The sequence below is a fragment of the Gymnogyps californianus genome, chromosome 4, assembly GCF_018139145.2.
Source record: "Gymnogyps californianus isolate 813 chromosome 4, ASM1813914v2, whole genome shotgun sequence".
NCBI lineage: Eukaryota > Metazoa > Chordata > Aves > Accipitriformes > Cathartidae > Gymnogyps > Gymnogyps californianus.
Genome location: NC_059474.1, coordinates 69274767 through 69418945, shown reverse-complemented (window position 1 = coordinate 69418945; position 144179 = coordinate 69274767). Strand labels below are relative to the sequence as shown.

At 38.1% G+C, this 144179-nt stretch overlaps 3 protein-coding genes across 9 annotated transcripts; 1 reads left to right on the top strand and 2 right to left on the bottom strand.

The window, feature by feature from the left end:
- Positions 1 to 44803: 44803 nt before the first annotated feature.
- ANAPC10 (anaphase promoting complex subunit 10) lies at positions 44804 to 83830 on the bottom strand. Of its 5 annotated transcripts, none has more exons than XM_050895950.1 (6): positions 83721 to 83830; positions 77057 to 77173; positions 74917 to 75007; positions 74001 to 74121; positions 70877 to 71004; positions 45122 to 45190 (listed from the first exon to the last, which is right to left on the bottom strand). In XM_050895950.1, the coding sequence occupies exons 2-6, from the start codon at positions 77169 to 77171 to the stop codon at positions 45178 to 45180; spliced, it is 468 nt and encodes a 155-aa protein (XP_050751907.1). In that variant the 5' UTR covers positions 77172 to 77173; positions 83721 to 83830; the 3' UTR covers positions 45122 to 45177. The 5 variants fall into 5 exon arrangements, 4 of the variants coding, with proteins under 4 accessions (XP_050751904.1, XP_050751905.1, XP_050751906.1 ...); XR_007766383.1 differs by lacking the exons at positions 45122 to 45190; positions 70877 to 71004 and adding exons at positions 55249 to 55302; positions 58622 to 58761; XM_050895947.1 differs by lacking the exon at positions 70877 to 71004 and having other exon boundaries at positions 44804 to 45190.
- Positions 83831 to 84192: 362 nt separating this feature from the next.
- On the top strand, positions 84193 to 104155 carry ABCE1 (ATP binding cassette subfamily E member 1). Of its 2 annotated transcripts, none has more exons than XM_050895451.1 (18): positions 84193 to 84275; positions 92694 to 92861; positions 93169 to 93254; positions 93794 to 93891; positions 94282 to 94399; positions 96411 to 96548; positions 96717 to 96786; positions 97923 to 98019; positions 98981 to 99070; positions 99679 to 99800; positions 100488 to 100709; positions 101195 to 101254; positions 101338 to 101396; positions 101566 to 101676; positions 101767 to 101909; positions 102008 to 102130; positions 103267 to 103378; positions 103624 to 104155. In XM_050895451.1, exons 2-18 carry the CDS (start codon positions 92759 to 92761, stop codon positions 103669 to 103671), a joined length of 1800 nt encoding a protein of 599 aa, XP_050751408.1. In that variant the 5' UTR covers positions 84193 to 84275; positions 92694 to 92758; the 3' UTR covers positions 103672 to 104155. The 2 variants fall into 2 exon arrangements, with proteins under 2 accessions (XP_050751408.1, XP_050751407.1); XM_050895450.1 differs by lacking the exon at positions 84193 to 84275 and adding an exon at positions 84397 to 84465.
- Positions 104156 to 106674: 2519 nt separating this feature from the next.
- Positions 106675 to 142954, bottom strand: OTUD4 (OTU deubiquitinase 4). Of its 2 annotated transcripts, XM_050895370.1 has the most exons (23): positions 142927 to 142954; positions 139647 to 140206; positions 138006 to 138089; positions 134957 to 135007; positions 132968 to 133014; positions 128757 to 128829; positions 128199 to 128280; positions 127253 to 127397; positions 125220 to 125277; positions 124720 to 124837; positions 124422 to 124486; positions 122267 to 122367; positions 120728 to 120852; positions 120434 to 120614; positions 119064 to 119229; positions 117555 to 117675; positions 115348 to 115403; positions 114638 to 114796; positions 113904 to 114042; positions 112743 to 112822; positions 112553 to 112667; positions 111799 to 111839; positions 106675 to 109521 (listed from the first exon to the last, which is right to left on the bottom strand). In XM_050895370.1, the coding sequence occupies exons 2-23, from the start codon at positions 139809 to 139811 to the stop codon at positions 108283 to 108285; spliced, it is 3411 nt and encodes a 1136-aa protein (XP_050751327.1). In that variant the 5' UTR covers positions 139812 to 140206; positions 142927 to 142954; the 3' UTR covers positions 106675 to 108282. The 2 variants fall into 2 exon arrangements, with proteins under 2 accessions (XP_050751327.1, XP_050751326.1); XM_050895369.1 differs by having other exon boundaries at positions 112553 to 112822.
- Between the last annotated feature and the right edge of the window lie 1225 nt (positions 142955 to 144179).

The following is a 144179-nucleotide window of genomic DNA, read 5'->3' as shown; positions in this document are numbered from 1 at the left end:
AAATTCTCGTGATGCCTAGCCAACAATCTTCATTAATCTACTGAACCTTGTAGGCCTTTTTCTATACTAATGCTACATTCATTAAAAAACTCATTAGACCAAAACATGACAATAAATATGTGGTCAGTAATTTCAGGTAAAGGTGGACCCCAAACCATTAGTGAATTAGTTAATTAATCCCAGGCTCTGTAGAAACTTGGATCCAGTGTGAAAATAACTGGTAGAACAAATCTTTAGATTCAAGGATACACACTCATACTCTCCATCAGGAAAATATTAAACTGAAAATTTTTTCCACAAGAATGAAAATTATAGAAACTGGCTGTAGCCTTAGTTGCGATGATCAGGAACCACTTATTCCATCTCATTAGGTTTTATTTGATAGACTGTAGATTTTTTTTTTAAGCTAATATGAGTCTGTTATCCTTCAAATATTAACCTGATCTCCAATAAAGTGATAACAGAAGCCTATGAAGTTCATGTTAATTGCATACAATTTTTTTTTTAAATTGTTCATAGATGTTCATATCTATTAGAAGGGTTTTAGTACAATTCCATTTACTTTAAATCACTATTATCAAATGATACTGCAGGAATTTGAAAGCTTAGATTTTACTATTTAAAGTCTTTTTAATATTTTTAAGACATTAAGATTTGTTATCTTAATCATTACTCTATACTCAGTTCTGTATGAACTTCCACCACTCACAGACAGATTTTGTGGTACAACTCCACTTTATCTGAAAATAATCTGTTTTCTCTGCAGAAGCCTGTCCCACTCCACTCTGCAGGTTCCCCAGAGCACAGCTGCATGACTTATGGAAAAAGGTTTGAGACATTTATTCATTTGTGCTTGCACACCTCACTACTCTTCACAATAAGTTTAATAGGAAATCTCAGGTGAACCAGAAGGCTTTTCTAAACATCTGTGGAAGTTTGTCATACCTATGCCCACAAACTATTTGCCTGTTGAGATATCCAAAAGCTGTCATGGTCTTAAAAAAGCTAGCTTCTACTGAAACAGAATCATTCTCTAAACAGAGTGGGAGGTCAACCAATTTCATTCTATCTGCTTCTATTCTTTGATTTTATCTTTCAATATTAATATTCTTAAGACCACCCATCAGCTAATCTGTTTAACAAAACTTACTCCCCGGTTATCTGATCAACAATTGCAGTGAGATATAACTTCCTAAAAAGATGCATGCATTTTAAGGTAATTATTTAATTACATTCTTATATCATGGATCATTATATTTGACTTTTTTATATAAATAATCCAAACAATATAGTGGATATAAATTCATGTTTAAGATGGTGTGACACTTTAGCACTGAGATGTGCTACAACGTGGTTCAACAAGATACTTAATACCAAGTAGTTCTATTCAGATTAATTTGCAAATAGTAATCCTCAAATTTCTTACCTTTAGAACTACTTTAAAAAAAATTCATCCTCTCTAAAATTTGGAAACTTAACTTGATGTGACTGAAAAACCAATTCCTTTGCAATATACAAGATTTACTGAATTATCTAAAGCTAAAGGAGTGTGAGAGGACTATTTGTGGTGGACTTGGTAGTGTTAGGTTAATGGTTGAACTCAATGATCTTAAGGGTCTTTTCCAACCTAAATGATTCTATGATTCTATTTTTTAAAATTCTGAGGGAAAAAAAATTAAGAACAAGTGTTGTATCTCTTTATCCTACAGCTATTTGTTTCAAACAAATTCCAAATGAAGGAAAGTTAAAATGGAGCATTGCTAAAGTTCTATGGAGCCTCAGAAGATTGTAAAGAAAAGGGGGTTCACGTTAAAGATCAGATTTTAAAATAGCTGACATTTCAATTTGGCTAGAGTACTACAGTCTAAAGCATACAAACACATTCTGAATGTATTACTGCTCTGAAAACGTAGCCTCCGTTGCACGGAAGGAAATACAGGATTAATAACATTAGCTCCCAGAGCAAAATTTACGACTTGTGAAAGCATACAACGCATGCTATACATTGATGAAAGAAAAAATTTTCCATGCAATTTTATTGACGTATTGACAACATCATGTCACCAAGTCTCCTAAAACGTGCCACCTAGTGGAGCACATGAATAAGTTCTACAACACAGAAGCAGCCAGCTCTGTACCGGCGCAGGCTTTGCCATCTGGTAAAGCCTTCTGCTAACCTTCCAGCTCTCGTCTGGAAGAAAAGCTTTGCATTCACCATTTCTCCCACTGCACATCACCCATTCTCCTTAGCCCACCCTGCAAACTTTGCTCTGCTTAGAACTTAACCAAAAGACTTCTAAAATACCTAGTACTCATTACTAAAAACATGTACCCTGAACCAAGACCAAAGTCAGTTGAGCACAGAAAATGCATAAACAGGTAAAATGAAATGCAGCACTTTCTCTGCTGTCGAGCTAAGAATGGAAACTGCATGAAATGTTATTCCAATATAGATATTCATGACTTTTTTCCCCCTAACCAGCAGAAGTGTACAATTGAGAAGATGAGAAAAGAGCTGCCTACTGCTAAGCAATGAGACAGACACAGGCATAATTCATACATCTTAGGAAACAGCCAGGAAAATTAATCTGGAGAGTGAAGAAGAGAGATGAGACCAAATAACATCCAATTTCAGCTATCTAGAAAAGAGTAACTTCTGAGTCTAAAGACTACTTTAACATGCAATTTTCCAAAGGATTGCTTTATTTTTCCAAAAAAAAAGCATTTCAGATAGCAGTACTAGCTAATCACTCGTATAAATTTACATCACAAACACAATCACCTTCACCTTTCATCAAAAACTATTTGATTTTTTTTCTTGAATTTGAATACTAAAATATATGGATTCTTTCAGTCTTACATTATAATTTCAGAGTGCAATTTTTTTTATAAAGTGTAATTGTATTAAGTAACAGGAATAGTCCAGCATAGAAGGCACTACAGGAACAAACAAAAATTACATGACTTCAAAAATATGCAAGTTATGAGTTGTATACAATATTCCGTTAAAAGTATGAAGTTCTCATTGGTGAATCTCTCTTAGAAGCGTACGTATAAGACATGTTCATAGATCCTAAAAGACTCTGAAAGTTTTTATGTGCCCTTACCTGTTCTCTAACTGCAACAGAACTTGAGGGTTCTAAAAATAACTGATGGTGAGGTGTAATTTCCCAGTACACTTTTCTTTTGTATAAGATTTTCTGAATTTAAGCATCTTTATTTTGTGTAGTGGAAGGTACAGTACACCATAAACCTAAGAAATCTCAAAAGAAGTAAGAAAAAAGTCCAGAGAAATATAAAATACAGTTACATATTGAGATTGTCTGACAGCTGTACCACCATGCATTTTTAACAAGACAAGACCCATATAGACCTTAGAATAATCACTTATAGACCATTTTCCCCCTCTTCTTCAAAATTAGTTGTAAGTAAAAGTAACAGTGAAGAAGCAAAGGAACATAACCTACCCTCCACAAAGCACTGCATGAAACCATTTGGGACTCTAGTCCAACACATTACTGTTAACAATTGTGTTTTTTCAGAAGATGTGTAAGTATGTATATATGTGAGTGTGTGGATGTGCATTCTCACATGCATCTATACATTTATGTAAGTATAGACGTTTGCTTTACCTGTCAGAGATTTATGGCAGTGCACAGGTTTTTAACACAGATCCAAGATAGGCCCCGTCAGTGCTCTGTTAAACTCTTCTTGTTTACGCTTCGAGAAGGCGTAGTTTGTCCAGAGAAAACAGACTAGGTTTGATGATAACAGAGACAACCAGGCATTTGAGAAAACATCCATGTGTTAGGATCACAGGGATGGATATTAAGCATCTGCTGAGGAAAATTAACATAAGTTAGATTTTTATCATCATGCCGTCTATACTATGGTAGAGCCCAAACACTCCATTTGATTTGCAGCCACATTATTCCAAACAAACAGGAAAAAAAAATCCTTGCCATGCAGCCAGATAGTCTAAAAGACTCCGTTGGGTGAAAAGCCAGGGAATGCTTTCACACTCTGAAGTAAAAAGAAAACCCCTGCAAAAGAAGGTTGGTTTTGTTTGGTGACACCCTCCCCCCAAGATACAGCATGTTCTGGGGAACAAAAATAGGCTTTCTTTGTCATTTCTTGTAAAAAATAAATTCAGATGATTATTTTTTTCTCCTGTCTTCAAAAGCCTATGCACTTTTGTTGCCAGGACCCTAACTTGTAGATTGGAACGGTAAAATGCTTTCACCTTAGGCAGGTGCAAATATGAATAAGATATTCTATAATATCATGACAGCTGCAAAATTACCCAACTAGTCTCATGAAGATTAATTTCCTTTGCTTCCGGGTTGTCAAATGGTGATTTCCTCCTCTTATAAGAATATTCAGTGTTTTGATAAGTATAAGCTGATCCACAGTATTTTGGAACTTCATGCATCTCAATTTTCTCCCACAAGAAGTGACACATTCCTCAAGCTTGTGAGAGCTGGAAAAAAACTTCTAATCTAAAATGAAGAGCCAATTTTAATGAGAAAGAATCACCAATTAATCATCACATCTCTAATGGTTTCCCCATACACATTTGTCCTGCGTTGTCCAGTCCTGTCAGTCCCCACAGTCAGCACGGGCTTTGAGAGACACATGCATGTACATTGCAGTAAATGCGGACCAGAGTATCCATCAGTAATCAACAAGGGATGAGCAAAGCGACTGGTAACAGTTAAAGCAAGCGTTCGCAGACCACTTTGAATGGGTTGCTCCACATTCTTTTGCAATGAACAGAGAAAGCTGTGATTGGCTCCACATGACTGGCAAAGGTGATGATAACATGACTTGTGAGCAACCTGCCAAAAAAAGTATTTATCTAGCGATATATTGTACGTACACAACCAAAGATGCTCCTCTAGAGGCAGATCGCATGGTAGTTAAACACATAGTTTAGTAAGGTGATTATAAAATCACCTCGATACTCATGTAAGGAAAGAACTTTTACAGCCACAAGGCAATCACAGATAGCAGAACTGTGAAGAAAGTGGTGGAGCTTATTCACTTCCCACCTTTGAAAACAAATCTCTCCTAATCTCAGACCTTGCAACCAGCACAACGTGCTAAACTAATTACGCAGGTATCATACTTAAAGAAAGTGATAGAACTTTCCAAGTCAAAAGGAACAATCATGTTCGCGTCCTGCTGTGTGCCACATTACCACAAAGCTCTCCTCTTAGCTACTTCTGATCTTTTCCAATCTATTGTAGTCTGGATTCTCTCTTACTAGTTGCACTTTGGTTGTTTCCTCTTTCAAGTTAGTTTCCAGATGTTGTTGCTTACCCATTTTTTCCCTGCCACCCTGCATCCTTCGCCTGAACTTCTACACCGTTCCCTTCTGTGTTTTTCCCCCACTATTCAACTCACAATCTAAGTCAAGATTTTGAAACCTGTTGTAAATTACATTAATTGGCAGTTCTTTCCTGCAGCTGTGTGCATTTCTTAAGAGCACATACTTACAGGGCTTGGGGGGGTGTCTTTTTTACCTTCTTTGGACAAATTTTATACTGAACCAAATTACATCTGCTTCCAACACCAGCTGAAGAGTCATGCTGGTACCTTTCAGGGGTCCTAGCAGGGTCAGGTTTATAATTATTTGTAGAGTATTCAACTGGAAGAGCGATCCACTGGAAACTTAAAAGGAAAACTGGTTTATGCATAACATGCTTGAATACTTCATGCTATCATGGGTAGCTTACCAATTATTTCCTACTTGCTAAATGCAAAAATACATTAATGAATAAAGAGCTTTAGAAAATGTGAGTCATGAGGTTGTCTGGAAAAAAAGTGAAGCTGCATGAGCATGGGCAAAAAGTTTTATTAGCCCTGCAGGGAAGTTTCACTTTTTATTTAGAATCAACTCAACCTACATAGTTTAGAAAATAATTATTTAGAAAATAATTTAAGTTACCTTAAAATTACAGTATTAATTTCCACAGTTCCCTTTTTAATATGGCTTCATAAATTAAAAACAAAGTCCTGAAAATGTTCAAAGAAAATATGACTAAAAGCTAGAAGTCAGACCACAGCATTGTAGGAGGCCAAAATAAAATGCTGAATCTTTCCAATATCTTTGAGTTCTAACAAAATCATTCAAGAAAAGATGCTCTGTTTTTTTATATTTGCCCTGCAAAATCAGTAAGAAAGTAACTGGGAAGAGAAAATGAGAGGATAACACTTTTCAGCTTAGAGATTACAGTGACGTTTTCCATTTAAAACTAGAAAAAAAACCCTAGCTTTGTTGGAAAATGATAAAGTGCCATCAAAAGATTTTCATTTATACACATACCTGAACCAGAAAGCTCAGAAACACTGTGGCAGAATGTCTGTAACTAGTAAGGTTGACTGTAGAAGGCACGTTTACTCTGACCTCTATTTTGTTTTCCCCGGTAAAGTTGACCAGTCTAAAATCTAGATTGCAAGTCCAAGAGACATCTATAGTCATGCAGGGAAACTAGAATTGCCTCCACTTGCTCTTTATGTCCCACATATTTTCCAAGAATATCTTCCCAGAGTAAAAATGGTTGCAGCCTTCTCCTGTCCTGTATCCCCAAACCTGAAACAGCTGAAGACAAGGAAGTAAAAGATATGGAGAAGCTAAGGGTCATACAGATAGAAGCAGAGAATAAACCCGGTGACAGACATATCTGAGGTCCCAGTCCCAATGTAGCCTACTGTATTCAGTGATCGGTGAAGCAAACGAAGGCTTGCTCATTGCAAGATCTGTGCCCTCTGTCCCCGCTTCCCTTACCCTCCCCTGTGTAGTACTCTGGGTCTCTCCTGTACCCTTTCTCCTCTTTCATTCATCACTTTCCCTCTTCTGATCTCTTCCCTGAACTTCTTATTCTCCTAAACATTTCAGAACATTTTTCATAGCATTTTTAAAATTTTCTCTCCTATCCCTCTCACCCACGTAACTGGAGATACATCACACCTCCCACGCCAACTTCCATTAGTAGCTGGTTGAACAGCAGCACATGCTACGGCTGGCCTGGAGGTACGGATGTGCTGCCTGGCCAGTCAGTACATGTTTGCTGACTGATGAACCGCTGGAACAAATAATACAAATGACTGTCAAGCTCAAACAAATGCTCTTCCTTCAATGAGAGCACTAATGGAGGTCTCCATCCAGTTACTAATTTCCACAAAGACTGTAGGAACATGGTATCCTTCAAACCACTACCCTTCTGCCAAATCAATTTTAAATTAGTTAGTGTTTTAAAAAAATATCACATTTGTTAAACTGTGGAAATAATGAAAAATGTAGTATGTACAAATGGTTGTCTCCATGCATGGAAAAATACATTTCATATACACTCTGGCTGCATTTCACATTCTGTTGATCTTTACTGTACTTTTGAAGGTAAAGAGGCTGACAAGTAGCTTTCTTTTCATGTCTGGTAGAAGAATGATACCACTTACTCCAATTCTTACAGCTCTTTGAGCTGTGAGACTATTGGCAACCTTTTCACAACTTTTAAAAGACAGTATACTAACCAATTTATAGTTGAATACTAAAATGCATCCAAAATAAAAATAAGTTAATATCTCAATTGTTTTAATCTGTTTTAACAACAGATTTTATTCACATTTCCTCCAAAAATATATATTTTAAAATTAGGCCAACCAATGCACTATCAAAATGAGTACATATGTCATTGATTTAAATTTTCCTACACACTTTTTCTTTCACTTGCTATGTTACCAGGTTTCTGAAACAAAGTTCCTGAAAACAAGGAGCTTGGACAGAGTCTTCAGTTTAAATTGACAAATGCTTGAATGCAATGAAGCTCCACTGTTTTACACCGGTAGATCCAAGAGATGTTGTGCACAAAATATTGTGCTTTAAAAAGTAATGTTGTTACAATTAAGTTAACATGTAATAATACAGAAATTATATGCATTTTTTAGGATTACATAGAAAACCCTGACAAGTGCAACTTATCTGAGGCTTGTCATTGCCCCAACATGGCTTTACAGTGATTCACCAGCCTGCTAGCCAATCTATAATAAATTAGAGAGCTTTGGTTGCACCTAGTGTTCAAAAATGTTTGGGTTCAATTATCATCAAATCAACTAATAAAAAAGATAAATATTTTTATTTTAAAAAGAACTTACACTATCGATTAGACTGTGTGGTTTAAATCAGCTTTGGCTTTTGGACAAACAAATAAGAAGCGTTTTACATAGCCAGCTGCACATCAAAAGTAATTTTGCAACACAAAAATTTTCTGGCCAGACCTGCCTTTTAGACAGTTATAGATCCCAGTGGAGGCATGGGAAGACCAGAGTTCAAATTCAGTTTACTATGGCAGTTCTCCCAGCTCTGAATCTTAGCCATGTGACTGGCAATGCTTACTGTCACCACAGGGGAGTCTTAAAAGGGAAAAGTGGTAGCTCCGACATTCAAAGAAAAAGCAAATACTACCATACGTAACTCATAGAAGAGCAGAATGTTTCTCAGTAGAATTTCAAGCTATTTCTTAGCATTGTGCAGGTATCTCATCGTTGCTTGAGAATGATAGCAGACATAGAATAAATATTATTGCACAGGGAAGTGCATTTGTCAGCTTATCTGCCTCACTGAGCATAACCTGAATAAACTAGATACACCTCGAGGAAAAGGTAAGAGATACTACAACTACGTCTGCATTAGCAAGCAGTGTGGTACAATAGAAGTGGGTCTACTGAAGTAACTAACATTGATCTATTGAAGTAGCAGTCACTATACTGACAGCATCGAGGACCTGACACCCCTGCATATATATGCCTTTTGAGGGTTTCTGTTTCAGAATTGCTCTAGTTTGGGGTTGTGGATGGAACACCAGTAGAGTCTGGATTGTATTAGGTGCACTCCTGGAACACAAGTTTCGCTTGAACGGAATCCAGTTTTTGTTCTCTGGGACTTCACTGTGATACAAACCAAAAATGCAGCAAGTGGAGACCACTGTGAGGTTTGTTTCAAAAGCACACTCATGATCTGAACTGTAATATACATGTACCTGAGACTGAAAAGCATGAAAAAGTGTTCCAGGGTAAACAAACCAGCATCTATTATGCTAATTCTCAACTCATGGATGTATATCATCACAGCAACATATCCATGATATGAATACTTCTATGCCTATCTTAATGCCAATGCAATATTTGGCATTTGCTTGAATAAGTGGTACTGTAAATTTTTTTTGGTGAACTTTTCAAGTCCTTTTTTCCCAAACTCAACGTTATTCAACCAGTTCTACCAATTGCTGTTCTTTTGAATATTTTACATTAATTATAATTTAGGGATACTTCTTGCTTCTGTTAGCTTCTTTCACTGAATTATTTATACTGTATTCAGCATCATGAACTTAAATGTACAGACTACATGTTTATATCAATACAACTTGAATATTGTTAACTGATCTGGAGTCAAATAAGAAAAGGAAGCCCTGGCATTGCAATCTACTATTGGTCAGATTTGCCCCTATAATACATTTCTTATATACCTATGCACCAATAAGCAACTGTAACACAGAGGTTAGCTACAGAGAATTTTAAGGGACCAGGCAAAGACATAGCACCTCTCCATAAGTGGGGAGTATCACAGATGAGGAGTGACAATAAATCTAAATTCAGTATACTGCCATTATACTGTGCTGACTGTTTGGGAGATCAGCCGGCCTGTGCTACATAAAGAAAGAGTGTCTAAATCTGGCCAGTGCACAATAAAAGCCAAGATGAGTATAAATGCTATTGTCACAGAAGCTTGTTGAGAAATCAAAATACAGCATAATAATGCAAATGGGGTAGTGTGATTTGTGAGGAAAAACTGTGCAATTCCCTAGTTGATTTCTATTTAAACTTTTGAGAGAGCTAAGTATATAGCTTTCTATGCCAAAACCACACCAAATATAAGCAGATTGACAAGATACTTATTTTGTAGCAGTTTTTGGGAGCAGTCACCAGTACTGACCCAGTACTGACCCAAACAACCTCTATTTAGATTCGTCGGTTTACTCATTCATACAACTGGAAGTAATGACCTCTTCTCAGATTTAGCATAATGGTGGTTAAGCATTTAATCCAAACCTCTGGCAAGCTAGTAAGCATAGCTAATCACAAATTGGAGGAATTGATGTGTTCACAGGCTGACCCTGCAATAAGAAACATCATACACTACCTCTTCTGTCACTATTGAAACTGTACAAATTCATAACTGCAAAATCATAAACTATAATAGAAGATTACTGTTAATGAACAAGACAGACACTCTCCATCCAACAAATTATTGCGATTTTGTACAGGTCTTTTCATAGTCAAATTTATCTAGATACTTTAAAAACAAATGGAAATAATGTTGTCATATGGCAGCCAATTTGTACAGCATTCAAATAGACTTGGAAAACTCTCCCTGCAACAATCTTCTGCTCTGCAATTTTTTAATAATTCAGCATCCTTCTCAACAACAATACAAATGCTATTGACACATCTCCTTGTAAAAAAGTGTCTCCAACTCTGTATTGTAAAGTCAGTGACAGCTATGCCAATACGGCTTTGGTATTTAAAGGTGTTTTCGCTATCAAGAGAAAAAAGTGTTAAGCTGGACAGAATGTTTCAAGAGTTTCAGAGAATACAGGAATTTTTCATCTTTAGGTCACTCTTCACCTCCAGACAGGCCATCGCTAGCTGGTGTGACAGTGACTCCCATAGAACGGATTGGTGTTTTAACAGTAACTAGCAGATAATCGACCGCATCAATAAAATTATTCCTATAGTTGCCAGCATTTGTGAAAAAGCCAGCCACGAGTTCAAAGACTGCATGGGCATAAAAAATCCCAGAGATTATATTTCTTCAAATGACTTCTATAATATATTTTAAATCTACACTGCTGACGGCACTACAGTTTAAGTATAAGAACATTTAAACTTGTTTCAACAAGCTGACTCCAGGACGAGAAACAATTCTGCTGAGGTATCAGCGAGCATGGTATTTGGTTAATTATCCTGCCAAAAAGCAGAGTGATTAACCTAGCTAACTGCCAAATATGGGTAACATTGTACAAACACTGCTACGTATATTGAACCTGTTCTGTACAACCACCAGATTACAGGGCTGTCAGTCTGCTACGTGCAGAGCCTAGATTCATATGCAAAATGATGGAAAAGCTGATCTACACAAGACACGTGTGCAGAATAAAATAATGAATTTTGGCAGGACATAATTGTAATTGCTGAGTCAAAACTGTAGTCATATTTCTGAAAACAATTTAACAGGCATATTTCTGACATACAATTTACACATAAAACCATAATTAGGCTATTGTTCCCTATGCACTACTGTCGCTTATTTTTAGAACCGTTGCAAAATTTCTTTTCAAAGAGAAAAGTAGTGCCATTTTGACCCCTCATATCAAGAAAAGTCACAAATCCTGAAGTTCTGAAAAACTATCACAAACATTTCAAATGGTTTCTTTGCACGTTTTCATCTAAATGAAATTTTCAACATTCCCAAATTGTAAAAGTTAGAAGGCAGCAGGTTCATAAGCAAGGCTACTTCAAGTGCTTCACAGCTCTAGCTATTTGGGTTCCATGCAGTACAAATTTTTATCTGTTGCGAGATTATATTTCAATGATACAGCTTGGCAACTGCACTAGAAAAAGCTATAAAGATGAGAAGGTATGTCACAAGATCATAGTCTTCAGAAAGAATAGGACTATTACTCTGCCACAGGTAGTCACCTAACAAACTGATGGCAAAGTAAAGCATTTCTTTTTATTACCTTTATTAAATTTATTTATTTTAATAAGTAAATTAAATACATTTTATTTATTTTTATTTATTAATATTTATTATTTAAATTTATTTAAATAAAGCATATTATTTTTAACAAATAAAAAATGTCCCATTAAGGAAAATGCAACTGAATTTTTTTTTTTTTTTCCATTTCTTGTTAAGGTATTTTCTATAAAGAAAACATTACTGATAGAGAAATCAAATTTGTCATTCAGAAGACATAAAAAGAAGAGTAGGTCATTCTCCACATATTTTAAATTCTATTTTCAGTGGGCAAAATATAGCTTACATATAGAGTACTTAATATTCTTTCAGATTAGGAAAATCCCTACTTGGAATCAGCTCTTCATAGTTCAATGGCAACAGTCAAACTGAGCCTCCATGTGAGCAAACAGGCTCACCGAGGTATTCGTAAAGGAAGGAAAGACAAACTTGTTAAAAAGTTAACAAAATTAAAAGGAGGAGGACATACTTTGATTCATTCCCCTGGTTGCACCACAGCCAAAGGGACTGCTGTCCTCATGGGGAGAGTGAAAAGACACCAGTTTTATAAAAGCCCAGAGGGCTAGAAGTGGATAACAACCAAAAGTGATGGCTTGAAGCCATCAGTACATTTCCTTCATTTACAAAAAGAACTTCAATATGTGCTTGAAATGCTTTGTTTTAATTTGTTAGCTGTTCTGCAAAGATCTCTTGATAATACAGAATGTTTCCACAATAAGTGTTGGCCAGAACAAGTTTACTCTAGAGTTTTACTCTATCATTGAGCGTTTACAAAATAAAATAAATTTAAATAAGTAAGGTTGGCCAAATTCAAACCACAAATCAGAAAACCACCAAGTAGGACCATCCTCCCTGCCAAAGCTTAATGTGACCTAATGGGAGAGCTGTAAGAGGTTAGAGTTGGTTTTTATGTAGCTTCATGTAATATTTGGCAAACCGAAGGGGCTGGGCCAGGATTCCTGATCCTTAAACAAACATTTGATGTAATTTTTTTTTCACTTTTTCATCATAATAATACTCTGCATTCTGCCCTCCTATGACCTCAGCCCCTTTTCCCCAGGGTGGGTCGGATTTAGAACCTCCTTCTTCACTTACGAGTGCCATTTGAATCGGCCCCTTCCAGATGTGTTTCACCTCCACCCACAACAGGCCCTGCAGGTCCAGCAAAGTGCAGAAAGGGAAAGGACCGCAGGGAGAAGGAGCCGTGCCCTGGCAGCACATCAGTTGGCTTGCAACTTCTCACTGAGTTTATTATTCATAGCACTGGTGGGAGGGCAGGGGGCAGGGTGACTCACACAACATCTTGTCTAAATTGAAAACCAATACCAATCCACACCCCTGCAACCGAGAAGCAAAGCTGCGGTGGGTCACTGTGGTCAGTTTTGCTTCCAGTGGACGTCTGGGCCCCAGGGACTTGCTGCTCCAGGCTAAGCAGGTCACTCGCTATCATTAAAACAAGAGAGAATGGCAAGTTTATCTTTCCCTACAACCCCTTCAAAGAAGCGATCTCCACTGCCTGTTCTCTCTGAAAGAAGCTACATTAACATTTGTGACAAAAGTGAGAGTCAATGTGAAGTCTCTTGAATCATTTTTTAATTTGTATGAAGCATAGAGAACTGTATAAAACCCCAGCATTCCAATTTAGTGCTACTCTAATAATACGTAAAATTAAATAACCACCTTACCAGCATTGATCCAACTAGAAAAAGGAATGTTATTTAGCCTGAACTCCACAATATTTCAAATGCCAGTGAACAATAAAATTATGGTCCTAACTACAGATTGAAAGAGTAATGTAGTAAGGCAGAAATAAAGTGGCACTTTCTTTCAGGTACTGCTATAGAAAAAACAATAGTTTATCTGTATTGAATTTAATGGTAAAGCATTTGCCTAACAAAGTAAGAGTTAACACGCTGTTCCAATCATATTTTAAACTAAACACTCCAGCATTTTTGCCACCATCAGAGAACTTCACTACCTCAAGATACGTGTGTATCTTCAACAGTGATTATATGACTTTTTAAACTTGTCCCACTGTCCTGGCTTTCTCTCACTGTTTAACAATTCTGTATAATCTTGTCTTCAGTTTGCCCCCCACTGTTATTTTTGATGACCAAATACCTAATCCTGTTGTCAGCATACCCTACCCTGAAGAGGGGTAAGGGTAAAGTAAAGAACTACACAACCCCGGCACCTGGACTAGGTGCTCCCAGCTGGATGGGGAACCGGGATGTGGATCCATCAGTGCTAGTCCAGGGCTGCCAGGGAACCTGCTTAGTTGAGGAGTGATAGGAAGTTCCCAGGATGCTCGAGGTTGTTTCAGTCACCTGGAGCAAAGCAAAGGCAATGAGGTCAATAGGAAATGGTCCTGCCTATATGCTGCTGCAACTTCTACCTCCCAAGAGCTCCTTCCTGCCTGGGATCCAACTGGGAGGAGATGCTCCACGTTTCCTGCTCAAGAGTGCCACAGTGGCCCCAAGCGGTAAATAAGGAAAACTTCAAGCAGAAACCTGCAAGTCTTCCTGCGGCAGAGCCAAATCCTAAATTACAGGAATGTGTGACAAAGCTGCCAAAAGTGTGACACTTGGCAGCTCTCCCAGCTGCCTTCTACTAATTCCCTTCTAGCCCCCAAAGTATCTGTGATGTGAGTAAGGGGCACTCTTAAGTAGCTGCTGGCCCTTTCCCACTGCAACTGCTTGGAAGAGGACTCTTGGCTTCTTCAGGCGTCACTGGGTTAAGGTAGAGAATGTGGCTCCTGGGCCCCCTGCCCGATTCCTATTCAGATGGTGGAAAGCAGCATAGGAGATGGCTGGCTCTTTCTGAACTGAGGAAAGCTGCTAACAAAATTAGGCTCCTTTCTTCACAAAGCTACACAGAAGAAAATAAAGCATCAGCCAAAAGTCTCTGCCCTTGCTTTCTCCCAACCCTTATGTCAACTGGAGTTAACTCCCACTGAACTATATACCAGCTAAGGACAGGGATATCTCACTCTCGTCACATCTGTTTCACAAACCAGCATCCACCCCGAGGTACTGACTGTGCCTTCACAACCTTCTTTCAGTACCTTCAATCCCGACACCTTGGAAGTGAGATATGTAAGCTTTAGCTGTTTTCCCTGTAGGTAGCACACTCGCTCTTCACCCAAGTCACGAAAGCCATAATTAGAGAAAAATCTCTCCCATTTCACCTTTGCTTATAAACCGTTTCCATCTGGCTAAAATTAAGTTAAAAATCTTTCTTGTCAGCTTAGATTGATATTTCTAATATTTCATTTCCAGAGGGGGGAAAAACCAGCAAATTACCAAAGTGTTTCATATTATGTTACACTCTTCATTGAACTGAACATCTCACTGACTCCTTTCCTCATAAGGATAATTGTGTTTTATCCACTAACATTAAAAAAGTGTAAGTATATGCCATCTTTTACCCCAAAAGTAGACCACTGTACAAATATGCAGGTATTCAATCAACACAGCTAGCTACAAACTAATGGAAAATGAGTATTTACACATGCAAAAGACACCTCACAGAGGAGCAGAATAAAAATGGAAATATATCATACCTAACTTATCAAAAGGATAATCTAATTATTCAAAATATAATATTAGTTGGCACAGATACCTATACACAATATTTATAAAATGCTTGAAATGTGTGGGCAATGCTTTCATATCTTACTGATACCATGAGGGGCACAGGCATGTGATTATTGCTCCAGAGGAAAAAGAACCACTGCATTGTTCCATGTTAACTCTTGCAGTTCTTGGGCACATCCCATCCTGCTACCAATCTGACATTACTCTGTTCAATTTGAGATATCTGACATGTGAAATAGCACACTGAACAAACGGTAGCTCTTTATTTCATAATTTTTTACAGACCAGAAGATACAGCTTGGTCTAGGGATTTAGGCTCTTATCCCTACTGAGTCATTGGCTAGTTGTGTGAAATCAGCAGTCTATTAATCCCCGTAGTAATCCTTACTAGTAATAAACTACCTTTTGTGACCTCTGAATGAAATGTAAGATATTGTTATTGCTGAGGTGACCTGAGGAATTTACAAAGAAGTTTAAGATTGACAGAGCTATGTTAGGGGAACAACTTTTATGTTTCTAAACAATAGACAGACAGATATTTATATAGAAGATATAGATTAGATATATTGAGACCCAAATCCATTCTTTGAGTAGCCTATTATTACAAAGACCATTCAGAAAGCTGTAGGCCAAAGTAAGACCATTTGTTTTGCATGACAGATGTCTTTGACAATTAGGCACTTCACAGACATAATTTAAATGTGTTTCAGCATGGAATTCTTAATTGCATCTTGTCAACGTATTTTTAATAGAAGTTGTCTTAACAGGGAAATGTACAGACTCCAGTTGAGTATGGAAGACAGTCATTTATCTTCTGGAAAGTCCATTGAATAGTGACTATGGAAAACCACACATCTTTCCTTTTCTAGAATTTTGGGTCTCCACTTGGGCCTGAATGCCAGAAACCAAAGGTTTCTATTCCTACTTGTCATCCCTAAAGAAGTAATCATACAAAGAAATTTTCCTATTCCTCACAGTTCTGTAAATGCAGCCACTTTCCATCTTCCTAAATTCAGAGACTTGCTGTCTCTGAAATTAACTTGCTGTCTCTGAAAAAACCTCTTAAATTCAGAGGTTGCTGTTTTCCAACAGCCTATCTCCCACTTAATGACACAAGATTCTTAGGAGCATAACTCTGGTGAAATACTCAAGCTCTATTTGCCTGCTTCTGCATCTCAGGAGCCATTCCTTTTTGAGAGGGATTTCAAATGGAAAATAGGCCTTCTTCATCAAGATCTGACCATTGGCCCTCCATACAGTGTTCAGAGCCTAGCAGAAAGCTGCCTCACTGGAACCAGAAATTGGAAGCTGGAAATAGGGAATCACTTTCCTTATGCATATATTTCTTCCCTTAGTATTCTTTGAAATACTTAGTTAAAAATTATCATCTGCTTATAATTTAAGTATATTTTTTAAGCGTAGGGTTGGGGTTTTTTCTTTCAGAAATTGAATTTCTTCACTTCTATAAAAATTTATAAAATTTTTGAGGGAATAGAATACTGAGGAGTAATGCTCTAATATAAAGCGAAGACTACACCGGCCTGTACTCAGGTGTCTCATGAATTGGTGTTTAATGTTCAGTGGCCTCCAATGTAAACTTTATCATATGGGTGAAAAGGGGCATATCAGCATATGGTACAGATGCTTCCCATGAATTCAGTTTGTTTCAGAACCTTGAAAAACACCATAGCTGAGATGGATACTTACACCACAAATCACCTAGGCATGGCAACCCCAAAAGAGCACGAAAGCACTGGTTATGGTTACACAGCCTGCTATTGTATCACAGCACAAGAAAGATAGGGACAGAGAACAGTAATTTGTTTACAAGTGTACAGAACATTCAAATCTGCTTAAACACAGGGATTTTGTAGAACAGGATCAGAGAATTAGAACTGCTATTCTACACATCCCAAACAAAAGTAGTTCAGCGACACAGCGGTACCATAATTGCGTTGGGGGCCCTGTCAGAAAATTATTGAATAGCTGAAGCATTAGGTATTTTAAAATTTATTATATTTTGTGACCAAACTGGCAACTGCAGAGGGGTTGGGACTATATTACAGTGTAATAAAAACCTCATAAAACATTTAAACAAACTCACACATCTGCAGAGAGATGGGAGGTATTATGTAATGTAAGTCATTGCTAAAGTCACCTCTCACCCTACTAGCTGCTGCAGGAGCAATGTTCAGCATAAAGTGCCTCTGTGGTTTCTCACTCTCTATCTCACTCACCCCCCCACCCCTAATACATACACACACTGTCATGCATGGATGTTATTTACAAAAGTGACACCTTGGTTTTGGGGGTGGATTGGTGCTTTTTTCCAAAAAAAAGGTCAAAAATAAAAAATGAACAAACCTGGAATGATTTTAGTTTCAAACAAACAAGTGTAGAGGCAAAGGAGATCCAAATTTTGTTTTATCTTACTCCCCATAGTAACAAAGTCTTGGATACAGGTCTTTCCTTTAATTCGTATCTAACAACCTCCAGAGGATATCACTGGATTTAATAAAGAATATTCCGTGGACAAATTCTTGACCTACATCCTAGGCTGGCATTCCTATTGTGTTTGTTCTTAGAAAATTTAACAACAGCTCTACAGCATTCCTTTTACAGATTGCCAGAAAGCTTATGTCTCAATTATATGCAAATGTAGATGATAATGTGTGAGGTAGGATCCACAATTTCACTCAAGGGACTACCTCAAAACCAGTCCAACAATCAACAATCCTCCGTCCAGACCACAAAAGACAATTGAGAGATGAGTGCTTGGAATGTTTTAAAAAATTATGGCCGCCAAATTGTTTGAAGGCAGTCAGGAATGTATACTGAGGACTCATTAGAGTTCCTCCCTGGCTGCTCTCTTCTTGCAGCATATTCAGATCAGCTCCCAGAAGGCCCTTGATGAAATATTAAGTTACTGAGCTGGAAAAAACAAATATCTTCAAAGTTTCATTTCTTTCATTCTTGATTTCATACTGACCTACTCTGAGACATGACACAACATGGGATATGGAACACTCTGCAATGCAAAACAGCATAACCACCACCTTTCCTACTATTGAAAATATGGTTATTTTTGCCAGCTGGAAGCTCAGCAGAAGCTTTGTAAAACTCTGAAATCCTTTGTAGCCTGGTGGTTTATGTGAACAGATATTATCTTAGAATACTGAAAACTTCCATGCACTTTGTTGTGAATTCACTTCTTTTCTCTCCAGCTTTTGTCTTCTAACTTAAAAATCACATTTTGACTTATAAAGGTGCAGACCAACAGCACCAATAGCCCAAACTCTGTAAGCAGTAAAGCCACTCTGTAAGTGGCATTATATGCTTATTCCTCCTCTCCTAGCAACATCTCATTAGTAAGAGTATTCTAGCGCAGGATAAAGAGAAGGGGATGAATGCCTGAAAAATTCTACATGTAATGGTGATTTCTAGGCTGCTAACTTGTTCCTGAAGAACAATTCAAACACAAAAATCTCTTCCCAACTTTGAAAACATTTTTCAGAGCTATCATGAGATAAAACAAGCCATGTATTAAAAAAAGCTGCTGAAGACATCTAAACTCTTATTAACTTACCTACATCTCTGCCAGCTACCTGATCAATTTGAATAATATATGACAGGATAAACTTATACAGTATCTCTTGTTTACCAATCTACTGTAAAATCATTTTGCAATCACGGATTGAAGGAGTTCTGAACTTTTTAATGATATTTTGAAAAAGACCTTGAAAGAGGAGTTCCAGCTTTATCAGCTTATCTAATGAAACCAGATGAGCTCTTCTTTGAGACTCTTCCTCTTAAATCCCCAACAGTTTGTTCTTTCCAAAGTCAAGTGAGCTCTGTGCTTCACTGAACAGCTCTCCATTACACCATATAGTGTAATGGAGACACCTGGGTGCAACAGTCTTTGAGTATGAGGGGCATTCACAACATCTACTTTTGGGAGTTCTGACTGAAGACTTTTCAATGTCTGTGATTGGTAAAGCTCAATTTCTCCTTCAGTGGTTTTGAAAGAGCAATGTTCACTTTAAAATTACAGTATAAGACCCCATAAAATAAGCTCCTGGTCTTACAGTTCGGGGAGCTAGCCTAGCTGGACTCTGTAGGGAATGTGTTATCTCTGCTCAATCCTTTAGGCAGATCATTGCCAGTATGGTTCCCACAAGAATTTAAAATAGTTCTGGACTAGTCATAGCTTCACCAGTTTATAAAGGCATTCAAGGAACCACTATGTTGGTTTGGGAGTACAAAATCTTAGCAGTACTGTTGCCATCATGCCTTCTTTCCTGATCAGCCTTGGTATGGCTGCTAAAAGAGTGATTTATGTCAATATTTTATGATTGTCTCTCAGGAGTCCAGCAGTTCCAAATTAAGCTTCTGTCCAAGATGAAGGCTACATATACAAAACAATAGCCTTAAATTACCTTTGTTGATATTAAAAGATTTGAAAGGCCAGTGACGAATTAGATATTTTCTAGGGTCCATGACATTTTTCTGTACTGAATATTTTAAATACATCATTGTTAGTCTTCTAATGTACAGAACAAAACAAGTCATATAGACATATATACATGCGCACATATATAGCCCAGTACCCTACCTGAAAGCAGTCATGGTGAATGTTTACGGAAAAAAAATAGAAGAAACAGGCAAGTATAAGTGATACTTCTCAGACACACTCTCGCACGTCTAGTCAAGCGTGACTTAGGGAGTTTCTGGGCTATTCATGTCATCCTCCTTCCCTTTCTAAAGCACCATTAAAAACAATTTGCAGCTTGTATACTACTTATAGTTCTATAGGAGAAGTTACAGTGATCTATTTCCTGAATGGAAATAGGAGATTTACAGTTCATTATCATATATATATATAAAATCAAGGTCAACAGATAATACAATACAAAAATTCCCCGAATTCAATGGAGATCATGAATGTATTATGGTCTTGTAAAGGAGAGAGGTTTGAATTAAATAAATACAAAATAATTATGAGAAGTACAGTTCAAAACTTTTAACTCACAGCAACTTAATTTAAAACTTGATGTCAGCTGAGAAGTCTTGTGTTAGCTTCAGTGTGAGATGGATCAGGCTCTAAAGATTTGGGTAGCTGATGCATAACACAACTATTACATCTTAATTAATTCTATCATAATGTATGTTCAAGTTATCTCAAAGAATTTCTAATATTCCTAATAGACAACAATCACAGTGTTTTCTTATCTGTGGATAAACTAGTATTCTTTATTTCATTAAAATGAAATAAAGTCAATTAGTCATTGACTTCCACTTTCTATTGGAAAGGCCATTTTTTAAAACTTTCAGTGCCAGCTCAGTAAGTTCTTCATACTCCACGTAAGTAAAATGGCATCTTTAGTAAAGCCTCTGATGGAACCGTTTATATATTTTTCTAATGTAGAAACAAGATGCTTGGATAAATTTTTCTTTTCATTATTGTTTCATGTTTTATCCCACTTCCTGGCTCAGACCTGAATACTCAGTTTAAAAATCTTTCTCACAAGTTGCCAGTTAGAGCATACTTCAAAACGTTTGCAGAATTTTTTCTACCTGCTGTCAAGTACCACGTATAGGCATATGATGCAAATGCTCAGTCATGAGAGAGATGCATCAAATGCCATCAAAAAGAAACCTTTTTTCAGCTCTAACTTAACGTTTTCTCAAGAGTGCAAAAGTACAAATAAGTGGATGTTCAAGTATGTTCTAAAATACAATTAACATATATTTATCAACAAAAGCATGTGTTCATTTTTCTAAGAATATCAATGAGTTGCCTCTTAGAGCAATGCATACTCCAATGTTTCACAGTAGCACAGTATACACTGTTACCATTTGTGTATTGAAAAATGTATAAATAGCATTTGTAATGCTAAAGTTAATCATGAAACAGCACCAGAGCTGCCAGGAAAAAACACCTGAAAAGTAATGTGAAATCAAAGATAAAAACAAATACATAGATATTAAAGGAAAATACATTTTGCCTTAAAGGGTTTAATGTCCTTTACGTGAGAGATTTTGCACCTTATTGAGATTGCAGAACTCCTAACTTCAGAGCACAGACTATGCATAGATTTCTTTCAAACTAAATAACATAAGCTACATATAGAAAATTGGTCAGCAATGTTTTTTGTTGTGCATTCAAGAGCAAAGAGAGACTATGCACAAATATTGGTGTCTTACTGTTAAAGTAAATGCCATTTACAAACCCATATTTTACTAATTGTAGAAATCACACAATGTAGTTTAAAAAACATTTTACAGTATTCTTAGAGGAAATAAATCCCTGTTCTCAGTAACCAGTCTTGTTCCACTGAGGTGCAATAAGCAGCACGACAATGTATGACTGTTGTACCTGATCTCCTTGGCTGCTGCAAATTATAGCAATTCTGTTGCAGTCAATGAAGCCACTTCAATCAATATAATTATACCAGTGTAAACATGGTAACAAATGTGAGAAGATTAGTCTAGCTTAATACTCCTTCAAGTAGGTATAAATTGATATTATCTAAATTAGTATAGATAATATTAACATGCTTCTATAGGCATATATAAGATAGAAATGAGGACTGGAGTTGATGACTTAAAAGGTGTCTTCAATCCTGTATCTTTATCATTACCGAAAAAAAAAGTTTCCATGACCATGATTGTCAAATGAAATTCTAAATTAATATTTAATGATGTTGGTTTGCTTGTGAGTTAGCAATAATGACAAGCAATACGAACAAAATGAATTATGAATTCTAATTTAGGGTCCGTCTGCTCAGTTGAGGACCAGACAATTGGAAGGATTCTACAAAAATCTCTTTGAAATTATATTTAAAATGGACAAGGCTATTCCTCCACAGAGTATGGAAGGAGGATAAGTACCTCACAGAATAATGTACTAGCCTATTAAATTTTACAGCTTGAAAAAAATGCTGTAGAATATTAGATAATTCTATTAAAGTTGTTTGGGTTTTTTTTAAATCTCTTTCTGCCTTCTAAGCAGTAGAAACATTAGTAATTCTAGACTTAACGGCAGTATGTCAGTTTATATTAGTTGAGGACATGCCCTCTTGGGAGAAAATGAGTTCTGGTAGCATCACCAGCTCAGTCTTGCAGTTTCAACAACTGTTCATTACTCCAGTTAATCCTGATCCCAAATTCTGAACTGTTAGAGAACAGCACTTCATACGACTGAAGAAAAGAAGCAAATCTAGTTTTAAATAGAAAGTATTCAATCTCACTCCACCTACCACCAGTAATTGGAGCTGTTTCGGCAACTGGTGACTGCTGTGCCTGTATGCCACACCATCTCATTTTTCACCAGCAACAAATCTTACCAGAATTTGAGAAGAGGTGTTGCATGGGCCGCTCTGGTACACATGTAGGAGAATACCTATCTAGCTTTTATACCTGCATAAAGTATGCCACAGTAGCATCCAGCAGCTTATCAGCAGGCCTGACGTCTGCTGACTACGTAAGGAAATTAACATTTAAAAATTCTCCAGCTATTAGTAATATTACTCCTCTGTAAGATGAGAGCCTGACTAGAGATTTGGAACAATTGTGTTAAAAGTGGGAATGAGAAAAGTCTACAACTACAGAAGTTCATCCAAATACCAATTATGTTTAAAACTTTTATTAAATAAATTTGCAAATGAGGAAAATGTAAGTCCATGTTCTGAATCATTCATTCATATCAATTACACTAAGTAGTATTGACGCACCAAATTCTGTATGAGTGATGCAGCTAAATCACCGATTCAAGCATATAATCTCAGTCAGCTGGGTCTTCTGCAGCAAGAAAGTGGTTTTTTTAATTATTGAGAGACTTGTTCTATTTGCACATAAAAGAGCCAGGACAGATGATAAGTTGGTAAGTTCAAGCTTATTTACCCATATGATCCAAGAAAAAAAATATCTGCATCAAAAACTCATATAGTAAGGGACTTAAAAGACTCTTACTTGGTAATTAAATGGCTAACTGTATTACCACTGTGCTTTAGAAGCATGAGAAATCCAGGAAAAGAGGGTGGAGTAAGCTGAAAAGAAGTTGTTAGTTGCTCAAGAACAGTTGATGCCAATTTGAAAGAAAAATTAGAATTATTTCAAAAAAAAGGGAGTATAAGTGAAAGTCACAATCTGTGCTTAATCCATTTGTGTGGGATTTCACGTTGAGGAATGTACTGTTTACCTTTCAGGAGAAGCAGCCATCATTACAGTAATCTCAGAAATATATGAACTCTATTAAAACACATTTTAATAGCATGGCCCATAAATCACCACTCCAATTCACAGCACAGTTTTGTACAGCGTCACATTTTGATGGGGCTTTCTTTCTTCCCTTTTAACATATCTTTCTCCTACAAATAGGGCTGTGGGGACCATCCCCAAGATCCATCCTTGAGAAGGATCTTCTGTGCTTAGTATTCTGCTCATTTATCAATGAGGTCTCACCTGCCACTGTAGTAACATCACCTTTCCTCAGGGCTCTAAACCAAAAAAGGATAAAGAAAATTCAAATTGTTCTCCCTTTCCCAGCTCACCAGAGCTTGCAAGACAACAACATTGAGCCTGAGTCACAATAAAGATGCAATATCACAGAGCTTTCACAGAGAAATAGAGCTATATCACAGAAGGTACTCATTGAAACAGCTCCCAAAACTTTTTTGTTTTGCCACCCAGTGAAAACCACAGTCCCAAGCTGGCTATCTCAGCTCACTTGGCAATGTTTGGTGAGAGACAGGCACTTCAGAAAAGAGTCCTCAAAGGGAGCAAGTTGAGCTTGGAGCTGTGTAAGACTTGTCTACAGCAAATGCCTTGGAGATGGATTTGCTTTTCTCCTGGAACTAGAGTATGTTTACACAACACTAACAGAATTCCAGCCAGTAAATCTGCAACACCAGTATGCACACTGTGGTTTCCAGTACTGATAGCTTCAGGATTGGTGTGCAGAGAGAGCCAGCCCAGAGTCTGAAGATGGTGGTGTAGATATGCTCTTAAACACCTAACTCTGGGCTACAGAAAGGAGCACTCCTTGAGAAGGACCATGTCCTGGGGTTTGACTGGACAGCGGAATTCCCTCTCCTTTCGCCCTCACCCACCACCAGCGCGCAAGGCCAGCGTTCACTAACCTTTCTGATCCAGAGCGATTTGAATCCACATCTATCACTCGCGTGGCAGGTCAGAGAGGATGCAAGAATGAGGAGAGCAAAGGAAGGAAAACAGTTTATTGATTTTTCATGTGAAACTGCCCCCCTTGAAGGAAACATTCACTGGGCCAGCGCAGGGAAGAGAACACAATTTTTCCCCATTCCTAGAGACAGGCCCAACCAAGTAGACTAGAGTATTTTCCTCGGCTCTTTTTCATAAACACACACCTGCGACTCATAAGAATGGCTAATTAAAATCAGATGTGGGTGATTCCATAGATATCCAGAGGAAACGAACCAGCGAAAATACAGGTCCTATGGTTTTTTGATACAGCCAGATAATAGAGCGGGTGTTCTGGGGATCAAAAAAGTGTATTAGGAAACAGAGAATGGCTCTTAGATAGCATTTAAGCCTCTAAATTGACTTTGTGATCTAGGCCAGAGCTTTCACATAGATATGGGAATAACTTAAGTTCCTGGGGCTTCACAGGGCTCAGATAAGCCCAGTGAAAAATCGTTGCAGGTTTTCTGGTACATGTAACTCTTGGAATTTTGCTCGCCTAAACTACATTCCAAAAGATGGAGAAATTGATCCACTGTTGTTATATCTACTTTATATAGCATTTCTGCCAAGTTCTAAATTATCACAGAAAAAGAGATAGCTTTAACTAAAGTATCTGGAGGGCTATCAGAAATCTTGCAAAACAGAGCATTTTTCTGGCATTCTTAGGTTCACCTCCCATGCATGATAAGCACACTGAGACGAGATCCTCTGATCAACTGAACAAAATTGACTTGCCATTAATAGAAACTCTGTTTTTTCCTATCTTCTGAAGCCAAAAGAGCATTGGCTCCTCTCCTCAAGAAAGGCTGTCGTAAACTACACTGCTAATAGCCTGGCCTTCAGAGTATCTTACGTTAAATATGTTAATATTACTTTTCATATTACTTTTATGATTAATTATATTTTTGTATTGCAGAAATTTTTTTTTTCTCTTGGCTTCTTATTTCCCATATGTAACTTTCTATAAGTCATATATAGCTTCATATGTGCTATGCATTCAACTGATGGAACAACAAGTGACTCACTCTTTTTCTATCATTAGATTAAAACTGATTAGGCATTTCAGGTCAGGGAACGAGTTGATATGGTGCAATTTACCAGCACCAATCCCTTGTCTTACTCAGAATTTCTCATCATAGACCCTTCCTTGCCTTAAATCAGGATCAGGGAGATAGCAGGTATAAAAGAAAGCAGACTTTGTTAGCTTTCTGCCACATAGGGAATATTTTTCGCGTGAAAACTCCTATTCCTAAGTGTTCTTGGTATTGTAAGCCTCCTCAGCAGACTGGAAAATATAGTGTTTGGTTTTGGTACAGATTGGTTTCTGCAAGTTTTGACAAGATTGTCCATAAATGTCAAAACTAAGCACCTGTAACGTTCTGCACATTTTATACTCTGAACATTCTGACTTTAGAAAATCTGACGCCATTCTATGACCTGTACTCCTTATTTCCAGAGCAATAAAAAGAACTTTGTACTCGATAGCCATCTCTGCCACATGGAGTAAGTCTTGAGCGAAGGCTAGAAATTAGGTCTCTGATATGTCAATACAATACACTAAATACAGACTGATGAGATTGACCTTGGTCTTTAAGTTAAATAATTGATGCACTTGCAACAGTCCTTTAAGATGGTTAAGACAAATATTGTGTGCATTATTTAATGTTAATTTTAGTTGTACTACTGACTTCCGTGAGACTGATTCTGCTAAACATGTATGAGTAACAAAATATGCAAACTGTCGTTATTTAGATTAGTATGCCAAGACTAAGCAACTTTAAGCGTAAGCTGAAGCATTCAGTATCACAATGCCTTCTGCATGGTCCTGCAAAGTTCTTTGGAAGAATTAGACACAAAATAATCACACAAATCCTGAAGCTGTAATTTGTAATTAGAAGTGAAGTTCTACAGAAAGGAGCCTGCTTGATTTCCCCTCCCTATAACAACAAGAGGAAATGGTAAGTGCGTGTTTAGGGAAGACTGAAAAACAGAAGTCTGCTGAGTTTCTTTAACAATCACAAATGTATTTCAACAACTATTTTACTTTCTATTATTTTATATTACAATATAAATAACCTGAAAAATGCTATGTTTGGAGACTTAATGAATAAACCACTGTAGAAAGTGCAGTTCATCATCAAACAATTTTTGTTACACGCATCTCTTGTATCTTCTTGTGTATCAGCCAGCACACCCCTTTACTATTATTTACACAGAATTCTTTGAGAATGATACAGCACAATGACATCATGTTGTCTCATCCACTCACAGAGTTATTAAAAATGTTTACATTACAGCAGTTTTAAAAAAACATGTTTTGGTCCTAACCCTTTGAGTGGAAGTGTCCTCAAGCACACTATCACTTGACAAAAACCCCTGAATTTGAAAGTTATTTTTTCAGCATTAGCGAAGTGTAGCCTAACAGTGCCTTTACTGTAGTCTTGCATGAAAGTAATCACTTTTCTGTACTTTTCCTATGACAAATTTATTTTTCCTATATGCTTTTACTGGCTGGTGCAGTTGGCATGGCTTGACTGACAATGAGCCAGAAAGATGTGAGTGTAGGGAAAACTCACAGCTCTCTCAGCTGTTGGCACAGTGGAGGGTAAGAGCATAGCAGAAGTGATGCATTCAAGCACAGCCCTGTGAGTTAGTATTACCTGCCTGCCAGCTTGTGAACACTACTGGCAGTGCATGTAAACGCAGATTATTCATGCCCTTGTAAACTAAAAGAAGGTGTTGGAAACTAACTGCATAGAAAAATGTAACAAAATGTTGTAAGTATTCATCAACTGTAGGAGCAAGTGAGGGCTGTTATTTGATCCCAGGATTTTAAGAGGTGAAGTAAGTTGGTTTGCAAACTAAAATGCATCCTGAATCACGCTTAAAACAAAAACTTTTGTTAAGGCTGTTAACAGCACATCTAATATTTCACTGTGTATTGTTACCAGAATAGAATTTTAGCCCTATTAGGACACCAATCTCATGTATTCTTATCATTTGAGAGACCATATTTGAATCATGATGCTATAGTTGAGTCTTAAGGAGAGCATCTTAATAATTCCATCTACCTACTCTGAAGGTGATATAATGCCAAAGGAAATACCAAAGTTGGTGGTACTGAATAATAAATTCATATGACAACAACTCATCCTAAACCTCCAGAGTCCCAATTCACTACTTGTTGGGCATTAGTGATTTGAAGGTATCACTACCTGCATTTCTGAGTTTTAAGACGACATTCAAAGAAATTTTTTGAATTTTCATTCATGCATATGAAGCAGAAATTGTAAAATATTTCTCTACTAAACCGGTTCCTCTGCTTTCTAAACAAATCCTAGTTATGCACTTGCCTTCAGAAAAGTAACTTAGAAAAACCTCAGGAGTACTGAAAACACACATTAAAGAATTATTCTCATACTTTGTAAAAAAGGGGGGGAAATCCCATTGTCAGATGAAACAAAAAGTAGTTTTGAATCAAGGAAGTTGAATAAGAATACGCCCATGGTTTTTATGGTTTAAGAAAGCCCAGCAGACATGATAGTGACACAGGGCCATGTTATAGGAGATAGCACAAACATACAAGCAAGCTAAGCTAATTATCCAGTCCAACAAATGCCCATAAAGTTAAAGTCTCTTTCTTCTTACTTCAGTGGAGCTCAGTAAGCTATAAAATCCAGGAGAAAAAGAAAAAGCATACTGTAACCACAAGAAGATACAATTTAAGAAGGATTTATCTCAGTAAATGCTAAAGTAGACATGGACAGAAGAATACATACATTAAGATCAAAAGCACTTTCTTTCTGGAATCAGTGATGACAGAAACCAAGATGAATATGACACTATCTGACTAGCCTAGGTTTAGTTTTAAGCAGCGCTGGCCAAAAACTGCATTTAATACAGTATATTTAAGATCCAGTAATGTGTGTGGTTGAAAAGGAATGGCAGGGAGGAATATAAAGGGATCTTCTGCAAATACAGTCAAGTAGATACCAAAGCTGGAAGTGGAAAAGCTTTAGAAACTACACTACTTGTGATGTTTTTGAGAAGCGGGAAATGACAAGTAAGTTCTGTGGCAAGGAGTTTATTTTAATGGAACAGCAGTAAAAGAAATGACACAGTGGAAGCATTTTGTGTGGTCCTGTTCATATTTTCACTGGATGGACAAAGTGCTGATTCCACCATAAGCTTTTATTAACAGCCAAATCCGACAAAAATGTGATTTTAAGCTAAAATATATACATATATAAATTGTTTATTATTTAAATTTCAAAACAAGCATAGCATTCAGACTAAGAACTAAGCTCTTGCCAATTTTATAGAACATAACACTACAAAGGTTATATATCAGTCTAAACATTTTCTCAGTGTACTCTGATGAGAAAACAGTTAGGGTCTTTCCCCCGCTCTCCTTTCTTAAACATACTCCTCCCTCAGAAGTTTGCTTTTTGGGGTTAGAGAAATGCAATGCTTAATTCTCAAATCACAATGTTTCTACTCTCAGTTGGCTTCACATTCTAAGCAAATTTTGCCAACAGCCAAATGTTCAAGAACTTAAACCGCTGAAGAATGTACAAATGGCAGCATCAAGTAAAACCACAAGGTCCTTTTAGTTCAACAGCCTGTCCCCGACAGGAACCCCTGGGAAGCATCCACCGGCTCCTTAGAGATTTTCAAGCACTTTGTAGTGCTTTGGAGGGTGCTCTGAACAGCATCCCCTCCACTTCCTTGTTTTTCCATTGTCCTGGTTTCGGCTGGATAGAGTTAATTTTCTTCTTACTAGGTGGTACAGTGCTGTGTTTTGGATTTAGTGTGAGAATAGTGTTGATAACACGCTGATGTTTTAGTTGTTGCTAAGTAGCGTTTATCCTAAGTTAAGGATTTTTCAGTTTCCCATGCTCTGCCAGCAAGCAGGTGCACAAGAAGCTGGGAGGAAGCATGGCCAGGGCAGCTGACCTGAACTAGCCAGAGGGATATTCCATACCATAGAACGTCATGCTTAGTATATAAACGGGGGGGAGTTGGCCAGGAGGGGCAGATCGCTGCTGGGGCATCGGTCAGCAGGTGGTGAGCAATTGCATTGTGCATCACTTCCCCCCCCCCCCCCCTTTTTTTTTGTTTTGTTATATTCCTTTTCATTACAATTATTATTATATTTTATTATTAGTAGTAGTAGTAGTATTATATTTTACTTTAGTTATTAAACTGTTCTTATCTCAACCCACAAGTTTTACCCTCTTTCCTGATTCTCCTCCCCATCCCACTGGGAGCAGGGGGGGAGTGAGGGAGCGGCTGTGTGGTGCTTAGCTGCTGGCTGGGGTTAAACCACGACGTCCATCTTTGATACTTTGAACCTAACACCCCTTCCTTTTATCACATTTATTGTCCCCTGTAGTCACTTCGTTTCTCCAAGCTTTTGTTTCCCTTATCCCTTCCTCCTTTTCCAAGCAAAAGTTCTTTGGTCTTTCTAGGGCTTGACACTATCCTGTTCCTAAAAAGGAACTGGTACAGACCAATGGCAGCAAGCAAATGCCTAGGGAAGAGTGTAAGAGGACAAGCATGTAATGGTATTTCACCCAGTACTGGAGCACTGTCCAACAATTTATGGCCTATGTCTTTTGTATTTCATAATCTTCAATGGACTTTTCTCCCATGAATTTTTTCAGTCATGTTTAGAAACCATGCAAGCTTTAAATATCTACAACCTGCTGCAGTCAGGAGCTACACAGCTTAAATACAGCTTTGAGAACAATATTCTTTTATTTATTTTGAACTTCTCATCTGCTGACATAACTTGATATCCTCTCATTCTTGTACTGAAAAAGACATTGGGGGGAAAAAAATAAAATCAATCCCTACTCATCACTTCATGGTACTCATGATTTTAATCAGTTAATTTGACAGTGCTCAGTTTTTAGCAGACTGCTTTTTAACAGGTATGTGTGAAACAAGAAATTACATTCAATGGAAGATTGTCTCGAGGTAGCGCTCCTCTATCCCAACTCATCCATCCACATGGTAGTAGGAGCTAACAGGAAATAGATGGGGAAAGACTTTCTATGCCTTAATTATCTTCCAGGGTGAACTGACATCTTCCCTTTTTTTTTTTTTTTTTAAGCTGCTTTCATTTTAGTTTGAGTGCTTCAGGACCACCAGAGCACAAAAAGGCTCCATGTGATCAGATTTGTCTTTGTCAAGTACTTCCTTGCCTTCAGCAGAGCTTTTGGGTTTAGGAGTTTCAGAGTTTAGAAACTCCTGATAGCCCTGATGCGCAGTATTAAGTCTTGTCTTGGAAGGCCAGATAGATAAAGTACGTGAGGTTTGTACTATGAGACAATAAAGATAGTTGGAACATCAATCTAGCAAATAGAATCTTGCATGACAGAAGATATTGGCTTTTTAACAGTTTTATGGTCACAGCCATACACCAGGAATCAAGAACCATCAATTAGCCCAAAAAGGCCTCCAGTAATAAAGCCTGGGTTGAAACCCAGTGAAAAGCTGGAGGGGGTAAGAAAGAAGAAAGAAAAGTCTAATAATGACAGAGCTTCAAAAACAAGAGCGTGAATAAGTCTGGCTCACACAAGTAGTTAAGGAGAACTGGGCAGGAGGAGTGTACTTCACTTCTTTTATTACCATACGGACTGCACGCTAGGGAAGCAGATTCACAGCATGGTGCTACAGACGGTGGTAGGTTAAAACTGTCTGAGAGCTAGCTCTGTGACAGTGCTACTCTAGCACAAATCCCTGGTGTAAGCTATAAACAAGTATAAAAGAACTGAGGTATTTCCAATACAAATGCCCCTAACAGACTATACCTATATAGAAAGCTACTTCAACTAATCTAGAGAAGCAAATAAATTATTTTAAAAACTCTCTGACTCTATAAACCCCAAACAAAAATAGCTCTTCTGTATTGAAGCTTAGCTAGTTACTATAGAGAATGAATTTTAAACCAAATGGAAAGGTCCACACAAAGTGACAAAGCACATTGCCCACAAGACGATATTTGGTGAAATGTGAAATGTTACCGAGGGTTAATTCCCTCGCAAATCTCTTCCGAGTTTCTCAAAACTTAGCCAAGTTACAACTCTTTTAGCTGAAATTTCCTATACCAGCTGTCTGCCTCAGGCTGAATTTATTTTGGAAAACTCCAGCCAAAACTATTCAGCCATTTCAGAGAAATACTCTCACAATCTTTTATTTGGAAACTTTTAGCACTCTAATGCTTTACAGTAGAGTTTCTGAAATTAGATGGGAAAGGAGAGACAGAACAGAAGATATACCTATAACCGTTTATGAAAGTGTGCCCAATTTTGGCCAAGCCTAAAAACGCACACCTCGCACAACAATCCTGAACATGATCTGGTGTGAAGCTATAGGGCAAGGTCAGCCTTTTGCTATAATAGCTGCTTCCAGGTATTGTATCCTTGGGCTGGGTTGACCATTATAACCAAAAGCAGAAAAATCTCTCCCCTGTGCTCTCAATCTCATCATCTTGCTACTTCAGCAGGACAGGACGAGAGCTGACAGGCAGAATATGTATTATGCAATATGGGGAGGAAGCACACGGTATTAGTTGGGACTAGGTAGGAAAGGAAGGAAAATCTTCAGGATTAGGGTGGGGAAAAATGGGAAGATTTGGGGATTCAGAGGGAAAACTGAGGAAACAGGTATTGGGTGAGAAAAGTTATGACTAAACAGGATACAAAGTGCTGCAACAGTGAATCTCGGAAAGGGACAGAAACAGATGAGAGCTGTGGAGGAAGAGAATGGGAGTGAGGGGATAACTAAAGGCTAGGGTGGGAAAGCACTCAGACTTAGAGATGAGTCTGGGCCCAGTTTGAAGACTGGGCAGGAAACAAGCACTGCAAATGGGTGAAGCAGGGTCCAGAGATGACGACTTCTAGAGCAAGAAGTTTAGGGCTGCCACCAGAAGCCAGAGAAATGGACTAAGTGAATGCAAGATTTTGTCCCCAATATAAGTGAATTACATTGTTTTTAATTCAAAGATGTCTTTTTTTTTTTTTTTTTTTTTAAACAGGCCAACTCTTTAGTGGAATAGAATGGATGATGCAAGCAAACTTCTGCCTTCAGCAACATCTGAGAACACTAAGTACTTTAGAAAATCTGAAGCAGGGGTTTCAGAGTAAATCCTCCAAGAAACAGACAATTAGTGATCACTTATGAAAATATTCAAGTGACTTTGCTAGAATCATTGTGTGAGAAGCTAAAGATGGAGTCCAACTTTCCAGAACAGCAATCTGTCTTAATCAAAAAACCATGTCCTCCCTTTCTGCAAGACTTCACCTCATTCACTCTATACTTTTCAAATTTCCAGATGAGCCAGAGGTAACAGACTCCTTTCACTATGCTATTTTGATTCATTCCTAAAACAAGGTGGGGAAAAAAAGAATACATAATTATATAAAGACTGCATCATAATTTATGGGAACCAGAGGACTGCACAATGTAGATAATCCTAATTTTTGACAACATAGATAAACCTAATTGTCATTGCAACCCTTGCAGGATACTTGTATCAATCTTTTTTTCGTTTAATGTGCAAGATCTGACTCTCTCCTCACTTGCAGTGTTCCACTAGTTTAATGAGGTTGCCCTTGCTTTATGTTAACATTTATGTTAACATGAGAGCACAATTAATTCTTCTATCTGGAAGAAGTGAAAACTACAGTATCTGGAGGAAAGCAGTCTAAACAGATATTTGATGGGAATGATATACTCAGAAAAAAGCATTTCTGAGAGATCCAGGGATGACACAAACACTTTGTTGGTAAATACCAAAGACAAATTATGTGTTGTTTTTTCAGGTATACCCAGATAAACTATCTCCTTTTAGAAGTACCACTACTTGATAACAAGCCTTCATAAAATCTGAAAAAAGGAAAAAAAAAAAAATCACAGACAGGGAAGAATCAAAAGCAAATTGCTACTGGAGGTAGAAAAGGGAGGTTAGGGAAGAAGACAAAAAACTAATAGAAAAAATGATTTTTGGTTTACCTACATCACTGCTTTATTGTGGGGTTTTAAAAAAACCACATTGAATAAAAGTACAAAAATACAGTAGGATTGGGTATGTAGCATACAGCAAGGTGATGTGGTACATGTGCTTCCACTGAGGTTTACATATCTACATACTAGGAGGATGTAGAATAACTTGAGACTTAGTTGAGAAGTAACAAAAAATACTCTCTCCTGGTTTTTCAATACGTTGAAGGACAGAAAATCAAACATAATGAAGGTATACATAACTCACATTGAAAGATTAGCTAGCTCTGCTAGAAGACTAACAATAGCCTGTAAGCATTTCCACACACTAAGATTTTGGTTTAAATCTTTGCCTCTTTAAACTACCAATCACATCGGTGGTTTTCCAATGGAAAATGTACCTTTAGAAAGTGCTGGAATTCTCCACTGTCACCTGCCAAATAATGGGAAATAATATCTGCAACGAATAAAACAGATGAAGCATAATGTTCGAAATATTTAAGACTAGTCTTAATTAAAAGCAGGAGAGTAAGCTTTAATACTGAACACAAGCTATCACAAGATCCTGGCCTAGGAGCAGGTATTCTATTAAACATGACATTGGGTTTAAAGATAAAAAAATTACAAAATCAAAAACCACACCAAACAGAACATGAGGACTAATTTAAAGACAATTGAAGGATTAGATTTTGTGGGCTTATTTGTTCCTAAAAGTAGAAATTCTCTTCAGAGATGCATGGTCCAAGATTAAAGATTCTACCCTGAAGCACAGAATGAACACCTATTTATTTTACAACTGATTTTCAACGGCAGCAGGACAGCAACCTGAAGCAGTTGTATAGAAAAAGACAAATAATACCTTTGTGAAAGAGCAGTAAGAGTTTATAATTCACCTTTTACTTGAAATTTCTAATCAGTTTAAACAGTGAGAAACACATTTTCAAAGGAAATGCACAAATGCAGAAAACGTAACAATTCCTTTCATGAGGTCTTTTCTAATTAAAATGCCTAGACATTACTTTTTCATAAATTCATTGCTTGTCATGATAGTGCTTGTTCTAGGGTGAATGAGAATCAATTCTACAAACTGCTTTCTCCTCTGCTCCTTCAGATTACAGTTTATATGAAACTCCAGTACAAAAATATAGTAAATATTGAAATGAAACAGCCATTAACTATTTTTTTGGGTCAATTCTGTAAGTTAGATATTGTCCCCCAGGCAATATTACAGTCTCATACTCAAGAAAGCTAGGTAACTCCTTTTTTTAAATATTCTTTTTAGTTTAATAGCACCTTCAGTTAGAAGGACATGAGTTTTTCGTTACAAATCTCATTTTGCTTGAATTGATTAATTAGCTAAATTTATATTAGCTTTAAATTTTTTTACTCAAGTTATAAGCATTATTTCTTTTGGGGGTTATTTCCCTTAATTATTAAAGAATAAATTGATGAAAACTAGAGAAGTAAATTGTTCTTACTAGCTTGGTTTCAGTAACCAAAATCAACTCGAGGAATTGCATGAAATTCCATATAGCGCTCTCTGTGAGCTTTTTACTGATATGTAATATCAGGCTCTCTGTAGAGCCCAAACCCCAGTGCTGTTCCTTCTCAACTCGTCTTAGTTCAACTGCCAAACTTCAGCTCAAACAAGTAGCAGTGAAAGGTTTAAGCACTACTAATGCTAAAAACAGATCTCTTAGCTCTATATGCAGCAACAGCAAGACTACTGCATCCAGGCCCACTCTCACCTGTAAGCCAAGTCACTCATCACAACCCATCCCACCAGCAGTTACTACTCTTCAGGTATGCCAATTACACAAGTGAATCACTCCATACATTGGAGATTGGTTCCTAACTCAATAAAAAGCAAGTGATAGTTTATATAAATTGTGTTTATAAATCAGCCTGTCTTGCTGGGGGGTGGGTTAAAAAAAAAAAAAAAAAAAAAAAAAAAATCACACTGTTAGCTCAGCTGCCAGATCTAAGTCATCGCTGGGCTTTCCTGAAGATGGGGGAAGATAACCAGTCAACAGTGTGATGATGGAAGGCATCTTCAGTCAACACTAGAACTGAATCTATAGCCATAAACTGACTCAAAACTTAAGTGTTGCGGGGCTCTGATGCTCTCATCTTACACAACGAATTTTTACCTTCCGATTTTAAAATATTTCAACAAATGACATGTTCAATGCTACATTGCATGTGTCTGGAATTTACTCCTTTAGGAGTTCTGTATATTGAAAGAAGCATTTGAGAAAGGAATTTTCAAAACTGCTCCAGGTCGGCCTGTTTTTATCTACATAACTGGGAAGTCACTGATCCCATTTAATTTACTTGAATTAAAGTATTAAATATTGGCTTAACAGTTCCCTACTATAATTAACAGTGATAATTCACTTCAGTGGGATCAGAGTTCAGATATTTAATGCTTTCAGTGATCCCAAACTTACTTTCTCCTTTCATATATAATTATGTCTGGATTACATCCTCTAGCAGCATCCAGTATTAGCATCATTTTCATTACCTGGGTTTTTTTTCCCCTCTTCCATTAAACTAAACCATGCTAATACTGTTGATTGGCTGCAAGAAATGTTTATTCTTTGGTGCAAATGGAGAAACTGTCACAGGTAATTGTTAGGCTGACGTAAAACAGCTTGTTGAAATGTCAGCCTGGAACTACAGCAAATATGTCACGTGAAGGATTACTTAAAATTTACTTCAATGAACAATGTTTAATGATGGTTTATACAGTTTTATAAAAGCACCTTAACACCTTTCTGATCTAAAACAGAACACTTAAGTATTCCAAACCAACACCAGACCACCCAATACCTTTGCCTAGAAGCCTCAGGAATCCCATCTTTGGAGGGCAGTGTACATACTCTTAATACTATGAACATTTTAATTGCATTTAGATTGTTATCTCATGCTCCAGCAAAAACCTATTGCATTTAATTAAAGAAGTAAAATAGCGTGGTAGTTAAATATTAAATAAACAGCTATTTTTGTGTATACATGCAAAGAAATGCAAAGTATTCTTGTAATCAATTGATCAGTGTTTAATAACCATTTACATATAATGACAAAATTCACAAATAAGAGTCCAAAGGTTACCACTGATTAAATAAGTCAGGCTCTTGGAGCCTGCATGTTATAAGCATGTACTCTTCAGAGCCCCAAACCTGCATTTCCCCCATGCAGACAAGCATGTGCTGATGTCAATCTGGGGTCAATTAAATAATCCCAAAGCATTCTGATGCATTCTACCTAAGCTGCAGAGCTAGATGGTAAATTCAAGAAAAATATCCACTAAAAATGATCTCCATAATTCATTCATATACCAGAACACAGTAACAGCAATGATGACCAGTTATTCTTTCAGTTAGACCTGGCATAGGAACGAACTCTCACTTTTTGTATCACTAATCCAGATCCATCCTGAAAATAGGAGTTATAGAAAAACCCACTGGTCATTTTGGAACAAAGACACATATTTATGGTTGACAATGTCTAAAGTCTTCAGGATTTCCTGAGAAGTTTACTACACTAGCTTCTGACTCTCCTTCTTTCTTTATAGGACATAATGTGATTCAGGTGTAGTTACTAGATCCAGTCTTGTCACCCTGACTTACTGCAAGTGGCACTCTGCTCTGTAGCTAGCCCAACCTACTTCACAAGGTGGCGGTATAAATTGCCTGAGCACCTGTTTCACTTGCAGTTCTTGACTGAGGACAATTACAATTATTGCGGGCTATTGCTTTGCGAGAGGTGTGGATTTTTCGAGCGATGGCCTGCTGCCTAGAGATGGGGCTTACTCTGTACTAGGTGAAGCGATGATTTGCCTTCCCAATACCCGGTAGCTCTCCATGGTCCTTCAGTCTCTTCAATCACTTCCGTTCTTACACACAAGTTCATGCGGTTTTGCTAATCAGTACTGGCGATCTGGACATCTGGCTCTCTCTAGTGTATAAGCAGATTTCAAGCCTAAATGGTGTTTCCATTACTTCCCTTAAACTATTACAACACAGATGAAGAAAAACAAGTCCCAAGAGTAAGACTCACTTCAGTTCTTGATTTCTCATACTTCGTTCATGTCAGGTTAAGCCTTTGATTCTCAGAAAACTACCTACATGCCCAACTGTTCAGTAAACACCTAGTCTGACAGTCTTCATGTTGGGTTATCAATAACTTGAGCTTGAATTAGAGCTCCAAGCACTCCACAGCCTAGTAGCATGCCTGTTTGTGAAGACTAGAGCAACTACAGAATTAGGCAGCAAGTGCTGCTTTAAGCAGCTCACTCATGTCTAAGTAACCGAGGGTCTGGGCGAGAGCCATCTGAAGTCTAATGTACAGAGTAGCTATACAAAAAAAAAAATTTAAAAATCAATAGAAGACCAATATTCTACATTTACACCAAACAAAGTGTGGAAAATGGCACGTACACAGATCTTCGAGCCAGACTGCAAGCTAGTATCAATCTCATGTCAAGTATCCCATAAAAAAATGTAAGGTAGCTTATCCCTCTTTCACTAAACAGTACACCATGCCTTTTTGGTAAGGTAAGAGCAAGCACCAAGGCAGCAACTGAAGAGCTTCAGTTGTGCACCTATAGACGCAGTGTTGGCCAAAGTATTTCCCCTACAGATTGAACTAGAACAGCAAAACCCAAAATGTAGTTTAAACTTTAAAATGGAATTACATACAGAAATTGCATTACTGCAAAATTTGTCTTTAAAACAGTATCATTATCTGAAAATCTGCTTCACAGTGAAAGAGAAGATAGACAAAGGAGATATGGCTTCAACTTCCAGCTCTGCCAGAGACTCCCTATGCAAGCTTCTCCATTTTAGAAACCAGGAGCAGAAAATACCTCTTTTCTCCCTCTCCTGTCATCTGCCTTTTTTGTTTACACTGTGGTACTCAGAAGACACACAGACATGACTTAGTCAAAACACTGTTACTCTCATTCATTTCAACAGGAGTTCCTCAAGATCCTGGTCACTCAGTTACATCCCTCCTCTTATCGTCTACAAAGAGAATCAAGCCAAGGTTCAAATTAAAGAAAGGCTTTTTCACTTACGCTAGGAATCAAATTTCTGTTCTGCGAGGCAGAAAGGCCTAGTGTGGTATCTTCCAAAAAAAGTTTTAAAAACCCTAAATTACAACCGTTTGAAGTGATGATTCAGATCACTACCAAGTCATGATTTCTTAGAACAAATACATCTTCCATTTTGTCTCTCATTTATTTCAATATTACCTTAATCTTATGCTACTCAGTATTTATCAGATGTTTCTCATACAAGAGAAAAAGAGAAAGACTACTTAGCAATGACATCTTAGATGACAAAACAAAAGGTATGGAAAACACAATCTGGTAATCAAGGAGTGATATTTTTTTATATAATACAGCTAATTATAGCAATTCACACATAAGGTACTAATAGTCTGTTATTTATCCCTTTTTATGGTACTCTAGGTTTTCCAGTGAGTCCATTTAGGATTATAAACTGCTGCCTGCTGCCAGTGAGAGACACTGCTCCAGCTACTGGGGTGGGGTGGGGGGAGGGGCACGGGGGTGGACAGGACGGAATCCACATTGCACAAGTTAAAACAAGATGATTCCTATCTTTCATTTCTCATCTACCTTATAATTCTGCTTTTGATGCTGCAATTAAACATAAAAAGTTCAGGATATACTTTTATACCTTGCCTGAAGTTAGAAAACTGCCAATTTTTCAGCCATGGTGCAACCTGAAATTCTCTTTTTCTTTAATATTAGCAAGCGAAGAAAATGTAAAAAATGCAAAATTTAAAAGATTGAGGTAAAATCATCATAACACTACTAGTCAGACTACAATAAAAATTTGAAAACATAAGACTTAAAAGTAAATATAATTCAATATGCAAAAGGACCTAATCCAATACTCTGTTGAAATTAATGAGCACTATTCCATCAACTTTAACAGAAAACAAGTAAATTAAGTGCTCATTCACCTACCAGAGTGTGTTTTCAAAAAAGCAAAGCAGGCTTTAGAGACAGTGCTCTGAGTCTTAACTTGGAATTTTTCTATAATTCATTGTTAAACAAAAGAGAAAGTTCATGCCTTACTAGCTTTTATAAGTATGTCTGTAGTTCCCCTGATTTTTCACATTAGTCACAAGAGACTATAAATTATCAAATATTTTAAGGTATGGCCACAATAGGCCATCACAGAATAAAGGTGGCCTCCTGGCTACCTCTCCTCTCCCTGACAGCATTACTCTCATACAGCTCTAAAGAGTTTTACAATGCTTGAGAAACAAACAACTCTGAACTCCCTTGGTTCAGTTTCTTGGATAGTTGCTACTCGATAAACTAGCCAATTTTGATACTGCTACAGTAATAACACAAAATCATCTACTATAATCTTAGTCTCCAGCTGGAGAAGAGCACCAGTGTAAAGAAGATATCTGTCTTTATAGACGACGTTTGTAAAAACAAACTGGGAAATTACTTACGGGTCTGCTGGTTCTTGTGATTTGGGGTAGGGGAAAACAGCCAAAGCCTCTGAAACATCTTTCACATAGGGACATACCTATAGTATACTGCTCAGATCATTGTTTTAGTAAAAAGTTACTCAGGAAGCATTTAACCTTTATTAGCCTAAAGTATTGGCCATTATTGAATACAAATATATACCCTCTTCCCCCCTCTAAAACCTTTAGATAGGACATGGCACTGATTTGAATTCAATTCTAAACTTTGAATATCTTCAGTTAGTAGTCAGCTTGCTAAAAACAATGCTAAGATTGTACGTTTCTATTTGACAAATAGCAAAAAAGTCTTTTCTGAGCATACACCTTGTAAAATTTTTAAAGTTTTATAAAAGCTCTCTTTTTTCCATGGGTCAAAATTATTTAAGATCAGTTGTCCTTGTAACCAGTACACCTTACTCTTTCATATTTGGAGAAGCATGCCAAAATACTCACATAACTACCCTAAGGTTTAGGCACAGAGTTATAATTCTTAGCAAGCCACATTTGTGAATATCTGATTATTTTTTCCTCATCGCTTTGAAGAAGCAGTCTTATTTGCTCATCATTAAAAAAAGTATGCTTTAAGCTGGCAACAAGTTGACAACGTGTCTCTTCTTAGCATTCCCTGAAGTTAACATTTGTAAAACCACCTTGTAGGGCAAATAGGTCAATTGTTGACTTATGTTTTTTAGAGATATAGCTCTGTATTCATTTCTACTGAGAAGCTGACAACTTGGACATACTAAAGACTACAGATTCCCAGGACTTGTCTCCTTCCAAACAGTAACCAAATTGTGCATGTGGGAAAAAATAAAACAAAATAGTTATGAATGTAAGATATTATTAAAAGATGCAAAGGAAATTTCTTTTTCAGACTGAACAGGAAGTGAATATGAGAGACAAGTATATCGAGCTAAAACGTTATTCCCGTTTTCACTAAAAACCTGCAAATTCATAATCAACATCAAAATGGTTCTAGTATTCCATCAGCACTATTTATACATGAGTCTAAGAATGTTTATTTTTGTGAATTTTCACTGCAAAGGTAACTCATTCTGGCTTTTCTTTAGGTTTGCAATTTTGGATCTCTAGCACACATTAGCAGTTAACTGTAATTTACAGCACTTGTTGACACCTTCCAAAGAAGTATGTGGCTATGCAATATATAAGCTTTAACTAAATCAACATTACAAGAACTTTCTGTTCTCAAACTCAGTCTTTGGAAAAATCTGTACGCTCAACAATCTTGGTGCTTAGTCACATAAAATTGCTCTTTCTGGTGATAAGATCCCAGACAACTGTGTGTCTGAAAAAAATGAGCAAGAAAAAAAAAGTAGCAGCTAAACACAACGTATGTGTAGTAACTTCCTGCAATGGTTTGGCAGACCAGTTTGTTTATCCCAATTCAAATACCAAGTACTATATTAATACACAAAAGTAGTAACTTGCTTTATTTTCAGACACAATCCTCTAGGGTCTCATCACTTAAAAATCAGCAGCCTTATGTGACTAAGCACCAAAAATGTTAAAAAACAAACGTACTTGCACAGATGTTAAATACCAATGCAATGTATCTACAATTGTTACGAAACAACACAGAAAAGATTTAAGATGGATTTAGAATGGCCACTGCACTTGTTTTAAGTAACACCGAAAGCAAGACACAAACTGTAGCAATGAGTTTGCATTTCTATACTGCCTTTCAGGCATGGTCATGTATTATTTTGTCAGCAGCAGTTGAAGGAGTTACTAGTTGTACTCTCCCTTTTAATCTACTCCCACCCTCATCATCATGACTCACTGTTCACCCCCACAGTCTTACCACAGATTACTTGCTTCCACCCAATACTAAGAATATACTTATTTTAAAGGGCCAAGGAAGGACCAAGGATCTAACTGTTTCACAGATGCAGTTTAGTGAATAGCCATGGAAGCATCTGAAGAGGCTCAACCATGGAGATGGTAATTTCTGGCCATAAAGTAGAAATAAAATATTGGAGCGTGCAGCTTCAGGCTGGATCTGCTGTTGAGAGAAGAATAAAGTGTAACTACGGCCTTAACCTTTAAAGAACCTTGTGCACCTTAACATCTACTAAAAGACTGCATTAAATTTAATTTGTAAGTACAGTTTCCCTCACCAACAGTAAAGCTTAACATCATCCAATTTAACATAGGTATCATAGGTTCTTAAAACCACTTGAACACCATCTAGGATTTCAGCGTAGCAGGGTAAGTAGTCAAGTTAGGTTTCAGCCTATTTAACTACACTGTCAGGAATAACAATTCCAAATTTTTGAGACAAATACTGGCACCTACCCTGCATGGACAGAGGAGCCCTGAAAGAAATCAATGAAAGCAGGAGTAGCTCTCTAAAGATCCAAAACCGATGCCTACTGAGGCAGGGCAGAAATAAGCAGAACAAGACTGCGCTGACAGGCCCGTTCTTAGTCTACTGGATAATGTTTGTCCTAGAGCAGTATTACTTTAACTTCATTAGCCTAAAGACAATGGGTGCTGCTTTGAAATATGTACCCTTAACTTGGACACATTTAATTGTTTATGCAACCCTTAAACTCCTACCTGAATCATTCTTGGGGACGGTTGATGCAGAATGTATTCATGTCCTTTTCAAGGACTGGTCTTTTGTGAACTGATGAGAAAATAAATGCATATATTATTGAAGTATGTAATAAATAATGTAGAGTGACATGTAAGAGAAAATAATACTTCAAAGTTTCTTTGAATCAAAATATTTTAAGTGTTACTGACTAGAGTTCAGAATTACCACAGAATTATCTGTAGTAGAATCATTAAGTAGGGAACAGTGGCTTGACAATACAAAGCTAGGATGGATAACCGCAATCTTACCTTCTTGGAGAAAAAGAGGAAAATTGCATGCCTAATAATCTCCTTTCTTAAAAAACTATCAATAACTTATCAAAAATAACTGGATAAATCCATTTTTGGGGGGTTTGTTTTGTTGGGGGTTTTTTTTTGACAGAAAAATATGAAGTGGTACATCAAAAGTACAAACTCTGCTTCAAATAAGTGAACAGGAATGTACAACTCCCTGACACTATATAATAAAATCCACTGAACTGACAGACTTGGTGAAAAGCACCAAGAAGCTTTCAACCAGCTTCTGCTGAACAGGAATTCTGCTGCTGATGCATCCTTTACACAGAAAAGTAAAGCACCATCAAGGTCCTCCTGAAAAGATTGAATCCACATTTAAATAGAGAATTTGGGCTAGTCATGGACTTCTCTACAAGGTTCATTATCAGGAAATGCCCATTTTAACTACCCTCCTAAAGACTGTGGAATTCAGCCAGAGGACAAAACTGTTCAGTAAACAACAGCTTACTTCATTAAGTATATAAAGGATTTCAACAGCTGAATCTTTATCCTTCTTTGACAACCTTCCCATTTTCCTCTATTTCACCTTCTTTCTCCTCTGGAGGATGCTGTATCATTGTTTGATGAGCCTCCACTATTATTAGCCTTTCCTTGCTCACAATTAAGAAGAGTGTCAAAAGTTTTCCTTGGCTGAGATTAGTCTGGATTTACCATCAACTTTTATGGTGCTAGGAGGAAGAATGGGTTTGAGCAGTACTGAACATTTTAAAAGAAACCCTTGTACTTCAACAGCCTCTCTTTCTAAAATCTACTTAATTTTTTTAAAAGGCGACATAACTAGTAATTAGATGATGAGACATTAGTAGAGGTGTTAAATATTTCTACTCACAGCAAGTAGACAAAGCATACATCTTCCTTGCAACGTTCTTTACTTTAAAACACATTAAAGAAACTCCATGCTATTGAGTCTGAGATTACCTGGTGTTATACATTTGAGTTCTCAGTACTTTAGAAGGTGCACTGGATCCTCAGATTCATTCCTACTGTTATTGTATGATGTTGGAGCATTCCTAACTCTCCTCCTGTTTTGAACAGCTATCACGTTTAGATGACCTATACTCAGTGTATCTATATTAATGTATATACTATATTGAGTAATTTGGAAAGGTTCAGTTTTCTTCATGTCATTGTCATCTTCATTGCATTATTGGTCACTGGAACAGGCTCCCCAGGGAAGTGGTCACGGGGCCAAGCCTGTCAGAGTTCAAGGAGCATCTGGACACCACTCTTAGTCATATGGTTTAGTTTTAGGTAAAGGACTTGATGATCCCTATGGGTCCCTCCAACTTGAGATATTCTATGATTCTATGATCTACTTCGCAGTTATGAAGAAGGCTAAATCCATGCAGACAGTCATTAAAAAGAAAAAAAACCTATACAGAAAAGGGTACAACACATTAACATAAGCAATGACAGGAAAATACTACTGGTAATGTCTTTAAACCATGTCTGTTCAAGAAGAATGCTCTTTAAAAAGAGCAACTTTTAAGTAAAAGAATGAACAGTAACACTATAGCACAAACTATTTCCATGCATGATCATTAGGCAAAGAAATCACTCAAAAAACCAAACAAACAAAAAAACCCAACTGTATTATATCAAATCAATTATTGATTCCCAGTCACAAATATGTTCTCTTAAAGTGCCTGGGTTTTTCTCCTCTCGGATAGTACAAGAGCACTCAAAGACTCCAAGCAAAAGTAATGCAAAATTACAGACTACAATATACTGTAACACAAGATTATCTTTATTTCAAAATTGTACAAAGTATAAACATAAAGATATAATTACACTGAAGTAAACCCTGCTTTTTAAGTATTTGAATACTTAAGCAATGATACTGCCATCAAAAAATGCTTTTATTATTTCTCATTAAGAAATTTTATCTTATGGAGCGATACATCATGAAATCAATTGTTGTACATCTAGGAAATTTACCAATAGAGCTCTCTTCCACCGGGGTGTACACTTTGATTTGTCTCATGTGAGTGTCTCTTCCATTTTGGTGATTAGCTAAAACAGCAATCTGAATCATAAACGTGCGAATAGGCTTCTTATGAGTATCTGTTAAAGGAACATGAATCCAGCCGCTTGGTTCCACTAATTCAAGTTGCTGCCAAAAACAAGACAGAAACAGTTAACACACTTAATAAAAATGATCACATATTACACCTGTTTAATAGAGCAAAGTCTTGCAAATCAGACTTTAGTTACTTTTTCAAATGAATTTGAAATAGTACAGTTGAATACTCACAGCTAATTTACTGCTGGCGTAATTGGATACAAATTAATTCGGCTGACTACAGTTGTGTTTGCTTTTGCCTTTCAGAATCTACCCTTCATTTTGTGCCTTAACCTTAAAATAAAAATCAATATAAAAAATACAGACTTGAGTATAAATTCAAGAAAGTCAAAGCAGTACTACTTGGATCTTGTTACTGAAGTACACTGCTCAAAGATGACAGAAAATATGCATTTTAAAGTTAAACTGTTTTATCTAGGTACTCTGAACTAAAATATGCTAGAATGACTTATGTAGGAAACTAAATCCACACAAAGTCTGCGTTTTCAGAAATTCCTTAGATTATTAGGGGGACTAGGGAGGAGGAAAAGGAAGGTGACAGAGGAAAAAATACAGGATAACTCATGGACTTCACCTCACTTCTGTGTCAAGACAGATGCCTGCCCAATTAATAATTGCTGCACAGCCATTTAATCACATTCTAGGGTCTGTTTTGACTTGGCTTTTATAAAACAAACCAAGTGTAATATGATCATTTTTTTCTTTTTTAATTTTAATCCTACAGAAACCAATGTCAAAGCAAGCAAAGAATTGCATTTTGTTAACTCTAAACCACATCACTGACAAATCAGCATGCTGAAATCAAGCTAGATGCTATGCAGAAGTGTGGTAACAGCTTTTGTTGAAAGCTAGTTGCCCAACTTCAAAGCACAGCTCAAAACACATATGGAAGAGCACACAAGTAAGCGGAAGTCTTGGGGGAGGGGAGAAAAAACCAAAACCCAAAACAGTTGTCCACAAGCAAGTGGATTTCACACAGCTAAGCAAATAAGACTGCTGTTCTTAGCAGCCGAGTTCCTCTAAGGAAAATCTATGCTTTGAGTAGCTCAAAATTCCCATCTTTCTCCTGAAAATACTGCATGACAAACATCCTGTCAAATGCCTTGCCTTTGCTGAAGCTTTCAGAAGACCCATCTGAGATCTACTGTTTCAGAGGCAGCAAACACCTTTAGGGAATGACCCAAGAAACAAGTAAAAAAGTTTGATGATTACTTTAAGTTTAAAGAGACAAAAAAACCCTCTCACACCTCCATCTTACAAAAGAAAGGAAAAAAAAAAAAAACAACCCCACAACCCAAAACTCTCCACTGCTGCAAGCTCTCCAACAAATAATTTCCAAAGCATTAAATTCACTAAACCTTAGCAACAAATCTTTCACGGGAGCTAGACACTTCCACAAACACACATTCACTTATTTGTTGTAATCCTGTCCCTTTCAAAAAACCTACAAAATCTTTTTTTGCATAGGAAACTTCAGGTAATGGTTGGCTTTACAAAGTGATAAATGATGTACTGTTGAAGCGGCTTTACAAAGGGGAAATTTATCATGGCAAGGTAGTAGTCTCATGGTGAGGTAGTAGTCAACCGTTTGAGCAACCATGCTTTCCACCTCCACAGTGAACAGAAAGGATAAGGATCCCAGTAATGTTTTATTCAACTAGTACTAAGGTAAAGTAGCTATGATTTAGCAGTTTAATATTATTCTCACAGTTTACAAATTTTGACTGCTGATTCAAAGTGGAAAATGTAAGTTCCAGAGCTATGATATTGGGATTTTTATGCTTGGATCAGTATGAAATGGATTAGTTCATACAGTAAAAAAAAAAAGTACCGCTTTCTATAGGTTGACATCATTGGTTTCAGACAGATCCAATACAGTTCAGGTTTGCATGCTTTATTGGGAAAGAAATTGCAAAGAGTGAAATAATGACTCCACCTCCAGAACCAAGAGAGCTCCCAAGAGATTGGCAAAATTGGACTATTTGTACAAAAAGAAGTTGGATGCTTATTAAATTCACAGAGAAAATCACACCTTTTATTTTAAAGAGAATTATTAGGGTCATAAAGGTAAGCATTGGAAAGTTAAGAGTTGCAAAGGTAATTTTACTAATGTAATAATATACTTGTATCTTATTACATAAATAAACTTTTGATTACATATTTATCAATGCTTTGTTTCATCCCTGATCAATGGGAGGTGGTCATATGCTTTATTGATAGCATGTTATTTTTCAGTCCTGCTACAAAGGCAACCAATTTCTTCATAAGCCTTTCTACAGAGATGGGACAAGTAATTTCTACATCTGTAAAACAGGCAACTGAGGCATTAGGTTAATTAAATTAAAATATTCCCTAGTTCCAGATGTCAAATTTCACATATGTTGAACCTGATTTTTACTGTCCTTAGTAAAATACGGTATTTTACATGAGGTTTAGCTCCCACTGAGTTCACTTGCAGTTATAAGTATCTGCATTTCTGCAAATTGATGAAAATTCTCAAACCAGCCACTAGAACACACAGTATGAGCAGCCACCTAGGAACAGTTATTTGAGTGCATCATGTAAAAACACCATGACTAAGCACAGATTGCACACAATTCATCAAGCAGCATTCAATTGTCTTAGCCACAAAGCCTTTTTTTTATTCCTGAAATCTCTGCTTCACTTACTCCACATGTTCCAATTTCTGTAACAGATGAACAAACATCCTTTACTGTACAAATCCTGGACGCATCCTCAGAATAGACCCCTTTCCCAATTCCAATCAAATAGTTGCCTCTTGGACAAAGCATGCGACACTTGTGATGAAGTTGGAGGCTGTACTACAATGTATTAAGTGCAAGAGGTCTGAGTTAGACTTCAACGTTTGAAAAAAGTGAGCTCTTGATTTTTGCCCTCTAAATAACATTGCCATACTGTGACATTTTTTGAGTCTAACTTTTTTTTAAATTGATGCCTACATAGTTCAGTAAAATGATTAAAACCTTGAGACCCACTCAACTACTGAAGTTTAAATACAACAAAACCTAATGATTATTATCCGAACATCCACTAGAAAAGGAAGTAATATTTTGCCAGTATGATACACATATTTTCTGTGACCAAAGGAATGGTACAAACCAGACACACACACACTCCGAAATTCTTCTCCACATCTGTCATGCTCTTTCAGATGAGTGAGACAGTTACTTTTTCCAGGGGGCCCAGGTCCTTCACCAGGGAGAAGGAATAGGACATGGGAATAGGCGGTGGTGGTACAAGACAAAATGCTGCCCACTCTTAGTTCAATGCCAGCACCCAGATCCAGCCATCACAGTTCCTAGCAGAAGTGGGATGAAATATGCAGCTCTACTCTGCCTGGAGCATTCCCAGTGTGAACAGAATCTAAAGGAAACTTACTGTGAAGTTTTCAGAAATTCTTATTAAGCTCATGCAAATGGCAATCTTTCAAAGCCTTGTAAACCGGTCTGGAAATTTGGGTGGATTTTTACAGGGAGGCAAAAGGCACATCCTCAACACAAAGGCTGAACTATTGCCAAATTTCAAATCCTTGCTTCAGAGCTTGGGGGCACTGGAGCATCAAAGGAGGACACCAGAATATTCTCACACAAGCAAAATAGCATACTTTTCACTAGCCTTATTCTTGGAACAGAACTGCTTTGGCTGAAACTTTCAAAAAAAAAAACTGAACCCAAAGCAGACATCTGGCACGGAAAAATCTGTCTGAACTGAACTTTGGCAAAAGTTTGGTTATAAAGTAACTAAGAGTTAAGCCTTAAAATGGAAAGGGTCACACAACCTTAAGTACAGGTGGCACTAGCAGCTCTACCTCTAGTAAATACTATACTTTAAATCCATTTCAGTTGACTTTGCTGTCAAGCCTGTTCTTGAAAAGTACTAGCCACTGTATACACATATATACACACACAAATATGTTTCACTCCAACTCTATAGCATAAGTCCACTATGAGAAAATACCACATTAAGTTTCCTCCTGTATTTTTTCCTCCTATGTAGGTCATTAAGAATCAGTCACAATTAACTGGCTTCCAGGAAAGTTTTAAAAATCAGCTATGTTATTAATTACCTGAGTGAAATTAAAAATTGGAAGTTTCTTTCTGTGTTTTGTCAGAAAAGGTTAAAAAAAGGGAAACAAAGGAAAGAATCAATGCAAGTTCAATATTAGTAACTTAGGACAGTTCCTGTGGCTCTAAACTCATCTTACACACAATATACTAAAAGCCTACGCTTTGGGTTTTTTAAAATTTGCTTCTAATACTATAAATTTTGTGACAACTGGTGAACAAGAAGAACATGAAAGTCAAAATAAAGGAACAAAGGGATAAAAATTGAAATAGAAAAAAATCACTCACTTGTCCTTTGCTGCTGTTATATACTCTTATCTATCTCTTCTCCTGCTTTCTCTCCATTGCTTTCTTATTTTTCCTGTCCTCTGCATGCTACAGCTTTACCTATGGACATATACTCCCACTCCAGTAATCCATGTTATTTTGAAAGCCAAACCAGAAGTAATGTTCTCAATGGAAATCTCCTCCCCAGCCAATTTAATAGCCCTGTTTCTTCACTTTATTGTATAGTCCAGAGGTTCTACAGAATTCCGTACACATTTGTCAAAGCTACTATTGCAACTAATGGGTGTTCTACCATAGAAGATGCAAACCACAAAACCATAAAAAAAATTCGAGGCCAAAGCAACTTGAGGCTACACTTCAGAAAGATGACTGAACGCAAGACCAGAGCTTTTAAGAGGAAGCTTGTTCTACACTGGTATTGCTGGCCTCCTTATAGGATAGGAAATTATTTCTCCAAAGGTGGCTTTTCTATTGTACTTAATCCTACTTAAACTGAATATTGACCTCTTTTCCACACTCAGTGATACTCTGCTTAAATTCTGTGGTGTCTTCAAAGTGGCATATAACTCAAACTGCTACTTCTACTAGGCTTATAAACCCAACCCAAGCTGTTTGCTATATTTACAGTAGGCTAACATCCTTGAAACAATACATGATTTTTGTTGCCCTATGAGGATATCTTCTGTGAAGATACAGAAAGGAAAAAAACCCCACTGTAAGTAGTTTCATATTCAGGGTCATTACAAACACATCCCAGAATGTATGCTAGACAGGGCTCCCAGATTTCAGGGGAATAATTTTTTCTGTGCATGTGTAGGAAGAAAAAGCAGCCTGTTTTCTTCCCCTGGAGAAAAAAAAAATCCTCTTCTGCACACATGTACTGACAGAAAGCTGAGAATTACTGCTGCCATCACAGCTTCAGCATGATACAATGTGATTCTGAGATGTTGGTACCTCATCACATTTCCATTTAATCATCTGTACTACTAGATCCAAATGGCAACACGTATTTCTAGTGGCTGCCTCTAAAACAGGCTATGAAACCAAACAGCATTTGATTTTACTCCTTCTACTTTTCTCATAAAACTGTTAAAGCTGCTTCTTTTTATTTTAGTGACTTAGCCACCTTTGAAATTAAAAGTAGTGGCTAGACTCTTCTTCACAAATATAATTTTGCCTTTCTGTGTGCTTAACTAGTTCTTACCATACAGTTATGTAAAACCCCATAGCTTTTCAAAGCAGGTGTTCTCAATAAATAATGTATTATTCCAAGCAGAAGATTATAAAACTAAGTTCCAGAGGAAATAAATGCTATTTTCAGAAATGAAGTATTTATCAATACCCAGACTTTGTCCGAGTTGAGTGATCAAATATGGGAAAGGCTTTTCCCTGTTTAGCCATTGTTTTTTTACAGCTATCCAAATATGTTTTCACAACAACTGGCAAGAAGAAAGGTGGCTGGCTAAATTTCCAAAATTCTCTTTCCATAACTGCCATGTTCTACCATGTAGCTACTAGGATTCAGAACCAGTAGACCTCTGCATTAATTCCAAGTATTGGAACTGTCAACACATGAAGTAGCAGAGCTTGGGCTTCAGCCATCACTTCACTTAGGAAGGAAGAGAACCAGTTAATAGCAGTGATGCACCAGTTCCAGCAGAAAAATGAAGCATGTCCAAAAGAAACTTCGCAAGTTCCAAGTGAGTCAAAGGAGGGACACCACATTAGCAGCTTAACAAGAAACACAGAAACATGCTCAAAGGACCCACTGTGAAAAGCACACTTCTTTGCTCTAACGAAGCAACGACCACCTAAGGAGGTGGCTCTGTGGTCTTAATCAGTCACCTCCTTAAACAGTCAAGAAATCTAACTTCAGTCCATTAGGTAAGAGAACTTTTCCATTCTTCCAAATAGCAGTTCCTGAAGAGTCTAGAGGAGCACAGTCCATCCCTCAGGAAGGTTCAACTATGGATTTGGGCCGACAGGATACTAGTTGCAGAATAAGCTATATTAGGCAGTGAAACCTGCAAATACTAAAAATTCCTATCATATATAAGCTTTTTGTTCAAATGACCTGAAAGAAATAACTTTTGGGAAGACTGGGAAGGTTGAAAAAGGTCAAAGATCCTTGCAAAACGTTTTATAGAACCTCCTTCTTCAGACTATTCTGCTCCAGATTAAAACAGTAAAAATTAACCAATGCCCAGGTGTTAGAAAGTTCTATCCAATTAAAATAAAGACAACTAAACACACAAGCCAAGCTAGAAAGAGTAAGTAGAGTTTACTGATATAGATTATCAAAATAAATATTTGCCACAGAATATGTATCTGAGCCTAGAAGTAGCACAGAAGTCAACTAGACCAAAGACCCTGCAAATACACTACAGAAGTGCTCAATCAGCTCAACATAACAGGGAAACACTATGACAAATGGCAAAATAAGTTTGGCCAAGTTTTCATGAATGCACTAAATTTGACTTCATTTTGCACAGATCAGTTTTCAACACATCTTGCAGAGTTTCTCTCAGAATCATTTGTACCCATATGAATAATCAAATGCATCAAGTGTGCCATTTCAGTTTATGCAACTAAGCTGTTTGCAAGTGACAGTGTATATATGTCCAGAATCACCCATAGCTTGTCTTCATTTCAGTCATTTCTGAACTGTTGAATGAAGTGGTAAGAAGTCTTGCAAAAACTAAATATTCTTTAGAAAGTGCTCTGTAAAGCGACACTTCTGCTTTATTATGTCAAGCAAAAGAAGCTCACCGTCATCTTGAGGGTCTTTCACTGTGAACTGGTAAAAGGCAGACATCTAAAAACTGGAGTTATAGCCTCTGATGGGGAAGGAATCAGCTAAGACAATGTTATCCCACTATGAGGATCTCTTCCTTTAAATTATGATAGGCCAAGTTTTAAATACACTTGACAAGTTGTGAAAGAGCAACAGACTAAGGTGCAAAAAGAATTCAAACCACAGAAGATTTTTTTTTTTTTTAAATACTTGGTAAATAGCATAAAACCATTAAATTGGAGGCTAGTGTAATGCTTGGAACTAAAAATATAATGGTTCTACACAGGTATCACTGAAAACTTGCAAGTAGTTTTTACACGAGACATGCAACTGGATGGATGGAGATCTGCAGACAGATCACTGACAATACAAAAAACTATTGACAAACCTGTCTGAAGTCTGATCCAAAATTTATTCAAACCATGCCCCCTCTCTCTCCCCCATCTCATTGCCATCATTACCAACCTGAGCATCAGTATGAGTTTGTCATGGCTATCCAACAGGAACTGTGATACAGAATTGCCAGTGGGCATCCCCTTTGGGCATCACCTCAAGGACACAAAAATGTTTGAAGAACTGGAATTCCTCAAAACAGGGTCATGTACAGGTCCTATACTGCCTAGTGGTCTCCTACATGAAAACCAATCTTGATGCATTCTCATTTCCTTATGATTTAACATGTAAATTCCTACGGTTTCTTAAAACAATGCAGATTCAATCATAGCAGCTAAACTACAACACCTCCAAGAATCACAGTTACAGTCAGTAAATAGCTACTCCACAAAAATGCATTGATAGGTTCCCAGTGTGGGTAACCAGCAAGCCATAGCCTCCTTGCATGGTGGGCCAAGGATTAGCATCTATGATGCTCAAATAGAGACTCTGTGCCTTTCCAAATTTCATGTTTGGATTACATAAGCAGCACAACACATGTTGGACAATGTCAGTGGGTTATACCACATTGCCACTTTGTAGATCACAGAAATAGGCATGTTTCCGAAGTAAGCAGATGATGTCAATTGAGCTATGATGCAACCTAAATTTCATTTAGCAGAGGTGATTCACCAGCCAACTCGTGAAATGGTTTCATTGACTGGTCCATTTTGATATTCTTTAGAATGAGGTGTCCTGATCAGAATTTCCCCATACAGTAAAAAAGCAAGGAACCATTTGATTTGATTCTGCTGATCAAACAATGCAATCTCTTCCCAGATGTATTTCATTGATTCAGACAGAATTTCAATACTAAAACAGGAATAAACTTAGGAAGAATACAGCATTGAAATTTAATCCATGAAGTGTTAAACACCGAAAGTCAGGTTTTGCATTATTATTGCCCTCATAGTTTGTTTTTGAAATCTTCTGAAATCAGATGAGGAGCACGAAGAGGACAACAATTAAACCTTAGACACGAGGGGAGTCTCTGGTGAGTAAGTATGCACATAAGACTATTGTCAAATGGGAGAAAATGGGGTACAGTTGCACATGCTGTGGAACACCAAGAATTTTATGACATGGACTCACAGGAAAAACAGCCATTTCAAAAGCATCAAGTGATAAAGAATCGTAAGTACTGATGCCTGCAAAAGGGTCAAGGCTATGCTGAACTGCCCACATAAAAAACTCCTGACAGATGAAGTCACATTGATAGAAGTCCCACCAGGTTGATACACAGATGGTCTGGACAAGTGTGGAGGGGCCCCTGTCCGTGGTACTTAAGCAACCGCCACCCTGCCCATCACACTCACACTACTGCATCTGCTCGCAGTACTTGCCCGTAACACTTGTACAATCAGGTACATGCAGCCTGAGAGACAAATAAATAGCCTGCCAAATGCTCAGCTACTGCGGATTTGTCAGCCAAAACTGTCTTACTCAACTGTAATTTCAGAAAATATTGTCCGCTTAACTCTGGGTGGCAAAAAAAGAGCAAGCAAAAGGAAAGAAAAAAAAAAAGAGAAAAAATAGACAACAATCTTTGAATACTTCATCCTCTAGAATTTGGCTGAAAACAACTCTTCACTCTAGAAAATGTATCTGCAGAAACCATCAGGAATTTGTCACAGATTGTTTGCTAGGAAAGTCTCTCTGGAAAGAATGGAACACTGTTTTTACATTTGTTGTGCCATTTACACTTTTTTTTTTTATTATGTTCTGTGAGGGATGATGCATAAGGCAGCTCAAAATTAATTACAAAAATACATGTCTCAAGATGTACATAACGTTTCAGAGAAGGCCAAAAATGTTAAATAGGCTTGGACAGTTTGCTCTCAAGTCCCACATCTTTAAAATCTTATTTTTTTGTTGAGTGAGGTCACTTGAACTTTCAGGTAGAGTTTATGCTTGACACATCCATAAATTAAATCTCATTAGAGAAGGACTGCCTGTCTGTGTGTTTTAAGTGGCAGCCATCCTATCTGCTGGAACTTAACAAAAATACAAAAACCTTCTCCCTGTCCCTTTGAAAAGCAGAGTGATCAAATCAGCAAATACAGAGTGACAATGCAGTCTAGTATGGAATCTCATATGTGCATGAACGGAAATAAGGCCTAAAACTCCAAAGCAAACCTTCAATCCACAGTTTAGTTTGGTTTCAGCTAAAACAGATTCCATCTTAACAGGAACCTGTTGCTCCAGAAGAAATACTGTCTCCAACTGAAATCAGTCATAACAGCTGTGAAATTTTGGATCTCCGATTTAATGAAAAATGGTTTTCGTAATTCATTTAAGGATCAGTCAATAGTGGAGGAAGGGAAGGCAAACATATCCTAAGCTCATTAGCATTATCCTACTGGGACCTACGTCTCCTTAACCAGCTGTCACAATAGACAGGAATGCCATACGTTTGCAGGTGCACTGCTATTAAACTTTGAGAAGACTCCTGGTATCAAGGGAAATCCTTCAGACCTACAGGGACTTGGCTCCAATGTGAATCTCAGTTACTTCCCTTGAGCTTGGCAGATAGTATGCTGAAGCTGAAAAAGCAACAAAAAAAATTCTTGAGCTTATGCTCTAGAGTGGTGGCCTGGCTGACAGTATCAAAAATAGGTAATGCAGCCCAAAACAAACTTTCTGCTTCAGTTTGCCTACTTCTGGTACCTAAGATGTTTAAAGTCTAAGTTGCAGACATACTGGAACAGACTGCATCTGGACAGTCTGGTCCTAAAAATGAATGGTAGAAAAGCCATGGTTTGCTGCAAGTCTTTAAACTTTCCAAAAGTCCAGCATTCTGAAAGAGGGATGAGGGATTTTTAAAAGAAAATTTTTTTTTTAAAAAACAGGGTGCTATCCAAGTAAAATTATCAGTAGCTCAGAGTATTATAGATGCAGATGGGAGAAAGGAAACAGTACATTAAAAAAAACACAAAAAATTACTAGAAAATATATAGCCAACACTGCACATTTAGAAAGAAGTGCAAATCTCATTTAGTGAAATCAAACACTTTGTACCTTTTGGAAAGCACTTAAAATCATAAAAGCTTATCTCACTGCAATGTTTTTTCATTTTACGGACAAGTAACTAAGGAGAAGGCCCCATATACACAAAGTAACAGGTAAGTATCCTACTAAGTAGGAGTCTGGAAGATGATGACCAACTGATACAAGTCATTTTTGATATGCTGTGTGACAATACAGAATAGAACCAGAAGATTCTCTAACAATTATATGTTTAAAGGATCAACTGTTGTAAAAATGGAGCAAATGATAGCATAAACATGGCAAATGAGATTCATAGAACTGTTTCTTTGAAAACTCTTCCAGTAACTTTTACCTGATCAGAAGACAGGGAAAAAAAAACAAACAGGGAGACTGCTTTACCAAAAAAAAAAAAAAAAAAAAAAAAAAGCGTCAAACACAACAAAACAAAAACCCCTACAATTTCCCAAGTTCATTCCAACAAACAGCACTATCTGCATTCTAACTTTCTAGTCACAACACAAAATACACACTAGTGACAGAATTATCAAAGACCCCATCTGGTTAAGTATGTGGACTAAGGTTTTCATAAAAGGAAACAGGCCACAAAGTTCTTAAAAATTACTTAAGATGACACATTACTAGCCCTTTTATTTAAATTCTTATCTTAGTCATGAATTTGAGTTCCTCCTCCCCCTACCCCCCAAGCACCGAAAAGCCCTGAGATTTTCCAATTCCTGTACAAAGATCTAAAAACCTTAGTCCCTCTTCAAAGCAGCATCCATCCAAAATAAGGACATCATCTCCTACAATTTTCAGGTGAGTCAGGCTGCTCTCAGGGAAGATAGCAGCACTTCAACCATCTACTGAAGAGAGGTAGGGGAAATCAGGAAGTAGGATAGCAGAAAGTGAACGAGCAGACAGCTATACAAAGAGAACAGAAAACAGATTGAACAAGAGCAGCGGAACATGCTATAGCAAAGAAGTCTGAAAATATATGGAAAAAAAACCCCTCTGAAGTTCAGGCAAATTTACATTACAAATGGGACTGCTGACCGAAGAACGAGACAAGGTGTTAATATTGGCAGCTGCCTTTTATGAAAGGTAACAGACCACCACAGAATCCTACAAGAAAGGAGAGAATAAGCAGAATCTCCTGTAAGCAAAGAAACAAGTGGTTTAAAAGAAAATCCTACAATAGTTACTTGTTAAGCAATGGCCTTATAGAAGATGACCTTAAGGCAAATAGAATTAAGACATCAGAAACCAGGAGATAGAAGAGCATAGAGGAAGAGGTCCTATCAATTTTTCTGAACCAGAACTGCTGGGTACAAACAGAAACAATATAAATGGACTGTATGGATGCACTGCACAAATTTATTGCAAATGAAAGTTAAATGACTGAAAACACTACTGGGAAATAACTAATCTTACAAAGGTGCAGAGGTTTGCAAAATGGATGAAAACTGTACTTCTGATGTCTGCAGTTCCCATTTGTTCTAATGTATATATGGAATGATATTATGTTTGTGTGAAGGTGCAAAAAAATCAGCTCATAATTTACCTTCAAAATTGTTTAGCCATATCCAGGAAATATGTCTAGACATAGCTACAGTTAAATTATACAAAAGAAAGTATTTGAAAAAATCAGATTATGCAATGAGAATATTAAAGATGTAAGTGTCTGAAAACTAGTCACACTGAGTTAATCTTATATCAAATCATCTTGACTAACTTAGTGGAGATATCCTAGTGATTACACTTCATGCCTTGCACTTCACATCCCAGAGAATGCTGGAATGCTTCAAAAAATTAATATGGGAAATGAATAAATAAGAAAATGGGAATATCATGAGAGTTTAAAAAAGTCAATAGTAGTAGCTGCCAGCTGCTAGCTCTCAAGCACCCTTTATAGGTGGGGGAAGAAAATACACCTAAAACAAAAGAAAAACATTCCCCTCACTGAAAAGGGATCTTATTACACATTGAAGAGAACTAGATTTCTGATCTTCTACCAGAAGACGGGCCCACAAAACTACGTGGCTCTAACATTTTATCTGTTACACAAAAATGTAGTTCCTGACTGATTTTAATTGTTAGAAAAAGACTGCAATAACTTATACCTGAGTGCTACCAAATTAAAAAATCCTACTTATTCTTTACCAGCAAGAGGACAAGTTGTTGCTTTCTAAGACACAAAAAACACTGGGGTTAAGTGAAAGCATTTCTCCTGGTTCCACAGGAATGACTTGTTTCCGAGGAACTAGAGAATGAAAGAGGGTTGCCTCTCCTAAAATCAAGGAATTTAAAGACCCTAAACCTATGTAAATAATCCCCAAATACTGCAGAAGTATAGTATACAAACAACTAAAACACTTTTGCATCTGGATAAGGACTCTGTGGATACAGATACTCAGTAAAGGCAAGTGGGGCAAAACCTGATAACTGTAACATTACTCAAGTTTGTTATAGCATGCCAGGTTTCAATAAGCAAATGCAAAGTAACATTTCACAGGATCCAGAGCAGATGTAATGCTCAGCTCAAGGAATATTTACTCGTTGGAAACAAATGCAAGAGACTGTTGTGAAAACTATTTGTGTAAATTTAAAATGCAATGTCTCATCTGAGAAAGATCCCAAATTCATAAACATGTCTCACTGGAGATATATTTTTTGTACAAATGAACTTTAAAAGAGAAGAAATACAAGTATATCTGTCAGAGGTTCAGCTGGGTAGTTTTATATGAGCCAGAATACACTTTCATAAATTTGCAAAGCTGGAATCAGGACTGTTGCCCAATGGAAGCATTTAATTTTACATCTACCCACAGTTTCTTTTTCTTTAACTTACTGGAACAAATGCAGTAGAGTTTTTACCTTTTGCTTGTGCTTTCTTACAAATCCATATGTAAGTGTGTCCAGAAAAATGCAAGGCTATGTTTCATTGTTTAATGTGGAGGTCAGACTCTGGACTCTGCTTCTCTCAATCTAGATGAATTCTATTTCTTGACTTCTTTCTAGGAGTCAAAGATTCCTCAGGTCACCATTCATTCAAAGAATGTACAGTTCAAAAAGATATTCAGATGGAGCCACACAGTGTTGGGCTAATTACTACCTTACTGCAACAGCACGTCTACTATAAACAGCAGTCTGGAATAGTCTTAATGCTACATTCAACAGATGTAAGAATATCAGCTCTTCAGCATAAACTGTACGAGAATTGAAATAAAATTACATTGTGTATGCCTCTGAAGAATGAGGGGGTAGTAGAAAAAACAAAACACAAGAATGACATAATTGAAAACTTGCTTACCAATAGGCCTACTAAGTCCTAAATCTAGAGCTACTGTTGGATATCATCTTACTGCTTAGAGATGTGAAGTCAGTAACAAGCTGATGGAACTGGATTACAAATGTACGCAACTTACTGTATATCTTAAAGTCCTGTGGGCCCATATACTCCTCTGCTTCATTTAATTCTGCTATGCGAGTAAATCTTTGTCTCCTCATGATAGACAGTATAAATAAAAAGAAGAAAGTCTAATAATTCCACCATAGAAGTTCTTACCCCAGCAGTGCTGGATTTACCCAAAGCCAATTTATGAAAAACTCTCCATTAAACATGGTGACCATCACAATCACAACAGAGACCTGTTCAAACAGAGGGAAGCCTACTTGAAAATTTTACTAAACAATTTCTCCTGATATGGAACTGCAACTCTTTTTGCAACAATAAGAAAACAAAATATGATTTGATTTAACCTTACTAATTATCCTCAGTAACATCATCTTGCTAAGTAACAAATGAATCTCAACATAAGAGAAACAAATTAGGATTTTCTGCATTTGCTAGTAGAAATTATCCAAAAAATCCTTCATACACACAGTTGAGTTTGACCTCTGACAGATACAGAGGGGGGGGAAATTTAAAAAAGGAGCATAGTAAATATTAGGGGCTAGACTCTCATGGTTCACTCAAAGACTGTGACTGAGAACAGCATTCATAAAAAGCCTCGATAAAAACTGTATTTGTTAACATTCCTTTAACATGAGACATAACACACTCCAGAATTCATTCTGAAATAAAATAGGAGTGTGAAATAAACCTAGTTTAGGAATTGGCGGAAGAAGGCTAGAGAGCACAGGCCCTCAAGCCAGACACATACGCTACATTGTTACTCATTCCACCATCTCTTGTGTGTTCCTACAGAAAATGGGAAAATCCTGGGAAAGGTTTTTCTGACTCAATTGCATGATCTCTGTTATTTTATGACAGATTAAGACAGAGAACAGTCCTCAGAAAGAAATAAATCATACTTCAGATCTATAGAAACATTTCCATGCACTACTTGATATCAGGAACAGGATAAAACCACATTCAATTCCCACCCCCGCCCCCCGGAAAACTTAGCAAAGAATACGATGTAGACACTGTCTAGCAGTGTTCTCATCAAAGCTCCTAGCAGACACATGATCCCTGACCAAAATAATATTCCAGCAATCAAGGGAGCAAGGCCTAGCTCTATAAAAGACTGTCATGATGACAGCTCTGAAGCAACTGAATCTCTTGCTCAAGAACTCTGTATTTGTTCTGGATATCTAACACTTGCCAGGTAGCATTTTCTTCTGAACCTCCAGGATTGCTTTAACTTGTCATGTGAACAGCATTCCTTTCCATAACTACTTTCTTAATGACACTGTGAATAATCTGTTTTCCACTAAAATGTTAAGCTTCAGGAATAAATAAAAAAAAAAAAAAAAAAAAAGGATGATGGTAATGATAAAACTCCCTCATATACCTACATGAAATACATTTGTTCATCTACTTTTACCTGAAGAAAAAGTCTGTCTTTTCGTTTTTAGAGATACAGAATGATATATTCTTACTACTGTTTATGCATGCTAACACTACTTGTGAGTTTATGGAAATTTTTGGTTGGTTGTTTTGGTGCTGGCCTGACATGAAGCATGGCACATCCAGTGCATTTTACGGATTTGTTTTGGTTTTTTTTGAAATCTTACTTAGTAGCAGCACCTGATAACTTTGCCGCAAGGCAATACCTACTACAAATAGTTAAATCTGATTGAATTTGTACTGATGCAAATAAAGATACTTACAGCATGGAAGCCACACATAGGCCATAAAATAATAAGTGGTGGACCAATTGGCTCCTAATTTCTTCTACGTTGGGGCCACTTCCTCCCCCCACCCCACTGCTAAACTGTTAAAGAAGAGTGATTAAGATAGTCACAGGATGTTCCCAGCTGCTGTTGCCTACAAGTTGTTTAAGTGAAACAGAAAATCAGGTGTCGTGCAGCAGTTGACCAGCACCAGTTGAGATGACAGCACAAGATTTTCTTAGTTCTTAGGTATCCTAGAAAGACCCCATTCCCTTTATATCTTCTTTTCTTATGCTTAACCCAAAGTAAATGTCAACTGCTGGCTTTCCTCTTCAAAGGATTTTAAGACTGTGTTAGTAGTAGCACCCAGAGGGATCAGAATCAATCTTTGATTTGATCTTTCTGTACGTATTTAGCACTTCTCAGAGTTTGAAATTATCTAGTAGTCCCTCTAAGGATTACTTTCCACAATTAAGTCTGTAAAGACAATCAGGTAAATCAAAGCTGATTATTTATAATTCACTGACTTTATCCTCCCAATCCTGATTCACAGTTTGTGGAAAAAAATAGCTCAAATGCCACTACAAGATGCTGGCTGACTAGCTGGCTAGCAACCTCTCCAGAAAGAGAAAAGCACGAGTGAGTGAGCAACATCTTACTATCACCTTTGACACAAAAGAACTGTTTTAAATCTTTCAAGGAAGATGCTGGTGTTCAGTATTGGACTCCCATGATGTTTTTACATATGGGATCCAAAACCAGAGCAGATAACTGGATTTCTCAGGTCTGGGGAACTTCAACGATGGGAGAGAGCATGGTTGTAGAATGTGGTGGGCAGAAGAAAAAGAAGAGGAGATAGGTAAACAGCCCGCTATTTAACAATTTCCATGCGGTATGCAGGGCCCTTTACTACAGAAAAACATCATTTCCCTTTCAAATATAGGTCTGCTGATATCAGAAAGCACTTCTCCAAGACCTCCTCCCTAGCATGCTGCTCCCTAGAAATTAAGAGTCCCTTGTTCTAGACAGTTTCTTCAATGGTACCTACCTTCTCGCTCTGCTAAATAACTGGTAAAGTCAGGTGTCTGGATTCCTCCCAGAATACTCAGCATTCCCCCCTGCACTTCCCCAAAAGCCAATAAATGATACAGCAGGCAAACAAAGAAAGCAAAGATTTTCATCTTTCCTTAGCTCAAACCTTGAAGCCTTATGTGACCAGGAGCCTATTCAAACATCCAAGAAAAAAAACCTAACTGACAATCCACACAGCAATTTCCCCTTGGGGACACACACAATTAAAATTGTTACTAGAAGCTTCCCTTCAAATCTTCACAAGCAAGGAAAACTAAGAGAGATGCATGATGTTGTTACAGCAATTAAAACTGTATGGAAATTCAGAGTGCAGGCATTCCCCTTGTCAATGATCAAAAAAATCTAATTCTGTGCCCAAACAACCTGTTAACCTAATTTCTGCAATGGATTGTAGCACATTTGTTCACAAGAAGTTATAAATACAGTAATATAAACTCATAAGTAATTTGCTGTTTAACATAGAAGACCACACCTGGATGGAAAAGCATATGTTTTAATCTGAAAAAGAAATTAAGGTAACCTATACCTAAGAACTAGCCCATTACCACATTGATAACAGTAAAAAGGAAAGACGTACACTTTTGCAATTACTTCACTGAAGGAAAAAGACACACATGTATAGAGTTCTGTGGTCACATGACATGATCTTAACCACAGTTGAGGGGGGCAGGAACCAAAAAAACCCACAAGTGAAGTCAGTCTGTAATGTATTTTTTTTAGATAGATAACCAAAAGCATAATTTCTATACTGGCAAGCACACACTGACATCATTTGCCACCAGCAATTATACTAGTAGAAGGACTTTAGCAGTGTTTATTCAATCAGATAAATAGATAATTATCTTGAGTATCAAGGTAAACTATCACACTTTACCTAGCTTGAACCTTATAATCTGGCTTAGAATCATTTTCTTTTCTCTTAACTTTTATGAATCTAGCAAAAGACTAGAAACTGTAATCATCTGTCCCTGCATTAAACAGTCTGCCTACCAAGGTCTCCAACAATATGCCCAAGCGCAGAGAGATTAAGAACAAATGAGAAAATAGATGTTGCTACACGCTACAGTTTGCAAGTGAATAGCATTACACGTTTTGTAAACTACAGTTAAAATGAATTTTGATCAACTGAGGAGGGTGATCTGATCGAGCACCATAAAGACATTCTAGATGAGCCTGCACACTGAAACCCAGTATAAGCTGTAATGCTGGATGCACTTGTACTGTTTTAAAATGTCAACTAGACAACACATCTGCGTTAAAAGGGGGAGGGGGAAGGAAGGGAAGAGGTTAAAATATTAAAGTAGGGAAACTAAGTATTTGAGTCTCTTCTGTCATGCTATCATCTCCCCTTCCAACCACCCACCTTATTGCTCACTCCCATGTTCAGTCTTCAAGCAGAATGCTTAAAACGAAGGGAAGAGCATCGAGCTCTTTCTTGATATGGTTTTTATGTTGCCAAAACCAAATCTCTGCTTGCTTCTCTTACTTCTGAAGCATTAATGATTATCTGCAAGAAGTGTCTAGTGAGCCTACATTGGTAAACTGTAATCAGAAATCCCTACAAACTTTGAAAAATCATTGACCAACAAATACCCCAGTGCACTCTCCAAACACAGAACCTTTATTCCAACAGGAACTTTCAGTAAAAAATGATGTGTGAACAGCAGACACTGATGTTCACACAAGCATACTGCATACAACCCAGCAGGCGATTTTTCTGTTTTTTTTGGATTATGCCCTGGAGGTACTGGCACAATGGAATTTCAATACCATAATCGCTTATTTCTCTGTGTGCCAGCCTCTGAAATAACAGGTAAAAAGAAAAAAAAATACACATAAACCAAATATTCTCTTTTTTAAATTACAGGGATCACAAAATAAAATGTTTTTAATTCTCTAGTTCAAACGATGTAATTTATAACCATGACACAAATAGAGAAGAAGCACAAAAGAAGGGAAAATACAGAAATAACATAACGTTCCCAAGGTTCAGTTTACAAGGACCTCACACAAAGTTTTTTTTTTTTTTGCAACTCTTACTAGAAACAGTATTATTTGCTAAAAATGCAGTAGCTGCCAAAAGCTATGATCCATCTAAAGCAAACATGTTTAAGATGGAAATAGAGTGTTAATGCTGAAGAAAGACAGAATTGAGTATACAAGTTTTCTTTTAAAAGTATTGAAGCAACTGCAGTACAGTGTCAAGTTCGTTTTTCATCTTTCTGAGCAAAAATTGATTGCATTTGCAGATAAGCACCTAAATTAGAGAGAAGTACATTAAGACAATAACAGAAGTAATCAAATTTCAAACTTTCTAATTAAACCTCTTTTTCCTGCAGAAGGTTATTGGGAATTCAACACTAGCCTTGGTTCACATGATAGAACAATGGGAAAATTTTCCGAATGGTTGAACGCTAACCCTGACAAGTGTGGAGAGCCAACTACAATACATTATATGGTAGCATAACCTGCCACCCACGTTGCTGAGAGAACAGCTTTCAAACACATGCACCGAGCTGTAAAACCACAAAATCCCTTATTACACATTGTCCCTTACTTAAGGTGAAATACACTATCCCCCCCTTTTACAAATCTTGGTGCTTTTTTTAAACTTTCATCTCTGAAGTTTATTTAGCAGCTAACTAGACTGTTTTTCAGACTTTTTTGTCCAAATGCCATTTTTCCTGTTTTGTTTTCTAACCAAAATAAAATCATGTTTTTATAGTACACAGTGAAGCCTGTTATGTCTTTCACAGTTGCTTTTTTTTTTTGATACTACTTCCACCTGTGTGACATTATCCAACCTTTTAAAAGGAAATGTCTGATATATGACTAATTCATTTGTGAAGACTTATTTTCTAGAGTGAAATATTTTCCTTTTTTTAATAAGAAGATACATGACTCATCACTGGTAAAGTAAAAAATGGTTCCATCATGCTTTTGATTGGAAGACCAGATATTCTGTTATTTACCAGATATTCTGTTATTCTTTTCCATTGTTATGCAATTTGAATATATTCAAAAAGATAAACTGCCACAGTATGTGCGGCTATAGACACTGGCATTCATGTAAGCCAACCATTGCTGTAGAATGACAAACATACTCCACCCTCATTACAACATGCTGTGGTTACTAGCCAAACATCTTTGCCTTTCCTGAAAAGGGTACATTATAATAAAAGCAGACCAGCAAAACAAATAATACAAGGGGACCTGAGATATGGTAAAAGGAATAACAATTGTTAGAAAACATAACTCTGAATATGGAAAGTGAACTACTTAATGATTTTAGGAACGCATATAACTTCATGCACTGAAAAATGCTGGTATATAAAACTTTCTCAGTTAATGATTCCCCCCTCCTACCCCCCCACCACACATGTCTGCTGCTTGAATCATTGCATTCCAAGATAGTTAGAGGATATACACAGTTTCTTCAGGGGTTTTCAGTTGCAACTTTGCTGGCAATGGGAATTTTATTTGCAAGTGTTTCTATTCTACTGACAAGGTCAATTAGTCCAACGAACTATTGGTTATTCTGTCTGATAGCTCAGTGTATTTATTCAAGCAAGCACTTTTATAACCCACAACTGAATGCAGACAGTTACCCTTGTAAACACAACTGTCCACAGGGATTTTCACTGCATTTTGGGCATGTAAAAGAAAAACATGCTTTTCTTCCCTCAGCCTGATAGCACATAAGTTTAATTACAACTTGAATTTCAGGGAGCAAAGGGGGGGGGGCTACTGTTTTAAATATATATGATCTATTGTACCTAAATATACATATTTGGACCAATTCCTGGGAGCTAAAGAACACAGAGATTTGATTAATCTCTCTAGGAGCTCCAAAAATTTGGTAATGCTATCAAAGAGAGACAGATCAGCATCTCTGCTCTATCCAGGCATTAAAAAGAAAAAAGCCATGGTTAAAAAGAAACAAAGAGATGCTATATCTAGCACTAAGGGTTAAAGGCTACATAAAATGCTTTCACAAAAGCCAGAAGCACAGGGGTGGGGGAGGTGGAAATCAGCTGCAGAAGTTGGTAGTAAAAAAAGAGGACTATTCTACAGCTCTAGCTAGAATTTTTGTAGGTCAGCAGCATGGCCATGCCACTGACAAAATGTGTGAAGAGGAGAAATGACAGACCAGACCCTAGTCTCACAGAAATTTTATTAACACATACATGTACTCCTTTCACCCTTCATACAAAATCTTCTTGCAAAGAAGAGATTCTTCATTTTTACTAATTATGAATGGTAAAGGGGCTAGTCTATTTGTACACTGCTCTTCATTATTCAAGTCTTCCCTGAAGAAATCCTTCAGGGATATAAAGAAGGTAAGAAACTATCATGGAAAACCAACAATCTTTCATGGCTGTATTCTCTACCACTTTGGGTATTCTACAGATACTACAAAAATTGAAAAGCCTACTGAAACCATCTGGGAAGTCTGTAGTACAGGAGACAATCACAGAGGAAAATCAATAAGGAAATACAGATTCCATAAAGCAATAAACTTGGTGAACAACACAGAAGTATACACAGTATATTAAATCTCTAATAGCTATTTAATCAATATTAAAGCACCACTGAAAACAAATAGCTTTTCTGAAAAATGTTACCAAGAAAAGTTGAGTCAGTACAACAAATTGATGAACAAATGGGAACAATAGGTTTTAAGGACTGGAAGGGGGAGTGCTTTATTTTGGCTTAACTGAAGAAGGAACTTTATACATAAGTGTGTATGGTGCTTTACCTTGGTTTTGTGGGGTTTTTTTAGGTAGATGTAAATTAAACCAGTGCAAACCAGGCAATTCTAGACAGAACTAATTCATTTGAACAAAATGTCAAGCATTCACAATCTGGTACCAATGAATATCACAATTACAAGCTTCAGTCAGTCATGTATAAACTGGACGCAAACCAAAGTGGACTTTGACTTGGGATATTGGTTCAATAGCATAGATAATCTGCATAGACTACAAACAAATCACTTAACCTTCCTACAAGATGACTAACACTACTACCATTTTACAACAGTATTATCATCCCACATACTTCAAAAGAGTGTTGGAGAATATGCTCATCTAAATTTGCAGATGGTCTCCTATACTACTCTATACTTGCTATAAGGCCAAATTCTATCCCTACTTTTTTAAAAAATACTAATAGAAAAAGTTCAAGTATTTGGCGCTCTCCTTCTCACACACACAGCGCTATCTCCAACTCGCTCCTGTCCGCCAGAGAAAGGACTGGAATTTGTTTTTAGTACTGTAATTAGAATACGCTAGTGGAGGCTTGCATTAAAGCCTATGAAAAATTCCCCCATCATATTGGAGGACAGTTTCCCTGCATTGACAACGTACTTTTTTTTTTTTTAATCTGAAGTTTTAAGCCATCCATACCAGAAAGATTTTTCCAGAAGTAACATATATAACAAACAACCTTTTTAAGAAATCTCTTCAAATCCTCCTACTAGAACTTCATGCACAGAAGAGATGAAACCATGTAACCAAACACTTGCTACAAAACAGTTATTACACAGCATAACAGAAATGATTAGTGTCAAACTGATTAGTTAAGTTATCTTGCCTTTTCTCAGTGGCAATGGAGAGATAAGTTCTTTCACTTTTACATGAAAAATCATGTACATTTCCCAATTCCTTTTCCATGGTGGAACTTAGATCGAATAATCATGAAAAAGGTCATAATTCCAGGTGAGGCTTTCACATATATGTAAAATGTTGTGCTTCGATCAGTTCCTAGCCTCTATATACTTGAGTTCCCTCGAGGAAGGCTCTGTACTTCATCAAGTTCCTGCCTTCCATGGAGCTGTTGCCACTTTGTTTCACATGGCTTTTCCTCTGCTTCACACGGTAAAGTCAGACTGACAGTATTAAAAATACAGGGCCTCTTTAATGTACTCTTGCCTAATTGAGTCCCTCTGTGGCAAGAAAAGGTTCCTTCATAGATTTGTTTTTGAATGCTAGGATACAAAACAAGAAAAAATATCTTTCTACATGCAACAGATGCCACAGCATAAAAACAATGTTTAGTTTTCCTCTTTTTTTTCCTCTAGGATCCAACAGAAGAGATGTTTATTTCTCTTAAAATGCCGTTTCAGAGCAAGGTAAGATAAAAATGCTTAACAATTTTAAGTGTGGACCAAAATAATCTTCCATTCTTCAGAATTCTTCTAGCTCTAATGTGGATCTTGCTATTTGTACACACATTCCTCATACGCACAAAAGGCTATTTCAATAACTGCATTTCTCATGATTGCATAGTAAGCTCCGTTCCAATGTACTACCATTCCAGGGTATAAACAGTAGGAAAACTGCAATCCTGTTCATAATTTCCACAGTCTGAAGCATATATTCATTGATTTCCATAAGCGTAGGAATGATGAACAGGTCATATCATCTACAGTGATGATAACATTGGCAGGGAACAGTGATGTTATGTCATTAAATTAGCCTTTCTTTTGTAAAAAGGGGTTCATGTGAACATCCCAATTGGTGACTCACAAAATATCTTCTCTGCTGGAAGGTGGAAATATGGAGTACCGACCGCACCAAATGGAAATAACCCTGCTTCCTAAACTTGACTCCTACCCTTGACATCAATCACAAAGTTTAACAACTAACCAATACCAGTGGATCATTCTACTCCCCTGCTTTGCAGATTTCCAGTACTGGTAAATTTTAGATGCAAGGAACAGGTACTGTCTGCATCCTGATGAACTAAGTCCATATCCAACTAGCATAACAGCAAGATAACAATCAAAATGAACAAGCTGATGCGATGACCTCATCTGCAGAGTATCATAGAGACAGACAGAAAGACTACAGTTTGAAATTCTGTAAAACTAAAGCTTACTCAGGCTTTTCTTAGCATTAGTTTGCAGAAAGCAGACTGAATATTTTTAATTGACATTCTGAATCCAAGGAATAATTAGGGTCAGAAATGCATCTTTTCTTATATGGAAGAAAGAACACAGAGGAATGGTTTCTAACTAAAGTACTTGAAGCCCAGTCAGGCATCTAAATAAAGCAGTAACAACTCAGTACTCCATCTCCAAAGGAAAGCCGTTTAAAATGCACCTTAGATGTTTGATCAGAGGCTCAGAAGCAGCACATCTTCTTGATTCATTAGCTTGCAACAGTCCTATGACAAGTTAGCATCTCCTTGTTCCTCAGTATCTAAGTTCACTCCACATATAGAAAACAGGTTGATATTGCTAGCTGTTGAATTTCAGAAAGTGTCTAGAAAAGTCCAGCCTCTTCACTACAATCACTGGACACTGTAGGAGTAAAGAGATTACAATAGGGTCAGACTTCCTTAACTACCTCTCAGAAAAATTCCCCAGTTTGGGCATTCCTCTGGTTGATAATTCCCTGCTCTAGTGCAGAATCTCTCAAAACAGTGACGAAGCGGCCCTGTCCGTGGTGCTTGGTCACCATAGCACGCCACCAGGGAGACTGCTGGGCTTGCGACAGCTCTGGAGCGCCTGGTTACAAAACCCCAAGCAAGACCAAAAGGGCTAGAAAACAAACTGAAACCAAAATAGACAGCAATTCAACAAAAGACAAGAAAAAGCTGAAACAAAGGACTTGCACCGTTGCCAGCAAAGACGTATTAAGATAAGAGGGCTTTCACCTGAGTCTTCAAAGTCATCTTCAGAATTGAGTCTTGTTGAAAAGGTTAAGTAGGTTTTTGTTCCAGGAGGAAAGTGTACAGCCACCAAGTTAAAGCAAGCCTCTTCCAAAGCAATGTTTAATACTTAGTATCATTCTTTGATGCAAAGTCTGCTACATAGGACCTCCAGTGACAAAGTGTCTTTCTCCTACATAAGGGCTATCCATCGCTGCCCAGTGATAGAGCATTGCATACCTATGAAGGTTGTTAGCCAAGGGAGTTACCCTGTTCCAGCAGCATTGCTTCAGACTGAATGACTTCTGAAAGAAGCAAAGAGTAAACACCTTGCTTACCTAGGTTACACAAAGCCATCTGTTTGCACATCTGCCCTACTGCATAAAGGGAGCACATTCACAGCCAGAGGCTTCCTGTCCCTCCATTCAATGGGGTATTTCTGATCGTTTCCTTTTAGGCCTGAACATCAACACATCTTATCTGCCATGTGGATTATTACTATCCTTAAGCAATTTGAAAAGCAAAGTACACACAGCAATGCCATGCACCAGCAATAGTTTGGTCCTATCACAAAGGTTGCCGGTTTCTCTGAACTACACAAACAACTAAATGAAAAACATGTCTTACTCCAAATCAAAAATCATGGGAAAGTCCAAAAAGTGTGCTGGAAGAACTAACTCCTACTGGAATAGGAAGGAAATTATACCTGTCTAGTTACATCTTAGGTAGCTACAGCCAAGACATGTATACCACATTCTGTTGTTGAGTCCTCTACAGGGCACAGCAGAATAGAAGACTGTCTCTTTTCTGCCTCTCAAAGCAACTTTAATTTTGGGATTAAACACCAGTGGCTTCTCAGATGTGAACTAATGCAAGAAGTGAGTAACTATTTTCAGAAAGTCTGACCCACACCTTCCCAGAGTGTCTTTTATATTCAAAGATGCAGAACTGGCTAATACAAGAGTTTACAGGTATCTTGCTTTGCTGTGTAAAGTCCCTACATTATAGGTTGACAGTAGAAGCCATTGAAACTACTAGGTGCATATAACCTGAAATCCGACCTGCACTTACCACTACAACACTTAATCTTTTTATGGCAAGATGAACTGCTGATGACCTAAATGTCTTGGAGGTACAAAGGAAACAAGCAGGTGAGCATTATTTGAAGAGACCAGAGATCTCTTGCAGCCAATATTTCACTCACATCCTTTGCGGTGGGTTATTTTCATATCATGAGAAAGTGTAATAACTTAAATCACATACTGAAGAGTCTGGATGCTGTTCCAAAAATGCCTCTGTAGACTATCTTGTCCATCCAGACTGTTTGCACCATTATGTGGGAGAACTCTGAGGCTGGAAATGAGAACGTATTTGCTCTCCAAGCTTGACAGCTGTAATAAAAATGCACTTAAGTCAGAGGAGAAGGCTTACTGCACACAACTGTAGTTCCTCCAGCTGAGAAAGGGAATAATACTGCCAGATTATGACAGCTATTCTCACCCATAGGATGGGGTACAAATGCCTTGTTTCTCAGAGGGGAAAAAAAAACCCCAACTTTTATTCAGAAAATAATTTCATCTTAGGTTCCAAAAAGGACATGCCTACATACCAGACCACAAACTAAAGCTAATCGTATATTAGTGATAAAACCTAGCCTAACAGCACATTGCATTGTTTTGAAAATTAGACCATTAGGAAGAAAAGACATGGAGGCATCATAGGACTTTCATTAGACTCTATGAGCTGGGCAAGCATCCATGGAAAAATATAAAATGATTTAGCTGGATTTTCCACCCAGTTAATCAGTCCTGAAGCCAATGGAATCATTGTATAATTAAGCAGATTTCTCTGAAGAGCTTATAACAGTTCACACTGCTTTAATAACCTGCCTATGTGTCGGAGAAGCTGAAGAAAAGAGCAAGTTTCAGGACTGAAGGAAAATTTAAAAAACACATTCTGAGTATCAAGCAGTTTAGGAAATATGAAAATTGATAGCAATATTTAACACTACAGTGGTGACAAAGTCAGTCACAAGTATTTTACAGCATCAAAGTATTGTATCTCATTAGTAAGCAGCGTGACCATATTTTCATCTCAGTTTTGAAGTAAAAAAGCATATGAGCATGTGGTATGCATAAGAATTACTGCTCTCATGCAACATATTACAGTCATATTAATATACTGTAAGAGATACTAGTAACTTGTTTCATTTAGAAGTGCCTTTTTTAACTAAATACATTATGTATAGAATCCTGTGTTTAGCATGAAAAAAGATAAAGAAATATTGCCTGAGAAACTGCAGAAGACTAATATGCTTATTATACATTTTATTGTTTCTATAGATCTTTAATAATACATATACCCTCAAAAGTGGAAGTTTACCACTGTATAAGAAACTTAAGTTATTGCAGTTATATGTATAATGCTGTACTAAACATTATTATAAAAGGATAATAATTCAGTCATTGGAAGAGTAGACTACAAGCACAAAATCAAACTGATAATTAAGGACAACAATGACATCTAGTGGACACTTGGAAAACAGACCTGTAGCCTAACAAGGAAAAGATCCGGCTGCTGTTACTGTTATACATGTGCAACTCCCAAATTGCTATGATACAATTAAGAAGATTAAAAGACAGAATTTGCTGCTGCTGAAAGTCAAAGTAATGTGATGATTCATTTCTTTCAAAAGAATATTTAATTTAAAAAAAAAAAAAAAAAGAGTCAAGACCCTTCCATTTAAGATTTAGGATACAAGTATAGGTCAAAACTTGAGAAAACATCATCAATTATTGAACGGATATAGATAGATACATAGCACCAACATAATAGAGGCATACATGTTTACTACACTTTCTATTCCCACTGCATCTACAACCTTCTACTTGTAAATTGCTCTTGTTGGGACTTCAAACACTGAAAAACAAAGTGAAAACAATAAAAATCCCAAAAGTAAAAATTCAAACCACTATTTAGCACCTCCCTTTTCTCGTCATTCCAATCCTCCTGTTATTGTACATACCTGCCACATAAGGGAGGTAAGTTAAACCTTCCCAATATATCAGCCAGTAGCTGCTGAGCTCCAGAGAAGAGGAATCTGAAACACGAGGCTACCGTAACTGAAAATTAGCAAAGATACCTGCTCATGAGTAACCTGATTAGTTTACAAGGTGGACTTCTACAAAGATCATGGATTATTTTAAATCTGCTTTTACTATTTACTAAAAGGCTAGCAAAACTAAGCAGTTAAAGCAACTCAAACCTGATCTCCGTTGTTCCATCAAAGAAACTTTTTCTGGCCAGAAGTGTCGCCATGAAAAAATACTGGTTTTGACTATTACACTTTTGTAAATAAAAACATTAACAAAACACTACAAATCTATGTCCCATTTGAAGTCTTAAGCATCAAATGTCATGTCTACAGAAAAGGAAATTGGATTTTGCATCATATTGTTAAAAACAAAAATAATGCATCCCTTCCAAGATTTCTACATCTCAGTGACCGTCCAGTATAAAAAACAAAGCATTGCAAAAGATTAGAAACTATACTCAAAAGTAAAACATCATTTATGAACACATCTGATTGTAATTTACATTAGACTTCCAATTTAAATTGGTATCTTGCTTGCTTTGTATATGATTTTGGAAAAGTTAGTGTTGCAATTCTGCTAGCTCTCACCATCAGTAGTGGGTGGAGTCCGCTATTAGCAAATATGTAAAAGATTCTCACTTATATGAAGATCCTCTGACCAGTAGAATACAAAGAAACCTTTGCATAACTGATGATCAGGCCTTGTGTCCCAATTTCTTTTTGCCAGGGTCTCAAAGTGAGCTTTGAATCAGATGCTACTAGTTAGTAAGAGTACATGCAGCCTCCCAAAAATGAAATCCAGATTCCAAAGATATTTATGCACCGTACACAGCCATAACTAAAACCTGTAGTTTTAAATTCTGATTCCCAGTGAGACTCAATAGCTGAGCAACCCATTCATGAAAGCTTGAATTTATGCCTTTAAGTCTAAAAATGCAAGTATTTAAAAGCTAAGTCTCCCTTTTGATATATGCAATGCATAGGGTTTGCAGATATTTTGAGTGAGATCAAAGTTTAACCAATTCTGAACAGCCCCGTTCTGGAAAACCCCACTCTTTATTCCATTACAGGATCTATATATCAAGTCTGTTATAACCATGTTGGTAATGGAGCCTGATAAAAACAGAAACCAGCCTAGTAAATTTACAAGATAAAAACTAAAAAAATAAACCCAGCCATTTTCCCCCTCCAAGCACAATGCCATATTTTACCTCCAAAAACAACTCTACTACATCAGATGTCCTAATGAAAGAGAACTATTTTAAGACAGAAAGCAAAGCATCATTGACCTACCCGGATTTCCTGGAGATTATGAAAATTATTTCCTACTCTGACAGAGATTTTGCTCGGAGTGTAACTTTCATCAGATTTGTAGTCTGCATAAATACATAATGTCTTCACTGTTGTTTTTCTTCTGCAAGAAGCAACAAAAGCTATGTAAGCATCATAAAGAAAAATATTCAGGATGAATTTGTTGCTAGTTTGTAATAACTAAGGATTTACATGTTATAAAACTTAATACAAGTGTGTCTACTGATTTATAAGAACCTCGCTGTTAAAGCAACTAGGTGTTTTTCCACATTAAGTTACGCACACAGAGTTGATTTGTTGTCCTCTGTCTGCCTTCAGAAGTGTCAGTATACTCAGAAATAGAACAAAAGGCCAAGGTGCCAAATAAGCACTTGTATGTGATGAAGCAGATGTTTAGCTTATCAAATATGGGCTCTATTACTATACCAGAGTTCTCCAGAAAGCAAATAAAAAAAGGTGACAAACATCTAACCTCATCTTAAGAGTCTGGTTGAAGAAAAAGGACTCAAAGCATCCTACACAGAATAGAATAGGAAAAGGTTTCTCAAACAATCAGTTAAGTCATGCAGGACTACTTCAAAAACAGTCACCTACCCTTCAAATTGCACTCAAAGACAGAAGGCCAGGACAAAAATGTCACCTCAGGTAGGTAAATGTGTAACTGTTACAAATGACATACTATTAAACATTCCTCTTTTTTTTTTGCTTATTTAGGCATTTAGTAACCATAAGATTTGAAAATCTCATTTTTATAAATACTATCTAACTGGCTTCTTACCAGTTGGGTAACAGGATTAACCCAGGAGTCCTTGCACTTCCAAAATTCCTATCTTGGTGAACAGTAACCAATACAAAGTTATACAAAACACCCTAACCCATACAGAGTAATTTTTAATACCTAAATTGGATGTTCACCAAATGAGGCTGTGATCCATCTGACTGCCAGTAAGTTTCTAGATTATCATCTCGTAACTGATCCACTCCAAATCCTAAGAAAAAGAAAATGTGACAGTCTTGAATATCCCATTTCCATGATGCAGACATCACAGACATAACTCTTCCTCAGCTGTTACAAACTAAAGTATGTATCCTAAGTTGTAACATTGTTGTGGTTTAACCCCAGCCAGCAACTAAGCACCACGCAGCCGCTCACTCACTCCTCCCCCCTCTCAGTGGGATGGGGAGGAGAATCGGGGAAAAAAAAAAAGTAAAACTCGGTGGGTTGAGATAAGAACAGTTTAATAACTAAAGTAAAATACAATACTAACAATAATAATAATGAAATATAACGATAATTATAATGAAAAGGAATATAACAAAAAAAGGAAAAAAACACTCAAGAAAAAAAAAAAAAAACAAACCAAAAACCAAACAGTGATGCACAATGCAATTGCTCACCACCCACTGACCGATGCCCGAGCTGCGATCCACCCCTCCCAGCCAACTCGCCCCTGTTTATATATACTGGGCATGATGTTCCATGGTATGGAATACCCCTTTGGCTAGTTCAGGTCAGCTGCCCTGGCCATGCTCCCTCCCAGCTTCTTGCACACCTGCTTGCTGGCAGAGCATGGGAAACTGAAAAATCCTTAACTTAGGATAAGTGCTACTTAGCAACAACTAAAACATTAGTGTGTTATCAATATTATTCTCACACTAAATCCAAAACACAGCACTGTACCAGCTACTAAGAAGAAAATTAACTCTATCCTAGCCGAAACCAGGACAAACATATAAGGAAATATTTCCAGATATCCAAGTTGTGCCTATGCTTTTGTGACACAAAACTGAAACAGGGGAATCTGTCAATCAAAGCTCAGTACTTGAGTGTCTTTACATTCTTATGTCCTATTGAAGTCTGTGGGGTTTGAAACCATTCAACACATCCTGGAATTTCAAATGGTTAAGTAGTAATTCATACTAATTGAAGAACAATACTTAATGGTTGGGCTTTTCCACCTATTCTATCATCTAACTGCTGAACTAAAGGAAAATCACTAGCAGAGACCATTCATTTCTCAAAAATTTTAGCCAAATACAACATTTTGTTTTCAAGTACTCTCCTGAAATATTTTTACTTTTTCAAGTTAGTAGCTAGAACAAGCAATAGATGCCAAAAACAGTATTCCTGAAAGTTAATGCTGTCACATTTAAAGAAACAACTCCATATCTTTAGCCTTCCGTTCCCTCATTATCTGTCCTTTTACTAATCACAACCTTTTATTGATTGCCCACACTAGCTGCAGTTTTAACTCAGCAGCTGAAGTTTAATCTGCAATAAAAAATCATCTTCACTCTGTTTGAAGCGACTAAACCATATGATATTTTTCTCCAAGTAAGATACCAGGATATCAGACCAAAGACGTTCAGCCTGAGTACAATATTGTGACATAAAGGGATCATTGACTCTAGGCTGCAGCAAGATACAGATCAATTCCCAAGAGATATTTCTGAAATAGCAACTCAACTACCTCAAATTAAAATACAGATTTTCAGATATTTTGAGCAGGTATAAGCTATCATTAACTGCACCTCAGGACCATTTACGATAGTTTCATTTTACTTGCAGGATTTTAGGGAGCTACACTATAATGGCCGAGTCCACACAAAGTTTGGACAGAACATTTAGGTCATCCAGGTGCACAGTTTTTCTAAGTTAAAAATCAAAGATACCCAGGCAAAATGCCAAAGCACAGAAACAATTACACAGTGCTGGGCGCATTTCTGCTCACACAGTTTAGTTTGTTCACTGTGCAAGTAAAAAAAAAAAACAAGTTAGTATAAAATCAGTAAAAGATCTGCTTTCTTAATATGAGATATTACTTCATTGTAGGATTTTTAATATAGTTATAACTTTCATATTACATCAAATACAGACTAGGCCAAAATTATTTATAGTGGCTACCCATACATCTTACACTACTGCAGTTTTACTGCTACATTCTGTATGTGTGTCTTCTTATCAAAACATAAAACACTATATATTCTAAGAAGAAAAATGTACCTTCGGCTTTTTACATCATTTGTTGTGATTTTACCTGGCTTACAGGATGAGAGAGACCAAACTGCTTGTGAGCCTATTTCTCTAACAGTACCAGTCCTCTCTAACTGCTTTGGATCAGCACCAGGTGGTGTCTTGTTTGGGGTAGTCATTTCTAGTAAAAGAAAACAAGTGAGTTAGTTGATACATTTTTAGCTTGATGGGAAAATTAAAGGGTTGTGTTTGTTCATATAGACACTTTAATTCTTTAGTCTCACACTTATAGTCTACAGAATATGTGGTTCATACATACACACATATACCTATATGTATACATTTTTGCATGTCTGTAGAACCTTTTATTATTTATATATATTATTTTATTATATATATAAAATAGTAAAAAATAAAATATATCTTTAAATAAGAGGTTCCACATACATGTAAATTTTGTGTCCTTAAACATTCAATACACACTTGGAACATTCATAAGACATATTACTTGTATCATTCTAATTCACACACACAGAGATAGTCAGGGTTTCAGGATTTGTTTTGTTTGTTTTTAAGAAATTAAAACAGACCCTGTTGATTTAAAGGCTAGCAATACAACTTCATTTCCCCCCACATACACTTTAGAGTTTTCTTAATCTGCACATGCAGAAGCCTATCCAGAAGCCAGAGCAAGCCTGTCCTCCTGGAGATACTTCTCCTTAAAAACAGGAAATCAGAGTTTAAACAAATCATATAGTCTCTAATTTGGCAGGGATTGGTTATTGCCATATTTATCCATGGTTCATTTCCTTAACTTCACAACTTCATCTGGAATCCTTAACCTGTGACTTGCACTGCTCAAGTAATCGCATTCAGTCTCAACACCTACACTACTGCCATATATACTACAACATAATCATGTTGGGTTTCATATAGTATAGAGCACCTTACTACTTCCTAGAAAGTAGCCTAAAGACTTTTTAAAAAAAACAAAACAAAAAAACGGGGGGGGGGGGCTTCCAAAGAAACATAAGTTCCATGCAAGGAACTACATTAAAGCTTAAAATTAAATGTAAAGCACTCAAGAGTCACGGAATTAGAGTTGACTTCTAATCCTTTGCTTACATGCATGACATCATATTACACTCCGCTAATCTCAGAAAAAGTCTTCCAGTACCTTGCCTAGGCAGCAAATGAGGTACTGAACTAGGCTGGTATCCACAGGATCCAGACCTTACCCACTACAGAAGTGATACAAGGCAGAGACAAGATTTTCTATTTATGGATAACTCTGCAGCTTAAAACTCTGTCGGACACAGGAAATGTGAATTCTGTAGTGTACATCGCTGTCCACACCAAAAACTTTCTATTGGCCCTTGGCTAATTTTTTACTTTTTTTTTTTTTTTTATTTTGCAAACACAGACTTGAGACAGACTTCCGGGTTTTTTTGCTACTTTCTCATATACAAGACTTCAGTCCTGACTACCATAAAAAAAATCTGAAGAAATAATTACATGTGTAGTAAAATCTAAGTACTGACAACAGCAAGTGTCACAAAAGGCCACAAACAGAAAGCCTTGCTCAAACACCATCCTCTCAGAAGAGTGGGTTGAACACTACACAGCTAATCCTACAGATATCACATATACATTCATATAATTCAGATACACTAATCGTAATGCCATCCAATTAAAAAAACCCTCAGGCAACAAGATGTTTTAAAGTCCTTGCCCATGCAGAAAATTTTGTTCAAAAAAATATCAAACAGGCAATCCGTTTAGCCATTCCTATAACAAGACACTAGCACATAAATCTTCCCTAGTCACTGTATTTAAATATTGCATTATCTGTTTTAAAACTTTTATCAGGTATTTACAATAGGCTCTTTAAAACATAGCTGTTCTCTATTGAATTGGCTACACCATAAACCTGTATATCTGTAGAATATAGACTAGAATAGAAAATAAATAACTTACTCTAGTTGCTACTTAATACAACTTTATTGATAGCAACTTCAATAAAACACAATGTCACAAGTATTCTAATCTAAGAATTTAAAACAGTCTTGGAAAAAATTACGAAACACTTAGTTCACAGCTACCTGAAAAACAAACATTTTTCACAGAATCACAGAATGGTTTGGATTGGTGGAAGGGACCTTCAAAAATCATCTAGTCCAACCCCCATCCCACACCAAAATTCAAATTACATTTATTAAGCATTGGGGAGACTATTTTCCTGGACTCATGAATTTTAAAGCTCAAATCACCTATTAGTCCAAACTCTGCACTATTTTGTTACTTTTGTGGCAATGAACCAATTAAGAAAGGTTGAGTTGCATTCATTTTAATTCTCAGATTTATATACAAACGAATAATGCTGTTCTTCCCACCTCTAAAAATATACATAGAAAATTCAACTTCACAAAGTAAAGCTAAATTATTCATTTGATACAAAACATCTCTTGAATATCATCACCAGCAAGTCTTCACACTCCTTTATTATTTTGACTTCAAGAGAAAATTAACAAAAAACTTGAAATCTGATAGTCACATCTTCATTCCTAGAAACAGCTATTGTCAGATTAATGAGAAACCCAACCTTAAGACATAAGGAGTACACAAACATCCCATCAAAACCCACCAAAACAAGGTAAATCACAGAAATTACATTGTACACTCAGATTATCTCAGATAGTTGATTACACATGCTTTTTAGAAAAATTACTAGAATTTTATAGTATGCCGAATTCCTTAAGACAACGATGTTGAGATTTCGTATAAGCTTCAGCACACACAGGAAAGTTCTAAATAACACTGCCAAGATTTGTATTGCACTGGTTCACAAAAGTTTGAGGCATACATTTTGGGAGTCTGAAATATACAGGAAGAAACACCATCCAAGTTTCCTACTGTCTTAAACTGAGCTTGTTTCCTTCTATCTAACAGGCAAAGCTACTCAGGATCCAGATTTCAACTCCAAACCGCTGCCGGCAAATAAGTCAGCCACAAATTGTGCATTAGTGATGTGGAAGACTGAAAACCTTTGATGTTTGAACTAGTGAGTTGAACTAATCAAGCCAGTTTTTCATGACAGAACTTCTGTTTAACCAGCTTAGTAACAATACATTTTGAATAGCTTTGCTGAAGCTTCCCAATACTCTAAGAATTTTAAAAGCAGAAAGCTGATAGAAGTACTAAGAAAAAATAATATAGCAACAGGCCAGCTCACTGAAGTAACACTTTTGGACATTTGACTAGCAGAAGTATAAGCACCTCATTTTGGACAAGACACAAATACTTAACACTAAAAGTAAGTTAAGTCACCAAATAAAATAAACAAAAAGATTTCTTAGCCCAAGAAGATAATGGAATGAGAATTGGTTTTTCTTATTTTTTTCAGGCTGTGTAAAAACAAGCGATCTGTCTAGAAGCCCTTCTCCTTGACATGTGCTGAAAAATGGAAAGACACACTGCGTCTATAGAAGCATTGGCTGGAAACATCTCCAATTTTCCAATTCAGTTATTCCAAAAGATCATTAATAGGCTGCTGTTTCCTTATTAACAACATTAGTATATTAATGTCTTAATGACATGATCAATGTCACACTTTCATTTTGCCACTTTCCACTATATGGTATGCACATCCTTTGATTAAGACAAGAAGGCGGCTAAGCTTTTTCCCCCCCTCCTTGAACTCTTTATCCCTCAGCATCTTCCTTAGAGAAGTTTCCCTTTTCCAGAGAACATCCCTGTGAAGTAGCAGCAATTAAAGACATTTTAACAAACATACCGTTTATAAACAGAGTGAAATCTATTTAAATGGTTCATCAGCCTACCTTCCACAAATCAAAGTCATTCACAGTATACCAGTGGAAGACACTTTTAAAAAGGTGCATACCTGAAAGCAAACCCTTCACTAAGCACACACATACTCTGCTGCAACACACTGAAGAGGAGATAGAGAAGGATACATCGTGGTCCTTTCCTACTAACGCTCCATAAAAATCCAGGCTCAAGGAAACTTTTGCAGATTCCAAAGCAGTTTTCTCCAATCAAAATTTCTAATTCCACCATGTTAGTACGCACAGAACTGCTTAAATGCAGACCTTAGAGACCAGACTGTCTTCAACAGATGTCTGTCCAGCCATTTACTTCTCCAACAAAAGAGATTTCACAATCTTTGTGAACAGTCAGCTTCACTGTTTCGTCAACCTAAAAGTCAAATGTTTTGCTTTTACATCCAACCCAAGTATTACCTTCCAAAAACAAGCATGATTTCTTCTCTTGCTCTACAGAGAACTCGAAGACTAGTTAATCACTAGCCTTTACGTAGCAACCCTTTTATAGATGTGAGGGCACTCATCAAATTTGCTCTTAGTTTCTTCTTTTCTAGTGTGCCTATGCCTTTCAAGTTTCCCCTCACAAACCAAGTTTTATAAACCTAATAACTTCATAAACCTATAAACTTTTTGCAGAGTCCAGAGATCTACATGCTATGGTTAAAAAAATAGCCATACCATTTTAGCTAAGGCCCTTATTTGACAGAGCAATCACTTCCTTTGTCTTTATATTCAATCACACCTGTTAACATGCCAAAATAACATTTGTCTAGTTGAAAGGACATCATATTATTGATTAATATTTAATCTACTATGCACTACAGTGCTCAAATACTTTTTTGGGATACTGTTTGCTGTTCATTAATACCCTTTCCACTAATTATGCCTTTGATTTTTCCTCCCTGTGTTCTCTTCCTCCCTCAGTTCTTGTTAACTGAGCTTAATCACACCGATTTCCAATGTCCTATCAATCTTCAAGATCATTTTGAATTCTCACCCTGAGCTGTACAGTGCTCGCAATCCGTCCGACTTGGCAACATATCTATTTTGTGTTCATCATTACAGAAAACAATGGAAATACATTCAAAGCAGAACTCCCCAGGAGGACAATTCGTGACATCTGTGTTTAAAAGTGAATTATTTACAAGTCAGCTTCAAAAGCAATTTTTTCAACCAGCTGTACAAGATCTCACAAAAATTATTTTTAGACCACATTTCAGTAGCTTGTTTTTAATGTCAACCCAGACAATGGCAGAAACCCTGTAAAACTCAAGACAACACCCTTATACTCCCTCCTCATTAACTGCATTGGCTACTGTAAAAAAATAGTTTGGTCCAGACTGTTCTTAACAAATCAAACTAGTCCATTTTCTGTTTGCACATTGTTTTTAACTGTCTTCTACTTACTGACAAATTCTCCTCCCAAACCACCTCCTCAGAATCTTTCAGGAGACCAAAGCTCAGCTGGCTTTGCTCTTTTTTTAAATTATTATTCTGACTGCATTCCCATCATATCATTTTATTCAGTTTTAGCAAGTATCTGACTACAACTTTTCCCACAAAGCTGAACAAAGGCTGCACTGACTACTCCAGCATTTTTGCAACATCCATGATTTATAAGACTATTTTTCCTGTTCCTCTTAACAGACAGGGATTTCATACCTTAGATTCCCTGATTTTCATACTTGCGCTACTCATTTTACCTCACAAGCTCTCTTCCCTGCTCTCATTTTCTTTGGACGGACCCTTGTTGGTTTAAGGCCTTTAAAAATCTCAAGATATATCCAGAAACTAGTCTCTTACTATGCTTCCTACTTTTTATTTAGATGGAAGACTAAAGAGTAACATTGAACATTCAAATTACTAACGTTTAATTAATATTTAATAATGACAGTAAGAGTTCAACAGCAACCTATTTCAACAACTCACCTGTACATTTGATCTCTCAGATTATTCTCTCAATACAATTGTAAACACCTATTATTTTTATCCTGCCCTCAGGATATTGCTTTAAGCCTATTAGTGAAAGTGACTTAAGTCTTTCATTGTCACAAACATAAGTATATTTCACTAAAAATAAGGTAATTAGAGCAACTGCAAAGAGAATTACATTAGCAATTTTTAAACATGTATCCCTAATCAATCTAAATAAATACATTTTTAAAAATGTATTTTTGTACAATCCCAGACTTCCAAAGTTAACTAGTAAGGATATAAACTGTTCTTTAAAGGACGCAAGCACTTCTTTACAAGTGCTTATATCAAGTGAAAGCACTCTTTAAAAAACACAGTAACAAGAGGATAAAGTCAGTCTGACAAATCAAGCTGCTTTCACTCAGGCTCCTTGGTAACCCTTCCCCCACAACTTCTTTGTAGGACTTTTAATTACGATTTTAAGCATAATTAATTAGTTTTACAACACTGTATTATGACCGCGTTCCCCAGGCCTACAAAACACTTAAATATTGGAAATAAATCAGCAACACATACTCACGGAACACATCGGCTGTGCTTAATCACCAGATCATGCTCCCCTCTCCCAGCTGGGGGGGGAGGAGGGGGTCAATGCAAACACACAAGCACGCACTGAGGGAGGAACCCGGAGGAGGTACCCAGTGAAGCAGCCCCCGGCCCCCCACCCCGAGCCGGTGGGCGCTCCAAGCGCCGAGGGAGCACACCGCATCAGCCAGCGGAGCTTCTGCTCGGGCACGGCCACAGCTCCTGCGGCTGCCGTGACACCTGGAGGCGAGACACGGGAGAAGCCGCCCCCCAAGCCCCCGTCCCCGGCTGGGGGGGGGGCGGGCGCGCCTACGTGCTACGCTCCCCCCTCCTCCTCCTCCCCCTCTCCCCTCAGCCCCCCGGGCCGGTACGGAGCCGCGTCCCCACCTGACCCTCGAAGCCGCTGCCGCGGCGAAGGGGCAGCAGGGCCGGCGCCGCGCGGGTCCCCTCAGCGCGGGCAAAAGGCAGGCAGCGGCCGCCACCTCCGCGCGGGACCGAAGCCCGCCCGGGCCGCCGCGCGCCGCGCCGCGCCCCGCCCGCCAAGGGAGCTGCTGGGCCGGATCCCGCCGGCCGGCCGCGCACGCGCAGAGCCCCGCGCGAGCTCAGTTTAAACGAGAATGGCGGGAGCTCGCCCGCAGGTGCCCGCGTGCACCCGGTGGGGAGAGGCGGAGCTCGGCGCGCGCTGGGGGCCCGCGGCGGGGCTCCCCCCCCCCAGGGGCTCCCCTCAGTGCCGAGCCGGTGTAGGCCGTAACGGCCCGATCCCCCCTCACGGAGCGCGCGCGGGGGCAGCGGACACACCTCGCGCGTAACGCCCCTCTCCGGTGGCGTCACCCGGAGATGGCGTCACCAACTGCCGCGTCCCCAGCGCGCGGACTGACACCCGCCCGTGCCGGGAGGCGCCGCTCTCTCTCTCTCTCTCTGAACGGACCCGCTTTCTCTATGGTGAGCCTCCCTTCCTTCCCCTCTTCTCTATGGTGCGCGCCCAGGCCCCTCCCTGCGGGGGCGGCGGCCATCTTGGCCGGGTGGCGGCGGCGGGAGCACGTTGCGTGCTGGACCGCGGGACAGGGGACGCGGTTTCCCGCTGCGGCCCGGCCGGGGAGCGGGGGCGCCTCGCTCTCTCCCCCATCTCCCGGTAAGCGGCCTCTAACGGGGCGGGTGGGGGGATACCGGCGTTCTCGCACGGGAGGGGGGGGAGAGAAGGGGCCCCCTGCCAGGAGCCGCCGCCGTCTCCCCGTGCTGCCGGCTCTGCTCCCGCCGCGGGGCTCGGCCCGGGGGGGCGGCCGCCTCCCGTGGCGCCGGGGCCTGGGGCTCGCCCCCAGCCACCACGGGAGCGGGGCCGACCGACCCTTCCTCGCCCGGGCCGCCGGGCCCGCTGCTCCCGGCCTGGCCCGGCAGGTGGGCCGGCTGCCGGGGCAGCGCTGAGCCGCCCTGAAGTCGTTGTCCCCCCGGCTCAAAGGGAGCCGGGCCGCACGCTCCATTGAATCGGGGACTGGCTGCCGGCGTGGGCACGGCCCGGGCAGAAAGATCGGCCCGTGTGGGGTGGGAGGCCGTCCCTTCCCTGGCTGGCACTGCCCGCACATGCAGTTCTTCGTCTCTGGCGAGTTGTACGTCATCTTCCAGTGCTTTGCTTTTTTGTCAGCAGTCCTGTGCCGTGCAGCAGCAGTGGGGTGAAGAGAAAATGCTTCCTTCTTGCTGCTGGATTCAGCCGCAGGAGTCGCTTTCGTGTGGAGACCGTGTGCGGGCTCCTCGCATTGTGGTGGCCAGGGTCCAGGGAAGGGAAAGCCGGTGTTTTTCTCCTGTGAAAGCAGGGGACTTCCTCTGCTGGAGGAAAAAGCCATGTTTTGCCTTATTTTGGGGAAAGTTAATATCCATGTGCATCCTTGTGTGGTGAGGAGATAAAGACTTCTTGCAGGTTTGATAAGGTCATAGGGTAAGACTGTTTTTTACAAGGTATGTGTAAAAACAAAACAAAAACCCGGCAGGGCTTTTCTCTAGGACCATGGTAGTGTTTCCTCTCTGGAATGCACTTAGCTATTTCACCTGCAAGTTTCTGTGATGGTTTTCAAGTTCTAATTTAAGTTTCTCTGCTATGGTTTCCTAAACTCTAGTCCTAAACAAGTGGTCATGAAATACTTCTGTAGTTTTCATTTGGTAGATTGCTAATTTATGGGTTTATTCCCATGCATTTTACTTTGTGTTAAGAGGAAATATTAAAGATTGAGTGATAATTAATACTGTTCAGCACCAGCTAAACACACCCACTCTTTATGCTGCGTCAGTATATTTGACCATATGCTTTTCATGTTAACATTGTATTTATTTTCATATTCATGTCATCCCTTATGAGTAATATAATGAGTTAAATACAGTTGGGAGATTTGGGGCTTGTTTAAACTTCTTTTTGTATATTGTCGCAGTTTCTAAAACAAATGTCAAAACCTTAAACATAGACTAGTTCTTAATTCTTAGTAGACTTTGTCTGTACTTGTAGCATTTGCTATTATTTCTGCTTTGACACTTAAATGTAGTGATCTCCCATAGGCAGTTTGAAAATCTGTTCTTTGTCTTTCATTTACATTTTCTTTGGGAATTCTAGTTCTTAACTTTCTTGTTCTTGTTATGGAGCGACTGTGTGTAGTTCATTAGCAATGGATTGAGAGATAATTCTTGAGGTTAATTATTTTCAGAGGAAAGTGCAAATGCTACTCATTCTCACTTCTTTCCGCAGCATTTATCTTTGATGTCTGATGCAATGTAATTTAATAAAATGTTAACTGTTTTTCTGCAAAGTAACTAAAGTATGGCTCAATTCTGAACACAGATCTCGCCTTTACGTCATTTAATTATGTCTCTGGTTATGTTTCAGTCTTCATGTACTTTTTTTTTAATGTTTCTTTAAGTCTGAATAGTTCAATGCAATTACAAATCCTTCTTGGTCATAATTGACTTGACTTAGTAAATTCTAATATAACTCTAATGTCTGTGAAAGAAATAAATATTGGTATTTCTTAATGCAAGTACATTACACTTGTTCTACAGATTGTACATTACTGTTGCCTTTTGTGACAGGTAGCAAGGTCTGCTTACATGCTTGCTTTGGGTTGTTTTTTTTTTTTTAATTTCTTCTGGTGTGTCAGAGATAGCAGCAGCTGTGTCAGAACCTAAGAACACTGACTTAAAATGCTTGTGATAACATTTTGTGTCTTATTTTTAGACATGTTTTAGTGTTTGTATTAAGTGTCATAATTGGACTTAATGGACAGCTTTTGGGTTCAATAAATGATACTGTCAAGGTCTTTAGAACTTCTTTTTTTTGCTAGCAGTTGTTACTCCTTCTCTCATTCTTTCACCTGTGGTGTCAGTCCATTGTTCTGGAAAGATTTTCTGTTGTCACTCCATCAGAATCACTAATTCAAAATAATGCTTTACTCTGTAGTTCATAACAAATTAATATTTTTGTGCTTTGTTTTTGTTCTGTTCTTCTTGGCTTGGAAAGCAGAAATACAGACGTGAATGCTTCTGAATACCAGTTTCTCCTGCCCTTAAACTGCTGGCTATACTTAACAATTACTGGTATGCTGTATTGTAGTGTATGCATATTTTATGTGTTGCTGACCTGTGTTTAGTGTATTGAGAGTTCTGCTGTCCGCACCTTGAAATCAGACGATCCTATTTGGTATGCTGAGTTAAATGCCACCAAAGTCACTGTATATAAAATATATAACTTGAGTTCAGTTTGGCTTTGGACAGTGTTGTTTAATTTGCTCTAGACTGTCAGTCTAAGTAGAAATTATTATTTTCTTTTGTGGACAATTATCATCATAGACATGAGGACAGTCCTGGAAATATTACGGAAGTGACAGAAGTCACAAATATTTTTTACTGAAAATGGTTTAAGACCACTGCAGAGTTTTGGATAAACTGACACTTCCATCACATAGATGGGAGCAGGGAGGCACGAGTGTATGTGTCCATGCCAGTTCATTAGTTCTGTTCCCCCCACCAAGTACTTTATAAATGCTTGGTGTGCTTACTTCTGTGGCCCCTTCAAAACTCTTTACCACAGATGGGCATTTTCCCCTATAAGTAAGTTAGAAGGGGAAAAAAAAAATCTTAGGCTGTTTTATTACTTGCCAACCACGGTCTGATTCAGCAATGGATAGTAGTGTAAACTTTAGTTTGATTATCCCACCAAGACTGGGTGGAAAGCTTGCTGAGGTAGGTAGCAAAACCTAGTTGTTTCAAGCCATATTTGACTTGGTCTTTTAGAGCAAACCCCACCCCATACTCCTGCTTTGGTGCTTTAAGCCAAACATCAGACTGGAAGGGTGGATGGCTGAGGAGAGAGTTTGTCTGGTCTGCTATCTGTACTGCTCAGGTGGTAGCCTCGACCAGAGGTTTGGGAGGTTGGACAGGGGAGGCAAGCTCCTGAAGTATGGCAGCTTTGTGTTCTAGAGCTTGCTTTTGTAACCCATAAAAATAGTTTACATGCTAGTTAGTACTAAGATAACTAGCAGGGAAAGCCCTGCCTGGAACATAGCCAGTGTGGTCTGTCTGCTCAGGGTACTCAGCCACACAGGCGTTGTTGGAGAAAGGGCTGACCCAGATTAGGCACTTCCCTTGGGAAACCAAAGAGAGAGTGAGTGATTCACCCCCAAATACTCTATGCACTGCAAAATACAGGACTTTTATGAAAAGCACTGGGATATATTCCCAAAGAATGTATCTCTATTTGAAGCACTGACAAAATTCAGTATCTGTCTCCTAGAAAATTACCCTGACTCAAACATCCTTATAGTTTTTAAGAATAAGACTTTCAGTTTCTTGTCGTCTTATGTAAGAAAAATGTATTAAAGTGAGAACTGCAAACCCATTATTCCATGTCTGTTGGCCTTGTCTATGGATGTAATTGCAATGTTCAGCCCTACTTTGTCAACCTGGTCTGATGATATAGAACTGTAAAATAACTTTTTAAATTTTTTTTTTTTTTTTAATATTGAGTCATTTATTTTAAAACATCAACTGTTATTAAGACTTTCGCTTAGGAAATGTTGAAAGATTAAAGAAAAAAAATTGAAATATTAAAAGTAGAAAGTGCCACAATAAGGTTGGCAGCATGGCTAATAATTACATTCATTTATATCTGATGAAGAATATCTTTAGACATTAATTTAAAAATACTTTGGAAATTGAATAAAGAAATAAAACTACCACTTTTAAAAGGAACCACTTAAAATATTCATAACTATGGTAATAATGGCTTTAAAGATACAATAACATCTTCATTTCTGACGTTTGCTCCCTGTTAGATGCCAGTCTCTTCCTTTCTTTCATATTACAGTAGTACCTGTAGGATTCGTTCCAACTAAAGTTCACAGGTGGGTTTAGGGAAGGATGGAGTTTAACGTGATAAATGTGCCATACACCTGTTTTATTCTTGCTTCTTTCAGGAGATTGAAAGTCACAACCTTTCTCCATATAATAGCTGTATGTAGTAAATAGTCTCTAAACCACTGCAGGATACTTCAGTTTGGTGGTGCAAAGATGAACTGGACATCCAACAGAAAATACTTTCTTTAATGAGAAATGTTGGAATCCTTTTCTTGGAAGGAAGTGCATGTGCAGACTGTGTGGAAACCTGAAGTACTTCAAGACTCCTTCCCAGTTATGTCTTTGAACTACTGATACATATTGCATTGAATTGAAATTATTTTGAATTGGCATCATCTGTAGGGCTGCCATCACTTTATTTAGTGGTGTTGAACTGGAAATACTTTGTACTTTATGGTCTTTTTTTAGACCTAAAAAAAAAAAATCCTGTTTGTCATCTGTAATACCTTGTAAACTTCCAAGAGCCTTGTAATTCAGTTGTCTTTGTTGTTCTGGAGCAGGAACAACTGGAGGAAGTTGTCCTTAGGTGTGTGTTGCTCATAGGAAGATAAAGTCATTATTATTGTTACTCTCAGTACTATGCGTGAATATGGTAAAGGAAATATAAATGCACTTAAAATACATCCCACCTTTTTTTATCTATCAAGACTTAATTTTAAATTCTTTGTCCTTCCCTCCCTTCTGCTACAATTGTTGACCTAAGCAATCCAGGAGGTTCCTGGCATGCGTTGATGACAACTTTGTCCTCCAAGTGATAGAGGAGCCAACGAGGAGAGGTGCAATGCTGGACCTTGTTCTCACCAACAAGGAGGGGCTGGTGGGGAATGTGAAGCTCAAGGGCAGCCTTGGCAGCAGTGACCATGAAATGGTGGAGTTCAAGATCCTCAGGGCAGTGAGGAGAGTGCACAGCAAGCTCGCTACCCTGGACTTCAGGAGAGCAGACTTTGGCCTCTTCAGGTGGCTGCTTGGTAGAGTACCATAGGATACAGCCCTGGAGGGAAGAGGGGCCCGAGAAAGTTGGTTAATATTCAAGGATCACCTCCTCCAAGCTCAGGAGCGATGCATCCCAGCAAAGAGGAAGTCAGGCAAAACCACCAGGAGGCCTGCATGGATGAACAAGGAGTTCCTGGACAAACTCAAACACAAAAAGGAAGCCTACAGAGGGTGGAAGCAAGGACAGGTAGCCTGGGAGGAATACAGAGAAATTGTCTGAGCAGCCAGGTTAGGAAAGCCAAAGCCCTGACAGAATTAAATCTGGCCAGGGACGTCAAGGGCGACAAGAAAAGCTTCTGTAGGTATGTCGGTGATAAAAGGAAGACTAGGGAAGACATGGGCCCTCTCCAGAAGGAAACGGGAGACCTCGTTACCCAGGATATGGAGAAGGCTGAGGTACTCAACGACTTTTTTGCCTCAGGCTTCAGCAGCAAGTGCTCCAGCCACACTGCGCAAGTTGCAGAAGGCAAAGGCAAGGACTGGGAGAATGAAGAACCACCCACAGTAGGAGAAGATCAGGTCTGAGACCATCTAAGGAACGTGAAGGTGCACAAGTCCGTGGGACCTGATGAGATGCATCCATGGGTCCTGAGGGAACTGGCGGATGAAGTGGCTGAGCCACTATCCATCATATCTGAGAAGTCATGGCAGTCTGGGGAAGTTCCCACTGACCAGAAAAGGGGAAACATAACCCCCATTTTTAAAAAGGGAAAAAAGGAAGACCTGGGGAACTACAGGCCAGTCAGCCTCACCTCTGTGCCCAGCAAGATCATGGAGCAGATCCTCCTGCAAACTATGGTAGAGCATGTGGAAAATAAGGAGGTGATTGGTGACAGCCAGCACAGCTTCACTAAGGGCAAATCATGCCTGACAAATTTGGTGGCCTTCTATGATGGGGTAACAGCGTTGGCGGATAAGGGAAGAGCAATGGACATCATCTGCCTGGACTTGTGCAAAGCATTTGACACTGTCCCACCTGACATCCTTGTCTCTAAGTTGGAGAGATGTGGATTTGGCAGATGGACCACTCGGTGGATAAGGAATTGGCTGGATGGTTGCACTCAAAGAGTTGCGGTCAATGGCTCAATGTCCGAGTGGAGACCAGTGATGAGTGGCGTTCCTCAGGGGTCAGTATTGGGACCGGCACTGTTTAACATGTTTGTCGGCAACGTGGACAGTGGGATGGAGTGCACCCTGAGCAAGTTTGCCAACGACACCAAGCTGTGTGGTGTGGTCAACACGCTGGAGGGAAGGGATCCATCCAGAGGGACCTGGACAGGCTTGAGAGGTGGGCCCATGCGAACCTCATGAAGTTCAACAAGGCCAAGGGGAAGGTCGTGCACATGGGTCGGGGCGATCCCAAGCACAAATACAGGCTGGGCAATGAGTGGATTGAGAGCAGCCCTGCAGAGAAGGACTTGGGGGTGTTGGTTCACGAGAAGCTCAACATGACCCAGCAATGTGCGTGTGCCGCCCAGAAAGCCAGTCGCATCCTGGGCTGCATCAAAAGAAGCGTGGCCAGCAGGTCGAGGGAGGTGATTCTCCCCCTCTACTCTGCTCTGGTGAGACCCCACCTGGAGTACTGTGTCCAGCTCTGGGGCCCCCAACATAAGAAGGACATGGATCTGTTGGAGCGAGTCCAGAGGAGGGCCATGAAGATGCTCAGAGGGCTGGAGCACCTCTCCTATGAAGACAGGCTGTGAGAGTTGGGGTTGTTCAGCCTGCAGAAGAGAAGGCTCCAGGGAGACCTTATAGCAGCCTTCCAGTACCTAAAGCGGGCCTAAGAAGAAAGCCAGAGAGGGACTTTTTACAAGGGCATGTAGTGATAGGACAAGGGGTAATGGCTTTAAACTGAAAGAGGGTAGATTTAGATTAGATGTAAGGAGAAGTTCTGCACTGAAAGTTCTGCACTGTGAGGGTGGTGATGAGGCACTGGAACGGGTTGCCCAGGGAGGTTGTGGATGCCCCCTCCCTGGAAGTGTTCAAGGCCAGGTTGGATGGGGCTTTGAGCAACCTGGCCTAGTGGAAGGTGTCCCTGCCCCTGGCAGGGGGGTTGAACTAGGTGATCTTTAAGGTCCCTTCCAACCCAAACCATTCTATGATAAATTCCCAGTACAATCCAGTGCTTGTCAATGTGCATTACAAATATCTAAGCAAGGGAAGAGACAGTTATGTAGAGGAATAAAAGTAGTAATTTCACTTCTTTGAGTGCATTTATTTGTGATTTCAGGAATATTTAATCGTCTAGTACTCCAAGATCTTTCTCTTCTTTATAAAATTACTTTATTTTTAGAATCTTGCTTATTTTTATTGGAATAGTAATTGATACCACATTAGGAAATGCAGAATGTAAGTGTAGTTACTCCAATACTAATGAAACTCAAGATAAAAGAATCAAACTTCATCATGTATGTCTGTTCACATTGCCTGGATAACTTCTCTATACGCAACTACAGATTTTCACTTTGAAAACTGGTTTAAATTTTACAGTATTTTAATCATTTAGTGTAGAATACTGGCATATAGTTTGCAAAATTAATATTATAATCAGATTCTTGGAGTAATAGTTGTAGTCACAGTTTGACTTTACCAGTCACTGTAGCATGAACAAGGTTACTTTACACAAGGCAGCTTGTGAAGCTGAAATATGCAGCAGTATAGATTCTTCTGTTCTTACTACAACATGCTTTTCCTGGAAACAAATACATTGTCAGATATAATCACAGTTTTATTTTACAGTGGAGAAATAGTAATGGAACGGAAAGCTGATGTTAAAGATTTGTGCAGTTATTTACACATCAGTACCCTTACTACTTGTATCTGAGACTTTGCCCTGTTTGCCATCTTGCTTAAAAGAGGAAAAAATCAAATCATTTTGCTTTTTTATCTCCGAACTCTGCTAGTAATAACTTCTCTGTGCTGTCGGTAATAATGTTCTCTTTCAGATTTTTGTTTGTTTTTTGTTTTTTTCTTAAGATCTGGAAGACTCCCACTATTCCTCCTCATAATTGGTGTATGTGTTTAAGCCTAAATTGTGCATTATGGCAGACAAATTAACAAGAATTGCTATTGTCAACCATGACAAGTGTAAGCCAAAGAAATGCCGTCAAGAATGCAAGAAGAGTTGTCCTGTGGTTCGAATGGGTAAGAGATGTAATTTAACAAAGTATTTAAGCAATTGGAGAAGTTTTAAATAATGTTCTACTAGAAGGAACTAGTTTTTTATAATTGCTAGTTTTTTATCATTCATGCTTCGTTTCATAAAGCCTTTAGAGGTATCACTGAAAGCGTGAACAATTCGTAGTAATAATGCCACTTTTCAGGTCTTTGGATGATCTGAAGCTTCAGTGAACATAATCAGTTACATGTTCCCCTGTGGAATTTAGTAGTACTGGCAAGAATTCTGATTCATCAGAAACTTTCTTGAGTTAATCTTATTCTTTTTCACCAGGAAAACTTTGCATAGAAGTCACATCACAGAGCAAAATAGCATGGATCTCGGAAACACTTTGTATTGGTTGTGGTATTTGCATCAAGGTAAAAGTTAGGCTGCTTTATTTAAAGTGATAAAATTTCCTTATTATGCTATTGTATTTAGTAATGCATACTGTAACTTCAAAAAGCAATTTTGTTTCCCTGAATAATCAGGCCTTGTTAACTGTTATTGTTTATAGAAAGTGAAGTACTGTGTCAGTTTACTGAACTGATTGAGTTGCAGGGTGTGGGTTGTAACTTTTTGTTTGTGGCTTTGTTTTTATTTGATTTTGTTTGGTTTTGTTTGCTTGTTTGTGGCTATAGACACCTAGCAGTAGAAAGATGTTTTTGTAAGAGCTGGAGAATATATGCAGTGTGCCTTATTTGTATTGTAGACTGACAGTCGAAATTGCCAAGTATTTAATTTGAAAAGTGTGGTATAGAACTTCTTTGAAAAGTTGACTATGTAAATGAAAGTGAAGTAATTTTAACAGTTCTCTTAAAAGTGTTTAAATGCACAGCTGGGTGCAGTACAGAACATAGCATTTTGGTAATAAATTGTTTGTGTGCACTAGTAATCTATAAATTTATTTCAATTGCAGAAATGTCCTTTTGGAGCCTTGTCAATTGTTAACTTACCTAGCAACCTGGAGAAAGAAACAACACATAGATATTGTGCCAATGCCTTCAAACTTCACAGGTATTTTCAAATCAATGCAAAAGAGACAAAAAATTCCAAGTTTTTGATAGTCTAAATAAAGTGCACATCAAGGTGTTCTTGGTTACTACCTCAGTAGCTTCCTTTTTGAATGTTAATTACTTTTTTCTTATTAAAAAGTGTTATAATGAAATAAAATTTTAGTGCTCGTTTTACAAAGCTCCTGTTTAAAGAACAGACTGCTCTTAAATCTTTCTTATGATCTTCTATTTTTAAGGAATATTGATTTAATTTGAATTATATCTTGGCAAGTTAACAAAGTAGGCTGAAATAATCAGAAAGTCTGAAAACGTGTTGTAACATTTACTTTACCACCAAATGTTGGTGTCTGATGGCATTAATATAATCCAAAGTTGTTGATGTTGCGTACAGGTTGCCTATCCCTCGTCCAGGTGAAGTACTGGGATTGGTTGGAACCAATGGTATTGGAAAATCAACTGCCTTGAAAATTTTAGCAGGAAAACAGAAGCCAAATCTTGGAAAATATGATGTATGTATCAGCAATAAAATAGAGTTGGCGTTATAGATAGCTGTGGTTATATTTTTTCACTGAATTTTCGTATCTGTGAACGCAGTAGAATTTGTGAGGACATTGGCACTTTCTCTAGTAACAGCCAGTGACCTACTCCATGCAGAAACAATAGTAGAAAGATGTTGTTAACAAAGGCTTTTTTGCAAATTCTGTATATCTTTCAAGAAAGATAAGGATACTAATTATAATTGTAACTCACTAAAGGTAAATATTAGAGGTAGATTTCTGTCTTTAAGTCACACTTAACGGTTTTTTTATACCAGTCTTTAAAAATGTCAGCTTTTTTTCCCTGCACAATTTACGTGTTCCCCATCAAGGGATTTAGGTAGCTCAAGTTTTGGAGTTTCTTCCAGGTTCAACATCGTTTTTATCTGACCAGCTCTAGTGTCTATGAGCGCTTATCATGTATGCTTGTGATCTCTTAGGCTTTTTTATCTTTGATTCTTTTGAAGATGATCTCAAAAAATATGTTGTTGTTGAAGATATCTCTATACATTACACTCTACACATTAATACTGATACACTCCACACATTAATACTGAGTTCTGGAAATCCTTAGTTTCTTCATGTTGCTAGATACTTAGAAATTTTGATAGTATTTTTTGAGAACCAGACATAGAACAACTTGTAATCTGCTGGTCTTCATGGGAGATCATAATCCATTTTCCTATGTTTTTACACTAAGTCAAACTGTGCAGCCAGAAAGCAAAATAATTTACAGGGGTTTGTTTACCTAGCACTACTCCAAAGAGTGAATATTATTAGATAAAAGACATAAATAATAACTATTGTGACTACTCTTATCAGACAGTATTTCAGTTATCACCTCCTCACCTTCAAATCACGTGGTGACAATTGAATTCTGATGCTCACTTTTGTCCTTCAGGAAGGACTTGTAGGAACAAGTGTGTTCAAACTTTCTTCATCAGTTTCTTTACCTGAAAGAGTAACGTTTTAATAAATTATTAATTTCATGGCTGCCACTGCAAACTGCAAAGAAATAATCATTTTCCAGCTACATTTTCCATTCTCTTTCAAGTTTGGTTTTATTATTTTGTGGACTTCTTGTTTCAGGTGGTAGTATTGCAGAAATAGCAAAACTTTTGAATTTCTGAATGTGTACTTAATTGAATTACCATGCTTCCAAAATCAGACTTTCCTGTGAAGAGCCAAATCATTATGACCACAGAAACACGTGGTATGAACTGAATCTTCTGTGTTGCTTCTGCTCTAAAACTTACGAAGCATTTCCTCTGTGTATTTGCTTGGTTTAGAAATACGGCTGTGTCGCTCTGTTTCCGTACTGTTTACCATCAAAATAATTAACTTGGCACCATTCAGAGTAGTACGCTGTGTAAAACAAAACTGTACAAGTTGGAACTTTTTCCTGGGTGATTGCTCTGAACAGTTCCTTTTTTTTTTTTTTTTTTTTTTTTTTTTAGTCATTTTTCCTTTGTCTTCTCCTTCTGTTTTCTTGGAAATGTTTGCTAGAAGCAGAGAAAATGACCAAATTTTATTGCATCTTTTGTGCAAGTTGATTTTATCCATCCAACCCTTTTCCTTTGGATTAGCTGGATCAGATAGCTAATAAGTGCAGTTACACTAATTGATACTATAATTTTCCTCATGAAGTAGTTTCACTCATAGCTTCTTAGCTGTCTAAGGACAGTTTTGGATATCTTAGGTGCAAATTTAAAATGCTTTTTCTTGAAAGGACTAGTGACAGTGCACCTGGGGGGAAAAAAAATCTGAACTTCTGCCCTCCATTTTGCAATTTTATAATTTTTCTATCTATTTTAATGCAAACTTTGCAGAGGCAACGTAAGTTTGGTTACTAGCTTTTATCCAGGCTTTTTTTAATCTTGCAAGCATATTCTACTTGCTGTATTGATCAGAATTTTAAAATTAGGTATTTTTTATGATGTTTTTAGAATGGTATAAGTAAACACAGGCTTTAATTTTGTCACAGGATCCGCCTGACTGGCAAGAAATTTTGACTTATTTCCGAGGATCTGAATTACAAAATTATTTTACCAAGATCCTGGAAGATGACCTGAAAGCTATAATTAAACCTCAGTACGTGGACCAGATCCCTAAAGCTGCAAAGGTGAGAAGTTTCATGAGCTAATAGAAAGCTGGGAGCTTCTCCTGTAATACTTCTCTTGTGTTTAAAGATTTTATTTAGCAGCATAATTCAATGTCAAAAATCCACTGCTGTCTGAAATGTTTAATGTTGAAATAATGTTGTGGGGTTTTTTATTATTTTATCATGCAGGGAACAGTGGGATCAATTCTGGACAGGAAGGATGAAACTAAGACACAAACTGTTGTATGTCAGCAGCTTGGTAAGTAATTTTGTAATGTCAAACTTCAAAGCATTTGAGAAATTCATATTTACTAAAAAAATAAAGTTACTACTAATGTGATAGTTGATTTAAATCATACCAATTTGAAAAAAAAAAAAGAGAAAAAAGTAAAGGTGCTTTAGTTTAAAGCCTAGGGCTTTCTGTAAGCGTATCTGAACCAATGCAAATAATACTTTCTAGTGGCAAAGGCAAACTAATTGATACATGCTAGTTAACAGAATCTAATGCAGTTTCTGTTTCATGGTAGAAAGTGTTTGTTTTTAACTCTGGAAAAATTCCAGTTACCATCTGCTGCTCTTGCTTGCTTACAACTCTGGCAAAATCTTAGCATCCTGTCTTGTGAGAAACATATAGATGGTTCTCATACAGAAAATATTATCCAAGTACAAAAAAAACCTTTTTTTCCTTACAAAAAAAAGCTGTATGTAGCTAATTATTGTGGGAGTAATACTGACTTCTGAGAACAACGCAGTTAAGAAGAACATCTGCATAGTCCAGCCCTGGTAATTTTTTGTAGGTGTTTTGAATTCAGTTGTTATTAAATTTAGGTGTTAATTTCGGCGTTGCTAAATTAACAGGGTTCTTTGTGGTAGATCTAGGTGGTAAAGGTGGGGCTGCATTGTGCCACCAAGAGTATGGTCTTTGGGTCCCACTTAACTTATTAGTGAAACAGTATATTCTTGACATGTATATTCTGATGAGAAAATACTGGGTTCACCCATTTGCTGTAACGTTTGGGGGACTTGATTTTCCTGAAAATCAGAACTCTTCAGCCAGGTCTAACAAGAAACACTTTTAAAACTGGTATAGTTTCTTTTTAGGGCCAGAAATCTTTACCAAATATATGGTGGAAAGACAAATAGAAATGTAAACCTTCTGCATGATAAAAAGCAGCCATACAAATTAATCGGCTAATGCTGCAGAGAAGCTGTAACTTGCTGTGACTTACAAATAGCATTATGATGCTTCTATATAAACTGAACACTTATTTTACTTCTTTCTGTTTTTTCCTCTGTGTAGGATGTCTGCTGTGATTATACATGTTTCTGTAGGTAATAAAAATATGACTTGTTGTGTTGGTTATAACATATCTAAAATTAACCACTTATTTGCAGACTTAACTCATCTGAAAGAAAGAAATGTTGAGGACCTTTCAGGAGGAGAACTTCAGAGATTTGCTTGTGCAGTTGTTTGCATTCAGAAGGCTGATATGTATGTTTAATTTACTTCTGTTACACATTGCTTCTAATAATCTGTTTCAGAATATGGTCCTCTAATTTACATTTATTGTTAGAAATAATACTTTTGTTTGAAATATTTAAACAAAAGGATTTTAAAAAATTGTTTTTACCAACTCAGCAGCAGAGATCCATATTTACTCCATATATCGTCTCTGGGGTTTTTTTATACTTTAATTTATCTGACTGGAAATAGCTAATTTCAGAGGCCGACATTAAATTTCGGCATCACAACTTCATAACCTTTCCCTCATCCCACATAAATGTATCCTGTTCGACAGCGTACCTCGTGTAGCCTCTCTGAATAAGAAATGGACAGATTCTTCCCCACCTTTGGGGACTTGTGTCCCTCTTCTCCTGTCTTGCAACGAGGAAGTTACTGTCTAGTCTATGCTGTTTCCTGGCTCCTTGGGACCAAGAAAGCAAGATCAGAAGAGTTGGGGGTTTTGGTTTTTCTGTTTTGTTTTGATTTCTTTTAATTTTTTTTTTGTTTGGGTTGTGGCTTTTTTGGTTGGTGTGGATTTTGGGTGGGTTTTCTTGTTTGTTTTTGTTAGGGTTTTTTTCTCTTTTGGAAGATGTCCTTCTTCCAGTCTCGTAAAGTATTTTTGCACTTTTCAGTTCATGTTAAATTTAAGCTGAATCAGAACTGAGTGCATGGGATTCCTAACTGATTGCTGATTTCTTGTAACATTTGATAACTTTGTCAGAGCTTTTGGCAAAGTAATACTTAACTCGAACCGTTTAACAATTTCATGTGACAGTTATCAGATTCCAGGGAGGTGTCAGTACATAATTCTCATTTTTGTCTCTCTTTCTCAATATAAATAATGATAGTTTTTTATTTCTGTGTATTTAATGGTTGAAATGTTAGTATTAGGTTTGAATATGGAGAAAGCTTGCATTCACTAAGACCTCATTCTTTCTTTTGGGGCTAGCTTCATGTTTGATGAACCTTCTAGCTACCTAGATGTCAAGCAGCGTTTGAAGGCTGCCATTACTATTCGATCCCTAATAAACCCTGACAGGTAAATACAAACTTTAAATGTTTTGGTAGACTGTAATAATAGGTGACTGTTTACAGAGGGAAGAAACATGCCGTCTGTCTCCCTAGAAGTGCTGACTTCTCAGTATGGTACACTAATAGATGTTTAAAATATTCTAAGTCAATAATATTCTATTCCTTTGCGTTTTGGAAACTTGCTTCCTGTAGTTTCTGTACTATTTCAGCCTTGGGTTAAATTTTGTAATAAGGATGTGAAAATATAGGTGGTTATTTTTCACCTGAATATTGCTGTTCCATCCCCTTCTCACAAAGATTTTTTTTTTTCTTAAAATGTGCTAAATATTTTTCTCTCCAGTCAATCAATATCCTTCCACTTACTGTACATAAAGAAGCTGCCAGTTTACACTGGAGATGGACTTTCAACTTGTCATTCACAATGTCTGTTGATTGGACACTAAAAAAAATGCTTATCAGAGATTTGAACTCTGTTTTTATTTAGTATAAAGCTAAGAAACCATATTAAATGAAAATCATGTTGATAGCTTTTGCTTATGCAAGACTAGAGTAAGAAAGAAAGAAAAAATGTTTTTTATTGAAGTATAAAAGCATCTCTCTGGCTTTATTTTTCAGGTACATTATTGTTGTAGAGCATGATCTAAGTGTGTTAGATTATCTCTCTGACTTTATCTGCTGCCTGTATGGTGTGCCAAGTGCTTACGGTGTTGTTACTATGCCTTTCAGCGTAAGAGAAGGTAATTCTTGCCATATTTCTCTCTTTAAACATACCAAAAAAATTCTATGGAAGAAAAAAAAGGTATCAAGATGCTAGTTGTCTATTACATGAACATGTCTTCTTCCTGTTATAGTTGAGTAACTAAAAAAACTACTGTTATATTTTGTGCAGAATTTCTGTTTTACATGATTCTAAATTTATAACTCAACCCCAAAGTCTTAATTATGAAATGCCCTTTGTCTCTTGCTATGGACATAATTTTGATACTTGCAGGTGTTTTGTAAACAGTGGAGTTACACAAAAGACCCTATAAATAGTAGAGAAAGGGCAGGAGACAGTTTGCACAGTACAGAGGTATGTAGTGTTCAACTGAATTGACCACACTTGTAGCACTGAGACTCAGTAATAAATGTTTTTGTGAGAATGGGTCCAACAGCAGTAGTTTCTTTAAACCCTACACATATTACTAATACTAGGTTTTTCAGGAAGAGCTTCTACAGCCTTTCTGTAATTTTATAAGATTTTTCTTCATTCAATTTGCATAATGTACACACTTTCAAATAGGAGGTTTTGTTGCCTCTTTTAACATGCCATGTAAAATCCAATGTTCTCCTTATCTGATAGCAATTTACAGCCAAGAACTGAAATTCATCTTGTCTTGCTTTGTTGTAGACCTTTTTTAATGATCTTTTTCCTCCCTTCATAGGCATAAACATTTTCTTAGATGGCTATGTTCCAACAGAAAATCTAAGGTTTCGAGATGCATCTCTGGTATTTAAAGTGGCTGAGACAGCTAATGAAGAAGAGGTTAAAAAGATGTGTATGTACAAATATCCAGGAATGAAAAAAAAGATGGGAGAATTTGAACTATCCATAGTAGCTGGAGAATTCACTGATTCTGAAATTATGGTGATGTTAGGGGAAAATGGTAAGTGCAATTCTTGTTGGAAACTACTTCTACAGCCCTAAATATGCACCTGAAGCCCTTTTTCAGTCTGGGAGCCAGGCTTCAAAATTACTGGTTTTGAGTCAGGTTGAACTGCTTGTTTCCTAGTGAAGATGTCATGCCATGAGCTTGCTCTCTAAATAGCAGGAACTTGAAGTTATTGAATGTTAATGATGCCATTGTGTTTGTCTGTTACCCCATTTTAAGAACTTAGATTGGCAGGATGATGATTGACCTGGTGAGCTTAGCTGCAATCCAGGCTATTGTAGCTTTAGATCTCTTCCGTTTGAAAAAGCAAGTAATAGCAAGTGCTGCTTGCTGGAATTGAATATAGGAATTCCTAAAGCAGTCTAATTTTAAAATGTATTTTTTATTAAGGCTTTTTTTTTTTGTATCAGCGACTTAATTGTTAGAGGTCTAAGTTACTAAAAAGTCTGAAGTAATGTGTAACTTGCATTTTATTTTAGGAACGGGCAAAACTACGTTTATCCGAATGCTTGCAGGAAGACTTACGCCTGACGAAGGAGGTAGTGCTTAATACCTTAGTTGAAACCTGTTTTGAAGATACTGGAAAGGCTCTTGTTTCATTATAAATTTTATCTTTTTATAGGTGAGGTCCCGGTTCTAAATGTCAGCTACAAACCACAGAAGATCAGTCCTAAATCTACAGTACGTTTAAGCCTTATTTATTAAGTATTGTTTTCTACAAAAAGCATGTTCTTACTACACAGGTAGAATTTCTTTATGCCCAGAACAAGAAGCTCCATTAATTCTATTTCTTCTTGTTTTCTTGTGGTGTGGCGCATAAAACTGAGCGGCAACGTTTTTCTTTTAATAGGGAAGTGTCCGTCAGCTACTGCATGAGAAGATCAGAGATGCCTATACACACCCCCAGTTTGTAACTGATGTAATGAAACCTCTTCAAATAGAAAACATCATTGACCAGGAGGTATTAATTGCCTGAGACAACATCCTAACTTTTCTAATTCTCTGCCTGTACCTGAACTAAATATGGCCTTATTCCCCACCGCCCCAATAGGTTCAAACATTGTCTGGTGGTGAGTTGCAGCGTGTTGCATTAGCTCTTTGTCTTGGTAAACCTGCAGATGTCTACCTAATTGACGAACCTTCAGCATATTTGGACTCTGAACAACGTCTAATGGCTGCTAGAGTCATTAAACGGTAAAGTATACATGGTGGGGAAAAATACCTGAAATTTTCAGTAGTTTTACAGGAAGCTTACCTTCAGTGCTCTCATTTTTTTTTTATTTCTATTTCAGTTTCATTCTCCATGCTAAAAAAACAGCTTTTGTGGTAGAACATGATTTTATCATGGCCACATATCTTGCTGATCGTGTGATTGTTTTTGATGGCATTCCTTCCAAGAACACACTTGCAAACAGGTAAGAGACTTGTTTGGATTAGTAAGCAAGATAAACAGTTTATTTCTATTTTGTCCTCTTTTATCAGAAGCATCAACAAAAATAAGAAGGTGAAGCATCCTTGCCTACGGAAATTTAAGCTGCATTTAAAGATATCCAAGAGTGTCCTGAGGGTTCTGGCTTTTGTTTTGAACCAAGGAAAAGAAAATGGGATTGACCCACACTTAGAGGCTGCCTAGACACAGAGTTGGGGCATAGTTGGAGAATGTAACCAAGCCCTCAAAAACTAGACCAGATCCTGGCTTAAACTAGCCTTAAGCAACTGCACACCAATTAAAGGAAAATCAGAGGAGAACAAATGAGTGGCATCGATTGTCAGGAATGAAAAAAGGGCCAGCTGTAAACTAAGTATGCTTATGAAAATAACTTTCAGCTGTATTAAAAGAAAGCAGTGTACTAAGGGTACATGTATGCAAATACTGAAGTGCAAGACTTGACAGCAACATAAGATGTACACTATCTATGATTTTGTACTCTTTCAAAGCTGTCCCTTTTGATATGTCTTATTTTGTTCCTGTAAATAATTTCATGTAAATTAGAGACTTATTAGAAACCAGGCTTTTAGAACAATGTAATTACCACGTACTTAACATGAGCCAGATGAAGTAAACACATTGGTCTAGCAATGTGTTTACTGTGTTTACAACACAGTGCTAGCCTGGTTTTGGTGGTATTCCATCTAAGAACACACTTTTTTGAATTAAAAAATCATCATCACATAACCGTTTCTCAGCATCAGTGTATGATCTTTGTTGTATCTTGCTAATGGTGCAACTCTGGTTTTTTTTCTTTGAACGTGAACAACTAAGTGTGCCAGCACACACACACGTAGATACAAAGTAAAAAGAATGTAAAGGTAGCAGTCTGAAGACTTGTAGTACCACCCTGAGATACTGCTGAAAGATGAGAGTAGTAGTTACGACTTCTTGTCCAAGACACGATTTGACTGAAAGCGTAGCCCATCCTGCTATGTCAAATACAGCTCACCTTTGTGTTACCAGACTTGAATGACCTCAGGATGGAGACCAAAGCTGCCTGTAATCTGCATAGTATAGAAGTTCTGAAAATTTAGCTGGAATGTTCTTCTCTCTTAACAGTCCGCAGACTCTTTTGGCTGGAATGAATAAGTTTTTATCTCAACTTGAAATCACTTTTAGAAGAGACCCCAACAATTACAGACCAAGAATAAACAAACTCAATTCAATCAAGGTAAGAGAGAAGCACCTTCACAGTAAAGCAGCCATGACTGTTTAATATAAAGCCAGGTTTTAAAATAAGGAACAAAATGAAGACTAATGTGGTAGTTTTGCTGTGCTGGAAAACAGCATGTGAAACGAGTAGTAAGACTAATAAGGAAAGTAGAAAGGAGTTCAGAGAAGTGTCTTTTATTTCAGCTATGTTCAAGTCTGCCAAAGACTACTTCAAGTAACATGGACCTTTTTTCTCTTCCCAAGGATGTGGAACAAAAGAAGAGTGGAAACTACTTTTTCCTGGATGACTAAATATTGAATCTGAGCATCTTTCTAACTGGCATATAGAAATGCATATTGGAATCTAAACACTTGCGGATGAGAAGGCTCAATCAGGTTTTAGAACACTTCATCTTTTGGAGCTTAAAATATCTTGCTGCATATAACATCTGAGACCGGTAGCAGTGTAAACCCTAGTCTGAGTAAACTGCCACTTTCTATATTTTGGTGACACAGCCCTGTTTTCAGTATAATAATTTCAAAATAGACCACCTCAAAATTGTGCAAATGAGTCTCCTGATTTTTCAAAATTTAAGGGAGGTTTTCAATTCTATATATCCTACTCATGTACTAAGTACTGACTGCACTTCCTAATTTTAAAACTCTTTGAAGCTCTTTTCTGTATAAGAAGGAGGCTTACCAAGAATGTCAAGCTACAGCAACGACTCTTATTTTAAAAAGGTTGAACCTCTCTGGATGAGGGTTTCATAAATAAATATCCTCCTAACTTACAGCTCTTCTGTGACACAGTGCAAAAATTCTTGAATTACTACATCAGAAGTGTGTATATGATGTTGTCATGCACACCTTTTCTTATATTATAGAAAGGAACACACAAAAGATGGAGTACAAACTACATATAACAATATAAAGGAAGAGATCTACACCTTTTTTAGTCATCTGTCCCTGTGTATCTTCTCAGACCTAGTTACAGGAGAATAATCAGTTAAATAAAGTCTTAAAGAAAATATTAAAATCCTTCCAATCTTCTGTAACTTAAACCTGCATAGCGAGGAAAGGTTAATGGCTGTTTTTTCTAGTTGCTTGTTCTATACTCTCGACAGTATACTATAGGAAGTAGCCTTTTGAGTAAAGCCATCTGTTTCACAAAGTACTGACACCTTGTCAGCAAAATCCTCCTCCTGTACTGTGATAGAGCCACATAGAGCTGAAGACACCACTTACCTAAAGGCTTGTAACAAATGGATCATCTATATACAGCTTTAAGGATTAAAGAGGGTATGGCAGCTCATCTCTCAGCACAGGGTGTACCTTAGATTTAGGGATTTTCTAAAAAACTGAACAGAGTAAGGTTTCAGTTTATATTCATACAGCAAAGCATACTTTGTCTCTAAGGGCTCCAATAGCACCCTAACTAAAAGGGGATTTACAAAACCAAATTGGATGTTTCAAAGATGACAGGTAAGGGATCCCCTTGTGTTGTACTGATTATCTGAGAAGAAAACAAACAAGCATGTTTCAACTTTGCAGACAGCTAGTGAGCTTGCTTAATAAACCATCCTGTTTCTGTACAGAATTCACTTTAATGCAGTAGTACTGCTTTGTAACACATCAAAATAGTACTCCGTTTCTCTACTTTGTGATTAAGATCACCTCAGTTTTTAGAAGCACATTAAAATCAAGCATCATTTAGTAGATTAAACATCCTACAAAACTTACCATTTTCAGGGACACGCATACAGTACTTGCAGCAACAAAGCTGTCGTTTACAGAAAGGTAACCAGTTCTGTTAGGTAGGGAAACTGAGGCTAAAGTGATCGCTTCAGACTTCCTAGCAGGTGTGAGAATCCTGACCAACCTTCCTCCATCTGTAACTGCTGGCACCCACCATCTTTCCATGGAAAGATTAAGTTTTTACAAGGTTAAGATGCAAGAAGTACTTTTGCTTAAAGTGAAAGCTTTGATCCTTACTATAGACAAAAATGAAGGTAAATAAAAAATAGCTTGTTAAAAAACAATTTCCATATAAAGTATGGTCCTTCAGGGAGACAAGAGGGAAAAGTGCCTATATTTAAGGGTTCCTACACAAAAGTTACACAAAGTTTCAGACATGTAAAAATAATTTTCAGCTATGTATCTTAAAAGTAAGGAACAGTATTTTCCATGCAACAGTTGTCTGTTCTGCCTTCACTGGCATGTGAAAAATGTTATGAGAGACGAAAGAAAACATGGCTTTGTTCTTTATTTACATCTTGGCCTCACAGGTTACAGGAGGCAGCAGTGGTTTGTCTTTTTTTTTTTTTTTTTAAAGCCATTATGTGTGTTAGTAACTTGGATGTTTTATAACCTTGGCAGTATCAGGTGTTACATACATTCTACCTCGCTATGTCTAACTGACAACAGAAATCCATCTGTGTTATGCCAACAGAGGTACTCCATGAAGAAGTACAGGTAATGAACACAGCCTTACACCACCACCATGTGTTTAAACAAAAACTTCCAAAGGCTAACTAAAATATATAGTTAAGTCCTGCAGATGAGTAGAAATCCCTTTGGACTTGAGTTCTGCATCTTCTGTCCTAATTAGGGCAAGGTAAAGATGTGGTATCTGAAGCTGTATATCTCAGTTCATTATATGCTAAATATTACATACAGTCCCCTACTAACCAGTGGGATCCTGCAACCTAAAACATCTGGCCCCAGGTAAAGGGCTTGGCCAGTCAACCTACAAGTCTTTCAGCAAAACCAGAGGAAGCCATACTTAACAGTGAAGGTGGAAAAACTACTACATCTGCACTTTTCAGTCCTTAACTGTCCTAGAGCAGCAAGGCAGGGCATAGGCCTAGCTTAAACACTTTAAGTCAATTTTTAAAGTAAATTCTAAAAGCACAGCCCTATCAGTTACTGCCATGCCTCTGTTTTCCATTGTTTCCCAAGAAGTTTCTGTAGAAAGCTTACCAACTTTGTTCTTGCAACAAAGCTCACAATTAAATGCCTGCTCTAGTACTGAAAGATTGTTTCAGTGAATGCTGGACAGATTTGGGCTACAACTGGAGTTACACTTTAGAACCTCCCAGGAAAGATGACAAGAAGCCCCTTGTAACTCTTTGTAAGTAGTAGAGGTAAACAGAGAACCACAGTGGTATCAGCTGTTAAATCCCTCAGTGCTTGCTTAGTTCTCAAGCTGAAAAACTGAAGATTGCCTTTTTCAAAATCCTGAATACATTTCTGAATGGAAAAGTATTTAAGATTAAAAAAAAAAACAAAAACAAACAAACAAAACCAGTCCCTACCACTACCATTTTGAATAAGAACTAGAAATCCAGTTTACGTCCCTTTTTAGTTTGCAGCTTGCCTACATATTAACTAATTGTTTATGCTGCTGTCTACAAGTGGCCCTATCGGAAGAGAACCATAGATTTAATGTCATTGCAACAGTTTCAAATATGTAAATATAATTTAGAAAGAAAGTGAAAAGACAAACATTTATTTTAAGTAGGGTTTTATACATGGCATGCATCTGAAAAGGAATTCTTTATCACATAACTATCACTCACGTTTCCTGATCAAGGGTGTACAATCTCGGACATGAATGAAAGGGTACCACCACCTACACTAGTATATACAGAGATATAAAAATATACACAACAGTTAATTTTACAGAGCAACAGAGCTGAGTGAGTACTGTGCACGCTGCACTCTCCGAGTTTGGACAGCTGAACATCCAAACTGCAAAGGCAACAGGAACACTGCAGAGATCATTATCAGGGTCAGAAGAAACAGCATCAGAACTCTGACACAGTGTAAAAATATAAGGCAGAAGCCACTTTCTTCTGAATTGTAGGGAAGAGCAGAGCACACCGAGACTCTCCATCTTGCTTTTAAAAGTAGTTCCAGTAAGGAGTTGTACATGCAAAACATAAATTTGCATCAACAGTGCAACAACAAAAGAATACTGAACAGTAGCTCAATCATACAAACTTAAAAAAACGTAACATGTACTTTATGCATCTCTCCACAAAATATCTAGGATTTGTCAGTGCATTAGTGTTAAAGTGGCATTAAAAAAACTTCTGCTATTATAACAGATGCAGAATTATTTTGGAAATGCATAGCATCTACATTTTTATTGTCTTTGTAATTATTCAGTTGGCATAGGCACCATTCTAGTCACACCAGCAATAAGAATTCTTGGTGGAAACAGCCATTCTTACCAATTCATACACAGCTATTCTTGACTGCTTGTCTTGATTTTCATTTCAACAAATAAATGCTTTTTAAAATTCAAAAATATACCCTATGAATATGAAAAGAACTATATACAACATACCTAAGACACAGGGTTAGCTGGCTGCCATACGTGTAACACACTGAAGAGAAACATTCAAGTTTGACAGATTTTTTTTTGATTTTTTTTTTTTTTTTTGAGATGAAAGGCCTTTGGGTTGGAAGCATATCAAAGACAACAGTGCAGTAGGCTGAGAATTCCTTTAGCTCAGTTCAGAACTAAGGCATTGTCTGATAAAATATACATTTATATTTGGTGCAATGTTACCGTCAATTTTAGAATCTAGATCACGTCAAATGCTATAATTTGTCACTCTAGTAAACGTATGTATCCATCTTCTATCACGAACTCAAACCTTTGTGGGGAAAAAAAAAATTATCAAACACTAAACCTATATATTTTTTTTTTTCTAATTTGACATTGAGGAAAAAACGCTAAGCCAAACAAACTCTATATTCCCCCAAAACCCATATGGTAGGAGTTCACGTCCTGCTAGTCTTTACTCGCCAAAAGTTAAACATACCCTTGAACTTCACTAAAAAGAAAGATTAAGATTTTAAACTGCTACTTCAAATTACTTCTTGCATTTTAAAATTTTCAATTATCCATTCATTCTATGCTTGATGCCCCCTCTGATTATCTCCCAGTGTTGCCCTTCTCCTGTCATTCCTATATGGCCTCCCTCTAAAGTTCCGCTGATACTGGTAGCCGTCATCTCTGCTTCTGCTGGGTGGTCCTTTCCAGGCTTCCTCGTTTCTTTGGAACTGGTATCCTCCCCTACTGGAATAACCCCACTCAAGTCTAGGCCTTCTGCCACCTCCGTAAGTCTGGTTATAAAATTGCTTGGATCTACCACTTCTCAGCATATCGGAAACTTCACTCTCGTCTTCGGAGCTCTCTTCCCTCGTCCTCTGCGCCTTGCTTTCTGTCTGCAGATTACCAGCACCCTTGGAATCTCTACCTTTATCAGTCTTCTCCTTACGACTGGGAATGCTATTTTTCAGTTCAGTTTTCGGTGGTTCTGCCAACAGCGGCGGAGTGTTGGGCACTGCTGTCTGCCTCTCAGTCCCCTGTGTTTGCAGAGAACGGTTTTGCTGCCCTGCTGTTTTTTGCTTAGCAGGAGAAGCCGAAGGACAAGTTTGCTCCAACTGAGGTGCCCTAGCTGAAGTTTCTTTTGGGGATTCACTGCTTGCACCAGCCACAGGGAATGGTACGGTGTTCGAGCCGCTGCTGCTGTTAGTCTTCTGAAGCTGTTCTGCACAGTTTACTACAGGAACTGGAGAGCTGCATTCTTTAGCCACATACATGTTCGCAGAGGTGCTAGCTGTTGCCTCTTTGTCCTCAGGTGACATGACAACATTAGGTCTTGCTACTGAATTTTCAATGAAACCCTGAACTGGGTATCCATACCAAAAGTGAGGAAAGAAAGGAGGTGCTATTGGAACAGCTCCTAGAAAGTGATTGTGTCCAAAGGGTGGCTGTGGGAACATATTTTTCCCTCTCAGGGACTCCTCATAGTTTGCATGAAGAGCTTGCACTGGATTCTCTGATTCTACACAGACCTGTCCTTGACTTTCTGACACCTGAGCTGTAGGTATAATCAGAGGCAGTGATGGAGATCTACTATCAACCTGTGGAATTTGACCGTTGGATCTGGCCTCGCTCTGAACAGGAAAGTGCCTGTTTGTTCGTGCAGTTTCGTTTTCATTCTGAGTTGGCGGAGCCTCCTGGAACCAGGGGTTGTGCGGATACACAGGAAGGGACACGTTTGGGTACATTCTACAAGCAGCTAAATAGGCCTGGTGCAGCGGGTACAAGTAAGAATGGGGTGCCCACATGGGACAACTGTATGCCTGCAAGACAGGGGAGGGGGGGAAAAAAAGACAAAAAAGTATTTGGTCTTTTGTATGTTCAGACAGACATAATAGCACACAGGTCATTTACCATTTTGAAACAGTTAATTACAGGAAGTAAAGGTTAATTTTATTTACAGTGACTGCCCTCAATTCTAAATATCTAGGACTCCAGGATGGCGTCCATTTTTTGTTTTCCTTCCAAATGCAGCTGCAATGGGCAACAGTTATGACCAGTAAGAAAACTTGGTAACAACTTCTATATAGTTAATTTAAACACATGATGCTATTAAGTCAAGCTTTAGCTATGCATTTGAAGACACACATTTCAAATTCATTTTCCAGAATCACAACTTGCCCTACTAGCTCACTTTTCAAAATCCTAAGGGATAACAATCAAAACAACAAGAAGTCATACCACACACATATTTTGACAAAAAAAAAAAAAAGAAAAAAAAAAAAAAAAGACTACACCGAGACCTGAAGTTAGATCATTTCCCCAAGGACCATTTGTAAAGACTGAAATCCATATATATATATATACACACACACAACCCACAGATCAGCTTTCTCAGAAGCCTTTACATAAAGTAGAGGGATAGGTTTCATTAGAATATACACCACACTTTCCAGCTACTGGTGGGAGTCACACAACAGACACACACCGTTTTCAGCAGCAACCTCTTCTGTGCTGTTACTGTACACGAGCTGCGTTCACAATACTGAACTCATCCACCTCAGGTGGCGACCCCCTTCCCTTTCGTCTACTTCCATGTTAACTAACTAGCACACAGTGGCTTATAGTTACATTGCTCAGAGTTAGCGTTTATAAACGCAGACTTTGTGTTTGTACTATGGTACATAGCAACTGGCCTAAGAACACCATTGCAGAATGTTTTTATAATACAATGTGCTAAATATACATATTTCAGGCCATACAGAACACCACGCAAGGCTGCTGGAGGCACAAGGCTGTCTAAGAAAACACTGGAGTAGGTAGAGGGCAGAGCCCAAAACCTGGCGTGGTCTTGTCTGGGCCATCTATAGAAACAGTCCCCAGAGCAAACCATCCTGAGAAACCTACCCAGACCTCCTCTCAACAGGAACTAGTCGGTCCGCTCTGAACAAGCAGCTGGAAGGGTGTGGACAGCAGCATGGCAGCATCTGGGACCAAAGCAGTGGGCAGGGTAATGCAGAAAGTAGTTCCCAGGTCTGCCATAGTATTTGGTCACCAGCTGAGGAGCACAACTACTAGAAGATGGTACTTTGACCAGTAGATGGTGCTGAAGCACCAAAATGAGAGACTACAGCCTAAATAACACAAACTACCAGTAAGGAGAGTCTCAAATATATGTAGGCTTATAAAACAAACGCTGTTTAGATATATTGCAGTGACACTTGCTAATTACATATGGATTTTCTATTAAGCAAAGAGACTTGTATTAGGCACACAGCTATCAAATCTAAATGTACTTTGTAAGTTGTGCTGAACATTCCCTCTTTCCATGCATAGACACCAAAGAAAATCATTACTTATGGCCAAAGTCATGTGGAATAAGCCTGAGAGCTCTCAGCACCTTTTCCAAAGTAGTTTACCTGACAGAAGGAGTAAGAGAAGGTAAAAAAGGAACATTACGTGCAGAAGGGAGAAACTAAGCAAACAACTAGTCCTTACCAAGAAATGGAAAATATTGCCTTTTTGGATGAGCCTCTTCCCCAACCACACACACAGATTTGCACCACGCATACGCATCAACCTCTATTATAATTACTTAGAGAGTTAAAAGTAAAATACTGTTGTCCTTAACCTGAGCAGAAAGGACAGACACGCAGGTTACTTAAGGGAGTGTCCACAGGGAAAGACATACTCGGTATTTATACTGCAATGACTTTGCCAGTACACAGACATGGTCAAAGTCGGAGGGCCTTTTCTCTTTTACTATACACTGCTTCCAAAAGAATGCATCTTCAAACTCACAATGGTTTACCTGTGAATTTGTAAAGCACAATCTGTTGACTGTATAGCCACAGCTGGAAGCCAATAGTTCTCACTATCACTGTTGAGATAAAATTTATTTCTGTTGACTTGAACTGCAATCTGGACCACTGTTGGGATCCCAGTTAATAGAAGACAAAATAAGAAAGTATTTCAAATTTTAAGATGAACTTGAAGTGTACAGCTGCAGCAACCAAACTTCTGCACTCTAAGTACTACCAAATACAAGCAAATTTTATGGTATAACAAACACAAAAACATAAATAAGTTTGAAGAGTTACCTTCACACCAAGATTGAAGAAAAATCTAAGAATATTCTTATCTAGGAAAAAAACAGAAAAATATCTATGAAGACCTAAATGTTACACTTCATCTGATCCAAAAATTAGTCCCTGCATAAAGTTCCATTTCAGTAAAGAAACACTGGTATTAAGTTGCTGCTTGCATGTCTTTGATTTGGGTTGGTTGGGTTTTTTTTTGATATCTAGATACACAAATGCAGTTTAAATTTCAGTTTTAACAGTTTGTGGAACTGAACTTCTAGTTTTTAAAGAAACAGTTCAGTAAACAAACACCACCGTGCAGTCAGACATGATACGTTCTTTATGGGCATATTCCGTATTTGTAGTATGCCAAAACCTGTATTTTCCCAGAACAGTACGGAAATGCTCAACAACTTCCAAGCTTTTGATTACAAGAGAAAGCCTGTTACTGTAAAAGGAGGCAGTTCTCCAAAGAAAATCCTTTACATTCACAAAACCTCAAGTTATGGTGGGTCAAGCTAAGAACCACAACATCATCATATCAGACTTCTGGGTGTAACCACTTAAAATAATTGCCATGTTAGCAACGCAAACTAACAAGTTACAACTCTATTCAATATTCCCTCCCACGCCTTAAATCATGGAATGACAACAACTAGATCTTTTGACACAGACTAACAACAGGACCAAAGAAGTTGTCTTTATCTACATTTTAAGAAAAGAAAATCTATTAGAAAAAATGGTATAAAATCCAGACCTTCTAGCTTCTCACCTTTAGGTAAGTCTTCCCCAGTATTGCACAGGGAGTAAGAGGGTGCAACAGCTCTTTCTCCCTTTTCACTAAAAGGGAATCCAGGGTATAGTGGATCCTGATAAGGATTCAGAGTCTGAGGCAAAGGCATTAAAGGCTGGTTAACTGCTTGTAGCGACACAGGAACTCCAGCAACTGGAGCAGATGTTACCTGAGCCTGTGATACAATAGAGTCAGGTCCTGTTGCTGGGGCTGGCATCAATGAAGAAGCAGGTATTTGGGCTGGAATACCTAAAGGGGGGGGGGGCGAGGAAGAAAAAAAAAAAAAAAAAAAATATATATATAGCTCAACTATAGAAAAATCAAAAAAGAAAGTGACAGCAGGAAAGCAAGTTTCAAAAGACAGAAGGAAAAAAAAAAAGAAAAAAGGTATTCAGGAAGACACAGGAGGAAATTCTTGAGTAGGGAAGTTACGAAGAAAAGATTTGGCTAAATGCAGAGAATAGTTTTCAGAAAGAGTGAAACAGTTAAGCTTTCCAGAACTAGCTAAACCCTTCCCGTATTTATTTTTAAAATTATGAATACCAGAAGGAAATAGGAAGGCAAAAAAAGCGGGGAACTGAAACCTACATGTTAATCTCTGCAGTTCTCATTCTGACTAGTCATTTACAGTCAACTCTGAATCTGAGCTCAGATTAACTGGGCTATGCATCTTCTGTCACAGATGCGGTCAAGTATGACAGGATTATTACCGTATCATGTGAACGTAGTATGCTGATTTGAAAGCTAGTTCTTGTACAGAAACACAACAGTGGGAGAGAAAATACAGCACCTGATCTAATGAGCAATATTGAATCTAAGCTAATTCCACGTATCAAAAGATACGCACAGCACACAAAAACCATTATACTGGCTTTGCAGCTCAGGTCCAAATGGATCTCATTAGTTCCAGACCCACCAGACCCAAGCTGAGTCCTTAGTGAATCAAGGAGCTTATTACATGGGACACAGAGCACAAACACATATCAAGCTTCAACGTGCTGACAGCGTGTTCTACCTTAAGCAGATCCTCAGAATAAGCCCCCTCAAAACTCAATGCTATCCCACGCAGGAGAAAACCAGGGAATTGAGTATGCATCCCTCTTCCACCGTCAGGTAGGGAATAAAGCAAACTATACATATGGGCAATCAAAGATCTACTAGAACTCTCACTAGCTTTCAGCAGTGAGAAACTATATTCCTATAAATGACTGCCTTTGGAATGTGAAGTTATATGAAACAGTGTCTCCTGGAGGCATCTTCAATTTAGCAAGACAGTTAAAGTATTTTTCAGGGTTAGTAGTTTCTGATCTATGTTAATATTTCTTCAAACCTGCTGGTCCATAGGTTGTTGGCTCACTTGGCCAAGCTGGCACAATGGCTGGTAGAGAAGGCACTGCTGGAGGTAAATGCACCTCAGAAAAGACTGGTGAGGGTGTTGGAGTTACGCTTGGTAAGCATTCTGTCAGGTTCTATAAAAACAGAGATCACATGAAATTATTCTAAATCACCGTTGTTGGTGACCCCTAAATGTGTCTGACCTCTACCAAAAAAGGCTTGATGACTCAGTATTATCCAGACTACCACCATCACCATAGCAAAATATTAACTAGTAACACATCAGGCTGTTTACGTAAGAGAGATCCGATACACATTACATCACTGTGTGAAGAACTCTGCACTGAGCTCTATCCAGAACGTGCCTGTACCAGAACGTTCTGTATCGAGAACGTACCACAGACAGCCAGTGTTATAACCACCTCCACAAGCATTAAATTTAAGTATCTCCCATCCAAAAGAAAAGCCACCCTCACAAACGATTACCACTAACCTTGGAGAAACCTGAAAAAGCAAAGGTAAAGAATTTAAAGTGAAAAGTATGGTTATCTTAGCAGAAAGACATGAAATAACCCCTCTCTCAGAAGAGAAAGGATTTACTTTTACTTTTCTATCAAGGGTTGTCCTTTTACATATGTTGGACATAACAGATTCCTAACTGTAAATACAAAATTTTAGCATTATCACCATAGAAATGACTACGTAATTAAAAGCTGGTATAATACATACGTGGCTGTGATGAAGCTCCCCTTTGTCTGAAGTGTCCTGACTGGAAAACTTTGAAATCAAACAAACATTTCTTACTTGCTCAGCAGGAATCGGAGAATCTGTTTTTACTTGTTCCAAAGGAGACGAATCTTTTGGATAACTCTCATCTTGACTATTCTTCTAAAGCAAAGTTAGAAACAACAGACACAGCTAGTCTAATAGTAAGATTTACTTTTCAAAGAGGCATTCAAAGATACTAAACCACACTACATACAAAGTGGGCTAAGCACGCAATCACTATTAATACTAGTGTAACATTTTGCTCATTGAAAGGATAGCAAAGGTTAAAAGCCAGTAAGAGGCCACAAATCTTCACTGAACTTCAGAGATCATGGTCTGTTAGCACAGTAGCTATTAGTAAAGATCAAATCTTCTGTGGTCCCATTATACTGAAAGTACAGTCTGTACTAAAGCAATTACAAATCCAGATTCGTAAGTACTCTCGATAGCCCAGATTTGCGAACTCGGATTGCAGAGAAAGACTATAAGTATGGGTTATAGGGGCTGAGGAAAGCTGACAGCAATACAAGCCTCCAACCTTAGAAGTATTTCACTAAAAGCTGTAAAGCAGCAGCAGCAATCACAGCTCTAAAGGCAGCTATTGCTCTGCTAATCATGTATCAGAGAAGCAATAACATTAAAAAAAAATTTGGTCTTTTCTTTAAGATTACCTCAGATGAATTTGGCTCAAGCTTCTGACTTAAGTGGATCTGCCTGGAATTTGACTCTGTAACACCAAGACATAACCTAGTAAATGAACCATTACACCATTTATGGCTATCACAACTTAAGCCAGTTAAAGTTTGTCTTTCCAAAGTTAAACCTTCAAAACAAAACCTACCTCAGCACATATTACTTCAGAAAACTTAAACTTCAATTTTTATCACAGATCAAAGCATCCTAAAATAAACAGTTGTTAGGGCTTTAACAGAGCAGCTACTTCAACCTGGGTTTTCAAAAGCTCTACAGGAGTTCTTTACTGATGTTTGTTAACCATCTTGGTGATGCTTGAGGGAAGCAGGAAAGAAATGTAGCTGTCTCTTTAAACACATATCATTCATCCTAAATCCCTCCTAGTAAAAAAGAAATGATTTTGTACTTTGCTTAAAGTGAAAATGTTTTGATCTGCATTTCCATATTCAAGTGTTAAGATAACAGAAGCTTAAAGTCTTGTCTACTTTTGACTGAGTAAAAGATAGATCAGTTTAGAAGGTTTCAATGGTTCAAAAGATCTAGAAAGTTTTCAGACTGATGCAGAAAGTTTAATTTCTCGAGCACCAGCAAACACTTGGTGGGGGAGACGGTGTTGAAAAACAGTCATGGTATGATCTTCATATAATAGGATCTGTACAAGTTCTTCACATTCTAGCTTATGTTCAAATCTGGTTACCACTGCTGGTCAATCAAATTCATGCACATAAGTTTAACAGTAGCTCCTAAATAGATATGTACTTTTTAAAAGCTTAGCATGTGCACCATCACATCTAGACAACAATGTAAATTAAAACAATATTATGAGAATTACTGCCAATTCCCCAAGCACCAACAGGAATCCCTAGATACTCAGAAGTACAGTTTATTCCCATAGGATTTTTAACCTAGTTTCAGAAGAGGCAACGTGATCCAGAGTGTCACAAAAAACAGAGAAAGCTGTACATGCCATGCACTTCAGCAAAATCTATCATGACACTGTAGTAAAGAGCTTTCTCTACATGAACATTCTTTTTGGCATTGCTGATGAAAAAAGTTTTCAAATGAAACAAGTTTTCAGACGTTTGGAGAATGAAAAATAGGTAACATCAGTCCTTGTGAGACCATTCAAGAAGGCATTACGTTTTGTAAGATGGACTAAGGACCACAAGTACCACAAATACACAACAGCAATGTCTCTGCTGTTGCCAGATAAGGGAACAAAAAAAAAACCAAAAAAACCAGAGGGAGGGAACAGCTTCTAAGAGGAGGCTAAAGAGTCTGAATTTTATTTAGTCGGGGGGGGGGGGGGGGGGTGGGGTGTATTTTTTTTTTCTTTTTTTGGGATGGGGGTATTTTACTTTTATTGGGGGGGGGCGGGGCAGGTAGGGCATGGAAGAAGCCAAGATCAAATTTGGTGCTTAGTTGTGGCAAAGCTAACAGGACAAAAAAAAAAAAAAAAAAAAAAAAAATCAGCTGATAGTATTTTTTTAGTTTCATTTAGCAAAGATTTACTCACTACCTCCTGACAGCTACAGCTTTCATCTGTTACTGCCATGTTCCACTTCCTCACAGAAGGAGGAAAAGCTTAGAGTCAATGCAGAGAAGCTAAAGAGTGTTATAACAGACTGGGGGAAGGGAGAAAACCCAAACAAAGTTTGACCATGCGACAGCTCTTTCTACTGTAAACGGGGGGGGGGGGGGGGGGGGGGGGCGGTGTTTCAACTCTTCTGTACACCATCTTCTCCCCTCTTTCTGTACAACTGTGTGCTAATTCTTAACCATACCGTACTGAATACTTTTACCTGCTTTCCTCTTAACTAACTCCAGTAAGCACTCTTAATACTCTTCCCACTGGCACTTTCTGCCACACTCACTAGAATTTCAACAGGATCTAATTTAGGGTAGCTCTGATACTCTTTTCATTTCTCTCATTCCTCTTCCCATTTACTACAAAAATCCCAGCAAGGAGCCTGCTCTCTCAGCCACATTCACAAAGCAGGAAAATACGTACTTTCTTCCCAAGCCACACCTTTGCTATCTTGAGCCTAGCTTAGTTTGGCACTATTACTTATGATAATTTCCCCCTCATTGCCTATACAGGTGCCCCATCTTGCATAAACTCTTAAGCTGGTAATAAAAACAAGCAAACAAAAAAGCGCCTTGATCTAAAAACATTTATTTTTACCTTTATCCTTCTGCTCTTCCACCTCTGCTGTCCACTTGCTATTTCTTCTCTCATTATTTGAGAACTTTTTCTGGTTTAAATTATCCACAGTCTGTGTAGCAGCCTGACAGACAGACTGATTCTAAAGAAGTTTACAAAAGCAGAAATATGAATTTATATAACTAGTCTGATGACACTTTGCCATCATCTGATATGATACTATTATGCCTTCATGACACATACTACTTATCTATGTGACAGGCAGAAAGTTGGGGGGGGGGGGGGGGGGGGGGAAAGCAGTCTTCATCAGTATCATTCAGACTCATCCACTCTTTCATTCATTGCTAAATTTTGCAAAGCGTCCTTTAAAAGCATTCGTGTCATTAGTTTACATGACAAACAAAAACTGCTTCACTCAGACAACATCACATCCTCCTTCTGCAGGTGAGCAAATACAGCATACTGTTAACCACAGCTCAGAGAGAGCAAGCAACCTCTGTCCGTTAGGCTTCAGTCTTAGTCTGCTCTTTGCAGCGCAGAAGAGCTGTACACTTCTTGATTACACCAACTTAAGTAATTACTGCTCAAGAACTGAAAGATACAGCGCAGGAAGTCACTTTCACAAAGCAAGAGATTTAAAGCCCATCTTTCACCTACTCATTCTTCCCAGCCTGGTTCTTGTTTCTGTTTGCCCTAGGATTTAAATCCCAAAAAGCCCCACGTCTCTAGAATAAACCCATGTAGACACCAGCTCTTTACCCACAGGATCTGCTCGCTCCCTAGATGTACTGAGACTCCAATCCGCTTTCTTTAAAAATAGCATCAACAGAATAATCTCTCAAAATCTAAAGGCTACATTCTTCCCTCAGACATAGACAAGTCCACTGAAACCAGCTCAGCTCCACAACAGAAAAAGAGCAAGGCTGACAAAGAATTTGCATTACTTATGACACCAGGCAAGTTCTCACACCAGTAAGTTCTCATGCTAAAAAGAAAAGTCACTTATAAATAAAACAGGTTTTATGCGAACCAAATCAGAAGCAATCACCTAGTCACCTCTGATACTAATTTAAGCACCACAGTGCCAATTTACTAAGCTATTTCTCAGCTAAATTAAACTGTACTTCAGAGCAAGTTCTGTCCTCACCTTGAAGTTTGATCCCACCATACAGAAAAAGACAACATCTGAGCAACTGTAAGGGAGTGCAAAGCCTTCCAAAGACAGGAGGAACATGAAGAAAGAAGCCCACAGCTTCAGAAGCTCATGTGTCTATGATATTTACACGCCTAAAGAACCGTGTATGGTGGACATTAATTATTCCCAGGGGAAACTACTATGTATGTGTCTTATCTTGAATATATAAAGCATTGTAGATTCACATATTTCTATGTAGAAAGTGAGTGTGAAGAAAATATCCTTAACTTTTGAATTGTATTGTAATGCAAGGACAGCAAAACAACAACTGCTAATTAAAGGTTCATGGACAAGTATGAAAAATACACTATTAATTACAATGAAAAAAAGCATACATTGGAAAGAGCAGGAAAAGCTTGTTCATCCCTCTGCTGGATCTCATAAAGAGAACGAGATTCTTCTATAGCCTGTTTCTCCCTGCGTTCCTCTGGAGACAGGCCAAAGTAGTTACAATCTCTGCTGCCATGATTCAGATCCTCGGTTCTCTCCCGGTCTGGTTTTCTGTAAAGGAAAAAATGAAACAGGATCACTTTGACAAAGAAATTCACCAGTATGAAACACAATACAAACTCATGGTTTAGAAGGAAGAAAGAAGATAATTATATAGCACTGCTTATGTGATTCCACATATACGAGATCCCTTTCTGCCTATTGCAAGTTACCCATACGCATAAAATTTAAGGAAGAGAAAGAACGGTTTTTCTCCATGATTGATTCAATTCAATACAATTTTGAAAGACTTATAACAAATGGTAATTACTAGATCATAGTTAAAAACCAAATGCCTACATCAAGTGATCTAATCCATTTCTGTGCCAACTGAGAACTGACCACACCCCATCCGCTATCTATGAACATGCAGGAGAAAGTTGGGGAAGATTTCTGTAAGTACAACAACAAAAGGGAAAATGCATTATAATTTTCAATGTCTGAAGCCTCACTACACAAAATTAACATCTCTGTTTCAGCTTTCTGAATTACTTAACTAAACATTTTAGGATACTCATGTATTTAGGTTAAAGGCGGAAGAAAAATGCCCTTAAAATGTTGCATGTGGCAGACTCCGAAGACACCCCAGCCCCATTTATTCCCCAAGGAGTTACGACAGAGTGACAGAATAGACCATGAAGAGTTTGGGTTTGTAGCAAAGTACAGAATAGTCTTTTAGATAGAATAGAAGAAGAGTGGCAATGATGAAAAGAGAAACTCTGCTGCTGCAGCAGCGCAATGAATCAAAAAATCACTACCAACAAATGCAGGCAAAATGCTGTTCTCCTCCAAGTGATCAGTCATAACATGAAGCAGTCCTCTATGACAGGTTCTGCAGAAGCTGAGGGAAGATCTTAGCCACGCCCAAGAAGCGCTACATGCAACATTACTTCAGCCCCAACCAGAAAAAACCCAACAACCACTTTCCAAGAAGAAACTGCAGTTTTGTGTATGGTGCTTCCAGGGGAGATGCTGCTATGCAAGAAAAAAAGTGGGAGCTCATGATGGCAGCAATTTTGAAAAAGGTTTAAAAATAGAAAAAAAAAGAATTATTTTTCCTGTGCTTGTGTGTATTCTTAAGGGCTTGGAACACTTCTTAAGAATTCAATGGCAACATATTTCAAAAGAGCATGTTGGAAGGATCTGAAGCAGGCATCTGGGCTCCTAGAAGCTCAGCTGGAGTTCCAAATAAGGAAGACGTTATTTGCAGTTTTACCTTACAGTTTGGGAAAGATTCCTGCCTGGAGCTTTTTGCTCAGTTGAGGTCTGATGAGGTTGGGGTCCAGAACATAAGAACTGATGCTGCCTGGTTCCCACAGTATGCTGAAGTCGAGGAGGTAGTGCTGACTGGGGTTTTATTGACTTGCTCTGATTCTTTGGCCCTCTGCAATCTGCATCTGTGATAAAGACGTGAAAACAAATATATTTCTTTTAATCATTTTTTTAAGCTCTTTGGGACAAAACATCTGACAATAAAGATGCTGCCACACAAAGACAGGTACAATCCTACCGGGCTGAGCATTCTGCCCCCATGTTGGGAAAAACTTTTTTATCTTCTTCCCTGGCACAGTGTTCCAGCCCTCCATAGGAGAGGCCTGTGGAAGAGGTTTAAGGCTCTTCAGTGAGACAGCATGCCTACAAAACAAGGAATTATGGAGGGAAAAATATCTTAAAGACCAGACTGGGGCTTGCATAAATTAATACCACATGTTTACTAGGACTGATGGATCTTTCCATTTTTGAGAACATTGCATTCAAAGTCCTTTGTTCTTTATGATTACACTCAAGCAATGTGTAAAAGGACAAACTTTTTCTTTTTTTTTTTTTTTTTTTTTTTTAATTAGAACTCTCTCTGATAAGTTGATGCAAACTCTTCCAGTAAAGAATGATCAGCCATTTGTGAAATGAGTATTATAACATCTTCAGGGCAGACAGAAAAGCAGAATGATCAGAAAAAGCAATATACTCAGATAAACTTATCACAAACACTGCAATATATGTCAAGATTGAAAAACATTATATTGGTGGTTTATATCCCAGAGCAATTACTGCATTTTTACTTGAGGATGCTGTAGGATGTCCAAGCAACTGTTTACATTATTTGAAAAGAAGACATTCAAATCTATAATAGACACTTCAAATCAGGTTAAATCTCAATTTTAAAAGGGAACAAACTGCGACACAATCTTCAGATCTCGCAACATTTTAATTTTATTTTTTTTTAACAGAAGGAGATTGCATGAGATTAATGGGCATCTTTCTCCTTCCCTCATTTACTCTCACTGAAAGTGTTTCCTCTTCCCAAACTATACTCAACTGTGGGGTTTTTTTGCCCCAGAAGAGTTACAGAACTTACAGCAGAGCTCAGGAAGATGGTCTCAAACCACCCCTCCCCCCAAAAAACCCACAAACAAAAACCCCCCATCCCCCCAAACAACCAAAACCACCACCACCACCACCCCAGAAAAAAACTACAAAAACAGCCAACCAACAACACGCAAAAAAACCCTGCAACCCCCACCAACAACTATAAACACTTAGTTTGTCCCAAGGTAGGGCAAAGATGACGGTGATCTAAACAGCAACTTGGCGCACTCTGTATGAAATCAGGCAGAGCTACTCAACCAACAGAGAAGCTAGGTGCTTCGATGGACCTTTTAATATGAAAAACTTGTCACAAATCTAGCATCTAATTATTAAGCACAACAAGCAACACTTAATTAGGATTTTGTCAATCTGTTTAGGATTGAATCTTGTGCAAAAAAAAAGATTCTAATGCTAACGTAGTTCCTGTTTTACTCTGCAAGTACTATCTAGGCTACTTAGCACTAAAGAGAAAAGTCTGAAGTGGCAATCAATGCAGAACACCTTCTTCCCTTTTTTTTTTTTTTTATTTAGTATGTTGTTTTCTTAACAATTTTGTGGTGGTACTGCTTCAAGTAAAGAAGTAAATACACTTCAGGGGCTGAAATTAACTCTGAACTAAAGCAATGCTGCCATTACCAAGGTTCATTTTGGCACTCTCTTCCAAAAGAGATTAAGCACTTACTTTGCTCCAAGCTCTTCTACAAATACAACAACTGGCCCATTCTCTGAACAAACTTCTTGAATATGGGCATTATAAAACTTCCCATTATGGTCTAAGCGCACCTATAAGGAAAAAGAATAAGAAAAAAAAAAAGGTGCATTAACTTCAAAGACAACAACAAGAGGACGTAACGCCTTAAAATACCAGCAATGTTAAAAATAGAACTTTTCCTCGGGGCAACAGAAGACCTGAGAAATAAATACCACGTAATTCAGTAAATGTATCAAAAGCAAATCTTCGATCCATATCGCTTCTTCAAAAAGAAATAAAAATACTATTAAAAAAACCAAACCAAACCAAAAAAACAAACAAAAAAGACCAACCACCAAAACCAGAAAGCTTGCTGGGTAACACTACTTAATGAAACATGGCTTTCAAAACTACTTGAGAAAGTTAAAAGTAATCAGCGTATCAAGGCTTTTCAGCTTTACTGAAAACACTTTCTCTTAGAATAAAACCCAAAGCTTTTCCTTGTTAAAACCCATGTAAAGAAAAATTCATTACTACCTTCAGTGAAATTTAGTTTAAGAACATAACGAACACCAATTATTTCTGAAGTTATTCTTCAGAAAGTTTTTTAAAACAACCAAAAAAAGTTGTTCAGACATGATCACAGTGTTACTTGTCTGACTGACATTCCATGTTCTTAAAATTCTTCCGTTAAATATAAAATAAATTTCATAATGTTCTGCTACAACATTTGGCCTTCCAGTTGTATTAATTTGGTCAACTCCACTTTTCACTATTTACTTCATCTTCCCTTCCCATGTTTTTATCCCATATATTTACTGTCTTGCCACATACATATAAAATTTGACAGAGAGAGTATGTTAATTACCAGAACTTTTTCTACCAATAGTATCTGTACCTTTTAGTAAATACTACACAAGACAGCCTTAGGGTCTTAAATACAAATTTTAAGCCTGTACTATTAAGCATCCACATTAGGTTTTTTGGTTTGTTTTGTGTGGTGTTTTGGGTTTTTTTTTTGGTTGGTTTTTTGTGGTTTTGGGTTTTTTTACGTTTAGAGATGTGTTTTTTCCGCAATTTATTCACTATGCTTAATGCCATTACACAAATTAAAAAAAGTACAAACTGAAAGAGCCCCCATGCTGCATGATAAACCTAACTGAATATTTTCACATTAATATTCGTAATTTTAATAGATGGTCAAATGTCCTAGAAACAACCATATTTAGCCAAGTACCACCAGTTAACACACCTAAGGAGATTAATCTAAAATTTGAGCACTATAGAATTTAATCACAAATCTTATTTCTTCTTAAGCAGCAATACATACTACAAATTTTAATAGAATTTAAAGAGCAATTGTGTAACACACTTTGAATACTTCAAGAGGAAGAATCTGCAGTAACTAAAGCGAGCTGTATTCTATTACTTGAAAGTAATGAGATTAGAACAAAGCCATTTTACAAACAGTACTCATTATCTCCAGAGTGGAACATAAATACATGGAACTATGATGTTGGTTCTGGTCTCTCCATAGAAAAGCCTGTATTACAGAAAACACTAACATTTCATTCTTCATCATGCAACTGTATGCATGCAAACACTTTATCAGCAGCCATCAGCAAAAGATGCAGTGGAGATAACGACTAGTTTTATAAAAACAGACCTACCCCACACTTTTCACATCACAGGAAGAACTAGCTAGCTTATGGAGCCCACCAAGAACAGAGCTTAGCCTGAACCAAGTAAACTGCCCTAAATGCACCTACTTCTTACACAGAGGCTAGCACTCTACAACACTGAGCAAGGACTCACCATGGAGGCAAGCCTGCACAAACTTATTCGCATACTTAACGTTAAGGTCCACAGTCATCTTATTAAATACACTCTTGAAGTTAACCTTGTGATTTTTCAATGCAGTAAAATTGCCCTGATCAAATGTTCTATTACATGCCTTCTCTACATGTATGCTGTAAGTCATGAACATCGCCAACAATTAAATAATGAGTATATGCACAGTTGAAGACACAAGCAAAGAATATTTAGAAAGTAGCAATTATATACCAGAATAGTTAACAGAGAGGGAAAATTGGCATCTTGAGCAAAATTTTAATGTCTCTATAAATTATAATTCAATACTACTTACTTTACATTTATCTCCAACTGAGTATTGCATGCCAGCAGCAATAGAAAAATCTTGTTTTTGCTGATCTGTAAATACATTAGCAGTAATACACTGTCAGTTTAAATACACCAAAAGAGTTACTTTCTTGATGCAATAAAAATGCAAACCAGAAGTTCAGGTCCTAAATCTGCACACTGATCCATGTGAGGAAGACCACTGCCTAAACCCAAACTGCCATTTGCATCACTGTTCTTCAAGAGGGCTTCACTTTATACATCAACTTGCAAAAGTTAGAACTTTAAAGTATTCGGTTACTTACCCCATTTGGATTGGAGCCAAACATCATATTCAACATTTCTGTAAACTGATGGATTGAGTGATTTAAGAACTTTTTTAGGTAAGACCAACAAGGCAGGATTCCCGTTGCTCTTAAGGTGCTGTATGAAACAGAACAAAGTGCTAAATGGTCAACTACATAAAGTTGTACAGTTTTCCATTTTTCAATCACAGTGCTCAAGCTTTAAACTGAAATATAAAGAAACTGAAAATACATAAAGCATAAAGAGCTTTGAAAAAATAACTCAATCGTGTTCTTTTAACCATACCAGAACAAAACTAAGAACTAAGCAGCATTAAGAAGGACACCATCCACCTTCTGCCACATCAAAAGCAAACACTACTTTTCAAAGAACTAAGTAGTTTTTAAGATACTACGTTAGGAAAACTAGAAACTCAAGATTCTCTCATGAACATCAAACACTGAAAAATATAGCAGAGTACAAGTTATTAGGAAGAAAATAAATCTTAACATATAAATACCTTGTTGCCAGAAAGAGATTTCAATCCATTCATATCACTAACTGTTGTAGCTTTACTTCTGCAAAAGGACAGAAGCGAGCTGTGATAATATAGTATTAATAAGGCCTGGAAATCAGGTAAGAAACATCTTGGAAGTGGATAAAAATACTGAAATTACCACTCTCTACATATTTTTCCACAATAAGCATACCACAGAACATCTTCATCTCTTAAAATGAAAAAGGTAAGTCTAAAACAAGAACTACATTTCTATATCATATAAAGCTAAACATAAGATTTTTGGTTTTAAGTACAAGTTTTAGGAAGTCTAACTTATGTGTACTGACTTAGCCATCACTTAAGAAAAAGAAAAGGCAGGGGGGCAGGCAAGGGAAACAAAAATTCCTCTAAAATTTTTTGCAACTACGCAAGGAAAACATAGCAAAAGCAGACATAAAAAAACCAAACAACAAAACTCAACCCCAAAAACCACTCCATTGGTTAACTGGCATCAGGCACTCTAATTTACTCTTATTTTCTACACCTGACATGGCTGGAAAACTACTTTCCATAGAGAAAAAACAAGTATTTTTCCCTACAGCAGTTGTAAGCAACTGTCAGCATTAGCTTCTCCCAAAAACAAAATAAACTATTACATTCAATAACAACATAACTGAAAAGTTCACATTTATAAAACAAAAAAGATCTTCTGGAAAACTAGGTAAAGTTGACTTCAGCTTGTTTCATTAAGACAAGCAAAAAAATTTAAGACTTCATAAACACAGCGAAGTGTTTGTAATTTGTGTTAACTAGGTCAAGAGTCACACACACTAGCTCTTGCATCATAAGACATATGGTTTAAATCAAAAACATTGAGTTTGATAGTCTCAAGTGAGTATATGACCTTCATTTACAAAGGTGCTATGGAGGTTAGCAGTACATTTTCTTATGAATCCCAAAGATACAGGGTAATGCTACTGCATATGAAGCCCAGGAAAGCTCCAAGAACAGAAAGGAATAAAGAAGGTTTCCACACACTGACATTTAACTACAGTAATTGTTCCCCAAGGCAGAAATACTTTGTATTTTAATTGGAAATGTTCCCTAGTATTTTTTTTTCCAAACAAGAAAGGAAGCTAATCCCTTTCCCAGAACTTGGTTTTCTTTCTGTGGTGATTTCCATCGTCTTCCTTTCTGTTGTTTTCAGCTTGAGAAAAAAAAATCAGCTCCTGACGTCTCAAAGAATTTCTTCTGCCACATGCCACACAGACTACAGCAGAGCCCCCAGAATGAACTTTAATAACGTTCAGCGGGAAGAGGGGACACGATGCACTAATATAGCATAATCTCCATGGCTTCAATGGAATTTCACACAAGCCAGGGTTTAAAGAACAGTATTAAACAGAAGAAAAACTGCCAATATGTAAATGCAAAAATGGCACTGTGAAAGACTTACTGTGCAAAAGGAATCAGTAGGTCAAAGTCTCAAAGCTAGCTAGAGCATCCAGGTCCAGCAAAAGGAATACAAACCCACAAATATAATCACTTCATAAAGATCAAGGAACAAAATGGAGCAAGCTACATCTGTATTTGTCCATTAGCTACATCTCAAGCAGGCATTTCAGTCCCCAGATGTGGAAGCACCACAAGTTGGATTAGATTCCTGTAACTCCACTCAGTTGGAAGAGCGAGCCAAGTAATTCTTATGGAGTTTACCATGCCAGACTGGCACACTGACAGTTCTCCCAGGGGATTCTGCTATTTTAAACATGAAGAGGGACATGTTGCAATGGCAATATTCCATTTTGTAGAGAGAACCAAAGCTAGACTGCAGGAAAAACAGAGGAACCAGAACCCTGTCCTCACATACAGTGAAGATTACACATTTCATTCTTTCACAGTTCTAACCTCACCTCTTTGTGTTTCTTTTCTTAGTAATTTGTAAAGGTTTTCAACCCTAACTGTTAGATTCTACTACCCACCAGAAATTCAGAAAACTCATTTAACATGTATTGCTCACAGGCATCTTACTTTAACTTTTAAATCCCATTTACCTGTAGTTGTCATCTTCTGAATCTGAAGCAGATACTTCACTGCTACCATTACTTTCCTCTGTCACACCAACAGCACTAAGTTCTGCTATGATTTTCTTTACGTCTGTATCAAATACTTTCTCATAAAGCAACTCATACAGTAGAGCTGGGGAAGAAGAGGAGAAAGTGGAAGGGCAAAATCAATTACAAGGTAAATGAGATTTTATACTACCATTACAGATGCATTTCAAATTACTTCAGTCAAAGCAAGCAAGCATTTTGATGTGTTAACTGAAACAGTGAAGGCATTAGAAGCAAAACCAGCTGCAGCTACTATGGCTTAATGCGCATGCATGAAACTACTAGAAATCAGGTCTCTTGACAGGCAAATTTGGCCTTAGCCTTGTAACTCTGCACAGAGGCAGAGATTTCATGAAGAATTAGAATCCTTGTAGGGATTGTCACAGTGACCCATCAAACCTGATTACGACCTTTGGGCACTTCTGCAATATAGTAAAGAAAACAATAATCCATGAAGACAGTTATTTTTTGCACATGCAACCCCTGTAATTTCTGTGACAAGTTACACATGCAAGGATAATTTTAACATCAACAATTAGTTTGCTAACAGTCTGAAATACAAAATTAAAACTAGAATGCTGACAAAAGACAATGCGACAGATTATAAGTTAGTACACCAACATTTTCTGTTTACGTTAGACCACCAAGATTCAAAGAGGCAGGTAAGTCTTCTCTTGGTATATAATCTGCTTTGTCAAGAATCAGGATACCATAAGAATTCATGCTCTCACAAAATCATAGTCATTGACAATTCAAATGGAAAACTAAGCTACTAAAGAATGACTATAATAAACTTTCATACAAAGCCTTTTCCTGAAACCTGATGTGATCATTTTAAGATTTTTCGTAAAAATACGTGCTTTTAACTAACCAACATAATACTTACATTGGCACAGAGCAGCCTTTTCTGAATACTCTATGGGATAAACAATATCATAGTGGTTTCCATTTGAGAAGCACAGCAATACCTATTAAAAAAACCCACACAGATATTTTAGGTTTTGCATCTCGCTTTATTTTTTTATATGAGCACTAAATTCAATGTACCAGCGCGCTTTGTTATCTCTCAGGATCTCAAAGTATCAATAACACGATCAAAATGTTTAGTGGATGTCCTTTAAACCAAAAAGAATTTGACTGAAAGTCAAAAAGAATTTTTGACAGAGGTAGCTATGTGAGTTAGCCCTTGTAAGTTGATTTTTAGAGAATTTTAGATTACTAGGAAGATATACCACACCCCAAATGTGGGCCATCTATTTAAAAAGAAGTGCTGCATGTATTAACAGAATAGCTGCCTTAAATATGTACAAAAGAAATTGTTAAAATTGAATTCTCAGAACACTTCATTGTGTTGAATAATAAAACTCACATGAAACTACTGGCTGTTTATAAAGTAGTCTTAATTCAGCCTTTCACAATAGCCATAAATTTTTTCCTTTTTTACCTTATCGGAAAAGCCATTTTCAGTTACATGTGAAGGAGAAGCATTTGGTTCCCGGTATATTATGAAATCTTTCCTGAGAAAAAAAGTAGCAGTTAAGAATTCATTTAAAAATTAATATCATCATAAAATCATAGAATGGTTTGGGTTGGAAGAGACCTTAAAGATCACCTAGTTCCAACCATGCTGCCATGGGCAGGGACACCTTCCACTAGGCCAGGTTGCTCAAAGCCCCATCCAACCTGGCCTCGAACACTTCCAGGGATGGGGCATCCACAACCTCCCTGGGCAACCCGTTCCAGTGCCTCATCACCACTTTCACAGTGAAGAACTTCCTTACATCTTAATCTAAATTTGCCCTCTAATATATATCGATAAAAACTGGAATATTCAAGACAAGTTCAAGGAACATACATAACCACAGAAAACACCTAGTGGAAAAGAATACTGAAGAAGATGAGTACAACCCTCACTGGTCAAAAAAAAGGCTTACTTTTATGAAAGAATATATTAGAATAAGATATCCTGGCACAACATGCACAGAGCCAATGACAAGTAAAACAAATTTCCAGACACCACTTTCTGGAGCTGTGTCTAGAAAGATGATCTCTCCCCAGTCCTGGAGAAATTCATTACACTTTGCCATTTGGAAACCCACCAGAACAAAGAGGAGGTCGGTTTTATGAACAGAGACAGGAAACAGTGATAAGTTTCCAGAAGGTGAGCAATGGCTTAGGCTAAATCTGTACTAGCAGATTGATTACATGCATGCGAGAACGCCTTTGGGCACAGAGGCCAGCTAACAGAACAGCCCATGTCTGTGCCCAGAAACTCTTCCTGCCTCCCAAACCAAGTTCTTGTGCTCAGAAGGCTCCACACAATGTTTCTGCTCCCAAACGGCGGCCCAGCTGCCACAGCGTGCTAAGGAGCATGCCAAAGGCCCAACAGACCATCAGCAGGCATTGCTGAGGATCAGATACTGTAACCAAGTCTCCAGCACCCCTGAACATCATGCCCTCCCCGTCTCAGTTTTTTCATGTTGTCATCGTTTAACCCCAGCCAGCAGCTAAGCACCACACAGCCACTTCCCCCTCCCAGTGGGATGGGGAGGGGATAGGAAAAAAAAAAAAAAAAAAAAAAAGGTAAAACTCGTGAGTTAAGAACAGTTTAATAACTAAAGTAAAATAAATTATACTAAGAATAATAATATAATAATAATAACAGTAATGAAAAGGAATATAACAAAAAAAGAGAAATAAAACCCAAGAAAAGACAAGTGATGCACAATGCAATTGCTCACCACCCGCTGACCGATGCCAGAGCTGCAATCCACCCCTCCCGGCCAACTCCCCCCAGTTTATATACTGAGCGTGATGTTCTATAGTATGGAATACCCCTTTGGCTAGTCCGGGTCAGCTGTCCTGGCTATGCTCCCTCCCAGCTTCTTGCACACCTGCTTGCTGGCAGAGCATGGGAAACTGAAAATCCTTAACTTAGGATAAGCACTACTTAGCAACAACTAAAACATCAGTGTGTTATCAACATTATTCTCACACTAAATCCAAAACACAGCACTGGACCAGCTACTAAGAAGAAAATTAACTCTATCCCCTCCAAAACAAAGACACGTGTAGCGAGAAGAATTTTTTCCTGTATTTTAAAATGGATAATACACTGCCAAAAAAGACATTCGTAGGGCTCAGTTTCCCTTTCTCTTTGGATAAAGACTCAACGAAGTGCGGAGTCTAACACCATGTTGTATTCATTAGACTCAAATTGCTGGATCTAAAGTGGCAAACTCCTCTGTTGTCTCTTCAACTGGAAGAACAGAAACAAACTTTTTGGGAAGCTTGGACTGAACCAGCAGATAGTGTGCCATTGCAGTGTTGGCAGATACTCATCATCAAGGATATCATTTTAGTATAGTTTTTCAAAACAGGGTTAGAAAATTTTTATCACTGCAAACTAAGTTTGGGTACCTCATTACATTTAAGAGGATTAAAAATACCATAAATGAAGAGTTTAACTTCTACAGTTAAGCAAATTTAGAATTTACATTCCACACTTATTATTCTTTTTTTAGCTTGTTAGATTAAAAGCATAAAAAGTTGAACTGGATATAGAGTGACAAATACAGGAAAATCCACAACTGATACTGACATGACATGCTATTTGATTTTTTATTTTCTAAAAACTGAAAAGACTATCAATCTTTGCTACTTGTTTTTCTGCTATAATAAATCTCTGTCATGATCTTAAATTTAATTATTTTCTCTCTCTTCTATCCATAATCCTTCCTTTGAATTCTTTGCTCGGCAACCTATCACTTCCTTCAACTTCTTCCTTGCTCACACAAGCAAAAGTTTTATTAGTCTTGCAAAATGATTAAGTATATTCACAGGTGCAGTTTTGGGGTTAAAAAAAAACAAACCAAAACTTTCTACAACTCAGAAAAAGCAATTCTGAGAGGAAAAGAATTTCATAGCTCAGAGACCCACCTGTTCGGGGAGGCAAGGAAAATTTACTAGATAATCAAATTACACTTGTGACAGATCTGAGGAGTGAAAATGAAAACAAACCTATTCATACTGCATTTCTATCCTATGCTTGTAAAGTCTGAAACTCTCTCACTTCTCCACTTGGCACAGAACAGGAAATTCATACTTCTGCTTTCCTTCAGTCTGCCCGCATGCAGGAAGGGAAGCAACTCTTTCCCCCTACCTCCATCACCAGTCCTACTTTCCCAGAGCCTCTAAATTGCCTTTTTAATAGAAGCCAGTCTTCCCAAAACAAGTATGGCAGTAAAAATTCTTGTGTTCAACTCTGCAGTGAAATACTACCTATAGTTGCAACTATGCCACAAGCCTTCTCATGCTTCCAATGGAAATTAAAAAAAACACTATTATCAACCAGGATTTGTCTCTGTATTCATTTATCAGCTGTGGTCCTGGATACCAATGTATCATGACTTCAAAATAAACTGCTTCTATTTCATGACAATACATTTCTCATGGCCAGAAATACAACAAACAGAAGATCACGACCATCCAGTTCCTATGTAATCAAGCATGCAATTTTGTTGACTTAAATTGAGTTACGTCCCTCTACACCCTGGCTCAATCTAACCATCAGACCTTCTCTCTAAGCCTCTTGAGCCAAACTTTACTCTTTCAGTTCAGTCCTCTTCCACCCATGCAGCACCTGCAACTCTAAACTGTTCCATTAACCACATAAAATGCAAAGATAGAATTTCATGCAATTTCCTGCACTTGGCACTCATCTAAGTACCTGAAAGTAATATTGAACTAGTTTCTTTCCTTTTATCAACTCTCATCAACAGTCAAAGTACAAAGAAAGTCATCAATTTACAGTAAGCATTTTGAAATACTGATTTTTAACTGGTTTATGAAGAGCAGAAAAAGAAGATGCTGTACATTGCTCATTCCCTTGCACAGCAATTAGAAATTCAGCATATTGTTTCATACTACTTTGTTAAGACAGATTCATATATAGGATTACATTTAATAAAAACACATCAGCAAAACTGTTCATCACCAAGAGGAGTGTTTATCTATGCACAAATACCAAAACATTTCTTAAGCATAGCTCAAGCTATGGCCCTTGACAAACTCATACTATTTCATCTATACTGATACAGTGGAAAAAGGAAAATTTATACAGAAAAGAGAATACGCTACAGTAGTACACCAGGTAATCTTATCTCGGTACATACAACTTCATACCAGGGGAGGTGCGAGAAAGGCTTTCTAGCATACAGCCTACAATACTCATACCACTAAGCTACATCAGAGCATTTGTACAGAGGTAATAAAGAAACGAGCACGGCCCACAGCTTAGCAATAGGTTTAATATTAAAGCCTTGGTGAGAAATGGGAAGAAAAGCAATTTTAACTGAAAAATTAAGATATGAAAATTAACAAAATACAAACTGTATGACTCTGTCCACAGTTAGTTGTGCAGGTGAGATGCATGAATTATTGCAAATCTGTATTCAAATCCCAGATTAAATGTCATTTTCAAAGCTCACTTTTCTATTTTTATTTAATACCTTGACAGCTGCAATTTTCAAAGCATATTTGTAATTTTCTGGAGAACTACGGTATAACATACAATTCCATCTTTGCTATTCCAACTAGTACACTAACAAAACAACTGAACTGATCTCAATAAAACATAATTAAAGGTTTTCTTACTTGTACATAAGAGAAAGGGCACTTATTTCTACTTGTCCAACCCATTCCTGTATTAAAAAAAACAAAAGAAAATTAAGTTAAAACAAACACACAATTATTATACTTCCTCATGCGCAGATCAAGAGAAGCAAGAAATCATTGTCGAAAATAAATATATTAACGCTGAGTCTGGAGTTCAGCCGAGACACTTTGATTGTATTTGAAGGTTTTTTGAAATAACAATAACTATTCCAGTAAGGTAGTTAAGGGGTACAAGCTAGAGGGATTTTTTCCCAAACTAGAAATGGATCTGTATGAAAAACTGAGAGAACTAAAAACAATCACAAAGATGCAGATTTATCATTAAAGAGTATGATTTTGAGAGGTGATACAGTGGGTTTTTTTTTCTTTTGTTAAACAAACAGCAGTCTAGCTTTTTAAAAGTGATTTTTGAAAAAAGTGAGTGTCAGATTTACCAAGTGCTTTTAAAAACGTTACCCTCTACCATCAAAACTGTCTGGTTTTGTGGTCCTCTAGCTACAGATGAACTGGAAAAAGAACCTTGAGGCTCAACTCTCATGCCTAACAGATAACTTCCATACAAATATCTTGACACGGTCTTGTGAAGTGCTCCAACACAAAGCAGACAGATCACTTCCAAACAGCCAAAATAAACCTGTGATAGTTGCATTTCTCATGCAAGCAGCTGTATATTGATACCTGAAGAAAGACCAAAAATCTGCCCTTTAAAGCTGTTAAACAATGAAATGCCAGTAACAGCATAACCCAGACTCAAATCATAGAAAAGTAAAAGTTGTTGCTTCCATTAGCAGCCTAATCGCTGTACTGTCCACCAGTATGATGCGACTAGATCTTTCTTGGTTTGTTTGGGGTTTTTTTAACCTTTTTTTTTCTTTTTTAAATTCTTACTAAATTAAAAACAACTCAAATTAAGTTTGGGGCAGGAACTTGTAGCAGTCCGATTTTTTTTAATCATTTTTTAAATTCTCATGACAATTTTAAAATCTAGAATAACTTAATTTCTCTGATCATATAAAAAAGCTACTGTATTATTTTCCAAAAATATTTTTTTTGTAAACATTAACAAACGTATGAAAAAGACATTTTCTATACACACAGTGCAGTGCTGTACACCATTTACATTGATGTAGTTCAGTGCAGCATAAGTTCTACTGGAAAACGGCATGATTTACCATTTAGCATAGCATATAACCTCAGGATCTGACTAACAAAGCTTTGCAATTAAAAATCCTGGAATAAACAAAGCAAGACAGAAGCAGAATAGGCTAACACCCACATTTTTCCCCCTTCCACCATTCATTTTGGAAACTGAAATAAAGAAGCATCTGGTTAGCCATTCTAACTAGGGATGCTGTAGGCACGGCAAGGGAAAAAAATAAAAGTAAAAATAATGCTTTAATTTCTAGGAAGGAAAAATTTAATAAAATTTATGTACAAACGCTTAAAAAAAAATTAACAGATTTTGCAATGTTGCACTAAATAGTCCCCTCCTCCACCCCAGCTTACACAAATTGTTAACTCCCTAATAAAAATACTAAAATTAAATGGGGGGGGGGGGGAGGGGGAGGGATAATAATAATTTTGCTTCAAATCAGTATCTTTGTAAGAGCCTGTGACTACTGTTTATAACATCCCTTACATCAGTAACTGTGTTTTCATCACCTAAACTTTTAGACCTTTATTCAAGGTTGTCTTCAAGAAAAAGCTAGCCATGTTATGTTTGTTGGCATTTGCAGAGGCTAGAAACTTTTGGATACAATTCTAAGGAATAACAGGTTTAAATCAAGACACAAAAAAAATTCCCCAAATCATTTTACAATAGAGAGTACATGCATAAAAGCATATATTCACATAATTCAAAGACCGCTTAAGTTCAGTCAGGAAAAATTTGTGAGAAAAAAAAAAATCCCATTACACATCAACTTCAACAAAAGTACTGCTTTCTATTATAAATCAAGTTTAACATACCTGCGGATTTTCCAAACATTTTAAATACTCTTCAAATGGCCCCTCTATGAACTGTATTTAAAAAAAAAAAAAAAAAAGTAATTATTTAGTTATTTTTATTAGTGTACCATATGGAATCCCCAGTCTATGACCCACTGTACCAATGGGAATGTACCATTGGAAATTTAAGACTATCATGCCCTCAAAGAGCTTACAATCTAAATATAAAGTGATGTAGAGATGAGGGAATAAATGGTCAAAGGTATAGGTCTGCATTCCAGAAAATAACCGTATAAACAGCTTTTGGAGTCATCACACAATCCAAAACAAAACAAACAAAAAAACCTCAAAAAGAAATCCAGCAGCCAAACGGGAAATCTGAAAGAAAGCAAAGATGCTGTTAAGTAAATGTTTATGGGCAACTCATCCCAGGCGTGCACAGCATCACTGGAGAGAGCATGTGTGGGCTTATTCAAGTATCTTGTTAAAAGAAATAGGCAGCAATGGACAATCAGAAATGGGAGTCACATTTCTGTAGTACCCAAGTAGTGATAAAATATAGTATAGGCAAACCATAAAGCACTTTTTCCTCTTTTCTGTATCACTTCAAACAAACTGCTTTTACTTTCAGTGAAAGGGTGAAAACAATCAGGCTATGCTGTAAGTGCCAGGCTAAGAAAGCAATCCTTCAGCTGCACTCCTTAACACGCATGAAGAGGCCAAATTCACATTTGTCAAGGCCAGAGAAAGATGCTGCAGTAATTGAGACATGTTAACTTCGAAGTGTTTCAGCCACACTGGCCAACAGAGAGGCTGTATTTAAAAAATGCTATTTAGACACAATCTGCTTGATTTAGGTACAATAAAGATCCACAGGGGTCCAAACAAAGAAGTAATACCCATTATGAACTTAAGCTACAAGTTGGATGGCCTCTTTACCCACAGTGATTAAGAAACAAGGTAATAAGGAAAACTGACTGAGTAGTGAGATTAGGAGTTCTGCTTTAGCCATTTTGAACCTGGCTGGACACTGTTGTTCATGAAAAGAACCATAAAGTCTGGCCAACATTTTTAATTTAGACAGAAGCAATCAGGTATGAAGTTAAAAGGTGGATCAGTAAAACATGGTCATAGCAGTCGTTTTGTGTGTCAAAATTAAATGACCTAAAGATAATGCACAGAGGAAGAAAGGAAGGGCACCAGAAAGTTCTCATAGGAAACTGAAGAGTTAAAAAAGAGAATGAATATAAGACAGCAGCAATCAAAGATAACACTTCAAGAAAGGATGAGGATGAAAATGAACATGGTGGTTACAGGCAGTCACCTGAAGCTTTGGTTACAGCAGTATCAATGGAACAAAAGAGACAGCAATCCAAGCTGAAATGGTTACAACAGAGAGAGAGAAGAGGAACTTCAGTAAGTACAACCAGTACATGTCAATAGGGCCTAACTACTAAGGTGGCAGGTGAGTTAATAGTTGATCTAAGAGACTAGGGAAAGAGACATTTGTTGTTTGCGTTGTTTTGGTTTCTTTTGAGAGGTAAGTTAACAATGCTATATTCCAGGTGGAAAACACGAAGTCTAGTAAGAGATATGGGGAGCAAATGAGATCAGCACAGCTGAAGTGAGGTACCTGAGGGAATAGGAACACTAGGAAATGAGAACAGATATGAAACACCTCAACCTTGTATGTGAAACACCTATGCTGAAAAATGACAAGAAACTTTTTTAAAAAGTGACTTTTCAGAAGGACAGCAAACAAATAGGAAAAAAAGAACAGTGAGATTAGGAGTTTGGAAGAGAGAGACCAAGATAGTAAAATCAGCTAGGATTGACAAAGCAGATAGCTGGCTGAGAAGATGCCAGAACCGGGGAGGGGAAACAACACACATTTATAGTCAAGAAGGGTCATGTTATTTCCAAAAACTACACAATGCAACAAGAAAACAGAAGAGATATTGGAGTGGGTTAATTCTGGAAAGAAAGGGATTAAAAAGTCAGCAGTGAAAAAAATAAACTAAAATTAAAAGGAAGAGAGAGAGCTCTAAGAGTTGATAAGTCCTCAGATGGACTGGAAACAAACAGTCCTGGCAAATGGAAATAGTCAAGTCAGAGCTGCATTCTCCCAGAGAGATTCACTGTATTTTGTGTCATTCATTCTTGACAACTTCCACATTAAAAGTGATCAGTCACGTTTGAGCATAGGGCACTGTGTCAGAAATTATAGTAAATACACACACTCTTACTCCTGCTTTCCTTCTCTTCCCTATGCCAATGTGCATCTAAAACAGCCTTTTTATTTTGGGTCCGGGTAAATTTAGAACAGAAAGAGAGAGCTGAGTAATAATCCTCTAGTAACAAATGCTTACACATACTCCTGTTTTAGCTATCCTGGAAATCAGTTAAATGGTATATATACTAAAACACATACAAACACAAACAGGAGCACCATTATTTATTATCGTTCTTTTAAAAGGAAGAAAAAAAGGATAATGTTAACACTGATGACATTGGTCAAATATAGATCAGTATCAAAATATTTTATGTCCATGGTTGATGAAGGAGAACTTCGTTACAGATGTTTAGGAAAAAAAACACAGTGGCAATGCATAATAAATTGCAGACCCTGAAATAAATTTCACTAATCTCATCAGTCAAAACCCTTATATATTGTAAAAGCAATTATATAGCACAGTAAGAACATTTTATGATCTTCATTAAAATAGGCATTATACTAAAATAAAATCCAGATTTTGGTAGCTCCACTACAGACTACTGAAGTTTAAGAAAGTTTTTTTTGGTTTGGGGTTTTTTTTTAAATGAGCATTAAAAACTCTTCCCACTCCACATCCCTCCAGTCCAAGCAGTATACAGGTCTTTCTCCAGGCTTATGAAAATGAGTTACTACCATATCTGTGCCAATTAATTCAAAGAGCACTCACTTTAAAAAGCATCAGCTAGTATATAGCTATGATGAATACCGTCACAAACAGCAGAATATACCTTCAAAAAGTGGAAGGAATAAAGTAACATTTTTTTAAATGCTCACAAAGAAAACAAAAATACTTACTGCTTCAAATTTCTCCCTATTTTTCCGAAGATAGTCTACACAAGCCATCCTAACATCAATATGCCGAGACTGAGAGTGTAACACCTACAAAGGGAGAAAGAGAAGAAAGTGACACTGGTTCTTAGGAGTTTTGATGACGGGTCACAAATAATTAATGACTGTTGTCTAAATACAGGCTTGGAAATACTCTAGTTTTATTTTTAAGAATATTTAAAATGCATATTCATTCAGTAACAATATCTTTATGCAGGTGGAACCTCAATTACTTAATCAAAAATTAAGTAACTGCAGAATTCACAGATTTACTAAATTCAAACGTTCCTGTTTATGGGGATTTACTGAGCAAAATGAATAGCATTTGTCATCATTCTTTAACCGACTCCTTTGTAAAGGACTTCAATTAATTGAAGAAGTAAGTTACCACAGGAGTGGATGAGGAAATCAACTACCAACATGCATTCATTCAACTGAAATCCAACCAAATCTAAGAGAGTGCAGGTTTACTTTCTCTTGACTTTAAGAAGGGCAGGTCTGTTGCCCAAATACTGATTTGGAAGCCAGGAATTCAGATCCCAATACGATACCTGCATTCTACCTCCTGTTCAAATCTCTACTGGAAAAATATTATTTTCATCATAGGTTCCAAGTTATCTCTAACGTGACTTTGTCTGCATCCTCACTACAATGTAAGGAAGTTCCAGTTAATTTAAGTTGCAGCCCCTCTCGCAATCCTTACACACTACCCTCAATTTAAAACACTTCCAAATTCAAATCAGTTCAGTTTTTCTGCATGAAGAGTACAGAGATTAGGCCAAATTTGTGGATAAACACCTACTAACTCTGAATTAAAGACCTTCCCTTCAACAAAATAAGAATAGGATGTTAAAAATTTAATTAATAGTTGAGAAAAAGTTCTATATACACTGGACTGTGGGAGAAACCTTATATATATATATCAATTAAAAACATCAGAATATCAACGTATATTCATTGATTATTCCCTTGAAATAAAAAAACCACTCACTTCAGATCAATAGTGTTTGCTTGCCTGAATTTATCATCAGTGGGGAACGTAATTTAAAAAAAAAAAAAAAAAAGTGAACTGTGTATAATTAGCACAGGAATCCGGGCCCCCACAATCAGAAGCACCAGAGCTCCCACTGCTGTTTGTTTGTATTTAAGACAAGATGACGCTGTCACTTTTTTCCTTTAACAGTTACACTAACATGGGGGAGGGGAATTCAACAGGAAGAACTGAAAATAAATTACTCTCTCTAATTTTAGAGTAAACTAATTAACAAAACTACGAACAAGGCTTTTCAGCTCTTTCCACTAAATTCCGTTTCCTAAATAGTCTCATACAAAGCAGTTGTACCCAAACGTTGAAATCTTACACTGAGAAAAAGCTCTGAGGAGGCAGTGGAAGGTCAAAACAGGTAACAATTTCTTGATGTCAGAAGGCGGCTTTACACACAGAACTTCTCTCACCTCGCAAGACAGAAAGTATTATTTTTTTCCCTGGCACACGACTGTGTAACCTTAACCTATACTTGTCTGCATTTTAACACTAATTATCACCCACTAATGAGATCCACTTCCTATACTTTCACGCGAAGTAGCTTTGTTTATGTAAGCAGTTACCTGCTCGGCCACAGCCCTGAAAAGACAAGATCCATCCTTGGCAACTCTCTTTCTGTACAAGCCCTGAGATCGCAAGTAGCAGTCCATAGAAGCGTCCCCAGGGGCGTCCATGCCGCTGCCTTGATGACTCTGCTCCCCGCCGTCGGGTTTGCACGCCGCCTCCATGTTTACCGCTTCACGCTGTGGAGAATCGCTGCACCTCTCCTAGCCCCACATGGCAAGGTACACCCACCGAGCAGCTGGAGGGCCGGGTAAGGGAAACAGCAGCAGGTGGGGGAGGAGAGCGCTGGCCCCCCAGCACTCGAGGTAGCAGCAGCAGCAGCAGCACTAAGAAAAGCAGCTGGTCGCACGTTATCAACTTGCATGTGGGAACCGCGGCGAGAAACTGCAAAGTTTTACTCCGCAGCCTGGACTTCCAGCTCCGTAAAAACCGTCGCTTCTAGGCTTCTCTAGAGGGCCGGGCGGCAGCTGCTGGACACCGCTGCGGCGGGGTCCCGACCCCACTTCTCCCTCGGGGTGCCGATTCCCGGCGGCTTCCGCAGCCCGAGCGCGCAGCCGGCCTGCCAGGCGGAAAACAAAAGAGAAAGGACATGTGCTACCGCCGCCGGGGAGAGGAGGGGAAAAAAAAGAAGCGTAACCTGGCGTTTATTTTCACTTTCAGCCCGGGCGCTTCTGGGAGCGGTAGTCCCGGAGGAGGAGGAAGAAGAAGAAGAAGAAGAAGAAGCGGGAGCCGAACACAGCGCCCGGGGCCGGGCCGCCCCCGGCGGGAGCCCCCCCCACGGCAGGGCCGCCCCCGGCGGGAGCCCCCCCACGGCAGGGCCGCAGCAGCCCGGGAGCCGGGGGGCGACACCCGCCGCGCCCCGCTTTCGGGGTGGTCAGGGCTTGGCTATTAGCCCTGCACCCAGTCAGTCTCATTTCATTCCATAGTAGCTTTTTAGTTTTATAACTAACCACGGCATGTCTGACGCCTAATCCATAGATATGTGGGGTTTGTGGGTTTGGTTGGATTTTTGTTTGTTTTGGTCCCCCCCCCCTCCCCCAACAGATTACATTGTAAGATTATTTTTGAAATCCATCCACTTGCAGGAAAGAAGATGGAAATAAAACTGGGATAGTAAAAGGAGGCTTAATTAAAAAGGGATAAAAGAAAGCCATAGCCATTCAATACTTTTAATATACTACCTTTTTTGTATACCACTCTTAGCGGTAAGCAGCAGCAAACATTTTTATTACAATTGCATGACTAAGTTTTGCTTGGCATTGTAAACAGGCTTTAGAAGATTTTGGTGCACAAAATGTGACAAGAAAGGAAGCTTTCCAAACTTGTAAGGCTTTTTTTACTGTAGTTGTGTGACTTACCGAGGAGGGAGAGCTACAAACCTCTGGTAGCACTAGTGATAAATAAAATGCTACCAGTTACTTCTTAGCTTAAATGAACAAATTTAGATGCAAGAAAGAGAGGCAAAGACAGAAGGAATGAAACCCCTGATTTTTACTTTCAGCCAACAGTAAGAAGACCAGGGAGGGCGGTGACTTGAGCTGAGATCTGTATACAATAACAACTGATTGAATAAGCAGAAGTTACAAGCCAGGCTGAGTCTAGTGCTCTAGCAGCTCTGTACAAGCAGTATCAAACCCCCTTTTTCTAAGAGAAGCCCAGGTTTGCCAGAAAGGAGCTGGTCTACTGGAAACAAAAGCAAATTCCCAGGAATCTCTGTAGACAAGGAGAACAGAAACTGAAAGAAGTGAAAGTAAAGCCCTAATGGCATCTGAACCTCCAAGACACAGAGAGCTGGTTAGGCAGCATGGGTATGTTTGAGACAAGGAGTGTGAGGTAAAAATACTAGCAAGGGGCTGGAGGGAAAGCTCAAACTTCTCACCAGAAGATGGGAAAGGTCATCTAACAAGACTGAATGATAAACAGTTGCTGCCACTGACTCAGCTACCACATTCACTTAAGAAACTCAGACTAGCAGAGTCCTGCACGTGAGAGGTGTGTCTTCTGTAGATAAAAGTGATTTGGCAAGATGCTTTTGAGACCTATCAAACTAGTGTCCAGTTACAGAGTTTCTTAGGAATATTCCATTTTTCCTCACCCTATTTGTCACGGTTAGAGACAGAACTATCCTCTAACATGCTCACAAATTTGCCTTCCCTCATATTTGAGCCTTTTGTCATTAGGATTCTAAAGGCCGGTTAGGGGAAGGGCAAATGCCTTTCATCACATCTGTTATGCTCAAGAATGCCTATACACACAAGGTCATCCAGTATGTGACAGAACGTAAATGTAGTTCTGCTAAGTGAATACACTGAGAAAGTTAAAGAATTAAAGTCACATAGTTGTCAGTTTCCTAAATGCCTGCTCTTTTTGCAACCAACTTTTGAAGGTGATCAAGCAATGGTGACCCACAGATTTTTTTTTTCCCCCCAAGTACTGCTATACAAGAAGCAATCTATTTCGAAGAAGGTGAAGTTCTCACTGAAGAAATCTAGCCTGTACACGCAGTTTCTACAGCATAAGGAGAAATGCATCCACCAAAAGCCATCTGAAATACCTCAACGTTAAAAGAAATGCTCCATCAAGATAAGAATGGCCAAATTATAACTCATGAGTTGTTACAGATGTTCTAATTAGCAAGTAGCTTTATTAACACTTTCAACCAGCACTTCTACCACAAGCAGCAGCTCCAGCCACTAGTTCCTCCTCTGCACTAACCTCTATTGCCCACACAAGCGCTTCTGCTGCCCATACACTGAATCAGCTCAGGAAGCTGACTCAAGCTAAAAAAAAAAAACCCAAAACCCCACAACTTTATTTTTAAATCGGGATTAGTTTTGTGATTCAGTTCATGGCCTGCCTGTGCCAACACCTGGGCCAGCAAAGGGGGGGGGGGCAGCCGCTGCGGGCGGGGGACTGCCTGTACTCATCAAACTGCAACCTTGGAGAGAGGAGACCAGTTTTCGCCCGGCTTCACGCCCGCCCTTTCCCGCTTCAGACGGCGCCGGTTCACCAGAAGCCTCCTCCCAATCCGCAAGTCTGGCATGGGCGACTCGGCACAGGCCGAGGACGGGCACCCGGGCAGGGGCGGCCCCTCGGCCTGCAGCCCGGCGGCTTCCCGGAGTAGGAGCAGACCCAGAAGGGCCCTGCCTGTTCAGCAGCCCTCCCTGCGCAGGCACACGAGGAGCCGCCGCCGGGGGTGTGGAGCCGGACTCCCCGCCCGGAGGGGCCACGGCGCGGCTGGGGCCCTCACCCTCCCCCCACCCGCTGACTGGCACTTACCGGCGGAGGGGCGGCCCCCTCCTCCTCCTCTCCTCCTCCCGAGCAACGGCCGCAGTGGCGGCAGCAGCGCCGCCCCCTCCCCTCGCCGCCTGGCCTCGCCGCGGCCCCAGCGGCGGCGCAGGCACTTCAATCTCCCGCCGCGGCTGCTCTCCTCGCGTCGCTCCCCGATGATGCGGCCGCTGCCAGCCCCGTCCCGGTCTCGCCCTCCCGCCTCGCCGCCTCTCATCACTCTTCGCCGCACCGCTTCTCCCCCCCCCCCCCCCCCCCGCCCGCTGTTGGTTTGTCCCATCGGCCACACCTGCTGCGGCTCGTACCATTTGCCGCACAGGAGAGGAAAAGAGGCGGGCGGGAAGGATGGCCAGGTGCTGGAGGAGGGAGCGGCGCTTAGCGCGGGACTGTTTCTCTGGGCTTCGTCGCTGGGCGGCTTTAAGGAGCCGGATGGTGCCGAGGTGAGCGGCAGCCGCCTCATGCCGTCCCCCCCGCAGGGGGCACACAGTGGTACAGCCGGGGAACGTCTCCCTTCCCCCTGCCGAGCAGGTCCCAGTGCTTGGGTCCGCCGCCAAGGCGGGAAGGGGGGGTCCGGGCCCGGCCTCACAGCCGGTGCTTGATGGCACCGCTTCCTCCAGCGGTGTAGGCTAGTTATAAGCCCCCCGACTGTGGGATGCAACGGGAAACGTTTTTAAGAGGTTTTTCTGACAGGTAAATTTTTTCACCGAGTTAACAGCCCGGAAGAACGGGTGTGGGACAGGAGCGGGGGGACCCGTCAGTCACATCGGCCGGCCTCGCTGCCAAAAGGGAAAATTGTTAAACTCTGCCCTCGGTATGCGTGTGCTGTTACAGTAGTAGTGTATCTATTCATATCGCATTGCTCTTTCTCAGAAATGCTGTAACAGACATGAAATGTGTACAGTGTCTGTAAATCAGTAGTGGGAAGGTTGTGAGAAGAGTAAGCAAGTGTGTAGCAAGTGCAAATTTGATTTTTCTTTTTTTTTTTTTTCCCCAAATAAAACGCTTAGTCGGGCTGGGAAATCATCATTCAAACACATGATCAAGCCGAAGTGTTTAGGGGAAATTAAATAAATAAATAAATACTTCACGCTAGCTAGCATAAATATTAATAGTGGTGATAAAGCCTGATGCTTAAGGTGACACAGGAAAAAAAATAGACATGTGCTCTGGTTAGAAAAAAATATTTTTAGGTTGCCTGTTTGCTTAGTAGTCCATTATGAGATTTTTGTCTTTGTCTGAACTGT

What these genes read in the sequence shown, in the direction of transcription:
- ABCE1 (XM_050895451.1), top strand. Translation starts at nt 92,759, where the DNA reads ATGGCAGACAAATTAACAAGAATTGCTATTGTCAACCATGACAAGTGT. An exon ending in GTTGTGGTATTTGCATCAAG is followed by an intron (nt 93,255 to 93,793) that starts GTAAAAGTTAGG and finishes TTTCAATTGCAG; the next exon opens with AAATGTCCTTTTGGAGCCTT. An exon ending in GGTGATGTTAGGGGAAAATG is followed by an intron (nt 100,710 to 101,194) that starts GTAAGTGCAATT and finishes ATTTTATTTTAG; the next exon opens with GAACGGGCAAAACTACGTTT.
- ANAPC10 (XM_050895947.1), bottom strand. Translation starts at nt 77,171, where the DNA reads ATGACTACCCCAAACAAGACACCACCTGGTGCTGATCCAAAGCAGTTA. An exon ending in TCTCTCATCCTGTAAGCCAG is followed by an intron (nt 75,008 to 77,056) that starts GTAAAATCACAA and finishes TCTTTTTCTTAG; the next exon opens with GATTTGGAGTGGATCAGTTA. An exon ending in ATAATCTCCAGGAAATCCGG is followed by an intron (nt 45,191 to 74,000) that starts GTAGGTCAATGA and finishes TGTTTTTGGCAG; the next exon opens with CAACTTGAATTAGTGGAACC.
- OTUD4 (XM_050895369.1), bottom strand. Translation starts at nt 139,811, where the DNA reads ATGGAGGCGGCGTGCAAACCCGACGGCGGGGAGCAGAGTCATCAAGGC. An exon ending in TTGGCTCCAATCCAAATGGG is followed by an intron (nt 124,487 to 124,719) that starts GTAAGTAACCGA and finishes ATGTATTTACAG; the next exon opens with ATCAGCAAAAACAAGATTTT. An exon ending in GGAAGAGCAGAAGGATAAAG is followed by an intron (nt 115,404 to 117,554) that starts GTAAAAATAAAT and finishes TTGGTGTTACAG; the next exon opens with AGTCAAATTCCAGGCAGATC.